At 41.7% G+C, this 117,491-nt stretch overlaps 2 protein-coding genes across 4 annotated transcripts; one reads left to right on the top strand and one right to left on the bottom strand.

Annotated features, from left to right (window-relative positions):
• The first annotated feature begins 29,980 nt into the window (after positions 1–29,980).
• REC114 (REC114 meiotic recombination protein) lies at positions 29,981–54,333 on the top strand. Its single transcript, XM_082004883.1, has 6 exons — positions 29,981–30,397; positions 30,904–30,993; positions 44,202–44,285; positions 48,605–48,778; positions 50,533–50,601; positions 52,590–54,333. The coding sequence occupies exons 1-6, from the start codon at positions 30,179–30,181 to the stop codon at positions 52,749–52,751; spliced, it is 798 nt and encodes a 265-aa protein (XP_081861009.1). The 5' UTR covers positions 29,981–30,178; the 3' UTR covers positions 52,752–54,333.
• Positions 54,334–54,424: 91 nt separating this feature from the next.
• On the bottom strand, positions 54,425–112,740 carry NPTN (neuroplastin; the record flags this gene model as incomplete). 3 transcript variants are annotated; one of them, XM_082005253.1, is made up of 8 exons in its annotated part: positions 112,584–112,740; positions 85,654–86,001; positions 80,097–80,265; positions 75,673–75,767; positions 66,682–66,815; positions 64,980–65,253; positions 54,979–55,000; positions 54,425–54,485 (listed from the first exon to the last, which is right to left on the bottom strand). In XM_082005253.1, exons 1-8 carry the CDS (start codon positions 112,669–112,671, stop codon positions 54,425–54,427), a joined length of 1,191 nt encoding a protein of 396 aa, XP_081861379.1. In that variant the 5' UTR covers positions 112,672–112,740. The 3 variants fall into 3 exon arrangements, with proteins under 3 accessions (XP_081861379.1, XP_081861380.1, XP_081861381.1); XM_082005254.1 differs by lacking the exon at positions 85,654–86,001; XM_082005255.1 differs by lacking the exons at positions 54,979–55,000; positions 85,654–86,001 and having other exon boundaries at positions 64,976–65,253.
• Positions 112,741–117,491: the final 4,751 nt, after the last annotated feature.

Here is a 117,491-nt window from a genome sequence, read left to right as displayed (position 1 = left end):
ATGAAGCTGGACAACCTTTCAATCTATTTATCAAACCCTCGCAGTTGCCATTTCCTGACAGATGAAGCCAGCCTAAGTATGAAGCAGAACAGTCTGCATCCAGAAAGACGTGTTGAAGTTCTAATGGCAATAAAGACATACAGACTGTCACCACCCTGTGTTTCACTGAGACAAGCTAGTTCTTTTTTTTTTCTTTTAACATAGGAGTCTAGCCCAGATTCCACCCAAGGAGAAGAATACTCACTATTAAGGGTTGAACTTTGCCAAAATATACCTAGAACTGGAATTACAAGGGAAACTACATTCATGTGCTTTGTGGTCTGTGATCACTACCCTCTAGGTATTTTTGCACAATTAGGAAAGCCTAACCTCCCTGAACCATGAAATTTGGTTCTTGGTTTTCAGTTTTTCCTAATCAGTAAGAAAATAACAGGATGAAACTACAGCTGTGGTCTCACACACTGATCTACCAGTTGGCAGATGCTGAAAGAAGAGAGCCTTTGCTCATCCTCTGCTCTTCCTTCCCCTTTCCTTGCACTCATGGGACCTTCACAAACAAACATTTCTATTTTCTAATCCAGAGAAATTTGTTTTTGGTTTTGTTTTGCTTCTTTAGTTATCTGACAGATAGTAGACTACATCAGTTTATTAAAGTACCTGATGAGAGCCAGAGATAGTAAAAGCAGGAGAGTGTAGGAGGGAGCTAGGGAAATAAAGCTTCCCTTTTCCAGTAGCAGTAACCTTTTCATCAGGTTCACTCTAACACACAAAATAGCAAGGTAAGGTAGAGACATCAGGAAGGGATTCCTTGCCCAGAAAGCTGCAGAGATGTTTTCAGAAAGAACTGCTGGAAGCCCTGAAGAACATTCTGTACTGGGCTCTGACTGGGCAGTATCAGATGGTACCTTTATAGGAGTCTCAGGACTCTAATTTCAGCAGTATACGTAACTCCCTGTAAAAAAGGACAGAGCAACTGCGATTCGCCTTCCAGGATGAGCCATCATGTGAGAAAGGACAAAGCAGTGAATCACAGACTGAAGGAAGACCTCAAACAGAAACAACCGATCCAGTGTATTTCCCACTCCACATACTGTGTTAATTCTTCAAGTGCAGGCTCTATGTAAGGTTGTTCTGCCTGCCAGTCAGCATTACCCTGCAAAACCTTCTGGAAAAAGATGCTGTAAACCCAGCTCTTAGAAAAGTGTTGCCTGCGCCTTGAGGTTTGGCTCTGACTGGACTTTGCATTCAGCAGTCCTGTCAGTCACACCACTAACCCAGGAGTAACACTGATCCGCTCAGGTAGAATTCCTGCGATTTTAGAGCCCAAGACATCTTGGGCTTGTTCTTCTGCTATACACTTTAGAGCACTTTCATTGTTAGGTGGGACAAAGGCAGGCAGATACCAAGCAGAGTTTCTCAGCTACTCTAAAGTAGATTCAAAATCTTCTCTGCTTTGTTCCTTCACAAAAGTAGCTTTTTACACTGAAGTAAAATTTTCCCCCCAGGTTATATCAGCAAATTGTGCTGAAACCCAAGACACTAATTTTCTCACCTGCGATAACTAGCTAAGGTTCCACTTTACATACTGACTGACCTATTTAAGAAACAGGCAAGTCTGAGGGAGCGTGCTGCATAAATCAAATGTGGCAGGCAGGAGAGCAGAGGCTCAATTCCTACTGATAGTGAAGAATGTACATTTGCTTGTACACTTAAGTTGCAAACTTCCTTAAGTGGACTGATGCAATCAAGGGACAGATTGTCTCCATTGTGGCAATGTGATCCAGACTAAAGTCCTGTTAAAAGTCCCGATTGTGAAGACACAGTTTCTCAGGTTTAGACTAGACAGGTCAAACTCTCGGACCTGAGCTTGGTTTATTTCACAAATCTGTTTTAGATTCTTGTTCATGTTAAGTGAATGAAATTCATTGTAGAAATTAAAGCTAGAAAAGAACAGAGAAGAAATGAAGATCTGACATAGCTTTAAGAAAGGAAGATGTGGAGCAGGAATCTGTCCCTAAACTTCATGACTTGCCCATGTTTTAATAAAGTATTAAGGAGGCCCTAGATCCTGTTACTAATGAACTTTAAGGAGGGCATTTATGATTAGTACAAATAGTTGCCTCCAACTTCCTTAGTGGGAAACTCTTCCAGAACATCCCTGGCTTGATGCTTAGAAAGCTCTTTTCCTACTTTTCAGCCTAAATTTTTACTTGTGGCCAGCTTACGGCCATGTATTCTTATCTCAGTGTATCTTAGCTCATACACGTTTTAGATGACTTGCATTCCCTTTGCTTGTCCTCAGCAGATTCTGTGGGATTTAGCCATTATAGTGAACCGCTGTAGTTCAGATAACTTAGTGAGGGGGTTATCACTCTGCTCTATTTCTGTAGTTTGTTCTATTGTGACAGGCTTCATTATGGTGATTTATAGGAGAATCCCAGCCGAAACCAGGCCCTGCTGTATTAGGCACTGCAATAAAACACCTTGAACAGGCAGCTGTTGGGTTGATGTTCTAGATAAAACAGTCAGGGAGCAAAGTGAGGATGAGGGTGAGAAGGGTGAGATTTAATCATGCTCACATCATTCAGTGGTGAAGGCAGGTGTAGGGCCAAAGTCTCCCCAGAACCATCCCAGTTCAATATACCAACACTGTTTCTCTGTTACAACACTTTGATACTTCAGCTAATTTTCCATTTGCACAGTTTCACCTTGCCACTATCTATGTAACAGGTAACACCTAAACCAGCTCCAATCTACATGGTGCAGTCTAGAATATGTATAGCTGCTTTTGCAAATAAACTTTGGTTTCCCTGCAGGGGATTGCAGACAACCATCTCTGGTGTGCCTGCAGGCTAGATAAATGTAAGTTTGTAACTGATTCCGTTTAGCTTGCCACCAGCAGTTAAAAGCAAGCAGTTTCAGGTATGGGCCATTCCTCAGTCAGGAAAGTGCCTGTATATCTGAGGTGTGATGTCAAAGGTTAATGCAGAAAATTAGTAACCAGAGTTCCTGTCCCCTGTTCTCCACTCTGACCATGAGTCAGTACCTGAATTTAATTCTATTTCAGCTGGTATGCCTTGAGGGACTCCTGCCACTAGCTCTATCCACTCTGATAAATAAGACCACCATTCTTCTCACACACAAGAAACAATCAAAAGAAGTTGGATAGTTCTTATAAGTAACTTAGGCAAATAGCTTCCCCAAGTCCTATGTACTATGAGCAACCATGGGCAAGACTTGAGGCCTTAGGATAAACAGAAAATTGGAGGTAAGTTTTCACTAAAACGTATCAGCAAAAGAAGAAGAGAAAACAAAGTAATTTTGAGGGAGAATCTGCAGCAGCATTGTATTATGAAACAAGGGAACAGTAAAATGTCTTCTTTCCCACTGTGGTGAAACTGCATCTATAACACGGTGTTTCTGTGATGGAGTCCTTATTATCATAAAGACACTAACAGATTCTGTCGGGACTTCAGAAAAGAGCAACACAAGTAATTAGGGAGCTGAAGGGATTGACTTGTGAAGAAAAATTAAATTAACAAAATTAAATATGTATAGCTTGGCCCAGCAATGACTGGGAGCCCACGATAGCCATCTACCAATAGCTGACGGGTTTGGATACAAGGGGGGAGGGAAATTTAGTTGTTATGAAGTGCTGTAATGAGAAAGAAGGGAAAGGGAATGGAGTAAAGGCAGCATAGGCTAAAGCCCAAGAGAGCTTCCTGACAGATGCTGCTGCTACACGAACAAGTGCAACTGATAAGACAGAAATGTTCAAAACTTGTGGAAATTAAGGTCTTAAGCAAGAATGCCTAAGCAGCTCTGCTACACAGAACTTGAGCAAAAAGGGAAAGCACAGTTGCCCTGGAAAACACTCTGAAGGCACTCTGGAAGTACACTTCACCTCCTTCAAGTTCCTGGACAACTCTTTTGAGTCCTTAGTTGCAAAAAGGCAACAATGGGCTATCAAGAAAAAGGAAGCACCAGCCTCTGTGAACTTGGGCAGTGAAACATAACAACTGTGTTAGCATCAGCAGAAGGCTTGTTCACGCACTGAGTGACAGCATCTGTTATGCAAGAGAGACTCATGGTGACAGCAATGATGGTATCTGTATGAAAAGGCACTTGACCAAGTCCCACAATGCTTAGTTTCCATGCACCTGTCCTTGAATGCAGCTGAGCTGCAGAGTCAAAACCAAGGGAGGCAACTTCTACACAAGTGTGGCCTTCAACCTCACCCCTCAGTTTCCTTTTACCCACATAAGTTAGAGCAAATTGGAATGGGTCCAACACTTGCTAATTGTTAGACATCCCACAGAGCTCTCACAAAAACAGAGACTAATCAGAGAACCCAGCAAGGGAATGTGTGTGTCTGCATGTACGTGTGTGAAGCATAGCTACACCTGTTAAGTTCCTGCAGGCAGTCTTCACAACTCTCCTATAAAGCATAATGTTGCCCTAATTCAGGAAAGAATTTCACCTTCTATCTGTAAAATAAGGAGAATTGCATTCCCCTACTTCCTCATAATATTATGAGCCTGATAAACTATTTGTAAAAAAACTCAAGAGATCTCTATATGAAGGCATAATCGGTTCATGTTTGCAGAATTCAGAGAAGATTCTCTTTACATTAACAGCTCTGTAGGAAGTTAGCGTTATCTTATGGACAAAGGCTAAGAATTCTCACCTTTCTACAAATTATTCCACTGCCATTAGCTGGTATCTCCCAAACCAAGAACAATCAACCTAGTTATTCCAAAACCCAGCTATTTGTTTATTCTTGGGGAGTAAAGGTATATATCCAGTCCTACTGTACGAGAGGCCTGCAGACACTCCAAGAGGTAAAAAAGTGGCCAAAGTGTCAGGGACAACTATTTTTTCCAAAATCTCACTAGACAGTCCTTTTCAGCAGACGCTGATTTGTGAGGCTGCTGCTCTGGCCCTGAGGAGATCAGCTCAGGGTATCTTTAGAAATTACAAAGTACTGAGTGCACACCTTAGAGAAAAAGCAAGACAGATAAAATCAGGATATCGGTTTCGGCTAAAATGTTGGGATTGTGCTTGAAAGAAATAAAATGCCTTCAAATTACCAAGCTTATCTCTGGCCTTGTGTTTTTCCTGTGCCTTGAAGATGTCTGCGCTCAAAGCTTTTCCCTTTCTTTGGGCAATAGGGGCTGCAAAGGAGCCTTTTCAGTGCGTTAGGTCAATAGTCCAAGACTGAGAAGGTTTTATGCTATAGATAGTAACAGCATCAAAGAGGCCATTACATCTTCAGCACCAGTAATCCCCATTTTAAAAACTCCATTATCTGACTGGTTCTTCATTTGCTTGTCACGTAATCCTTGTTGTTGTGGTAACTCAGAAACGAATGCTGTGAGCTTAATAGAGACAGTGACAGAATCGCCTGGATTCAGTCAGGACTGTTATGGGCAAGACAGAAAGACATCACAGACTAATAAGGAGTTCAAAGATGTTAACAGAACAACAGGAATAAAGTCTGCGAGGATACTGCTGCAATTGTGAAATACTTATCAGACCTTCTTGGGGATTGACTATTTTCTGATTTTCATGAATCATTCAAGATCAAATCCCGGACTCTCTAGTTTTCTAAAAAACCTTTCAGTGTAGGTCATAAATAGTAAACAGATCTGTTCTCTGGGTCAGAGATTGCTGGGTTTCTACAGAAATCTACGTCTCCTCCTGGGACAGTGGAAAATGGGTTTCTTTATTAACCAGAACACCAATTATTTGTTAACATCTATATCTTCTTCTATGAAATTAGATGTTCTGGTGGAACAAGAAGATATAGCACCTCTCTGCCCTTGGGCCACCAGTTGCAGTCTAGTTCAAACTGGTTACAAGACTCAATGTATTGACCTACACAGGAATGTTTGGTTTCTTTTGGATGACCTGAGCTGTAACACAGGCAGCAGGGTGGGGGAAGGACCATGCTTCACTGGCTTCACTGTCACCATAATGATGATGTGACGTCTCTTTCTATCTGCAGTGTTTTGGACCCCAAGCAGCCTCAGCAAGAATAATTCATTACTAAGAGCTCTTCATCTATTCTATCCTGTCAATTTGCAGGAAACAGCAGTTAAAGAAATGGGAAGATAAACCCAGATTTCAAATTGGCTTGTGATGACACTTTGGAAAACAACGGAATTGCTTTATCATAAATTGCATGCAACGGTCAGGCTACGACTGGCTTTAGTAGATTCACTTCACTGGAATGAATGGAGCAGCAACTCTGCATTCACAATGCCAGCCAGCACCGTGCGAGGAGACCCAAAAGCAAGCACTCATCTTTTAAAAACAGATCACTATACAACTTGTAGTGTCAGGGTCCTCGGTGCACCTGTAGGCCTTAATTGTCCCATCAGCCCTACTCAAAGAACCTCTGCGCTTTGCTCCAGGAGCTCCAGTCAAGCTCAGGCCTGGGCACCCAGTCCTGGGCTGAGCTATGTTGAAGGTATGCCTGTTTCCACGCTTGTTCCTGAGTTATTCGGCTTTCCTGGACTGACCTTGGACCTCACTTGTTCTTTGCCTGAGGATGGCTGGACTGTTGATGGAACCCGTTTCCATCACCTGCTTGCCCAGCTGAAGTACTGCGGAACTGTATCCTGTTGGTGAGGATGCTGCCCCTGCCTGTGCGTGGTCTCCCTCAGCTCCTGGCTTGCCTTTCCTTGTGGAACAGCTCTGCTCTTGCTGCTCCCTGAAACTTTGTAATTGCACCTACAACCTCTTTGTGAGGGCAAAATTTGTATGGATGAGAGGGACAGGGATGCTTGTGGGTGGAATTCAAGAAGGAACTCTTTCACCATTACTTTCTTATTCACAGTCCTCTCCTTTTGCATACATTCATCATGTAATTCATTGTCAGGAACAAAACAAAATTATAGTTTCAGGACTAACTAGGATGGGGGATATGATAAAGAGTGTCTTATGAATTTGGGATAGAGTTAGAAAGAAGACAGAACGACTAGAGAACTGCAGTAGTAACCAGAGCCTCAAGAACAAATCTAGCTCACATTGCTGACATAAGTAGAAAGCCAGAATCAATGTCTTCTCTTGGTTACTGGGCAGAGAGCATTAAATTATTTCAGTTCTGTTCCCAGACAAAAACTGGCTTGCCTATTAAAACCTGGATGAGCCACAGAAAGTAAACTTTCTCCCTTTTCAGAGCAGCACATGCAAGGATAGGACAAGTTTTTCTGCTTGGATCTTTTGATAGGTGTGTAAAAGTCTGGGGTTCTTCAGGGCTCTTAAACAGTTACCGTTATGAAAATCATACATATTCAATGGATGTGTTGCAGTTTGAAAAAAGGAACAAGCTTTTGGGCAGATGAGTAATCTGAAGGATGTGTGCGGCTTAATTTCCCATATTAAGCTTTTCACAACATAGGCACGAACTACTTCCAATGGGATATACCCCTGTCTAAAGACATTAAAAAGAATGAATGTATGCACTGAAGTACGCTTCCATTCCATAAGTTGATTTGCCTTCATGTTATATTGATTTTAGAGTAATAGAATTATAAAATCTCAGTACAACAGAATGAAGATAATATTGCTAATGCTACAAAACCTCACAGCAAATTGTATTCATGTCTCACTCAAGCATGTGAATTGCAATGACGCTCACTTTCCCAATAGTCTTCCTCCTAGGAAACTTAATATACTTTTTCTCGCCCTTCTTCAAGAAGAGGATTAGTATCTCAAACTTGCAAATAGGGTTACATGCAATTTCATGACTTCCCCAAGGTTACGCTATCTTGGTTTCCAGTCTAAACACTAGACAGTTATGAAGCAAAGCAAATTTCAAGTGTAACTATCACATTGGGGAAGATCTCTAGAAACAAAACTGCCTCAAAGCCAGAGCAGATCTAACTCTGTAAGGATTATTTGTCACACACACTCATAAGCCATTTGCTTCCCTTGCTCCTAAGTTTACCTAGATAAAACGAAGGTCAGGATTTTGCACTGAACTCCAGTGACTTCCAGCTTCTAGAACTATTCGATGGACAATGTAAACTAGTTCAAACTCCCTCACATCCTGCCCCTAAAACACAGAGCCCTAAAATTAGTCAAAAGCGTTAGCAGGTTTGTGTGGAGCAGGTCTTACACAGAGTGGGGATTTTGGCCCTTACCGTACTTAAATTCTTCACTGCAGTTAGAAATAAATTACACCCTTTTTTCCTGCAGTTAAAAATGGCATTGTGTGCATCTATGCTTTTCAACAGAGTTCATCTTCCTTCCTGCTGTCAGTGACAGCAATATACAGCAGAGGGACCCAAAGTCTTCTGCAGCTGTGCACGGGCATTGTGTTACACCCAGCAGGAACATGGCGAGGACAGACTCTCACAGCAGTGCAGGAACTGGGACAGAGACTGACAAGGGAAAAGTCTTTTGAGCTCAGTCACCCAACACACCAATTAAACATATATTTCTAAAGGCTTTTTTTTCCTGCCATTGTTACAGGTTTTTGAAAGGTAGATGGATGGATCAGACCAGTGAATAAGTGGGACAGTGGCAACGCTTCTAAAATAGCATGCCCTACCACTAATAGATCCTTTTCTCTGTACCTGAAGGGTAAAATGTCGCCTTTCTTTGCTTTCTTCTTCTTGTTGTTGCTACTACATACAGCTCTGAAAATAGATTTTTACAGTAAACAGCTCTGGGGGGAAAAGGTATAATTAATGATGATGTCTTGGACAAAGAGGCACCCTGTTGATAATGAGACTGGGATAAAAAGCCATTTTCTACACCATATATTTTCACTTTTTTCTCCCCACTGAAGTGGAGCTTTTGGGGTTCTTTTGAGTTTGTTTGAGGTCTATATTACCCTTGAAGCATGTGCAATAATACTGTCTGGCTTTGACACTATTTTGTACACCCCACTGGTCTGAGTATGATATACATTTCCTTTTGTGCTCCTTTACCAGCAAGTATTTATTTCTCTAACTTGGTCTTTTAGCTCAAGCTGAACTTTAGAGTGGTGGTCCAGTGTTTTATCTCAAGTCAAAACCAAGATGGGTCTATGGAAGCAGCATTCTCAAAGGACTCCAAAGTGTGTAATACAGCAAATGTATGAATGACATGAAACAATCCTTTGCAGTCTGGGAACCCACTGTCTTGGGATCCAGTAAAGCAAGTCCCCTAACTAGTACTAACAAGGAGCAATCTCAAGTTGCTGAACATCTCACCCTAACTGCACTCTTAGACCGTGAGACATAATCCAAGAAGCAATACTGAACTACACAAATTGCAGCATTCAGAAAATAGAATGATCCATCTCTGGCAATAATCTGAAGTCTCAGTTTCTTCTAATCATATAGGCAGATGGGCAACCAAGACACAAGCTCAAAACTGAGGTTTCATTTCCAGAGTCTATACAGATGTGCAAGTATATGTGTACATTTATATAAATGAACAAAGAAATAACACATCAGTGGTGGGGTTTCCTATCCAATATATGCCCAACCTAAACAGTGCATTTTTAAAAAACCTTAAGATATTCATACATCACCTCCACTGCTATTTGGATAGACAGACTCGTGCAGCAAAGCTGCATACAGCCTCCATGTAAGGACTCTCTTTCTACAGACTCTACAGCTGTCATAAAAAATTACTCCTTGCAGCTACACAAAAAAACCTTCTAAAGTGAAACCAGGAATTTCACAACACAGCACAAATCTACCTGCCTCTTTCCCCAACTCATGTAGATATAACTTGTGGCCTAAGACAAGTGATGTGGAGTAACATGGACTAGAAATAAAATATGCTGGGAGGCAGTACAAAATGAATAGTGTTGTTCCTTGAGTGTCAATGTCACCTCAAAATGTTTAACGGTCCTACCTCATTGTTCCAAAAAAAAGCAAGTTAATGTTATTAAGGAATATTTCCTTTCATCTGATCATCTTATTCTCTTTTCTCCTTCCATCACACTTCTTTACTACATGTGTACAACAATGCCCTCACAGCCTTGCTCAGGTTCAGACTTTTGCACAATACTGAAGCTGTAGCTTTCATAAAGAATTTCCACTTTAGCATTACCACTTCAAGTGTTCTGAACCAGGCCCTACTTCAAGTGTTTTAAACTAGGCCTTCAAAACCAAGACATCTATTTTAAAATAATTAAGTCCCTAACAATTCACTTTATGTTTTTCTACATCCACAAATGTTATCTTCCACCACCACACCACAAAATAAATAACAACGTGAATCTGATGTTTGCCTTGCACTCTTAATTTGGAAGCTCCTGCGTTCGAGAAGTAACAAATATTTTGAGACTCAACGAAAAAAAAGAAAGAAAAAAGAGATCTAACTATATTGCTGAAGAAACTGTTTTTAAACTGGTACAGCTGACAAGCTCAGTCAGAGAGGCAAACTTAAAATATATCAGATTTCTACCAGTGGGCTGTTCACTTACATGGGACAAATGATCCAACCGTCTTCTTCAGATGGCAAAGGCAATTTGAATTCCTTATGCCACCACAGAAGGTAGAATAATAAATTTTTCAAAATCTGATTTAATATAGGAAACTGTAGAGTAACTCCATTGATGACACTGGGATGAATTCCTGCGTATTTACTCAGTGAGATCGAGAGCAGAGTTGAAGCCCATATATTCAGACCAAAAGTTGACCCCGCTTTGGAAAAGATTTTACTGCATATAAGCAGCCATTCAGTCACCGACACCTTTCTCTTGAAGGCAGGTTAACTGCTTAAGTGAGGACTTATCTTGCAGACATCAAGAAGCAAATATTTGAGTTAAATTCTTGTATTTCAAAGAAGTTGTACCAGTGAGAAATGCTTATTTTGATATCCAGGTTGATGAAAAAAGATCAGATTAGCATCTATGCTTGGCATTACAAATGTGCTTAAGTATCATTGAAGCCAGTACTTAAAGGTACACATTCCAAAATCATCATATCAGTCACTATGCTTCTGAGAACATACAGGTTCTTTAGGCCCGAGGCATTTTCTTACACACGCACAGGGCAAAACACAAATGGGTCCAAACATTGCTAAGAGCAGCAAAAGAATCCTAACCAATTCCAAATCCCACAATGACAATAAAAATAGCAAAAGCACTGATTAATTAAGCTGTAAAGTTTCTACCTCCACACCTCGGGAGCAGAAGGAATGATAAAACCAATTGCTATATAAAAGCAGAAATAAATAGATTAGGCAACTACCTGGAATCCCATGAAGTTCTAAAATAAGAACAATGCTGAAAAATAGCATTTAATTTTATTAACTTTTAATACTTAACATCTAAACCCACTGCTTTTAAAGGTCTGCTTACAGCCCCAATTATACTGGTTTGTGTTCCTTCTATGCCTTATAACTGTGCAGCACTCTGCGACCAATACGTACGTTTGCTGGTTTATTTATTCTTTGCAACAAAGATGGAAATTTACTTGGAATTTAGATTTTACTTAGAAAAAAATCTTACTTGATCAGTAAGAGCTGTCCAAGTAAAAAGATGATTCTCGGATTTCACACTAACAACAACATGAATAATAACATCATATAGTTGATTTATGTATTTATAGGGCTTAATATAGTAGTTGCTACTGAAGAATTTGTGACATGTAGGTTATATCTAGCACTTATGAATATGAAATAATAGAACTTGCAGTTCAAAAACCCCATAGCCTAATTCTTGACTTCTGGAGGACAGAAAACATCCTGAACTGGGTCTTTTCCATGGCTCTATGCACAGGGTTTTTGAACTTGTATTAACAGTGAAATTCCTAATATCGTTCTTCCACTAACCATGAGACCTCATAGCATCCAGTATCTTGATGGATAATCTGTTAAGGGGCTTGATGCTCCTAGAAAGCTGTGGCAGGGACTTAGAGTTAACCAATAAATTCCAAAACCTACCATATGCCTAACGCATCTTATGGCAAGAAAACACAAAATGCCTTGATTTTTCACGGATTCCTCTTTATAGCCTAGTTAGAAGGTGTCCAATATATGAATGAGACGGCAGAAATAATATATTTTTTTTTCTTATTTGAGACTTTGTGCTCTGTCAAGCACTCTTTTGTAATAATACTCTTTTGTATTATGACCACAATAAGCAGTAAACTCTTCCAAGGGAATCTACAAAACCAGACAGCAAAGAGGGCCCCTGCAATCACACCAATCGTGTTAACTGCTGTAATACCTTGTGCTGATGTATCTAGTCCTCCTGTGGCACCAGAAAAATATCAAATAGTATTCACAGCTATCTATATCTTCCAGAAGGACACACTGCTCCATCCACCAAAACCTATCTGCCAGAAATGGTCATAAAAAAAAAAAAAGAAGCCTTTATGAGTCATGAGCAGTTGCTAAAGGAGGATTTTAGAACTTCATAGAAAGGTAACAGTTACCTTTCTGTGACTTTTAATAGCTGCAAGTCTTTCCACTGAGAAAAAGTTGAGCTTAACGAAGCAACAGAAAGGCGAATTCTATCTAAGGGGAGCTTACCTTAGTTAGAAGTTTTAATGCACAATTCAATCTCACAGAATTCAATGGGAATTCTACACATCTATACTACATCCATTACCTTACACCAAAATATCTTTCATCAGTGCTTAGAGCACCATGAGTGGTATCTGTTACTTGTTTTCTAATCCTCTCAGAAGGGGCAAAAGTATATGCATGTCAATTGTTACCCACCTACACATGCACAGACTTGTTGCCAAACATCAAGATGATGCAGACCTTGCATTTGAAGCAAAAAGTGATCAGATTTGTCAAGGTCCCTTGTTTCTTTCTAGAAGATAATAGTGATGAATGCATCACTCAGATGTACAATTTATTTGACCAAACATGGATGTCTGCACTGTGGATCCAAGTCATTTACTCATCTCTTCATAACCAATGGAGGCACAATTCCCCACTCTAAATGTGTAGATCTGTGTCTGTAATGGGACGGACACTCTGGTAGTGTCTCCTTCTCTCCAGTGGCTATAAAGTGAGCTACGTTGTGACCAGCCTTGTGAACATCTGACAGACAATAATTTTACACTGGGGGAAACAAACCCTACTCTTGCTGCCAGGAAAGGTTCCTCCAGTCTTCTGATTCACTAAGTTGTCAGGTGTAGGCATATATCTTCAAAGAGCAGAGGCCACCAGCACGAAGGAAGACATCTCTCTACCTGACACCATCATGGCTGCCTCATTCAGCTTTAACTGCTGCCACCTATTCTTCCCTTATGGGCTGACCTCATTCCAGATGGTACTGGAGTTGTGTCTGGAGAAGGACAGACCAAGCCAGTGACCTGTTAAGCCACTTAAAATGTGGAATGTCATTATATAATGCCTTGAGTGGGAACCAGAGTCTCTGGACACATAGCAGCATGAACCAAAATCCTAGAATTTTAGAGACTGATGGATGGTTGCTATTGAAAACACAGAGACAGAGATTGAGGAGACCCAGGGAGGCTGCAGAGGTAACCCTTTTTCTTCAATAAAATGAGTCTTTTCCATATTGTTTTGTAAGTACATAATACTACAAAATCACAGAATCACAGAACCACTAGGTTGGAAAGGACCTTCAAGTGCAACCATTAATCCAGCGCCACCATTTCCCCTAAACCATGTCCTGAAGCGCCACATCCATGCTCAGGTTCGTAGATGCTTCTCTCTAACTTTTAATTGTGCACGTTCTGAGTTGTTTTTATGCGACCTTGGTGCGGGTTTTCAGAATACAATGGAAGTATGTTTGACATGTCTGTAATGGTTTTCTGCTGGGAAGGGATTTGCCCATTCACAAGGAAATCCTATTCAATAACCTTCTTGTGTCAACACAGCCAGAATTAATCATACCCTCAGTTACACAGCGAAGTTTCCATATCCCACAGGAATATACTGCAGCCTTAGTAGATATCCTCTCCCTGAGTTACTGATTGTTTTGACAAGTAGGGTCAAAGTGTGTGCCACAATTACCCTGGATTTCTGAACAGCTACAGTGTTTGGTGAGTTGCGGTACAGTAGCAGCAGTAGTTCCAGTCTGACTGGAACCATTTGCTGTATTATCTGGAAACAGCCATACAAGTTGGAAAGAAACAATATATAGTTGGTAGAAATTCTTGACTTTTCCTACAATCACAATAAGCCATCGGAGCTGGATTACTCTGTAATTAATAGGGATCTAATAAAATATTTTAGTATTACTTCAGAAGCAGCTTTAATCAGTCAAGTCACACTGCTCTCCCTCCTCTTGCAGCAGGAATGCATGACAACTGGGAATTAATTTTAGCATTATTTCTCTCTCTTCACAACCACAAAGCAGAGGGGTATCATTCCCATTTTCTAACTAGAGGAAAGAAGTACGGCACAGACTGAGGAATATACATAATATTTTCAGTGCAAAGAATGCTTGGGGACAAACCAGAAAAAACAGTGTTCTAGGTTCCTCATTCATTCATTGTCAGTCTTTTCACAGCTACACAAAGAACATCTGGCCATAGAGATCCAAACAGGAAAGGCAAAGACTATCACTCTGCCGCCTAAATATCAACAAGCAGATTTTACCTTCTCTCTTGTCCTCATATCAATAACACCAGAGGAATTATTACCTTGTAATTTCACTCCATGTCATAAGAACAGTTCTGTACTTCAGCAGAAACGAAGTGCCTGATGCTCCTTATTTTCTGGGTATGACTGCACATCTGGGCCACATACATTAGTCCAACAAAAGGTCTGAAACCAAACAGACCAGTATTCTATTGACTTACTCACCTTGGTACTGCTGCAGATCTATATTTTACAGAAGAAAACTACTACAGTCAGTTCCAATTGCCAGATAATACACTGGTCTGCCAGCCTTCTGAGCACAAAACAAAGTAGAAATCATTTTAAACTCAATGAATGCATGTTTTGAGAGGCAGGGTATGGATTACTGAGATTTTGACAGTATTACAGAGCAAGGAAAGACTGCTGTAAATTGACTGCGTGGAAGCAAAGTACTCCCTTGTTCGCAATTTAACAAAAACTAGCACCTAAGCTGCATCCATTTGTACAAGTGATGCACAAACCCAGCACATGTAGGTGTTACTGGTTTCCTGGGAATGCACAGGTTTTCCATTTGGCAAAGCTTCACCACGTGGCTTCTTGCAGAGCTAGAACTAGACTTCCCTATTCTTAAAACACAACAAGAACAAACAGGAAATCAGATTTCCAAGCAAATCTGTCTTGGTAGAGTTTTTGTCAAAGTTCATCCAGGAAAAGGGACAGAAATAATAGCTCTGGATCCAACATTTAGCAGTGATAACAAAGCAAACAGAAATGTGCATCTGCACACACAAATACACACAGAAACACATTCAACCTAACTCCCTGAGGATCCACATGTACAAGACTTTGCATGTACAAAGTCTTTGCCGATTCCTTTTGTGAATGAAACAAAGATTGGCCACGTGATAAATAACAACTTTATCTGTCAGCACAACACAGAGAGCACTTTGGTAAACTGAGACGATTTAACAAAGTGTTTTAATACAGCAGTATGCAAGGTCACGTATGTAGAAACAAAATATGGAAGTATATACAGATTAGGGGATTGTACCCTGACAACGTAGTGGCCCTGAAAAGGACTGCCTCCATGAGCTCTCAGGGCTTTTGCGACCATGGATTATACACAGCTGTGTAGTGAGGAAGACGTGTGAAGATCTAGGAAATAATGCCTTAAAATAAGAGAACAGTTCAATATGTTTTATCTGTTGTAAAAGGGGATCAAGAGGCGATGTGCTTATTGATAAAAAGGCATTACACTAACAACTAAAGAACTTTGTAAGTGAGCACAGAAACACAGAAAGGTAACAAATGTCTCAAAGTGAGAGATAAATAGAGAGAACATTTTAAAAGCAAGCTGACTAACTATCAGAACGAACTACCAAAGGAGATGGTGACTTTTTAGTCATTTAATAACTTTGTCAGGAGTGGATGCTCTCCTGGAAGGTTTGCCTTGGCCAGATATGACTTCTCACCCTTCAGTGAGGAATAGAAGGATGAAATGGTGCCTCTGCTTTTCCCTTTGGTGCATCTAGGACAGTTGTAGAACACTTATAATCTTTATGGGAGAAATGCTGTAGGCCAACACCCATTCTTTTCTGAACTAACACCTGTACATACAGGCAGAAGTCTACTGCCATGTATAAAATAGTGACTGCAATAAGTCATCCATATGACCTTCTCAGTCAAGTATGTGCAGGTAGCAAGACCCATCTACAAAACGTGCAGTTTAAGATACATTAATTCCCAATCAAGTTTGTGTGAACTGTGTGAATGTGCTGAAGAAGTAATTTCATAGTTAAAAATATTTTTAATGTCTTGTTGTACTACTTTTGTTAAAATCTTTTAAAAATAACAATGTAACAATGTTAGCCAAAACTGCATAGGCGTTGCATACAGATTAGGTTTTCAGTACTTAAATTTTCGTCTGCCTCACATATCTTCTAGTAACCGACAGTCTGAACTCTTCCCAGACAGATAAAATATGTGACTTTCATCCTTTTGCTCCCTTTGAATAACTAACTTAAGAGTGCTCAGCCCTGGCTGTTGAAAGCAAGTCCTATACTAGCTAACCTTCTGTGCTTGTTTTCCTGCTTGGAAAAAGCAAACTGGTTCTCACTAGGGCCCCTGTTTCTGGTGCTGTTAACAATCAACGACTTGCACAGTTCCAGAGGTATTACTGCCCAGTGTGCCATGCATTTAGCTAACAATATGTCAATTCAAATTACAACTGCTCCAAGGAAAGGGCCTAAAAATAGAGGCCTTCCAGGTGGCTCAGCAAACAGATCTATTTGCTATACATGGTAGAACAAGTTAGCCTTTTCAGGCTGTGCTTTTAGAGTAAAAATATCCCATTAAGTTATGGCAGGAGGCAGCGCTGGTCTTAGACCAGACGAGGACTAAGCAAGTACCTAACTGCATCTTAGGTTATGGGCTACGAGCGAACACTGGAGCTTCAGTGTTGTATGCTGACAACTGGAAATAGGTAACGGGCAGACAAGCAAATAGGTTACTAGACACAATGCAGGAAGCCAGAGGAGTGTAGCTGGCAACTCTTTAAGACACCTCTTATCCCCTGGTCACAATTTCGGATCCAGTCAGGACACAGCATTGCTTGCAGGTTTCTGTGTTTGAATGGTGGCACAGTGGCTGTGTTCCTGTGGAACCTCATGCCAAAGCCTCACGAAGGAATGAACACCTTTCCCTCCCACCTGCCTTTCTGCAGATACTTCTAATGGAGTCCATGGCTGACAGACTAAACAGAGAGGTGAATTCAGAATGACACTACAGTCCCAGTCATAAGCCAGGGCTTCCCTAGACTCACAGCAAGGAGCACGCTTGACTTTATTCAAGAACTTCAACATCATCTCCAAATGCTTCCACGTTCAACCTCTGATAAGGAATGAAAACAACTCTAACTGCTGGGATAGGTCTGAGAATATTAAGCCCGAAGGAGGAAATATGGCGTGCAATATCAAACGAGGTACATGCCATTGCCCGCGTATTAAAAATAAAAGATACTTCTTAACTTGTAACTGGAAAAGCGGTCACAGTGCTAACACCACCTACTGAGGGCAAGGAGCAGTACGGAGTGGGACAGCACGAAATGTGCAGGAATAGCCAGTGACAGTAACAGGCCTACTCAGGACCACTCTCTTTCTTGCTGAATGCTTCAGCTGTTTGGATACAAAGTGTTACGATCAGCTTATGCCTGGCCTGCTCCTCACTGAGTGGTGAAGAGGAAGAGGTACTACTGTTTTTACAAGGTGATTTTTTTAAAAAAGATTTCTCTTCCTAATAGAGTTGATTAAATTGAAATGGTACAGCATCATTTAGTGGCTTTAAAATAAGATCAAATCACTGTTTCTGACAGAAATGCTCTAGTTCATCTACAAGCTGCAGTAAGAAGCATTTGATTAAATTCTATAGCTTATGGTATACCAGGCAGGCTACATGTTCCCAAGGGAGTCTCCGATTCTCAAGCAAGTATATCCTAAACTGTGCTGTAGCATTCCTTAGTCCAGTGCGCAGGTGTGTTATATAGACTCCTCTACTGCCTTCCTCACTATATCTGACTGTCATCCAGTTGTATGCTAAGCAACGTGACTACATGAAGTTTATTCTTTTCCCTCCTTTTTTCCTGAGGTCTGAATTCTGTGGTGTATGAATAAAAGGACTGACCAAGAACAGCTTCTTAGTATAGTGAGAAGATTCCAACTAAATGGTTCATCTGATAGCATCCACAAAATACCTCAATACAACTGCAGAAATAAATTGTGTCCTTTCACTGTGCAAAAGGAAGAAGAAAAATGAATATTGAACAGCCACAGATCCAGCCAGACATAGCCCCTGCCTGTCTCTGAGCCAAATTTATAATTACTTTTTCTATTTTATCAAGTTTCAAGCAATGCACTTCACTGGAAAAAGTTAGCAAGAACAACTCTGAAGTTAACATCAGTGTAATGAAATCTGTAAACTTCCATATGAGAAAAGTCATCTGTTGGAACCTGAAATCCCTGACTTGTTCTCTTTAATCAGCAATAATTTGCCAGTGTCTTCTGGATCTTCATACTGTTTCAGAGAGCATTTTGAAGCGCCTAGACAAAGAAGTATTTTGCCTTTTATTTATTTGCCTTTAACTCCTTTTTGGACCTTCTTTCTTGACTGTTCTTCTATACCCTTGGCAATCACACTTCAATAAGTATCATGATCCCTCTGGCACATGACTCAGATTAAGCTTTAGAATCTATAACGTATGCTGAGGTCCCCAGTTCTTAGTGTCACATGATTAACAGATACTCCCACCTGTCTTGTAAAAAAAGTTTTATTTCTAGCCCTTATACTTGCAAACTATAGCTTTGAAAATATTATGTGCAAATTATGAGTGTCTAAACCTATTTTTATCCTAGAACAAAAGAGGTGATGAACTGGCTCATCAACTAATGCTCATGCTAAAAATTGTCCAACAGTGTCATAAAATGCAAGCAAGATGGCCTTAATGGAGTAAGGGGGTAGCTGCTTGCCGGTGCATATTCCACATGAACTTACGGCAAAGCTGAGTCTTTTCATCTCACTGTTACTTCATAACTAAAGTATCCCGTAGTGCTCGTGGAATAAGCAAACACATTATTCTGCTCAGGTATTACAAATTGCATAGTTCCTCGCAGTAGTACACCATTAGCTCTTACCTATCAATTCTTGATTGTAATTTTTTCAAAGAGATTGTTAGGGAGAAAATATTATTTATTTACATATTTTATGAGCAGATGATAGTACTTCTAAAAACTGATCAAAGATACTGTGTTATGAAAAGACTGTTTTATATGTGCTTTAACTGGAGAAAATTGCTGACAGTTTTAAGCCCATGAGCTTGCCTATGAGGCTGATCAGTTAGTTAGTATTATGAATGTAAGTGGCCATTATTCTTCTATTTCCTGTTACAGCAATACAGAGTTACATTTATATTTCCTATTACAGGCAAAGACACCCTGTATTCTGAATTGGGTCAAAGTTGCCTGTTGTACACACTTCTTGCCCAATTTCTTCTTTGGCCTGCAGGTACAGGCTATGGGGGAAGGTTACCTAAAACACTGCTTGTGTGTGATGTGCAACTATCAGATTATCACACTGTAGGCAGTAGCTAATCAGTAAAAACCAGTTAGACCTGCAAAAGAATCTCTTCTGATCTATAGAAAACTGCCATCTGTTGTATATTTTTCCCCATCCTACTGTCCATGCTGAACACTGCAAGGAGTGTCTCTCCAAGCCTGGCACCACTAGCTGGAATCAGGAGTTGGCCTTCCCATTCTGAATGTTATTGTCACAAATTTACAACCATTTTAAGGCAAGACAACAGTCTTGAGTTTAAAGCGTATGACAGTGTGATTCAATGGTTGTCTCCTGGCATAATTCACATAGCTGAGGATTTACCCAATTTTCTCTGTGTGCATTCTGACAACAGGGAATAACTTGGAAAGCCTTCTCCATGGAAATAACTCTGAAAAAGTTGTATGAGATGAGCTAAGTTCAGAGCTAAGTATCTGAAAATTGAGTGGCACTTCATGGTATAGATTAAACACTGATGAGTGGTGCCTGGGCTTAAGTGATTTGGCAAATCCAGTAAAGGTCACTTAGCAATTAAATAACTGACAGAAGTTGTGTCAGGACAATGTGTTCTTGCTTCTTTGAGGCTTATAATTAAAGCAGGTAAGAGACAGCGGGTGAATGTACGCACGCTGTTGGAATGAACAGTATGTGCGTGTGTGTGCAAAATTCTAGTTCCCCAGCTGCTGCATATGATATGCTCAGAGTTTCTTTTAGTTTGGGTTGTCTGGATATTTTTAAAGAATGAATAAAGGGATTTTATTAATCCCTTCTAAAAGGAGAAATAAAATAGCATTTTTTCAAAACTAATATTGATAAAGACTGGTACCTGGATTTTGTGCCTGAAATGATTTCCTGCATATTATGCATGGCTAACACAGCATGTATTTCTGTATGGTTTCTACTATTCACAGAAGAAACCAGAAAAGCATGATTTTGAAGCTAAGAAAAGGATCATATAGTAGCAGAACAGACATAGAGGTGCAGACTAAAGATTTGTTTATCTAAAGTCCAGTCTCCCAACAGCAGGGGTGTCCTGACAGGAGACAGGGTCTCCTGACTCATGTTCCCCTCGGAGAAAGAGGGAGACCACATGTGCACATTCAGTGTGCCAGGCTGCATTCTTCCAGCTCTGTTTTTACCCTCACATTTTTATTTTATACTCACCTCATTCAAAGATGCGCTAAGTTGCAAGACTTCCTTGTCAGCCCCTTGATCTTAGCCAAGCTTGCCCTCCGTAACACCAAGAAGAAACCTCTCTCAGCATCACCATCTCGCTGGATACCTTGAGGAAGCAGTGGGCACTGTTGGGACTGTTTTGCTCAGTGTCCCCATCTGGGTTTTTTTGTCCAAATATTTTTGACTCCTTAACCCTCGCCACTCTCTTGTTCATTTGTTGTCCCCTCAACTCATTTGGTTTTGTACTTCTTCCTAGCCTCTACTTCCTGTACCTCTCTCCCTGCTTTTTGGAGGGACGGAGCAGGAAAGAAGATGCGTACTTTCACTAGTGAAAGGTCACTGCCTATTCTTAAGGGAGGGAACCATGAGAAGAGTAAATAGTAGTGGATCTCTGGGAAAAAGTATAAGAACAGGAAAATCCTACAAAAATATTTCCCTGCTATACTCTCAAAGCTTCTAGCAAGCCATGGCTCAAGCGCTTTCTGGTTATAAGGGCCATCTCTGCGTTTAACAGACCATCACAGATTTTTTTCTCTTTCATTTGTCTAATGACTTCTCAGATCCATGTAAACTTTTGGCATCCACAACACCCTATGGCAAAGAGGCCCATAGATGAACTCTGTGCTTGCTGTACAGTCAGGTATGTGTTCTATATTTTTATACATTTTTCTTAAAATGAATAAAACCTTTAAACATATGAAATAATATATTTTTCTCTGGTTTACAAGAAACTCTCAGATTGATGCAGCCTACTCTGCTTTTCAAAACCTTAAGAAACAAGAGTCTTACAAAACTTACACCTGCTGGCGAAGAAAAGCTACAGATTGCAACACCTTGCTATGCTGCTTTGAATGTACATGAAAAGCCCAGGGAGATTTAAAGGATCACTTCTAAATATGGAGAGTGCTTAGCTTTACTCGCAAGCATATGAGTCTGCACTTACACCAAAAAGCAAAGGTAAGTATTCTCGGCTGTGCCCCATCCAGTAATACCGTTAAAATTGCCAAATACTCTCAAATTGCTTCTATGTTACTATTTTAAGCACTGAGCCTCTTTGGTATGATGGCTTTTACTCCACTAGTGAGTTATCTACAAGCAGGAAAGACAGCACTCATTAGGATATAAGCAGGATCATCTTACCCAGTACCTTCTATATGGCATTAAGCCATCCTTAATACATACAGCTAGACTGGACCTTACTGGCCAGAAGTACAAATCCTAAAAACAGCTTTCAGGCTGTTACTACCAAGGCAAATAGGCAAAACTTCCCAGCATGCCAGCAAGCTTCATTCTGTTTTGAAGGTAATTTAATGCAGTAGCCTTTATGATACCTTACTTCCAACAGGTTTGCCTGACCACTCAGGGAGCATGAAGAAATCCCTGGTGAAGAATATGTGGAAATATACCAAAATAATCTTTTTTTTTTAGAAGAAGTGCCAGAGTGGTAGAACGTCTCGGTGATTTGTAGATTCTCTACAGCAGTGGCTATCAGTCACAGAGTCACACTACACAGAACATGGAATGGACTCTGAGGCACTGGATATATTAGCACAATCTAAACCCATTCCCTTCCAGTCCTTTACCTTTCAAGTTAAAATATTCTCTGTCAGCCTCTTAAAACACAGACACAAACCAATTATTTGACATTAGCACTGTTGTAATTAAGGCATTTTTACATTTACCTTTACAATGAATGTAGTGGAGCCATGAAATTGTTCGACTTTGGGATGGGGCTGCTTTTGAAAAACATTGCTTTGGAGCATGTGAGGAGAAAAAGCAGCTTGAGAATGACCTTAACCTTCCACTGTGACCCTAAGCCTCACTTCTGTTCAGGTAACAGAAACGTCTCTTTAAATTTACATTTTTCTTGATTAATGTGAGAGCTTATGTCAAATGACATCCCAGTTTTCCACTGACATCAGGCCATTGTTAAATGTTAGCAAATACTCTATATGCGGAATATATGCTAAGATAGGAAAACAAAGTATCTTCTATCACAAATGGCATTCCATCCATCACACTTGATTTTTTTGCTGAGAATAACAACTAAGATTGTGTTTATTTGCGTCCCTGTCTATTCAGGTCTTGTGTAACAGCAACAAATAAGACTGAGACAGGCTCTCATTCTTACCTTCTGTCAAACAATATCAAGTAGAAATCAGCTGAAGCTGGCAAAATTGTTCTGCTGTGAATTTCCTGGACAATCAGAATCTTGTGCAGGTTCTGCAAAGAATGACAATAGATATCCCTCAGTTTTCATGCAGCAACAAAATCAGACTGAACTAAGCAGCTGTATTAAAATTAATGAAAACACAACTTAGAGTACAGAGAAGACATTCCATCTTTATGAAATGGTGATACTATGCTTGGCTCTATAAAAACATGGGAAAACAAAAACAGCTCCTGTACAAGAGGTACTAAGGCAGGCTCAGAGATGAAAATGTGTTATTATAAAACTGTACCTCAAAGGAATGTCCAAAGCTTAATCATGCTTGCCTATTTGGTACGTGTCCCCAGAGAAATCAGGGACAATGGAGGACAGTTATGTTTGGCCACCTGTATCATATGTGAAACTGGTATTTACGCTTACCACAACTTAACAGATTAACTTCTTATGACATACAAGAAGATAGCACTCAAGAACTGGGAGATATCTTACGCCTGATACTGATTCAGAAAAGATGATCTCATAGAATATGCCTTCATGTTGAATATCCTTGAGTCAGTCAAACGCTGAGCGACTGTAATGCTGCTTCAGTCTACTACTACCAGTGAGATTTTGTCAGTGTAGGCTACAGGGAACCTGACCCAAAACATAGACAGGAAAATATTATGAATCTCACATATTTTAATCAACAAGAGAACAATAGTGTACATTACAGTACAGCATAATTTCTACACTACACCAAATGCAATCCAGTATCAAAGCAGAAGTATTTGAGTGCTGGAGAAAGAACAGGTCTTTAATTATTTTTTTTAGGCAATTAGAGCAAAGAAAGATTTCCTGTGTAACACTGCACACTGCTGATCAATATTATTCTTCCACGCATACTGATTCTGTCATCTTTGGTGAGACAGGAACGCCTCTAGTATCTAACATTACATGATTTGAGGAAACTATGAATACTTGATATCCCATTCCCTGGCTCAGAGACTCCTGGCACAGACTATACCTAACTCTCATGGAAGTTACTTGTATCCTGTGGCAGGTCATTAAGACCTCCATTTTCTGTGTGGTAAATATGAGAAACTACATTAACCTTAAAATGAAGGAGAATATTTTCTTAGATAAGCACATCCTGGCTCCTATAATGCTATTCATCTCAATAAGAAACACAGGGGAGATTAAGCAAGTAAATTAAATTTATTAGCATTCTGCTGTTTGCTTCCTAAACAGTGTGAGATTCAGGGGACTAGAGGCTCCTTCTCGTGTGGCACATATTCCAGGTTGTATGTCAGAGGGACAGCTGAACGTGGCAAGGTGGGTTTAAGAGTACCACATAGTATACTTTTTATTGGAAGGCATAGCAACTGTTCAGTTGCACGTCAAAATCTTGTGTTATTAACAGCTAGAAAAGATTTTTCTCTACTTTAAAAGGCTGTATATGTGGAACAGGATGCTTTGAGTCTTGGACCTATCTATCATTAAACTCGAAGTGGTTCTAATGTGGGTTGTTCCAACTGAAATATTCTATTCTCTTCTGTTCAGGCATGGAGAAAGAGGCAAAGATGCATTGCAGTAGCTAGACCTATTTAGAGTCCTCTCTACACCTGCTCCACTAAGACCTACGTTGAAGTATTCAGCATTAAGGTGGGTGGTGAGGAGAGCATATCCTTCTTTGAGAATGCACAGAAGCTCAAGACATATTTTCTTCCTTCTCTGTGTACACATAACTCTCACTGACATCAGCTTTGGGGCTGAAGCTTAAAGAGAGAATCAAAGAGAGATTTTGCCCTACAAGTTCACTGCAAGAGCTGCTAAAACCAGTTAAATGCAGCCTGCCGGGGGGGGAATCTATGTTTTTCTGTACAAAAATATGTTTGGGCAGAAACAAAGTTTGACAGAACTGTGTACAAGTCAGAAGTCCCTCCCATTATTGCTGTGTTTATAGCAGTATATACAGGCTTACATCAGGAAACATCCAGAGTTAATCAGTGCAAGAGTTAAAAAAGCGGAGATAATTACAGCTCCTGTCCATATCCAAGACTGTCAGGAATTCAGTTTACAATAATTACTCTAAGTCCAAACTCTTCTCTTCCTTCTAGGGTCACTATTTAACCAGTGGTTAAATGAAAAACACAGTTGATTGGGATGGGAAATCTTGGCAATAGTGAGGACTATTTCTCCTTCTACAATCCTCATCAAACAAGGGGCATACAACGAATTGCTTATCTCCAATCTGCAATTCTCCCCTCCACCCATCTGTAAATTTGAATTAATTAATAAATGCCCTTATGTTTTCAAGGTCATGGAAAATGAAAAGCACTCGGCAAAATGGATGCACTGACAGTGAAGGGTGTTTGTGGGTGGGGGGTTTTATGTAAATGAAAAAATCTGTGAGGCAGAAGCTCCTTCATCTGTGCCATGAGTGCTAAGTTAGAAAACTTAAAAAGGAAATAAAGGGAATGCAAATAAAATATGCTTTGAATAAATATGACCTTCCCTAGAAAAAAATCTAAGGCTTTATGGAACAGTGTCTCAAAACACATAATGAGGCCAAAGACATCATTAAGTCAGGGGTCTTCATGCAAATTCAGTCACGCTGTCTTTTGTTTGTCCCTGCTGGCTGTGGACAAGTTGTGCTTTCTATCGACACTGGCTGTTCACGAAAGAACTAGCACGGGGCTCTTCCACTTGTTGCATGGAGATGGACTTCTTTTGACATCTACATCCATAGGCCTATTTAAAGCTCCCGATCAAATCTGAAACGCTCCAGCAAATCCCATGGCTATTAAGATATGCAAACCACAGAACTACATGGCTACTTTTTTTGTCACATAATTAAGTGTGCACATCAACATACACTGCTACATCAGCTTCCACAGCTTCCCTGTATATCTCAAGCATCCTCACTAATAACATAATTTAGGGAGTAAGATGAAGGTGTCATTTAGGTATACAACACTTGACAAGTTAGGAATCTCCCCATTAGATAAACAGAAACAACACATGAATTTTATGGAATCAATTTCTAGAGACATGCTAAAATAGAGTAACTTCTTTAAAAAAAAAAAAGGATAATTAAAGATCTCATTGGAGAAAACGTTTTGACTTTGCAAATAAGAAAAATCAGCTGCTCAAAATTCTAGAAGACACTGAGCCGGAAGGACCTTTTAATTCTTGTGGTGCTTAAACGGTGGGTTCTCAATCCAATCGTAATGTTGATGTGGCTATTGAAAAGAGAGACTATGAAGTATAACTGCAAATTACAGTTTGAGCCTGATGCCAATACAAGTCATCAGACCTCACACCTACCTTACAACAATACTTGAAGTACATTCAGTCCCCAAAGCACTGATTTGGTTTCTGTTTTTCACTTTAAAAATGTAAAGCTCATTGCCAGGGGTAGCTCTTGGCAAGGAAAAAAGTGAAACAGGATAAAACCGATGAGTAAAATTCAGTAACTGCAGCTCAAAAGAGCTGGGGAATGAGGTCTCCTAATAGGTATGCAAATGTCTGACACTCCTCAGGACAGCAGAGGCCATCGCACCAGAGCCCAGAACACCACACGGTCCTTGGCTTCAAATTTCTGCGCAAGAAAACTTTGAAGTTCATCTCCCTCAGTGCTGACATATGTTGACAAAACTGGATGAAGATATTTTTGTGATGGGTACAGAACTGCTATGCAATAATCAAATACTGAGATGCTGTAATTTCATTAGAAAATTAGAGATCGGGTCAGTGAGGTTGCCGATCGTCGGATCACACTCAGAAGAAGGTAGGTACAACTGCCTATGTGAAACCTTCATTAATGGAATAAATCTGTCAGTTACTGAGGAAGTCTCACAACTACTAACAAAGCAATTAAAGCACAAGATAATGCTGTTTATTATAAAAATCAAAGCAATACATCAAGAATTCTGAATAGAACGTTTTCACTAGCCTGTTATTTACGCCACTGTGAGTAATCCTATTTATCCCTTTAACACAGATGGGTAGAAGCAGATTGTAATTTGTCAGTATCACAGGAAAACCTCCAGAATTTATAAAATGTACCTTTTGTTGCTTATTTTATCCACTTCATACATCTGGTAACCTTTGTTTTCTTAATACATTATTTGTCCAATTTGTGTAAGTTACTCCAGTCCATCCTCTGCACTTGTGGCAAACCTACACTCACACTTGACAATAAAGTTATGGTAATATGATTTTATTATTGCTATTATCACTACCATTATCATTACAAGTCAATAACATAGATGGCTCAGCAAAATACCTAGTACCAAAACCAACTGCCATACATGTAGTCTATATAATCTAGGCTAGTAAATTACCGCATCATTTTGCTTTACTCACAAAAAAATAACAAATCCCTTCTCATCTTCTCTACCAAAAAACCAATTATTAGCACATTATCAAATTCTTATTCTGCAGAAACAGAACAGAACTCTTCCTGCACAGAATCACTCTGCTTCTGGCAGAGTTTCTCTAACTTATTAACAGGACTATGTACTTTTGCAGTGAGAGAATTAACTTGTACCACTGCGGTCTGTGAATTCTCAACCAAATCTGAAGTACAACACAATGATAAACCCTCAGCATGTACCTGGGATTTGCTATCTCATCTCCGATAAAACACATTTTAATCTGCCAGGCTCACCTACCAGTCTCTTCCTTCAACATTTTAAATGTAATTTAAATTCCTCTGTAATTTTAAAAAATTGGCAACCTCTGTAGCTTCTTACAAAAAAAACATTATAACCATCTTCCTACATATCTACTCACCGAATACAGAACTAATCATGCAATTTTCTGAGGAAATAAGAATCAGCAAGAGCTTGTGTATCAGTCTTAATGCAGTACTCATTTCAACACTGGTTCAAACCTTACTTTATACACATGTAAAAAGTAACACATTCATGTCCAAAAACTAAAAGCAAACTAGCAGACCCTAGTCAAGCAAAAACCTATGATCTGAAAATTAAAGGGTGCTAGAATCATGTTTAAGGTTCAGCATCCAAACTAAACATGGCTGTGATTGGAACCTCTAGATGAGAGTAGCATGACAATCTGCCCAACCACGGTCAAGTTGCACTAGCTGAGCTTCAGGTCTAAACTGCAGGTACTGCATACACTGCCAAGGTGCCCTAACAGAACTGTGAAGGAAAAAATTTGTATAGCCTTTCATACATGGTGACTGGCTTTATGTCCCCCTAATAATTCTTTCTTCGTATATGCCACTTCAATAATACATTATTTTTGAAGGATTTGGTGGGAGTATCTGATGCTCTTGGCTTACTTCTGCCTCTTTCAAAACCACATTTTGAAATTGATGTTTTAGTAAAAGATTGAGCTTTTGTTTTCCTCCCACAGAAGGCTTTAGTACACCTGTCAGAAATCAATCCTGGAAAAGAGATGCTAGAAGATACTGCAAACAAACCATTTTCCACACAACTTCAGCTGAATTAGAGGAAAATAGATTCAATATATGTACTTATACTATCTTTCTCTGACAATAATATTTAGCTGCTTCTGTGGTTTCCAAGAATGTCCCAAGTCTACAGGCCAATTCTTAGTGTTTGACAAGGACAATTTGAGAAATCCTCCTGGGGAAGCAGTGATTAGAGAAGACAACTGGCAGCTAGGAGGCCCACGCTGTATTCCCCATTTCATTACTGATTTTTCTGGATGACCTTGTCAAGTCATTTTATGCCTTTCTGCCCACGTTCCCCTATCTGCAAAACATTCAGATGCACACCTTCCTTTTGAAAACACTGTAAAATTGTTTATTATGGAAATAGTTCCTCAGATGTTCATCTGGCTCTTGGGGTGTGACATCAAATGAAAAACGCAATGGCCACATGACATAAATGTCAATCTAATATCTTCTAACAGACTAAACCATCACAGTTTAAGTAATGGGCTAACCTTGTACCTGGAGGTTTTATTTCAGGTGACACAGTAGTTCCTCATTCCATTTTAACCTTATTCCTATCGGCCAAGCCAGCAACGTCAGTGCAAACCATAAAGGTAACAAAATGAAAAAAAAACCATCAACTTCTTTGTTCTGCCTCATTGTTCTGCCTCATTTTAGAAGTGTGACTATTTAGCCAAGCTTCCTTTTGCTCAAGTATGTGCTGCTCACAATAGACAATGCTCAGAACTGGGATTTAAGCTACTGGCATAGTACCCTCAAGCATGCAGATGATTTAACAGCGGCTAGTGGTGAGCTGGCACCCCTCAGTCCCTTCAGGTCAGCACTTTCATGCACATCTTCCTGAATGGTAACTGGCTCTTCGATGACCTTGTCTGGCTAACGCACATGTTTTTGTTGTTAATGGGCCAAGATACGTACTATAAATGAGATACCTAAGTGCAGTCTTACAATGAGTCATTTCACCATCACCCTGTTTTCTAGAAAAAGTCCAGTATGACATAATTGTAGGAGCAACCCATCAACAGAGACGAAGCAAAATGGGAAGGGAGAGGAGTGCCCTATTAATCCAGCTGTACAAACCTGGGCTGGACAACAACAGGCAACACGCACCAAAAAGGCAGCTGCTTTTTGACATTTAACACAGCTCCCACTTCAGGTACCACACAAGTGTTGCTGCAATTCTGTGAAGTTGAGTGCATCGCTTTGTACAAAGAACCGAAAAGGCAATTTAACTTGAGGCAACTTTTCCACAGAGACTCGGACATACTTCACCTGAGGAAGGATACATGCTGACATCGTGGCCGGCTTCCACGGCCATTTCCCTGAGCGCAGTCACGGACCGCGGGCGGGCTACATCGCCGCCTCCTTCACGGGGCGCAGCCCTGGTCGCGCTCCCTCACTCCCCACAAAATGGCGGCCGCGCTTCGCGCTTCTCTCTCCCTCGGCACCGCCGGCCGGTCCCGCCACATCGGTACACCCAAAGACTGTTGGGAGACGGGGGAGGCGGTAGCCGCGCTCCCCTCGGAGAAGTGGAACCCTCGAAAGGAGACGAGACGGGACGGGACGAAACAAGACGGCGCTAAACACAGCAGAGCGACAAGCACCTGGGCTCCTGCGAGCGATCGCTAGGGCAAGACGAGCGCGAGCCCGAGCGCGCTACTTCATTGGCTCTCGTTTCTCTGCCGCCCGCTGATTGGTGAAGAGTTCCCCCCACGCGCTCTCTCTTCCCTCCTATTGGGTCCCGCTTCCCGCTCAACTCCCGTTTGCTCGCCGCCGGCGCGATGCTGCTCCCTGTGTTGGAGCGCCGCAGTCACCTCAGTGCAGGGATGGCGGCGGCGGGCGGGCGTTGCAGCTCTGAGGCGGGGCAGGCCTCGGCGCTGGGCGGCGCCGGCGACACCTCCCTCCTCAGCAGCGCCACAACGTGGCCCTTGAAGCGCTACGGCCGCTTCCTACCCCCGACGGACGGCGACGATGAAGGGCAAAACACCTCCTCTTGGAAGGTGACGGGCGGCGCGGGGGGGCCTGGCTGCTTGGGTGTGCTGTAACTGGCTCCAGTGGGGTCTAGGAGGCCGCTGTGTAGCAAGCAGTAACAAATGCGGCCTTGCAGGTATATTTTTGCAAGTCTAGAGCTAATCGGGAGAGATTTTGCCTCATACGCTATTAGAGTAAACACAGCAATGATATGACAGGTAGTGGCCTTTTTTTTTTTTTTAAATACTCCTTCCTTCAGCAGTGACCTGTGGTATTAAAAACTATAGATCAAGTTGGAAGAGTCCGGATGGTTGTTTAAAGTAGTTAAATCTTTATATGGAGGTACAGTTAGTAAAAAAAGTCATAAATGTACCTTCTGTCTGTGGGAGTGAAGGGCAAGTTGTATTACTGAGAGGTAAATTATACACTTGACTTGTAGCACTGACCTTCAAAACCTCTTGTTTTGCACTAGAAATGGAAAATGCAGATTTTGTGCTTACAGGGCTAGATTTTTATTTTGTCTATCTTTTTAAAGGTTTTTGAATCAAATGAAGAGTCAGGCCATCTTATCCTTACCATTGTTGTATCTGGCCATTTCTTTATTTCCCAGGGGCGAACAGTACTGGTAAGTTTCTCGTGTATAAGGAACATTTCTCCATTCGCGTTAGCATCAGGATTAACTTCGTTTCCCTTCTCAGCTTCATGTTCTCTCCCACTGAAAGAAAACTGACAATTTTATTTTGCTCATGGTAATTCCCATGTGCTGCTTTCTCTCTGCGTTTTATCAGAATAATACTAAATGTATTATTTCATACTGAGGAACAGTGTCTCTTCTGCGGCTCTAAAAATCTAGATTAAGATGTAATGCTAAGTGCTACTGGTGTTGAAGGATTCGCATTTGGGTTTTTTTCATGATTCTTCTGCCTAAGAAAACAGAGAAAACACACTGTTAAGAAATAGGTAAGTACGTAACTATTAGTCCCTATGAGGTTTGCTGTATGATCCAGCTAGTTTCTTGCCAATGACCTGTTAGTGTTTTGATTTTGATAATTTGGTTTATCAAAGGGTATGGGGGTTTTTTCTATGTTGGGTAATGTGATCTAACATACCTGTTTATATTCATGGAGACAAAATAACAACTTCAGCCTTATGTCAGCTGATTTTCCTGTAGCTTGTACTTAAGCATGACCAGCTACTAAACTAAGCATTTCACAGTGACACCGAAGGTTAACTCCATCTAGAAGAAGTTGGTTTGATGCTCATGACAGAGAAGGCCTGTGCTGGAAAGTGGAATCAAGTGTATTCAGTGCATATCGCTGGTACTCAGTGATGATAACAAGTAGAAATTGGCTGATAAATATATTGGAAAGCTATTACAAGCCACTGGAAGATGCTTCAGTATTAAAATAACAAAGACTTTTTTTTATTACTGAATACATAAGAGAGTATGTTGTTGCTTTAAATATGTATAAGCTTACAAATTAGTTTTTCCTGTGCCTCTTAAAGTCTTAAGCTTACAGAAATATCTCCTAAGTATAGGGAAGAACCAACAAACCCTTGAATGTTTTTGGCCTGTGAGTTTGTTACGAGTATTGAATAGATAATGAATGAGCTAACAGAGAGCTGTCAGTCTGCATATCCCTCATACAAGACATATTTGGCTCACGTATTTTGTGAGGACAAGTTGAATGTTTTTGGACAAGGTAAAAATGGGACATGGAAAGTATTTCAGCAGTAGCACTGAATAAGAAAAAGGAATGGAGTAATTGAAAGTCCAGATAGGTAAAAAAAACCCAAAACAAACCCAAAAGCAACAAACCTGCCACTGAAGTGACACTTGCTGTCATCTCTTGCCAAATTCTGCTTGCAGTGAATCAGTGTAGAATGCACCTCTCCTGGGGCTGGTCCTGTTTTCAGTATCCCAATGAGACAGCTGTAACTGTTTAGTAACTAGTAGACTCATATTACTTTCTAGAATGTCCTTGAAATAACCACATAAAGGCTAACTGAAAGTAAGTTTTAGTAACTAACTAAAGAGCAAAACAAGGCACAGACAAAAGCTGTAGCCCTTCAAAGACTGTGTCTGGCAAAGACTGAATCTGGCAAGTAACAATGGGCAGATAAAAGCATGCTGTCGTAAGGGATGAGTGCAAGAAGTAGAAGAAAAGCTTTATAAAGACTTGGCTGAGAAAAGCACTTTCTTGTAGCTCTTGGATTTAGTGGCTAGTGAAGCTTTCAGGCAGCTGCCTTGCTTGAAATGCCAGATGAGGAATTTCTGAGATCTATCAGGTCTGTTTCAGCTTCGAAGAGACACTAAAGTATCTCAGTAACGATCACAGCCTAAGAATAGTGCAGAATCGAGGTGGAACAGACATGCTTGGTAAATGTGACCAATATCTAATACTGACAGTTTACAAGAAAAAAAAAATGTTGTTTTTTTTCTTTTAAAAAAAATTATTTTGGCAATGCTTCTATACCAACCTTAAGGCCAACACTAACAACATTTTATTAAGTTTTAGAGAAAAGGTATACAAAACTGGTGTCATATGCATTTTAAAACCTGTCAATTCCTTTGGGTGCACTTCTTGCAGTGCATGTAACCGGGATCATGCTGCAAATGTGTTCTGTGCATACAGAACTAACCTAGTGTGAAATGCATTGGTACAACATGCCCTATGCCTATTTATATTTCTCAGAGATTGGAGCAGTTGCAGTCCTCCCACCGTTCCTCTTAAACATACTTGACTCACTAAAAAACCTAGAAAATACCCAATTCACGAGTTCTGAACGTCAGCAGGCGTCTTCGGAACTGCGTTAGGTTTCTTGTTTACGAGGGATTTGGTCCAGCACATCTGGCTTAGCTTTACTGCTTAGGCCTGTTCCTTAAGCACGTGCCCTCCCAGAAATGAGTTCCTTTTCCCAACACTATGCAAGACTGATATGCAGTGATAAAATTCTTCTTCCTGGGACAATCCCAATGTACAGGTATCTTTTCAGTCTTTGAAGAACACTGTGGAATCTCTGTAAGTAAAGCAGCCAGTGTCATCAAACAGAAGGGTGATGCAGCAGGGTTGTGCTGAAAAAGACAGCACAGGCAGTGATGCTGTTAGCCAGTAGCTGATAACAGCATTAATATCAAAGTAAGTATGACCGTTGCTGGATCTCTGAATGGTTTTCTTCAAGTAGCCGGCAGGGACATTAGAAACTTAGTATCATTGCCATCAAACTGCCCAAGGGCAGTTTGCACCATAGTCTTTGGACAGAAATCTTCTAAGACTTGTTGAAAACAGGACCTGGACAGCAGGAGCACCTTACAATGCAGTAGACTCAAAGCAGGCCAGAACTGCACAGGCCACTGGTGGAAATTTTGCAAACTCCTTATTGAGATGCTGTATGACAAACAAGTTGCAATACTGTGCGCTCTATGTTATAGCTGTAGAAATAATCAGACTGTAGAAATGGTTAATCTCACTGGTTTTATCTCCCTCTAGTCTCTGGCTCTCAGGAGTTGTCAGAAACCCGTCACAATATTTAAACAGGCTTTGCACGACTACGTACGTATAGTTCTCTTGAATCTGTTACAGACCAAATCGTCTCACTGGGGGTCCATTACAATGGACATTTTGTCATGGAGGATAATGCGTAAGTTTCTGCTCCAGAGGGAATGTATCAAGTTTGATAGAATGCTGCAATTGTTGGAATGATTCCGCTTGTGTTTTTACTGTGTATGCTCATTTCTACTTGCTGGCCTGGGCTACTGAGTATTTCCTTTTTATTGCCAAGGACTTCTCCAACACATACGTGCTGCCTTACTCACTTGCATTGAAATTCCTTGTGCTCTACTTACAGCAGGACAAGGACACTATTTCCTTCTCAACTTCAATAACTATATCGCATTTTTGTAATTCTTCCATGGATGAATAATAAAGGGATTTATTTCCCCTCTAACAAACAGTAATCCAAAGTCACAGACTGAAAAGTGTGAACTTCTAGACTTTGGCTGTTTCTGTATTTCACATAGTACTTTTCTTTGTTCATTCTTCTGTGGTGAACAGTGCTGTTAACTGAACTAATGCTTGCCTGACCTTGGTGCTGATCAGCTTTATGGTTAGTTTTCGCTAAACTAACCTCGGTTGGCCGACATGCTAGTGATAGCTCCCAGTGTTTGTTCTCTTAGCGACCATAGGTCCAAGTACCCTTTTTTTTGGATGAAGGCATAATTTTGTTGCATTGCTTAGTGATTCTTTCATCAAACTTTTTCATGTCAAGTGATGATTTCTGAAATCCTAAAATGGAACTATTTTCTGTAACATACTCTCCTGTCAGTGTAAGAATAAGAGGACATGGCTTTTGTGGGAGTTATTTACTTGGTGAATCCTCTTCTTTGGTGTCTACCTTTCATCTACATCCAATATTCACTACAACTCCATTTGCACAAAACTGAGGTGAAAGAATTGTGTAGAGATGGAAATCTTGTATTTCTTGATGGTTGGATTAACATGATCCATTCTAGGAAGGATATTCACATGTTCCTGACTTGGTTTCAAAATATTTTCTCTCTAATGGATGTATTTATGTATTCTCTTAGTCCTTTTTATTTTCTTAAAGCATGAGCATTAAGAAATCTTTTCTTTTCCTACCAAAGAATGGTAGCTATTTAGAGCCAAGTGAGACTATGACTCTTCTATGATCCGTTTCGAAGAACAATGTTTATAAAATAGCAATAAAACATTCACATATCCTAACAAATGATTTTTTTTTAATACATACAGAAGACTACAGAATTATTTTCATGAGCAATAAAATAGAATATTTAAAGAACTCCCTTCTAGCAGTCTTTTCACTAATGGAAGTTGAAATACTATTTTCTTGCCCAAAAAAATGCTACAATATATGCACTGAGTCTCGGCATCTGAGAGTGCTCCAGAACCTGTCATTAAAGTACTTCCATGCTACTATAACAAATAATCGTGGACATATTCAGTGTTTCCATCAGTTGCTCGAAAAAAACCAAATTATTTATTTTAATGGGTAAAGTTTTGGGGAATGGTTATGCGTTCAAGATCACTTTAAGTATTCTTTAATGACGCTGCCAGAGACATACTTGAAACTATCTTAACAAGGAAACAACTGCTTTCCTTTAAAAATACAACCTACTTCTTGTGATTCTAGCTAAATGGAATGAAGAGGAGGGTAAATGGAACTTCAGAGCATGGAACATAAAAATCCCTGATGTGTAATGCAAATCAAAGGGTGTTTTGACTTATTTTTATTTTAAACAAAGTTCTTCATTTGGAATTAAATTACATAACATATTTAGAGGACCTGTTTTTGCTGCAGTGTCGCCTAACAGATGCATATTTTACAGTAGAGAAATCTCATTCTTGCTTTTACTGTAGATAATGGAATTTTACAGGAATATCTCAACAGCATCTCTTATCAATTTCTGGCCATACTCTCAAGATACATCACATTCTGTTTACCACAACTCTTATTTCCTTCCCCTCCTTCAAATCAGCTCATCACGAAAATTATATTTTGCTGTTTTACTCAATGCAATTAATTCTGGTGCTAGAATTCTTAATAGCCTACAAACTAAACAAATTGAAATTGTGAAGAGGACTTATTTAATAGGATAAAATTAACCCGGAGTAACTGGTTTGTGACCTGATCTTTTAAAGTGTAGATTAAATGCCCTTAGTGCCCTCCTGGTCCCCTCATGACTTCTAATAAGCTAACAGTGCTTAGGATGCAGTAGATTCTAACTCATTAATTAGGCAAGCATTCAGCAGACGTTCTGATGTTCTTGATGCTCTCTTTGCAGTGCCTGAAACTTATGCACCAAATTTTTGCGATGATATTCACAACAGTGCTTTGGGTAGACGAAAGTCCCTGTGCAATAAATGAGGACATTTGACAGGAGCCTGCGGAAGTGAGGAGGTTGCTAATGCTGCTTAGTAGTAGTACATTGCAAAGCTAGAAAAAGACTTTTTTTTTTAATTACAGGTCCTATGATTGCTATTTGAAAGAGTAGAAGGAATCTTAGTTTTATTAACTTATTCAGTACCACAGTCGTGGTTCCAAAATTTCAATTTTAGTGTGCCTATTTCAACTTATGCTGTCTTGATGTGATAGTTTTGGACAGGCTGAATATCTTTCTGCTTTAGCTCCCCCATTTATGTTTGATATAATGATACATTCCTGTTGTATAATGATTGTGTACTGGTGATTGGCAGCAGTAAAGAGTTTTAAGGGCTTCTAATCTTTACTTTTCTCTTGCCTCAACTCTTCTAAACCCAACTATTAGAATAGTTTTTAAAGACTAGTGATGTCTATTAATGAAATGTATTAACTCTAAAGTTAGAGTTTAATCTATGGTATTGATCTAGGGAAGGACATATTTTGTATCAGGAATTAGAGAAGAAATTGCCTAACTTGCCTTACTAACGGGATGCCCTGAAGAGCTTTAGCCAGCTAAACCCCACAAGCATCCAGTTCACCTCTGTTGGTCCCTGGTCAAATGCCACTATTGTAGTTTAGCGAAAAAACCCAATTCAGGTTCTCACTGTGAAATATCAAGGTTTGTCCTGAGTTAGGGGCTTATCTTTGCTATTCACTCCTTCAAGGGGCTGTAGTTGGTACCTGTCTCGGGGAGCTCTTTCTAGAAAGCTGACATCTGGCAGCATGTGCTCCTGCACCCAACACTTTGGCAAAAGACATTTATCGGTTGCTGAGTCCCCTGGTCATGGTTGTCTCGAGGATGGCTGCGTGTGTCCGATATTTGCTACTTCATTTAGCTTTCCTGCATCTGTAGAGACAGAGGACCCGGTTTAATGAGTTCAGCCCTGATGTGTTCTTTTCCACAATCAAACAAGCTTAATAGCAAGATTTAAGATCCGTCTTCTACGAGATTGGGGGTAAAAAAAAAATTGCATGCAGAGCTTAACATCCTTTCATTCCTTATTCCAGTTAGCTTGCTGTCTGTCTGACTTGGTTTTGAGTTTTTTGGCCTTTCACCTGCTATTCTATATTATGCAGATCTTTTTGAGAGGCTAATGCTTACACCAAGATCTAAGTTATATACAGCCTGTGAAGCACATAGTTTATGCTGTGCTCTCATCTTCCCAAAGATGCTATACGTGACATATTGGATACCGACATGTAGCTTGGAAATTTTTGCAGGAACAACTTTCTGCTTCCCCCCACTCTACAAGTTGTCATGTCTGGGGATGATTTTTTTTTTTTTGTCATGCTGACACTCCTACTCTCGACTCAGTTTTCAAGACAGCTCATACTGCAGGAATAAAAACCAATGTATCTGGCCTTATTTAGATCTTTAAGATACACGTAAAGAAAATTTCTACTTATAGGTGTGTTACAAAATAATAATGAAGATTTGATTTGAATTGTGTTCAAAGTTTAATTCTCACAACTTCTAGTTTTAAGCTGGAATTACAATTTTATTCTACAGTCATTAATGAAAGGAACACTTCCACTTTTTAATAGAAGAAGCATTTTTTCAATTTAAAAAGTGTAAAATGGCAACACACATTTGCTTTTAGGAAGGCAATGAGTTACAAATTAATGTTTTTCAGATATACACAAGCATTTGATTTACAATCTATATGTCAAGTTTCAAGCAAACACTTGTGAACATGTTTTCCAACTAAAACCAAAAGTTTTCTGCAAGTGTCTCAGTTTTGTCTCTCCTTTAGTGTTCAGTGTAATACTTGAACATTATTTACATGCCTTTTCAGACTGTTTGCTCTCACATGCTTATTTTTACTGTCTCTTGAGATAATGTTTAATAGAAGTCTTATCAACTACAAGATTTCTATCATTGCAGACTTTTATCAGATGTATTAACCACATTGAGTGGATACCTGGAAATACTCCTGCCATTCCTTTGTTGCTGAATTAGTTGCTTCTGAGAATAACCAAGGTGTTAATCAGTATAAATGTTAAATAATAACCTTGCATATTAGAGGTCAGAAGAATCTTGGTATCTGTAACTTGGTAAATCACACAACATCTAGATAGTGAATATTCTTTCTGAAAAGATTTCTCACTGTACCTTACATCCTCAGAGTGGCGATCCTCAGAGCGGAGTTCTGGGTAGGATGACACAATAACAGGGCAGTGCCTCTCTCCGTCTGGGCAAAATGGCTGGTTGTTGAAGCCATCCTTACCGGTTTTGTGCAGCGTTGCACGAGTTTGCAGGTGGGGGGCTCAGAGCAGCAGAGCATCTTACCCTTCCCCAGAAAAGTGCTTTCCCAAATCTCTTCTTTCGCCCTGCAAAGGCACCACGAGGGGTATTGTGCTAAGTTTTGCTCCCTGATTGGGTCTTGGCAGCTTACCTTGGGAAAGGATGAGGATGGGATTAAGGAACTTTCACAGGTGCCTCCCTGGAAACAAGAGCATGGCCTCTGCAAGTAGATCGCTCTGTTTTCTGGGGAATTGTGTAAGGTGGTGCTGCCTAGCCTGAATCAGAGCGGTGCGAGCGGGATGTTGTCTGAGGCCTTTAGCTTTTCTCTTCTGCCATCTTCCTTCAGCTGTCAGACAGGACCACTCTGGCAGCTATGCACTGGGATATTAATTAATACAATAAAATTCCTTTGATCTCATGCTGAACTCATCATTTCTTGCAAATGCACATTCCCACTCTGTGGCATACCCAGCTGACTCCTTAATCCATTACATTATACAACAAATACATTCATTCTGAACTGTGAACTCTAAGAACAAACTGTTTTAATTGCTTTTCATGAACCTATTATAAGAGGCAGCCAAAACTGGAGAATGTGTGTCCGTGTGCATGGCATTCTGGGTTTTTGTTTGTCTTTCTTAATATTGGTTGTAATATAAAGGCAGAGTATATAACGTTTGTGGCAAAAAGAAAGTTTTTCTTCCTAAGCTATTGTTTACACATAGTTCAGCTTCATTTGAAAACATCTGTCTTGCCAGTGAGTGAATCCAAACTAGTTGATGCAAGCCAGCCTAGCCGAACTATTATACAAAGAACATTTCTTAAATATTTATTATTTTTTAGCTAAGATAGGGTTGCCTAAAGACCGTGCAAATCCAACATAAAATGGATAATCTGTTCCTGTGTTCATATGTTGCTTAGTACCATAGGGTTTCTAGATGATACAATAATAAAAATATTCATAAATAATATGCAGTACCTTCCAACAGAGATCATAGGCCTCATTATCCAGCAGCTTTGTGAATGCTGAAATGTAAAATGAGAACAAAAGTATTTCCCAGTTAATGACAGACTAGATGGCTGTAAGGCTAGACCAGTGTTATTGGCTCCTCTGCCTCATTAAGGTGTGGTCGTGTCTTGCCTGCTTCCAAAATATTTGGGAAGTGCCTTGCTTTTTCTGCTTCAGCTTAATTCTTCTCAGGGTCCTCCCTCTGAGAGACTTAGATTTTTGCCAGAGATGTATGAAACTCTTTTCCTTTAATACAGCATTCTTACAATTATGACCCTGAAGAATGACAGAAGGAGTATATGCACGATTGAAGGTTAATGATCCAACTTAGAAAAGCGCTGCCATTTTTATCTTCAAATTGTAAACATTGGAGGTCTTGTGTTCCTGCCCAGTTTTTTTGTCTGTGTTCCCGGTTAATCTTACGCTGCTGTCTGCCTTTGTTCATGCCCAATACTGCTCAGCAACGCCCGACTCTAAACATAAAGCAGGTATGGATGGTGTCTGCTCAGGGGGAACAGTGACCACAGCTGCTTTTTCTCTGTATTTCTGTTGGTGTGGTGGCAGCAGTCTGGTGGGACTACTACTTTTTTCTTTGTCAGTGCATATGTCCAGAGCAGATTTAGCCTTAATTCATTATCTCTGGAAAAGCACAATCTCAGTATATTGCCACGCAGTTTCCAGGATCTACCCTGTGCCTAGCTCCTGGATGTTGGCAGTGACCCTCTCAACTTCGAGTGATGAAACAAGGGACAGCTTTATTGTGGTCCTCCTTGTTGTTGCTCTGAATTCATTTACCTAACTTCATTCATGCAGATTCATAACTGTCTCGTTGGCAAAAGAGAGAATTGTCATTGTTAAGGAGAATCTCATTTTGTCTTACTTTAGGCAGCCTGTAACCTACTTACAGGCAATACAGTCTGCTGACTGAGGTAACATGGAAAAGCCATGAGGAACCCAACAGAAGCCAAAATTTGGCTTATTTGCTGCTTAGAATTGAGGAAAATCTAGAGGATCCTGACTGTAATGACAATTACCGATGTTAACAATTCAACGATGAAGTTCAGTCTGAGTAGTTCTGCAAACCTGAGTCTGTCTAAAACATGCCCCTGCCTTTTCCAGGTAGCTTGCTTGTGCCAAATCAGCTCTCATATCACTCAAGTACCGCACCAAGTTTTCCTATCTGGTTTAGCTATTCTTACTTACTTATTTCCATTTGGCAATATACAGTCAACCAAAGGTGCAAGAGGAAAGGATATACTTTCTGCTTTGTTCTTCAATTAATTACACTTGAAGTAAATTACATTTCAGTAAATTAAAGTTTTGGTTTGGAGTTGAATAATTAGGAGTATATAAATCAAAATTCCAAATGCTGGTTTTTTCCCAGCATTCTTTACCTCAGAAGGTAAAGAATTTACCTTCTTAAGCTTTGTAAAGTAAAGGTAAATCTACCTTTACATATAAAAGGATGACAACCTAGGAAATTTTCAATGAAATAGTTGGTAGGAAAGTGAAACATTGGCTGCCTTTGATTTCTTTGAAAACAGTTACTATTTTAAGAAGACAACATTTGTTCTACCTAAGTCTTCCAGTGAAAGGAAAAACACTATAAAAATAGACTTAATATGGGAACAGCTATATTTAAACAAACACATTTGGTTTGTATCAGAAACAGTATTTGAAATGAACTGAGTAAGCACAAGTGGCCACAAGCTAGAGTGGCCTAGTGAAAGAATGGGGCATTAGAATTACTTCAGTAACGGCATTTTTTGGTGCTTGCTGGTGCTACTGGAGGAAGACCAAGTAGCAGCGGAGAAATTCCCTATGGCAGGAAGCACTAAGCACGTAAGCACGAGCAGCCGTCATACTCCAATGCAATTTCCTACACTGGTTGGTTGTCCAGGACTCAGCCTGGCTGCTTATCCAGAGTGGGCAGTTCTGAATTGGCCCATGTGCCTTGAGAAGGTATGGATATCGCCCTCAAGGTAACCAAGTTAAAAGATGTCAACGTTTACAGCTTTAAATGAGGGAAGTAAGTCCTTGTGCTGAGATGAAATTCACCTGATTGTGAAGGTAAGATCATAATAAACACATTAGTTTGTGTTTATTCAACAAAAATAAACACACTTGGTTTACTACATTTTGATTATTTGTATAAACATCAAGAATACAGTTTTCTGAAAGGGACAGTTTAAAATATGAGCTTTTGCTTTGTGTATTCTAGTTCTACATGTCCAGTCTTTCCCTGTTCTGATTTGAGAGCATACCCCCACCCGTTCAAACTCTTGCACTGTGTATGCTTTCTGGAACTACTTGTTTCCCCTTCTTGAATGGGACTGCAGGGTTGTACCTCACTCCTCTAACTTTGATTCTGATTTTCTTGCTTCCTTCCTTAGTAGATCCCTTTTAGCAACTATGGCAGCAGGAGCACAGCAGAAGCTGATAAGCATTGTAGATGCGTGTCACTCCACGTCTCCTCTAAAGTACTTCTCGTGTACACAAAACAAATCTGCATTTTTATATTTTGTACAGCCATGTATTAAGACCTCGTTGCAATGCATATGCACAATTAATGCTGATTTTTCCTGTGGCAGATGCTGCTCTCTATTTCCATGATGCTGGCGTGACTGAAATTCTTGACTTTTGACATAACTTCCTGCTGGGCACAATCGCTAGCTTAACTTGCTGATGCTTTTCCATTCTCAGCATTAAACAATATTTTGGGACCAAACTTTGCACAGCCATAAACATCTTTAGCCAAATTCAAAGCAATATATTCTACAGTGCAATTAAAAATATGACCCATGAAATGCTACTGATTATTCTAGAAACATTCTAACAGTGCTGCGTTCTTTTCTTACCTACTAATCTCAGCTCATTCCTCAGGCTTTCTGCTCAATACCTCCCAACTGTAGTGTCCTCTTACCAAGCTCTCCTTGGGCAGGTCTCTCAGAAGAGGCTAAAACTGCACACCCCAGAGGCAGGGGTGCTAAAATGCCAGGTGTACAGAGGAGCAAGGGTATTTCACAGGCTTCCTTTACCGTGTCGGGCACAAACTCGGACTGTGTGACAAACTGAGCTTCTTTGGAGACTTCCTACTATTTGACATCAGAGTGGATTTTGTCTGTGTAGAAGAAGGGTGCCTTCACGCTAGACGCAGCCTCCTGCTCCACTGCTTCAGCAGTCTAATTACATCATATAGTATGGCTGGAGAACACTGACTTACCAAGGTGTTCTTTTCTGTTGCAAGGTCTATCATTTGCAGTTTGTCCCTTTTAAGAATCCAGATTCCTTCACTAATTCCTGTAAGAGTAGAGGATAGCTTGGTACCTCCCATCAGTCACAGAGGTCTTCTCTTCTTTTGACCTTGAGGCCTTTCACACCTTAGCAAGTCCTACCTTGAGGCATTTTGAGTGCACTCAGTGCAAACATACATGCTGCGAGTGGCCCATCTTACCTGCTGTCAGCACCTGCTTTTACAGTGCAGAGGGAAATTCTTCTCTCCCTCTGGCCTCAAATCTTTTGGGAATGATACTTGTGTGCTGTCTTAGCATTTTGGAGTCTATCATAGCAGGTGTCTGAGATCCCGTTTGCCTTTGGTTCAACTCTGCAATGCTTGCTAGACATTCCTCTCATAAAAGTTCAGTTAAAAATCTACATGCCATTACTGTGAGACTTTAAAGCCAGTGCCAGTACACTAAAAGAGCAGTGTCTTACTGAGGTGACTTCTTGTACCAAAATAGAATGGCAGATGGTTTCCCAGCCTGGACCTGCGTAAGATGGATAGTAACTCTGGCAAAAACTCACTGCTGGCAGTCCAGGATGGACATGACTTGTGGTTCTTGACCCTTAGGACACCTATGAAAAGCAGCCTGTGTGAAAATTCATGATCGTTGAAAGCATTACGAGTTCAGATAAAACAGTTAAGTAATTTCCTCCCTGCCCTTAAATTTGTTTGGGTTTTTTCGCCCCCTAGATTTTGCTAACTACTATGTGGCAGTCTGTGGGAAGTGCCTTGGGAGACACACTCCATCACCTCTTTTATTACTCCTCGCAATTTTTATATGATGTTTTCAGCTTCCTGGGGTATTTTTACAGAATGCTGAGCAGTCTGTCTTCTCTGAAGAGACTGACAGTTAATGCAACTGGAGTATAAAAATGTCTTTATCAAGTTATCAAAGCTGCTTCTTGTTTACCTGAATTCCATCTGGAGAAAATGCATCTTTGAGCCTTAGATAAACCAACTGCTGACCCGTTCTTCAGGTTTGCCTGCCCTCTGCTGCCCTCTCGGGCAACTTTGTGGGACACAAGAATTTAAAGCTCTCTGTTGCAGCTGTTTTATTATGCATTTCATAGAGGCTTCCATAACGTGCACAAATACAAATGTAAAATAAATATGGAAATTAGAATGTACCCTGACATAGTGTTGTTACTGGAGCTACAGATTGAGATTTAATTCCCGGTGCGGTAAAAATTACATATTGGCAATCGTTTGACAGATACAAAAGTTGCATGTATACAGATGACTAATCTTCATTAGAGATTAAATTACATCACATAAGTGTACTTCTGAGTGTTGCATGTTTGCTGTGCAAGTGGTTTGTGTTCTGCTTTATTTCAGGAAGGCTTTTCATTAATTGATTCCCACAAGTGGTTAAAAATAGTAAGAAGAGCAGACTGCCTGCTGCTCTGCGCACAGTCAAAGGTAACTTGAGTTGCTTTTTGTATTTCTAATAGCTAACGGAATTCTGTATAAGATTTCTTAATATTGGATAAACTAAACCAGAAGTTCTGAGATACTGTAAATTGTCTACATAAATTAAAGTGTGTTTTGTTGTTTGTTGTTTTTTTTTTTTTTTAACTCTAGCTACTAAGCAAGAATGGATTGAATCATCTTAATGTCTTTCGTAACTGCTAATACTTAGGTCTTTTAGACTGCTTTCTCAGAGTCAGCTACTAACACAGCTAGACCAGTATTTATTTTACAATCTCTCTGCCACTGCTAACAATTAAGAAGATGAAACTATTCTCTTACATGTACAGGAGTGTGCTGCTTCTGAGTCATACTGCACTTTGGCAAACGAGGTATCCAAACAAACAATTATTTAGCCATTTTCTGGCCCCTGGCACAGTAGTAGCAGGCTGGTGATTCCGACATTTGGTATGCAAGGCAATGAAAGGCACCTAGATTTCTGATCTTCCCCTCAGATCTCATGAAAAGTGGTTGGTTAGCCTTTAAGTAATTAAACAGCACTTGCTTGCTATCAACTTATGTATAAATCTCCATTTTCCTGGTTTTTAGATGAACTCTGAGAAGTTTCTTCTTCATCTACACTGAGCACTCACCAGGTTTTCCAGAAGCAAAGCCCGTTTCAGAATGAGAAGAGCTCTCCCTTCTCCCCTTATAGTTTCTAGGCTTTGTTGTTTCAGCAGAAACAGCTTCCTCTCGTGTAACTATCTCTACTTGACAAGAGAATTCCTCTCTAAGTTAGAAACAGGAAATCTGGAAAAAGATTGAGCCCCTTGTTCAGTAGCTGCAAGAGACCAGTTTTAACTCTTTGCCCCGTTCACGGAAACTATTAAGGTATAAAAACATCTCAAGTGTTCCAAGATGTTCTGGCATTCTCCCCTGACAGGAACTCTGGTACAGGCTGGCTTATTGTAATTTCGGATAATAGCAATATCCAGAGTAGCTGGAAAGTGTAAAAATTCCTGTTTAGCTGTGTTTCGATCTTTTATCCGATTTCTTTTATGAAAGGCATGTAAGTATTTCTTTATAGGATGCTGCAACAATATAGGTTGCAGAAGGGGAAATGCCTTGCTAATTGCAAGGTAAAGGAGATGTGAGGCATGGTATATTTTGTTCAAATAGAAGGACTCATCTCGTTTCAGAATAAGCCTAGTCTTATGGTGCCACTAGGAAATGCATAACAAGTATCTTAAAATGTTTTAAATTCATGGGTTATGCTTGCCTGAAACCAAACCACCTTTGCTCTCTGATTTTTGTCAGATTCTTATAAAACGTGGAGTATCACTGAAGATGACTATCGAGCTGATGCAGGAATTAGTTCTCATGAATCAGTAGATCACCACTTTCCTTTACAGTTACTAGAACCAGTTCCCCAGCACAGTGCTAAGGGATTCTGCTGCATCTCACAAGAAACACAAAATCAACATCGCAATCACTTTGAGGCTTGAACAAAGCCCTGAGGGACAGTTCAGAAAAGGAGTATTGACATAGTCTTAAATTCATCTGGTGCATCTGAATGTTTGCTTACCATAAATTCACATGACTTAAAAGTGCATTTAGTGGCACTCCAGTGGTCCTGTCATACAGTTTCTCTACTTGATACCCTAACTTGTAGCTGAAGCGATCCCTTAAATGCTGTCAGTGTATCTGGCCACCATGCTAATCTTCAAACATATTTTTTAAAAAATTCAGGCAGCCAGCCACACCGCGTAAGGGGTTACGGCTCAACCTTGGTAGACCTAAGTAAGGAAAGAGTCAAGCAGAAGCCATTTAAGCAGAGGAACGCAAGCTAGGTTTTCAAAAACCAGTTCCTGTATCTGAGTGCACAGGGCAACTAAGGGGCATGGGCAGCTAAGTATTTCTGATTTACCTCGTGCTCCTTGTTCTCAGCCTTATTTCATTCCTTTACTGGTTTTAGTTATTTTATTTCTTTCCTACACTTGTTTTTGTTGCTGTATGTTACCTGCTTTCCAGTCTTAGAATAATCCATGTCAAAGAAACACAGAGGTTCATCACTGGGATCATGTACTGCCGAAGAAACTGAGTGAACATTAACTGATTGTTTTTTATAAGTCATTAATATTGCATTTATAGTGAAACTTACTCATTTCTTAAGAAATACGATTTTAATAGGGTGCTGTGGACTCCTAGCTAGCAGAAATCGTTCCTAAACTATATTTTGAGAAGCTTAGTGGTCATATACTTACAGGAACAAGACATGTAGAGAAGACGCCCGTCACAGATCGCTGTTGAAACTCAGTTGTACTAGTGGAAATCTTACTCGGTGAAGCACTCGAGTGTCTAATTCTGAAGCTGTCCGTACCTGCTGGATGAGCACTTGTGTCTTACACTTAGCTGAAACAAACAGCTGCGTGGCTGTGACTGCCCTTCATACGGCTCCATCTCTAGTAATCTGTTCTCTCACATTAGTCTTTGACTCTTGTATAAAAGCTTTTCTATATGAAACAATCAGTAAAAAGTAGCAAGACAAATGTTCTCTGTATTCTTGTAGTAGGTAATTTCCCTTCAGAGTGTTTTAATTGAGCTCACCTTCCCCAGCATGGGAAGACATGCACATTTGATGATCCAAGTGACCTCAAGGTTGTTCTAATACTTGAGCTCCCGTATGGTTCATGTGTTACTGCCCAGTACTCAGTTTAAGCTAAAATTTGACACATCTTAGCTGAATTTGAGTGCTTTCTCCTTCTATAAAGGAAAAAGGTTCAACTTATAAAGTCTATTGTTGTTTATAAACTCTAATCGTAAGTATTTAACATTCCTTGTGAAAAAGCAGAGGGCAACACAAATAGCTCAGACTGACAATGGATGTAGGAATAACTAAACCAAGCGTTCTTTGAAAGTCTCCTGAAGAAATTCTAGTTAAGATGCAAGTTACCTTTCTTTCATTTTAATGAGAACTCACCTGTCTGGCATATCCACAGATCACTTCTCAGTTACTTGAAAAGCTGACCCAGTTACATTGACATCTTCGTTCATTAGAGAAACTGTAACTGGCCACTGGGAAAAGGAGTGCTACAGTTTGAAATTTTTGACATTTTTTTTCCCCTTTACAAGCTTTTATGCTTACAGTGCCCTAAAAATCATTTTATGCAATAAAAGCATCTTAAAATAACATGCATGTAAACACACAGGCTGTCATGAAGAGCTGGCTCATCTTTCAGACAAAAATCTTTAAAGTGAAAGATGTCCTTGTATCCATGTGATCAGCAGTCTAGCAGCGTGTCTAGTTGTTAAAAAGAAATGGTTTTGACGTTGAAATCTCAGAAAGATGAAGACTCAAAATAAGTTTTCCTTGGACTGACCTAGCTTACTACTTTTCTAGTACTTCAGCTGTGTTTTAAATTCAAAATTTCAAGATCAAACTGAAAGTCCTATTAATTCACTCACGAAACAAGCGCATTCAATATGTATCTGCCTTACATCAGCTGAATGTGCTTAGGACAAGCTTATCGTGCACAACAGGCTCTTTAGCCCGCCATTTTCAAGGCAGTTTGCTGGACCTCATGTACTTAAAATTATTTTTATATCTGTACCGCATGGCAACCTAGACTGGAGGTCAAGTCCTATCCAGATTTTTTTAATTTTAAATCGTGAAATACTACTAAAAATGTAAAGTTATGCATTTGAGTTTCATGCACTCCTAATCAACCGTCTATTCAAGGAACAGCAGCATTCAGTTGCAGCGCCAAACTGAATTTGTACGTTTAGCTACGCACAGACAGACCAGGTAGATAGGTGAGGCTGGGTTTGATGGAGACAGGAACATGAATCCTAAACGGAACGTACGCTTCCCAGAACTTCCAGTTTAGATGCCAAAGTTAACTTCTACTTCCTTTAATTTCATTTTTTGTCATAAATAACTGTTCAGAGTTGGCATACCCTTCTAGGATACTACTTGCAGCAACAATAAGAACTTTATTTCCCTGCTATACATGTAAAAAAACTCTGTCACCATGGCAAGGTTTCTTCTCTTGGCTAGACCTTTAATTAGTTGACAAGTGGCCCTGCTCACTTACCATTTTCTTGGGTTTTTTTTAACTGATTTTTGTACGGCAAATCGTAGTCTTCTCGTTTAGCTGCTGGGAAAAATGAAGATACAGCAGGGAAAACTTGTTTCTTTGTTTTTAAGTTGGTGCAGGAATCCAAAAAATGTATCGCCTTCTTCCGAACTTTAACAAATAGGAATTTAATGAACTCAAAATAGTTTGGAGGGGATTCACAGTTCATTTAATTTCTCTTTGGTTTCTGAGCAGAATGAATGCCGCATGTTTCGTGTTCAGTTTGGTGGAGATTCAAAAGAACAGATGCTGGAACACTGCTGCTGTTGCGTTCAGAAACTTGCAGAGTATGTACCAGTTCACATAACTGATGAGCAAAGCCAGCAGCTCTACCACAGTCTCAGTCAGCTGGCTAATGGTGAAAATCAAGTGAAGGACACTGAACAAAATCCATCAGTGCTATATACAGTAAGTAAGCAAGAGCATACAGAAACAGAAAAATAATCAGCTAGCAGTGTTAGGTCTGTAAAAGACAGATTTTGCTTCTGAAGAAAGTTTCTTGCAGCTATGAGTCCATCTATATGAAATATGATTTGGGCAACCCAAAATTCAGTTTACATGCAGGGAAACCTAGTTAGTGAACAGGGCTAGCTGTTCAGGAAGTCGCCTGCTGAAGCTGGCTATCCTCTTCCCATTTTCTTAGCGTGCCTGGAAAAAAAGGCAACAGAACAGTGCCGAAAACAGTGGTTCTAGCTCCTCAAGCTTACTGTAATATACCTCAGAGCAATCTGATGCCTTTGTTTTGGCCTCCAGAAGGTCACTAATAACCAAAATAAATTAATATACACATTTTCTGTGATCACAGGAAGAATATTAGCAAGCGTGTGGAATGAGATTTATAGGTGGGGAACAGAGCTTTGCTCTGGGGTTTGAACTTTTCCTTAGCTAGGGAGCCTGGAAACGAAGGGAACGATTGATGCCAGGCTCAGGCAAACACAGGAAGTTACTAACCATTAAAAGAAACAGCCGCAAACGCTACAGCCAAGCGTTGTTTCCCAATTCCCAATGGGATCGTGGTACAGTTTGGGGAAGACTTCTATGGTTTCTGCTGAGGTTAATAAACGAGAATAGGGAGCAGAAGAGGAGAGCTGAATAATTACCAAAAAAACCCAACATCCACAATTTTATCAGTGTGGTTTTCAGCAAATGCTGCTGGGACCCACCTGGCAGACTTTCAAATATACACAGGGTCATGATCAGAGCCATTTAAGTAACCATGAGTTGTGTTCTTTTTTGCATTTACCTACTCCTGTTTTGCAGTATTAATAATTGTAAATAAGCAACTGTATCAATTTGAGCTGAACCTGACACATTTAATATGCTCTCTTGGGTATCCAGAGGATCACATTTACCAGTTCTAAAAAAACCATCCCTTGCAGCTAGCTTAGCCAGCATAGCTCTTGGGTATATGATAAAAATATCAGGACCAAGACTGCAGCCTCAAAAAGGAATGTCAAAGTTCTCAGCTATGTCACTGCCATGACAGGACTCTACTGGATGGTGGAATCACATTTTGTAGAGAATGTGCAGGGGGAAAAAAAAAAAAAAAAATACATTGCTAATTTGACTCTCACCATTTCCAGGAAGGCATATGGGAGACCTTCAACAGCTGATACTCAAGATTTATTGTTTGTTCTTTATGCAGATAACCTATACTTTGGGCTTTGCTCATTTCCCGATAGGCTAAAGCAAAGAATGAGAGATAAAGAAAGTATTTCATGACAGGATGCTATTGAACACCAACGACTGGCATTAATAACGCTCTTGCTCCAGAAGTTAAGACTGAAAACCTTGCTCAGAAAATAGAATTGACAACTTAAACCATCTTTTCAGTGATGTGACCCATGGGAAGGGAAGCGGCACAGCCTTTTTTAAAGTTACTTCCAGTAGGTAGTTTAAAAGTTCTCTTAGTTTAGACATGACAGTTTAACTGCAGGCCCATTATTTCCCATCTTTCATTTTTACAGACTTGAGCAGATGTGTATTAAAGTTCCATAAAAAGATGCCTTTTTACTGCATAAGGTAGCCGAGCACATTCTCTTCCCGTTATCTCTAAAAATGGAACCGCTCCCCTTCTTGCACATACCCACACTCAGCCTTTATTTGCATTTGCTGTTTTCTAGCCAGATGAGCCTCTACCAGATTCCTGCACAAGCCTTGGAGAAAGAAGATCTGTAACACAGTTAGCACAGGTAAAAAAAAAAAAAAAAACAAACAAACTAATATTTAGATCCTGTAACTGAATCTCTCGGGCAGAGAGAGGGCAAGATATCTTATGTGCCATAAACATCTGGTAAAAGTCTTCACCAAAAGTCAGGGTGCCATCATCTATACCAAAACCCAGGATCTTGTGATCTGGAGCTGGGAAGTAGGCTGCAAAGCCAGCTATGTCATGGTGTAATTACCCCATTTGCATGAGAGCAAAACAACTACCCAGAGGTCACATCCCAGTAAGCGACTTTGTCACTCTTTGACTGCAGGAATAACTTCTGCAGTCGTAGCTTAAGTCTGAAAATATCGATCATCCTCGGCCTGCAACAAAAACAATCCCATCATTCCCTTGACAGCTTAACTGAGAAGTCCAGGGTAAAGCCGTGTTCACTGTTGCTTGTTTACTGTGAATTTGGAACTGTAGGGAATCAGATGACCGAGGAGAAAACTCTCTTCTTTCCAGCCTCTGGTTTTGTGCAGTTGCTTCTACAGGTCTTTCTTACCCTTTTGCCATATTCATAGAATGATCAAGTCAACGTTTCCTCACACCAGCAGTACGAGGGACGATTCCTCTGCTCCCTATTGCCAATCTGTCCTCTCTTAAACCCAAAAAAGCCCTTTGGAGACCTCTATTTTCAGAAAGCAGAGCTCCCTGTACTCCCCTCTCAGGGGCCAGAGCGGTATTAACAGGCTGTGCTGTTTCATTCCCAACGGTTTTGTTACTGTCCTTGTACGATGCAGCGAGTGCGCATCAACAAGCCAGACTGATCAAACAAGGCGGTTTACTTTAGCAGCTGTGTTTTTCCTGACCCATCTCTGCTTTAAGAGGCAATACTAAGAAACATAAATTAACACCAACGTTATAAAAGAATTTATCTTCTAAAAACTGCTGGGTTTTGGTCCCTGTATAAGACGAATGCATGATACCTGCCTCTGACCAAAGCGCTCTGCTAGTGAGGCCTGCCTTTGCGGTACGCATTGATCCATCTCACTTGAATTACTTTAACAAATCCCCCATCACAAGACGACTCCTGGTTAGTAGTTTCCTACATCCTCCTCTACTTCTTGGTCACTGTAACATGACTGTGCTCTGAGCTGGGATCTCCCATGCCCTGGCCCACAGGCTTGCCATACAGTTTGCTCAGGGCTGAACTTCTTTTCCCCACTTAAACTTCAGACCTCCCCCTTTCAGCTGGGTCATTTCCCTGTTATTTCCCCCCAGTAACAGAACCATTCATCTTGATCCCCAGCTGCCTCTGTGCATCGCAATAAAATTTCACTCGAGCTGCTTCCGATTCTTGTAGGAACAGCAGCACGGAAAGCGCCCGGGCACCGGTCTGTTAAACTTCTGCATTTCTCCAGCATGTCTAATGGATGAGAGCAGCAGCGCCTCAACCTCAGGACATGACCTTGGGCACCTTCCACTCTGCTACCACTGGTTTTACACTGAAAAGCGACGCGATGCACATAGTTTGCCCACCACTGAGGGAAAAAGCTGGAGGAGGGGGTTAAATGGGCACAAAAAGGATGTTTTAACTCTTTAAAAAGCCCTGTAATTTACCTCTGAAAGGCATCTTGCTAAATTAAGAGCCTTGAACCGCATACTTGATTACCCTTACACAATTCAAACGGCAGCACACACACCTCACACAGGGTCCTTTTCTCTTACACAAAAGGGCTGTTCACGAGGAAGCCGTGTTACCCAGGAAATTGCCATTTCTGACTTAAATAATCGCAAAAGAATTTAAAGTTGCGTAAAAGCTAACTGGAATTGAAGCTAGGTATCACAGAAACAAAACACATTTGCATGCAGAAATCATATCTGATAAAAAGTATTTAAACAGCATTAATAACAAAGCAGATGCATCTTATTAAATCCTGAAAAATGTAGCTGCATTGTTAAAACATGCCTGTAACGTTACCTTTTACGTACAAAAATAGCGCAGCGCCTCTGGTTTTACTTTCGCAGTCTGTGCTGAAAAAGAAGTCTGAGCTCCCCCTCGTGTATCGGCATGCAGCCTGGCGCGCACAAGAGCTGGGGCCCTTCATCCGCTTGTGTCTTATGGATCAGAATTTCCCAGCTTTTGTGGAAGATGTGGAGAAGGAATTGAAAAAACTCACAGAAGGTTGAGAAACACCAACTGGAATATAAGCTCCAGGAGAGCCAGCACTTGGAGGACTCGAGCTTAAGTGCAATTAAATATTTGGGAGGGGAAAAAAAAAATAGTCTCGGGCATTTTTTTGTCAGTGTTTTATTTTTAAAAACAGGTGAATCCACTTTTTATACATCATTGCACTTCAACAAATACACAGAACACAAGTTCATGCATCTACAGTTACGCACATCATGAGAACCCTGTTAGGTCTAATTTCTACAATCTTTAAATCATGAGAAATTACAGTGTCAAACTAAGGAGTATAACTAGTTGCATAGAATATCACCATGCTGTAACATTTCATCATTTAAACAAATGAATGGAAAAAAAAAAAGAAAATTATAAAAGTGTGCCTGAATTGAATGTACAAGAATATGTTGAACACATCAGTGCAAAAGGATTTGAGAATTTACATGAGTTAACAAAACAAAACAAAAAAAAAAAATCACTGAAAAAGCAATCATATATATATATATATTTATAAACTGAAGTTTTGTTTTCAACTGCATTCCACCACGTCGAACCATTCCAGCTTTTGAAGTCTGATTACAGGACACTCTCTACATAGGTTAAGCCCTTAAGATAATTTCAATTTATATTACTTCTCTAAGTACCAGAACCAGTATAATTCTCTCTTCTTTCCGACATACAGTAAGGAATGAATATCAGCAGCTTAAAAATGAAACACAATTACTGTATTTTGGTTTTCCCCCTCTCCCCAAAATATAAATATATAATGTATATATTTTTTAAGTTTTGCTGTACTTTACAAAAAAAAGTATCACTAGATGGCAGCAGTGCGTTTTAGAGCTTTGCCAATTTTAAACAGCTACAGGAAGTAAAAAACGGCGCATGCGTGAACCGGCATACTAGTTCTAATGTTTAAATAGATGAAGGAGAAAAGGGAAAAAAAAAAAAAAAGGAAAAAAAAAAGCAACATTCACAGCACATCAAGACCAAAATAGTTTACACCTTCTACACTGAAGCATTATTGAAGTTTATCTGGCTAGGTCATCCTTACAGGAGAGGCTAAATAAGGCATGCTTTAGACAGTCATATTGTTGCTCACTTGAAAAGGAAAAAGAATAAAAAATAAAATAACTCAGACAGAACTGGAGTTCTAGAACCAAGAGTTCCAACCCTTAAATTTAGCAGGTCATATTGCCATCAGTCTCTCAGAAACTTAAAGCTCTAAAAAAGAAATGAGAAAAGGTGCTAGTCAATGCCCGGCAGCGTTCTCAACACCCCGTGCCGTAACGGCGTGCAATCAAAGCGCGTAACATCCGTCTCGGTCTTAAAAGAAGATAAAGGCTTCCCAACCAACCCAGGTTAGCTTCCAGATTTTAGCTGAATGAGGAAGGGTTTGGGGCTTTTTAAAGTTTTATTTACAATAGTAGTGATGGTGTAAGAGTTCAACAGCTACCGGATCGTTAAACTACCCCCGTATTTTATGGCAGAGATCTCCGGGTAGCCCCCGGTGCCCTGTGGAGCGCGGCAGGAAGGCTAGTGCCATCCTCCCGGCAGCCGGTGACCTTTTAAGATGTGGAACGAGTTGTATTTACGCACCCCAACCACTACAGAAAAAGGAGGACTTTAGCCTGACCGTTTCCAAGACGGGGGTGAGTCATACTTACATGATGAGTGTTTTTTAATTTGTGTTTCTCTGGCGTAAGTTTTTATCTTTATGATTGTTTGTAGAATTGGTTTTCCTGGAGAAATAAAAAAAAATAATAACAATAATGGACCAAAAGTTAAACAGCATCTTCCTCCTCTTAAGTGGCTAAAGACAACGTGACTTTTAGACTGTATGGTGCCACCCTCCTGCCCCGTGCAATCCACTTCCCGCATCTCTCATCCCAGTTTTACCACTTCCTTTTTACAGCTGAAGCTTCCCCCCCCACTACTTTGCCATTTCCTTAAGATATTTGTAAAAAATACACCCACGTCAAATCTGCCACACCAGGCAGTTGGGGAGACCACACAAAAGTTTGTTTCCAACTCCTTTGGCCGTGTTTTTCTGGCCAGGACCTTGCAGCTATCACTTTTCTTCATTCCAATGCTAACAACCAAAAAACTACCATTAGTAGTGTACTACCATTAGTAACGTCACACGTAACATAGGTCAGATGTCCTGTAATAACTCCCATAAACCCTCAGATGAAGCTCAGTAATTTTTTTTCCCCCCCCTTAAAGTGCACTTACATTGGCCCAGCTGGTTCATCATCTGCAGCAAAAATTCCGATGCAATCCAGGGAAAGACAAGGAAAGGAAAGAAAAGAGAGTCAGTCTCCGCACCGTTAACACCGGCTGAACTGCAAACAGCAAACCGATCTATCTACAGCATTAAAGGCCATTCCACTCGGTAGTGCAAAGATTCATGGAGTTATTTTTTCTGGATTCGGGTTTTAATGGCAGGTATGTTGCTTCAATGGTTTTAGTTAACACTTTGAATGCTTGTCATGAAGAACTGCAACTCTAGCGGACAGATTGTTGCAATATGGTCAGACTCATCTTGTCCCCAAGTTCCAGTGGTTCAATCTCATAAAAAATAGATGGGAAGACAAACCAACATTTCAGTTGTAAAATCCTGCTGGTTGTTTTCTTGCATTGATTTTTTTGTTTGTTTAAATAAATATATATACATTTTAAAGCCACTCTGATGGGTATATACACGACAGGGTATATACACCATACGCTCACCTTCCCCTGTGGACAATACAACCTCTACATATTCCGTTTTTCTCAACGTCTAATTAGAACGGACCAGGTTAGGAGGCGGCTGAGGGTGCAGTACTTGATTCAAGTATCCCAACGCGGTCCGTGGCTAGCGACGGGCATCATGCGTGCGTCCGATAGAGCACAGGGCCCAAAATGCCAGGAAAAGTTAGGGGTGTTGTAATGCCTCCAGGCACAACAGACTTCAGCTACAGAAGACCGACAGCATTTTTCTGCCTGTGTTTCTTGGCAAAAATATTCTCTTTTAGGAATTGGGAAAAGATCCGCCAATGAGTAATGTTTCGCATTAGCTCTTTCATGACCAATTGAACGTGGTTTTTTTTTAATTATCGAACACCTTATTTTGCAGTACCTACAGAAGTCAGAAGTGCATTTAAACAGCAGCACAAAAATCAATCCAGAAAACGTTACAGTAATGCTCCTGTAGAAGTTTTTTGGGGGGAACAATTCAGGACCCACTGGTTTTGGCACTCAACAGTTGCCGTTCCCACCTCGTGCTAGAGGGATTTTTCACTGAAGTCTTTAAGAAACTCTCAGCAGGATTCCACAAGGGTGCTTAGTGCACATGAAGCAGTTATGGAAATTACAGTCTTAACGGTGTAGGCATCCGCATGAGCACACGCTAGGAGTAATGTCGGTCAAAGGGGACATTACTCCACCTGTACCTTCAAGGCAACGGATAGGCAAAGCCACCGCTAGCACAGACAGTGACCGGAACAAAAAAAATATTTCAAAAAAATAAAGAACTAACCACAAACCAAGAGCTTTACAGCCAAAATAACACACTAGCGACACACCAGTGTCCACAGAGGTCCGTTACCAGCAACAGTACACTATCGGACAAGATACAGAGAGAACTAGGACTAGTGAGGACAACCAGACATCAATGTGCTGCTGCATATACAGTGGAGATTTACAGAGACACATCGGGTACTGAAACACAAAGCACAGCAGAGTAGATCTAGAACTGCCCTCCACAAACATCTTCTTAAGTCAGAAAAGATCTTAAAGCAGGCTGCGCTACGTACTCTGCACGCTGGGTGGGAAGAGCCTCAGACAGACAGTAAGCCCTTAGGTCGCTCCACCCCCAGCTCAGCACTGCTACCCATACCGTTCTGCTTTAAGACTCGGTTATCTCAGCTTGCTGACGGGCATAATCGACATCCTTGAGAGTTTGTTTCGCTGGACTTCAGAAGTATCAGACTGCGCCGTTAAGGTACAAGCTCTCTCTCGCTAGAAAATAAGCATTTTCCCTTCTCCCTTAAAATATTTATATGCCTATTGCAGATAAGTAGCTTTGCGTGTTTAAAAAAAAAAAAGCGTCACATTTATAAAGGCTGCCATCGGGTCTTTTCCTAACGAAGATCCAACATGCCTATCAGAATCCTTACTATACCACCATTCGCCCCTTTCCCATCTACAACGTAAAAATGGAGATAAAATAAGACCGAGGAAAATTTCTCTGTGCGTTACTATCCTGGTCAGCCACTTAACTGCTGGAAAAGCATCCCCAGTACAGTACAGTACAGACAAAGACCGAAACCTCAGCAAAATCAGGGGGCAACAGAACAACAGAAAAATAAGTACAAAACTAGACTAAATCAAGATTAAAAACAGCAAACTGAAATCCAAATTAGTTGTGAACGTGAATGAAGAAGTTGGAAGAAAAAGTGTTAACATTATGACTTGTGCATTGTATAGACTGAAGCGGAGATTAAACAAACTCCAAAGCATGCAGATCTCTCACTTACCACCATTTTTTTAAGGGTATGATGCAATTGAAGGGGGAAAAAAAAAAAAAAAGAAGTCATAGTAACCGACAAGTATCAATATAACTCAAAACCGTTATGCCAGAAGGCCTGCTCTAGTAACCGACTGTCTCTAACGGTACGTAAAACCTATGGCCATAGAGAACATCCTCCCAGTACGCTGCTTCATTCCGTTCTGCTCCCGAAAACGCTGCCAGGTGAGCTGTAATTTTATAATTGACCACACTAAACCCCTCCTTTGGCAGGAATTTGCTTTTTAATTGGGAGGGGATCTCTGCAGACTCCAAAAACCCCACTGTTTATATAATACAAGATTTAAAAAAAAAAAATTATTACACCAACAAACCACCCAACCAGCCAAGCCTTTCTTGTGGGTACAGTAATTGTCTGCTTAGCGTAGCCCCGAAATAGCACATTTCTGAGCCGAAAGGTTAGAATTGCTGCTGTCTTTAATGCATCGTGTAACACGTGTAATCAATCCTTCCAGGCAAAAATATGTGGACATTAAAATTGCAAAATGATGACAAATAGATTCACTTTAGCTCCTCCACTTGTATTAACCGTCTGGGAACGTAACTCGTGCTTCGGCAGTCTGAAAGAGGGCTGTGTTTTGTGCCCCCCCCCCCCGCCCCTTACTTTCAGCCTTAATTTATAAGGCATTTTAGATGTTACTCAGTTACTTTTACCCCCTTTGGATGATTACAGCATTTATTTTTAATATCAAACTAATCTTGTGTAGTCTCTTATGACCAGTGGAAGTTAAAAATGAAACACTATGGGGTACTTCCAGCACTAAGACTCTAAGATTTTTGCATCCGAAGGGACTCTTACGCTTCCACTCGTGCCTTAAAACTTGCAAAGAAATTGGCACAGAGAGGAGCCGAGACCAGCAGCTTCAGCAACGGTTCTTACACTGGCACATGGCAACCCTCAGACCCGCCTTCACAGATCGATAGCGAACTGGAGCATTATTAAAATGTTCAATTTCTGTTCAAAAGCTCAAAAGGAAAAGCCAGCGGCCTGTGGCACTTCGGGGTCCTGTGTTACAATACAGCTCCTACGGTCTGCAAAGCAATTTGTTGGAACCATTACAGAGACCGCTGGGGAATTTTTAAATTTAAAAGCTAGCTTAAGGTTTTGCTTTCTGAGAAGAGAATATCTGACAGTGGCTTGAAAACTTTTGAGAACAACATTTAGAAGAATTTAGATGTGTTGGCCCAGGTTGGAAAAATTAAAATTTCTAACAAATTTTTCAGTTCTTAACACGCAAAACATGCGGAAGGCTCCACGTCGAACACTTGAAGCAGTCCACAGCCACACAGGACAGCGATAGCTGTTCGCAGGGACACGAGCGTTACAACCGGCGTTAACCGTTCAGGGCTGCGGTTGCACGCGAAGATTCGAAGGCGGCATTTACCACCACGACACACGTCGGGTTCGGGGTAACGCTCTTCTCTGTGGCTTCACTAACAGGAATATTTTGGAGGGAGGGGGAAGAAGACGTGAAAGGAGACCTTGGTCTTGCTCAACAAAGCAAACCCATAAAAACAAAGCAGTTGCTCTGAAATGGAACAAAGACACAAGCGTATCGTCAACGGAGACTCTGTGGCCAAGACCACGCACACTAGACTGGAGGAACTCTGATCCTGTAAGAGCGTCTAACAAATGAGTATATAAAGGCCCAGAGGAGCCAGGCTATTCGATTAGCACTGTGCTACAACGATGCTCACTGCTAGGTGTAATCAATAGCTACCCCGTCCCACAATGTGCCTGTCTGACAATTTTCTCCCCTCGATGAAGAGTGGGAAGAGAAAGGTACGGGTAATAGGGGAAAAAAAACCCCACCCCAAAACCAACAAAAATTAACTTGTTACAAGGTAAACTGTTTCAGTGAAAACATTTTGTTCTTTAAATTACTTACAGTAATAGCAGGAACAGGGAAAGTCAAGAAAAAAAATAAATGAGTATTAGAAAGGATGTGGGGCTATGGATGGAGCTTCTGCAGAGCCGGAGCAGAAAAACATTTATGGAAAGTCTTTGTATTAAGCTGAGAAGTGAGAAGGGAAGAATGAAAAAGGACATGTTATAACCCAGTCACCTCACGGCTTTGAACTAAAGGTCATGTAGAATATGGATTTTCAAGTAAAAACTGTTTACATTCCCTCGGGGGAATGTAGCCAAGGAGTTTTTACTTTCTACTTACCCCAGAACACACCCTTTAAAACAGCAGCTTGGCTAATTTTAGGCTATTTGATCCAACAACAACGGAAAATAACCACTTTCTTTAGGAATCTTTGATATACTACATTCAGGTCACAATGGCTGATCACTACGTCTGTCAAAAATAAGCAGCTTAAGCTATACCAGAGAGGAATAAAAAGCTATTTGCTTCCTTTTATTGTCAAGAGAAGCCCAAGCAGCTTGCATTCTGAGCAAAATGCATCAGCAGTCCCCTGCTGAAACCGTTTCCCATCGTACATGCAGGGATGTGCCAGTGTCTCTGGCCTCAGCATGCCACGTTCATGCAGCTTTCATCACCAAAAGCCACTGGAAGCTGCACGTTAGTCACCCGCTCTTGATTTTACAAAACCTAGTCGCGTTCTGGAAAAGGTGCGTGATCCGGCCATTGCTTTACCGTGTGTAAAGCAAGTCAAAACTCTCATTTTGAAAGGATGCGGAAATTCAAGCGCAATCTGCCCTCCCTTCCTCCTTCCAGCACGTAATTTGGATGCAAGGGGGCTCGCACCTGCGGGCAGGTTCATGGAGGTACTCGCTGCAGTAACCTCCCCTTCCCAGGGACGAGAATGCCCCTAATCCACAGGCACAGAACCCGCACCAGGCATCCACTAATGCCATCCTGGCACCATTTCTGGTGGAAAGATGGATTTCACGAGTGCAAAGTTCCTTTTTCTGCTCTATAGCAGCAGGGAAAAAAAAAGGAAAAAAAAAAAACCAAAACGAAAAAACCAAACTGAATTACGTGAAGGAGGAAATATTAGCAAAGGAGCTCCTGAGCAGCCCTGTTCCATGGCATGAAAAGCAAATAAACTAAAGACAAAAAGCAAAGTCCATGCAAAAAAGAAAAAAACCTAAAAACCTGCGGTCAGGAAATGCCAAAGTTAAAAGGAGTATCCTCACCCTTCCAGCATGGCAGCACTTCTAGACGGAGGTAACACCTTTCGTAAGGCCAGCGAATACATTGGGAAAGCGTCTCGTAACACACAGCCCTTTATCCTCCCCCAACCTCTGAAACCTAAGTGGCCTCACTCTGCAGCTAAACAGTAAATTGAGAAGAACTGCTCCAAATTTAACCAGGTTATCTGTCACTCTACCCAGCCGCCAAGAGGTGAGGTAGTTGGCACGCTAATACAGGTAATTTTTAGCCTGTGGAACGTGGCGATGAGAGGCAAAGGGAATTACTGAATTGACTTTATTTTGGCTGGCCAGGTAGAGTTCCCAAGCGCTCTGGAAAGCGTCCCAGACACCTTCCAGGATAGAGATCGTGTTTCTCTCCCAACAGTCACATCCCCTCACTTTTCTATGGAGCTCTTACAAATATCCTCTTGCGTGTACACAAGCGCACTGCAAATAACACCAGTGAAATTACTGATCTGCTTTGCCGAAGCATTATCCATCTGAGAAACATCATATGCTTCTAAAAATAGTTCTTCATCAGTCAGGGTAGACTGGGGGGGACCCTTCAAGATATGCCACCTCACTACCTTTAATGGCACTGAATTGGAGGCTTCTTTGGAAATGTGGAAGTGCTAAATAGTTCAATACAGTTCTCCAAAATAGCGGCAAGACGAGCAGTTCCTGGAAGGTGGCACCTCAGTGAAGGCAGGTTAGTACAACTGAGAAAGGTAAAAAGGACTCCAATTAAGCGTGCCTGTTATTAATGGAGTCTGGAGCAATCCTGTGCCAGCCTTCAGCTTGGGCTGGTTTTGTCCCAGGGGACGAACACGGCACGCTCTGAAGGGCTGTCTGGAACTTGTGTAAGCTTAACTGAGCCAGCCCTGGAAGCGACGTCACCGGGGTTCTGCACGAGGTGAGAGCTCAGTGTGGGCACCAGCATCTCCCAGCAAGACCCGAGATAAAAGCAGCTCAACTGCATTTCATCCTACGCTGTTATCAGTCAGGCTCCGCACTGGCTGCAGGTGTACTTCTAGACTGTCGATTTAACAGTTCCTTCAGCACCAGGAAGGCTTTGATTTTTCTGTATACAGGGGAAGTTACCACGTTTAGCATCGCCATTTTTCTCCAAAACTTTTTAAGAAATCCTTAAAGTGTCCTGAATAAGTCATCTTTGCACTAAGTCTATGCAGAAATCCTCACTCTTGAGATCTCTCCTCTCAACAGGACAGACATTAGCCAGTACATCAAAGGATTCTCAAGGGGGAAAAAAGCCTCACTGAACGTGGGCGATACCTCTCCCTAAGGTGGGACCTACGGCACCCCACGGTCCACCCCAAAGCACTGCAGAGGGGAAAGACTACAGGTACAAGGCTTGCACCCCAACATTTAGGCTGCCTACCAGTAGCCAGACATCCTATCTGCAGGAATAGATGGCCTGCAGCAGCAAGGACGTGCCAAGCCAAACGGTAACGATCCACTAGGCAGCAGTCCAAAGATGCAAAATGGCCATCCATCCTCAAACGTGGCTGGGGTTTTTGGCTGCTTCTATCTGCTACTCCAGAGCAAAGGAATAACGTCAGAGAAAACGGGTGACTAAGGAAGGTCCAGAGTTATTCCGCCCCGGGAAGATGGGGAAGGGCGTGATGGTGGGGAATTGGAAGGAATCTCGGTGTCTACGGAAAAATTTGGAGACATCCAAGGACAAAATTCACATCCCAGCAAGAAGGTCCATCAGTGAGGTTACTCTGCTGATGAGGCTAAGAGGGTTATTTCCCCCCCCCGCCCCCGTTAGCAAGTAGGCACTAACAGCTCAATCATTATTGCTGCAGCAGCTTCGTACGAAGGTCTGGCACAACCACAGCCCTTGTCCTTAAAGCTTAACGCATCAAAACCAATACTAAAAAAAAATTCGGAAAACCAGCGGATAGGTGAGAGCGCTCATGGCTGTTGTCAAAATAATATTTATATGAAGTAAAATGGTGTTTAGACTAATATCTGCATGAGTTGCTGGCTCAGCTATAGGCTCATTGATGTTACCCGCTACAGCTCACTGCAGCATGCGGAGGCGGATGTATGATTTTGGAAGCAGAGATTTTAAACTCCCAATGATAAGCACGCCATTGCATTAAAACATTAACTTTGGCATTTCATAACAATGTATTTAAAAATAACAAAATTAAGAATAACCTAAGTAAAACATCCAAGTGTGGAAATCAGCAGCTTGATTTCTCACATACGCATTTGTAAAATGCCCCTGCTTATTATTATAGGGTGTTTCCCACCACAATATCACAGAAAGCTTCAAATGCCATTACAGAAAATGCAAGAGTAGCCAAGGGAATGTAGGACTCAAGTCAGCCTTCAGTGAAGACGACATTAGGCTGACTGTGTCTCTTCGTCCAGGCAAACCTAATACACAGACACCGACTGTGATATTCAGTATTGGATTTTGTCCTCCAGGGAAAGTGGACAGAGAAAACATTTGTCCACCACAGAGGTGCATCACTCTCCAAGATTCAAGCTTAGCTGCCTTTGAAATAATAGCAGACCGAGCAAGCAAACTTAGTAACCTCAGTTACTTGGCTCATCATCTTGGACACTTCCATGAGAGATGATGAGCCTGGATCCCTTAGGCATCTGAAAAGCAGCCAGACCAGCCACGAAAACTTCAGCCTTGCAAACAAACAAGTAGTGAACTCTTCACCTCCCATGCGTGCTTAATTGTGCTAACATGGTGGTGGCACTGTGATCTGGTCAAGTCAAAGCCAGTTTCTATCGGATTTAAGTCTGTTTGAGGCTGCTTGCTATGAATATTCACATATCAAATTACAATCTGGTATCTTGTTTCAGTCTTTGTGAAACTCCACCAAATCCAAGTCTGAAACGCAGGGAGCTACGAACAGCCACCATCACAGAGATGAGATGCCCTCCAGCCATCCCAACATCAAAGTTAGGCCGATGTGACACAGCAATACGGGAGAAGTGCAAGAGAACATTTAAATTGTCTTTTTTGAAGTTTTCCGGGCTGGTTGAGAGCCACTTTGAGGACAAACTGCTGGCAGTATAAACCCCTTAGCAACCATGAAGCTGTTAGTTATGCAGAGGAACATGCACTACACAGTTTAAATTTTCTTGGATACACACCTAGACGAGTCCCAAAGCATGCTCTATAAGCAGTTAGTAAATGCTACTCAAGTGGTTGAGATCAAAAGCTAGTTTCCTCTAGGTATGCGCTACTTAAGACACTTTTAATCTGCTACAGAAGTGATCCAGGCCTCAGCCATTCTCAAAGTATTAACGTTTATTATCTGTTTCGTTAGGTTTTTTAAATTTTTTTTTTAATTCTCTGAAACATAGCTCAAGAACCGTGAGGTTGTTCTTGCCCAAACTTCACAAAGCAGATCAGTGTTTCAGCACCTACATTCTCATGCCAAAAGACAAACATCTCGCTGTGTCGTTCTCGATCCCTTGCGCAGCTCGACCACAACTAGTCTTGGCTGCAGAAGCTACAACACAGCTGCCTTTGGAAGTTCTCTACCATGCTAGAGGGCTCGTCCAACCGAGGAAGACACTAACGGTTCAGTGCTTCCCGTACTGATTCAGCGTGTTGCCCTCCATGGACTCTAAAGCAGCTGCTCCATTACTTGGATGCGTCATGTTCCTGCAGCACAACGGCATACCAGCCGCTTCTCACAAGGACTCCTCGGATGGCTTTTCTTGATAAACACTGTAGTAAGCAGCTAGGTGTCACATGAAAGCCTGTTTCTCAATGTGGTTCTTTCGAATAGTCATTTTAGCCTCAAGCTGCCCCTTCCTCCATCTTTAAAAGAGGACGGTATGCAAAAGGAGCTCAAAGGTGAAACAGTTACTACTTTGTGTACCAAACACAGTGTAACTAATTAGCGCTCCCATCAAACCTGGTAATAAATACCTAATCTTTAGAAAATACACCTCAGTGGCCATTACAAGTAGATACAGTTTCCAGAGCATTCCTTAAATTCAAATTCAGTTACAGACCAAAATAAGAGTCCTACCCCCCACCCTTTTAACACTGAAATCATGTTTTATTTCTGAAGCATCCCTGTGGTCCTAATCCCTTTAAGTGTAATGTTGCCTTACAAAGCCTGCCCAGCGTCCAACCCAGATGCCACATGGACGAGGGAGTGCCGCTGGGGATTAGAGTGTTTCCAGCTCTCCCTTTGTGCTGCTTTACGTTCCGTAGGGCTGACGTGCAGGATTTCTCAGGGCTAATACAGCAGGAAAGAGACGGGAGCGCTAGACCCACCTTGTGTAACAAAAGCTTTAAAGATAACGAAATAACCGCCCTCCCACCCCGTAGTCTGAGATCTCGGGAAAATCCAGCGCTAGGACTTCGCATAGCACTTGGACCCTCTGCGCTTGCTGGACTTAGTGTTTGGAGAATGAACAGATGAGAAAGCAAAGAGCTCAGAGCTGAACTGCGCTGCTGATCCTTCCTGTCACAAAGCCCCGCTCTGTTCTCCTTCCACAAGTTCACTTTGCCCTTTTTTCCTTTTCCTTACAAGTGGCTTTGAGCACACTTACCGTCTGGGACTTCATCCGGCCGCTTCCTTTTCTCATAAACAACTATGATGACAACGAGGATAACGATTTCTGCCAAGATCCCCAAAAAGGGCCAGAGGGGAGCCAAGTGGCTGCGGACACGGAGGATGGTTGTGACGGAGACAGAGCCGACCTGGTTGGTTGCGTTGCACTGGTACTCGCCAGGATCCTCGTTTATCTGTAGGTTTGTGATGCTGAGCTCAGTGTAGTTGTCTTTATTTGAAATAAAGAATCTTCCGGAGGAGTTGTTGATGTCCTGATAAAAGGAGAAAGGCGGAAGAGGAAAAGAGCAAGAGCTTTAGTAAGGTCCGGTGCCTCTTCATATCTATGTCACAGAAACTAGAAGAGGTTTGAGGGATTCTTGCGAAGAGGCTGGTTCCTTAACACAAGAGAAAAGCCCACTGCTGGTGTTTATTCTGTACCCCGCACTAAAGTGAGCTGTGCTTCACAACAGCAACAACAAGAAAAATGCCAGCCTGACCTACAAGCTGTATTTTTATCCTACTTTAACAGTATCAGCCATGAAATATGCCAGTGGTTGCGATCATGTAAGCTTCTGCGATCTCAGCCTTTTACTTCAAGAGAAGCTGTTACACTGCACTCACCAGTTTACAGCAGTAAGATGAAACAGGTCAACCTAAACAGATAAGTAACAGGACAGAGGATACATTCCCTAGCAGGGGACAGAATGATTTCAATGTAGAGGGGGGGAAAGAAAAAGCAGTACCAGTTAAACTTATTCTACATTGCATTAGATAGCAAAGGCAAAACATTCTTAGGGCCAACATACCTTAAATAGTTAGAAAATGCTATGTTTTTAAAAGAAACACGCACTGCTCACAGATTTGTGGTCAGGGCAGCCTAAGCCACTGACTTCAGGAATATTTAGAGAAGCTGGTATTCGAGGCACCATATTCCTTCCACATTTGGGGCAAAAAAAAAAAAAAAAAAAAAAAGACTTCCAGAGCCGCTTACATTTAAAGAATTAAAACTTCGACAAAGGACGGATGATTGACCTTCCTGAAAGTTAATCTTGGGTGAATTTATCAAATAACTTTACCAGAAAGGCAGTGTGAAGGGAGATCTGCAGAAAACCATGCAGTACTCTGATGACTCGCAGCACTTGGTAAGTCACTCATACAGCACTGTCCCTTAAAAATTTAAGCTCGCACTCCACAGCTAACAATCCACCCATACTATTTTTTGCTTAACATTTTTTCTTCGTCTTTTGCTCACTAAAAAGTAAGTTGCCACATGGAAAAAACACAGTCACTTAAACACTAGTAAGGTATCACTACCACATCTTAATGTTAAGTCTTGTGAGCTCAACCAGTAAAACTGACAATCAGTTTGAGAGATTTATAACCAAACGCATTTTTAAATCACATTTTTGCAATTTACAGCAAACACGCTGAACATCATCTCTTTCTGGACTGGTCATAACTTTGCCCAGGAGCAACACAATAAGCAACTCCATTCAACACAGCAGATATATAAATATCCATTTTGTACTCACTGCTGCTGAAAAATTTCAGCTTCACTCACTCATGTACCAGACTTTTGAGGAACTGCATTTCGAGAAGTTATAAGGCACCCTAAATAATAGATCCCTAAACCCAAGGTGCTCATCTCCTTCCTTACTGGGGGTTTTGGCAATACATGCCCGACACCCCAGTTTTCTTACCTCAAATACTCCATTGACCTTCTTGCGCCACACCCACTCGGGATGTGGGAAGCCGACAGACTTGCAGTACATGAGTGCCTCCTGCCCCTCATTTTTATTTTCGCTTCGCTTGTGGCCAGTGATGTCAGGAGTAGCTACGAAACAAAACAAAAAACCTCCGTGTTTACAAGCTGCTCATCAAAGAGAGAGTTATTTCAAGCTCTGAGAATTTGAACAGAAATTAAGTGACAAGTTCCCTGGAAGCTGTTCCTTTCCCACACTGAGCTTTTCTTACAGAAGGAAAATTGCAATTCCCATGTCTCTGCAAGCAGCATCTCAGCTAAAGATCTGCAAAAACATCCTTCAGGCTTGGTTTGCCAGACAAATTGCCAGACAAGGGAGAAATCTCAACCTCAGACTTGAGTTATCTACCAAAAACCTACAAAAGTAAGATGGCCCAGCCGTTCCCCAGTGCAGGAAGCTGAGAAACATCCATGTCTCCCTCCCCACTGCTCAGAAGGTTCTTCTGCGGCTCTGCAGTACGTTCAGCTTTGAAACAGAGCTGTCAGAGCTTCTGGTTACAACTTGCCCATCGCGTCAGGACTCTGAACTGATACTGTCTTAACATGAATTTCTGAAAGCTGAATCGAGGTGTTCTTCCTTGCAGCAAGATTTTCAATTTGGTCCACAGACATGCTGGGACTTGTTCCACCTTACGGCAATACTACTCCTGGGTACCACTGGGTATCTGTAACGCAGCAGAAGTGAAAATCCCTCCAACACAGAATCGTTTCATTTAGCCTATACACAAATACATATATTCTAAGGAGGGTTGCTGGTGAAGCTGGGCAACCACAAGCAAAACACAGCCCTGAATATCAGCAGAGGGTCTTCCGAATTAATTTATCTATAAATAACGTCACTGCTGTTTGCCACGTTTGTCACAGCAGGCTGCTGCAGCCTAATACCTCACGAGAGATTACAATGGATCAATGGACTGCCTGAGCTGAACCTTCGCTTAAGCAGATGGCTTTGGTGCTGTAGTGACCACCTTTAAAGCCCATTCGCTTTCTAGCTTGCTAATTATGTCACACGTGGCCTGCTGTGTGATTGCAGGACACTGATCTGTTAATCCAGGCAAAGTCCAAGCTGAGTGCTCCAGGAAAAGACCCCCAGGCACTGGAATTTATTACAAGGGTAATAAATTTATTATTTGATAAATATTTATTCAAGGACAGTTCCCTTTACCACTAGCAACCCCTACACAGAGGTATCCAGAGGGAGCACAGGTTTGTGACTGCTTACCTGCGGCTGCAAGCTAAAAGAATTAAGCAAATGTCACAGTTGTCATCAGTCGCAGCGAACAAAACCAAGCAAAACATCTTGTGCAACCGCACAGCATCAGCTGAACCTGCTCTTCCCTAATATTACATCACAACTCTTTGGGAAAACGCTCGGCAAGTTTAAGTACTAAAGGAATTATCATATTTCAAAGGCAAGAGCTTTTCAAACGCAGAAAGCAACCCACGCCTTACTCCTGGCAAGATTCTTTTCGGCCAGTAATGCAGCCGATTGATAATGCTGCTAGAGGCAGAATTAAAATAAGCTTCTGAACAACAGAAAAATCACAGTTGTAAGAATACTTAAGCCACAGTGTTCCTTAGTATGTGTGTATTTGCCTGAAAAGACGCCACCAGGAGAGGCTGATACAACCCAGGCTTTTCTCAAAATGCCTATGTAAATTCAAACAGGATTTCCAACACCCGCATGAGCTCTGCCGAAATTCTGACCGTTTACCATGTAAAGAAACATGCACTCCCTGCTTACAGAATTATTAACTCTTAGTTGTGTTTTTTAACAGATGATTTGCTCCAACTCAGCAACAGCTGAGCTGTCAGTAGGCACCGACAAGCTGAACAGATCCTCCACACTGGATGCTGCTGCCGAGGGAGCTGAAATGGGAGCTCATTACCTAACAAAAATACTATGATTTTATCAGCCCATAGGAAGAAGGTGAAGGAAATATGTCATCAAATTCTGTAAGTATGCACCCAGGCAAATAATGGCTTTGCTAAGAATATTCAATATACATGATTGTATAACAAGAACGATGGATGAAGTTAGACAAACGCTGACTAGTTGCAAGATGATGCTAACCGTAAGTATGACATAAGAACAAGGCACTAGGGGCTTTATTTATCTTTACGAAAACGGACGCCTAAAATGCATCTTTACACGTCAAACATGAAAATACTTTAAGAGACAAAAACATGAACTGAATGAAGACACCAGATCATAACAATTCTCTGGTCTTGTGCAAAAAGAAGCTGCCAGGTATAGAAACTGAAGCAAGCTGGAAAGGAATGAACACCCCATACTTGCTAAGCGATCACATACTAACTGTGCCTACGAGGGGCAATAATACTCGGAGGAAATTAAGTCTTGAAGCTGATGGTCTCGAAGAAAAAAAAATAAATCAGCTTTAGGGTGGAGTGCACTGCATTACATCTTCAGGATATTAAGCATCAGCACGCACCTGCAACGTCCTTTCAACCACTGTCTGCAGCCTGAAAGAGGAATATAACATTTATTCCTAAAGGTGGTAGTTCAACAAGAAGTGAATTTCATCTCGTGATCTACTGAAAGGAATCATCTCCTCCTTGCTAGGCTTGGAAAGTTCTCTTTTAGGCAGGAGCGAGGTAAGCCCAGTGACTTCCCTGCGGTTTTTGCTTACTTGAGGATGATACGCAGAGATCGCATCCAACCTAATGAAAACGAAAGGCCAGCAGAAGCGGAGCACAAGAGACAGACTTAAGCTGGCAAGGCAACGGTCCCAAAACCGGCACTGAAGGGCTGTCAAAAGCGATTGCAAATTACCCCCGTTAGGATTCATCAGCTTAACGCTGAAGCCCCACACCGTCTCCATCTGTCAGCACCTCGTTTTTCACTGCCATCCACCAGCAGACAGCGAGGCAAAGCAGAACCTTGCAGGGGAAAAGGGTAGGGTAAGTCAGCACTCGGCAGCTGGCCCGCTTTTTCTATAAGGTTTCTGATAAAGAAAGAAAGAAAGAGGGAAAGCTTTCTAGGACACAGCAACTTCTACTGCAGGGTGACCTAGTGTTCTCCTACAGCCAAGAGATAATTATATTTCTTTAAGAAGAGGACACCTTTGCCGGGTTATCCCAATGAGAGCACAAGTGACAAGAATACATTCTGCTCTTTCCTTGCTGGGCAGAGTCATGCAGCAGCCATTTCCAGCTCTACTAGGACGAGGACTATTTTTGTAGGCGGTCTGAGGGGAGCACTACACGGAATATTAATATTTCAGGGCATCTGATGCTAGCCAGCTTCAAGCTATGGCGGAGACATTAATCCAGAACTTATTCTACCAAGCTGTTTGGCTAATTGCGTTCTGCTGTACAAACTACAATTAAAATATCGCTGCAACTGACCTCAATCACAGATTTAGCAACAGAGCGATGTTTTCCTGTGAAGCTTTTCAAGTCAAGCTTTTTCTCACACCATTCTGCGCCACTGCCAGTAAAAGATAAAGCACAGAATGAAGCAGGTTTTTTTTCAGAAAGGATTTCGATTTCACTTCAGCTTTTAAGCAGCTGAACCCACATCTCTGTTCAGATACAGTTGGCTGCGGAGACGTGGGCACAACATGCTATGTCAGCTCCTACAGCAACGAAACCAAGATAACGTCCCTGATAAAACAAGTTGATTTTGTTGGGGTTTTTTTATTCTTACATTGTGAAACTGGAAAACTAAACACTGAACGTTTGTTTGAAGCGGCAGTGGAGCTGTTTCAAAAAAAGATGGGCTAGTTTAAATTAATTGCTACTAAAAAAAAAAATCAAAATGAATTAGTCATTCTTGACACAAGACTAAACTTCTGATCAGCATCATTCTTTAGCTTTAAACTGAATCACAACAGAAAGGGGGTTTGTGCCACAGCAAACATTGGGCCTTTTGGGCATATTTGGTACTTGAAGCATAAAGTGCTTTGTGGATGGTATATTTTGAATACAGCCCTGAAAAGAGGGTTGTTTTTTCTTATTACAGGGCATGTAATGTTGTTTCTTGATTAGGAGGTATTCAAGCCCTTAATTTCCAGGTATTTTCAAGATATTTTACCTACATCACTAAAAGGAAAGGGAGAACTAAGACACGTAACTCCTCCAAACTATGTCCCAGTTAACAAAACCCCTTCAAGTTTTCCCATTAAAAGACAAAATTAAAGCAAGGGCAAAAGCACCTAAAAATATTCTGGCATATAGAAACTATTAGGTCTTATAGGTGACCTAGTAAAAGGGCTCTGGAAGACCTATTTTTCTGCACTGTAATTCTAATCTATGTCTACCTTTATAGCCTGGGCAGAGAGCTAGGACACCAAAGGAACTGCGACAAGTGAGAACGTGATATGCATTTTCTGTGCAATGCTTAGGACCACTCTAAGATGCAGCTGTGCTAAGAGAACGCCCCGATTTCTTAATTAATTTCTGGTACAGCATTGTGAAACTGCTACAGAGGTTTCTTAAGACAGTTAGGAGTCAAGAAACCAAGCTCTTCCGAGAGTGCTGAAATAACCACTCGTTTTCCAGCAATGCTGCTTGGGCTGGAGCCAGAGTGAAAGTGGAAGAGTAACATTCTGAGTGCAGGTATTGCATGTGAAACAAGAGCCTCTGGCTCCACGGAAGTTAGGGGGTATAATAAGCATTTTTCAGAACTGTTAAGTTTTATGTCTCTCACAAGCAGTGAATGGGACTGGTCTGAGCACTTGCTACGGGGAAATCAAGAGCAACTCGGAAGGACAGAAGAGGAAGGCGCAAAATGAGGAAGGGATAAGGCGGGAAGTCAGAAGAATCCCCTTGCTGAGGTAACGGCAGAAAAGCCTTATAGGAAGAGGCATTAAAAAGCTCCACCTGTGCAGGTGCCCGGGAAGAAGGCAGCCTGTGATGGCAAGGCAGGGCAGAGAGAACAGTTGCCCTCTGTCAGTCTTGCTACGTACATCAACATCTTCCTTGATGCTTGCACTACTTCTGGGCAGCCAGAGGGAACTGCAAGTGCCTGCCTTCCCACCTGGTCCTCACTGCTACTGCTCTGCACCGGACGATGGTTGGTGGAGTATCAATAGACGAGATGACAAATTCGTTTCCTCCTTCTCCCAACCTCTTGGTAAGAGCAGAAAGATTGCAGAGGCAGAATTCTCCAGGGTTGCCTTGTGGTTTTTTTCCTTTTAATCTCCCAGTTTTCAGAGCTCTAGCATCACAACACCACAGCAAAATCACTGCAGGTATTTCCACCGTGTCGCAACAGAGCAACTTAAAAAAACCCTGCCTCCAGATGGGGAGTAGATAGCGCATTGCATCTTGGCTAGTGCCTAGCAGGATCATCATCACGGTCCCTGCTGACTGACAGTAACCACATCATACATCACGAGCTGGTTATCTGCCATGCTCTCAGCCGGATGACTTCACTGCGAAAGCAAAAGCTGGGAAAAGATCCCCATTTCAAGGCAGAACCTTCCTAACATCAGCATTTACTCGGCCTGTTGTTTCTGGCATAAAGCTGCACTCACACAACGCCCCTAACAGCCCCGAGATAATCTGAGCAAGAACACTCAAAGTCTCCACCAGACACTTCATCCCAAAGCTGACTGTGTGAGGGAAGCCAAAGTTATGGCCTTTCTGGGAATTCACCGAGATTGACATTAAAACCCAGCATTTACAACTGCATATAACTATATGTTATATACTAGTGCTGCCCTAGGACTTTCTTTACCAAGAAAATCTGCTTTAAATATCCACGCACACCTAGCAATTCTAACAGCAATGCTCAAGTTCCTGCATTTTTACATTCTTACAGAGCACACGTAGAGATTCAGGAAGAAAATAGGCAACGTTACATAAAAGGCAAATGGCACTAGTATATCCTGGATTACATCTGCTGCGAGGCATTTGTTAAAGTTGTTCACAAGTTGTCAGAAAGTCACTATTTTGGTCCACAAGCACTTTCGTATTCTGAACCATCTTTTCTATGTGCATCAGCAGTTCAAATTTGCAATACAATTACAACTAGCTATTCAGCAATTAAATTTGTGTACAACTGCTTGACCACAAACACTGTGATAACGCCACACATGCAGGTTAGCATTAAATTACAGCATCTGCGTGGTCAAACAAGAGTCATGCATCACTGATGCATTAACATGTGCCTTGATTAACAAAGGGGTAACATTTCCACACACGAAGTAGTATCAAAATCGGTTTGCTTTGAGAACTAGAACTGCTTTGGCAGACCACGTACAATATTTACACTGAACTGCAGGAATCACAAAGAATGCCTCCTTTTGCAGAGTAAAAAAAGCCTGTGTATTCTTTGCAACTAGCATGGATATTATTCAGACACATTTCCATCCAAGAAAGTATGTGTGACACCATACAAGTGTAGCTGCACGGCTCTCCCAGGAGCAGTAAATCAAATGAGTACTCTCCAATCAGAGTGAATTCGTGTACAGTGCTAGAACTGCAAGGAGACTGCAAAGTTCTCTTTAACTTGTGCTTTGAATGCAGTCCCAATTCATTACTAAGTTTCCAAGTAACAGGAGTTAGAAAAAGCACCTTTTCAGTTTAAAAGTATACATAGAGTCTAATTTCCAATGCGGGTTACATGCGATTTCTCACTCTAAACGAGCCCTGGTACTTCTCTCTACCAAGGAGGAATTTGAGCCACTCTTGTGATGCCGTACGGAGGAGCTGGAGAACACAGGGCTACTGAGTCCTGGAATTGCAACTGCCGAGCAAGCTGCAAGTGTAATACATCCCAAGAGTGCTGTTGGAGTCATTAACTTTTAGCTGATGACTACTCATTTGTATTCATGTATAAATTACCCGTGAAAAGTTGTTAGTAAGATTAGTTGTCATTCTCCCTCTGCCTTTTGTGCCAGTCCCTCAATTAGATATATTGGCTTTTCTTTCTACAATGTTAAATCCTATGTCCCTGTAAACCTCTCTGCCAAGTTCTCCCGGTGTCCCCACCTGACACCGGACAGCAGAGAAGCCCTAAGCCAAATGTTTCTAAAAAGTCTTTTGAGAGATTTATACAAAGCTGAAATAGGTCTTAATCTTAAATTTCTCATCTCTGGAAGGAAGGCAGAAAGTACTTCAGATCTTCATTAAGATAATATTAGACGATTTAGCAACTAGAGCATACGAGCAGAATGCAAAAAAAATCCCCCCAAAAGAAAAAAAAAAAAAAAGAAAAAAGACCAACCCTGCACCTATGCACCTTGAACATCCAGAAGACAAGCTCACCAGAAGTACAACCTAAGTTTGAATTTAACTTGCTGCAAGCCAGGTAATAACTATTTTTAGAGCCGCACTCAGATTTTTTTTATCGGTAACAGTCCATTTCTCATGTGTTGACATGCCGTACACCTCTTAGCTGGGACAACAGGAACTTGTGGTGCATTTGCATGAGCACATATTTGAGATTTTCTTTTTCCTTACAGAGCTAGCTTCTCCACCAGATTTGGTTAAACACTGGGTATATTTTGGTAGGTTGTTTTATGCAAGATCATTGGCAAAACACTTTTAAAAGCAAGCTTTTCTTGGTACCATTATCAGTCAGAATGCTTATTTTTATGGCAATATTTCTCTTCCCCAGGAAACTGTTTGTACTGTTCAAAAGACACTGTTCTCTGGAGAGGAAAGATGGCATTCAAAATAATACTGTGCATTTATCATTTCATACAGACTGCTGAATTACTCCCACTTCCTCACTTCGATTCAGGAACCTGAACGTGCAGTGAGGCACCAGAAATTCCCAGGAAAGAGGTCAGCTTTCCGCTTTTCCTACAATCTGTGGTACCCCATTTAAACAGCAATGATCACAATATAGATCAGGATAGGCTGCGTCACTGGTACAGGGATGCTAAGAAATAGTGTGAAGCATCCTCCTTCCCATCCGCTATTTTCAAACAGAGCAGAGAAGCTCTACATTTAAGCTAGGGATGTAAGGAAGGTGGTAAGTAATGATAACTTAAGATTTCAAACAAGTTTACAGTACACTTTCATAAAACAAGCATCAGTATAGTCCCAGACACGCACAGGCTGGTTGCAAGACTTTTTGACACATTTTTTGTGTGAACTCATCTGCCTTTGAATAACAAAGCTGCCATAATGCATCAGTTCCACCTTAGCGCAGCACATAAGGGGGAAACCACGGCTACTGCAGAGCAGTAGGCCAGTAATTTCCAGAGTTATTCAATGAACAAACTGTATTGCGGCAGCAGTTTTAGCACTGTATAAAACACCATCATCTCCACGTTACCTCTGTGCTGTACGACTAACAGAAACACTGCTCTTTTGTTCAACTGCTACAGTGAAACTTGGTGCAAACCTTTCACATTTTGCAGTTTCTATGCACAATTTTAGGGTCCTAAAGATGTCAGAAGACAGGAAAAAAGGTGCACGAAAGCAGAAAACCCCAATGTGGTAACAGGACATCTGTCCAAAGCAGAACCCAGGCTTTCCCAGCAACTGAAGTAGTCTCTGCAGACTAAAAACAGTTCCAAGCTGCCACACGTGACACGCTGGTTCTTACTTTTTTCCTATTTAGAACAAATTCAAAGTACACTGGATACATTCAGATGGCCTCCTTTACACAGTTGTCTTTGCATGAGCGCAGACATATTCCACAGCAATCCTTATCCTGCTGGACAGCCAGATTTACCAAAAGAGCACAGAAGCACGTGCTAGAAGGTGTTTTAGTACGGCCCACAAGTGCAATGGTCGTATTCCGGTATTTGTGAGATCCTTCCCCTATGACTGCGTGCATGACTTCCTCTGAAATTATAACCAAGGATCGGACACAGGCTCTATTTCATGAGGAAAGGCCTCTTGAGTTAGGTCTCTTGTACAGACACTGAGCAAGATGGCAGAGGCAGTGAAAGCACTTCACTTTCAGGGAGAAGAAAGAAAATTAAAAAAAAAAAAAAAAGAGTACCTCTCACTTCTATAGTGGCGTTGGCTATAGGAGAGTTTGAAAACACAAACACGCACAAGTATTCCCCTGACTCTTCTGCTCTGGGCTTCAAAATCCTGCAGACAGGGAGAGAACATATGAGCTGTGTTAAGTACTGTGTTAGCAACCAAAAATGAGCAGGCTAGGAATTTATTTCCCCCCCACCCCCCTTTAATCCTTTAATTGAATTTCACAGTTATTACTTGTTAATTCAAGTTACGTTGTACAGATGTACCTACTTGAAACAAAGGATGTTGTTTGCCTAGAAAAGGGGTGAGCTCTACTCTGGAAAGTCAGTACCAAATTAGCTGGAGAAGCTGCATTTAGTTTAAAAGCAAAGAAGGAGCCCAACACCTGGTAATTATGCACTGCAGTTAGTTTGATGCAAGTCATCCTCAAGTCACTAGCCTACTAGGCAGATATCACCTCCCCTTCGGGGAGACACGCGATTTGTCTGTACTCTCTGCATTGAAAAAAATCATACATGGCCAACTGGAAAGCGACTACAAATACAATCAAGGCTCACATTGTCATCTCATAAGCTGGGTTTTTTTGGTAACAGAAAGGAGACTGGTCCATTAATAGTTTCCTCTGATTCAGGGTGGATGTGGAAAAACTGCAAAAGCTGGTCAACTCAAGAAGGAAGACACCACACAGGAATCTGCTGACACTTAACATTAGGAAAGACTAATGCAGTAACAACTAGGACAGGGAAAAACAGATTCAAGCCAGCCAAAAGAGCTGTGACAAATGCAAAAAAAAAAAAAAAAAAAACCAAAAAAACCCCAAAAAACCCAAGATGAATTTACATTCGAGATGGTGCTAACTTCAAGTCCACCAGCTTTTGCTGTCCTTCGAAAAGCTTTTGGATACAAATGACTTTAAAGGTCTACACATGTTCTTCAGATATTTACCTACAAAAGACGACTTAGACTAGAGAAGCATATGATGATGTGACACAATTTACACTTCCACACAGCACAGAATAAGGCAAAGTTCTCCCCATCCCTCCCCTCCCTTTATTGAAAGGTTTCTTGGCTTCTTGATTAATTATTAACTTTTTAAAATCACATTAAGTAAACAGCATGCAGATGAACAGAAACTCTGCAGAAGATCACTGTAAAGAAATAATTTAATTACACACGGAAATTGCTTAGACACGTGGAAAAAGCTGCTCAGTTTAACACAAGGCTTCGACTCAAGTCTTCACTGTGTTTACAGCACTTACTTTCCAGAGTCACCAGTGAAAGCCTAAAGTTAGCACGTCTTTCAGAAAAATGGCAATATACCCACTTTTCAGAGTTAAAATTAAAGATTGCTTTTCATGACAGAAAGAATGATCACGTAGTATCAAACATCAAAGCGCTGACTCTGTTTAAACTGTAGGCAGGTTCCTCCTTACTTCCTTGGGAAGTACGCAGCAACCCTGATCATTAGGATGCTGCTGGCAACGGGACAACTCCACCCAGCTGTTCCCATTACTAAGCTATCCTAAGACTCTGCAATAGTGAGGGAAGGCAGAGAATATCTGGCTTTCTGGAATAGCATTTAGGATCTTAATAGTTAAATATCCATACTCTGACCACTGCTTTTTATCCGCTATAGTCAATGTGTAAAGGGCAGGAGGGAAGTAAGACATTGTATTCTTTCAGTTCTACATAAGCTTCTTTTTAAAGTGTGAAACCATGGCAGCCTCTACTAGAGTATTGGTACCATAAATCGTTAAAGCAAGTGTCAGTTGATACGGCTGCAAAGGTTTCTAGACAACCACCTGAAACAAGTTTGCTTAGCCAACTTCCCTCAGCCCTGTGGTTTTAGGAAGAGCCCAGCTTTTTGTAGATGCAGACTTTTCAGCAGATGCAAAAACACCCAAAACCCCCAACTTTCTTCAATTTAGCTCAGTAACCTGTTACTCAACTCTGAATTAACTGATGAGGAGAAATTCAGAAAGAAATCACTACTTTTCTCCTCCAAACTAGGAATATAGACTAAGGGACAGGTCTTCAGAATGAAAGCACGGGATGGCCAGAACCACTTCCAGGAACTTTCTGCTTGTAAAAGAATACACTACAAACAACTCCTGCCCATTTTTAATTAAAATGGTGAACTAAAAGGTTATAGTTAACTCTGAGCTTTCTGACTATAGCTGCCTTCCAGCAGGAACAGCTACATCAAGTTTGAATGAAGAATTAGGAAAGAATGTGTTCCATTTCTAATGGAAGTTTCTTTAATTTAAATTCTGAAGCTTTCTGAATGGTAAACACCACTGAACTTTAACAAACTACCAACATTTCACAGCAAAACAATACATCTTAATGACTGAAACACCAAGAACCTGAAACATTTTTTTATTTAAGGAAAGTAGTAGAATGCAAAAGACTAATCAATCATGAAAAAAAATGCTGAAGTTAAACAACATCTTTTAACTATAACTATGCTGACATGGCTTGCATGAATTTGGTGTTTCTGGACCTAAAAATGTAAGTAACCAAATCAAGTTAGAAGTTAACGAACAGACCAAATGCAGTGTGACCACATGCAACGAAGAAACGTCACAGAGGGCCTGAAACCACAATATACAACAAAGCAGCTTTGTAAGCAAGCAGGAATTTGAGGTCTACCTTGCAAATGCAAATTTTCCCAAATTCTCAAGCTGTCTTGAGATTACAGCATGCTCTACCAACCCTTCATTCAGTGGGAACAATGTGACTGTCTTACAGTCTGCCCACCTTACTTCTTCCTTCTCCAGGATGTTAAAAATGAAAACAAGTTTAATTCTTCTGTTACTGATAAATTTGAAAGGAAAAATCCACCCCAGCTTGGAACAGATTATAGAGAAATCATTCTCAATACTTAGTTTCCTGAATAATACTGTGTGATTTTCAGTAATCTTGATGCAACATACCTTTTGTACCACTCAAGCTGGTGCTTTTGGACAAGACTGCTCATCAAGTTAATTGCTAGATGAGAAAGCAGAGCCTTTAAAACTCAGACCCAGCATTAAACATTCTACTGAGGAAATAACAGGATGTAATTATGGAACTAAACAAGACACTTTTTTTTTTTTAACTGCAAAACTGAACAGCTAATGCTAAGTGGAAAACAAAACAGAAAACTTGAACACATCTTTATCAGAATCAAACACAACTTCCATAATCCCATGGATGAAAGGATGCTTTGCTAAGGCATTGAATATTTCTTAAACCTGCGCCAGTAAGCAACATTAGTGTGGTAAAGAGCCCACAGTACTCTGCTAGAGACAGAAAGAAGTCAGTTGAGTATGTAGGCATGCTTCCTTGCTTTAGTGCAGAGATGAGGCACAGTAACCCAAGTGCACTATAATACAGCGGGCCCAGACATAACCACCTTTTTCTGACATAACAGCTGCATAAGAAGGTCAGAAGTGGTCTAATGTCTCCAAAGAGTAAGTCACCACCAGTGGTTAAGACATTCCTTAAGTGATCTTCATCTTAGCATAACGCTGAACAGAAAGTTGTATTTGTTATCCGTGCTGGACATAAAGACCAAAAAATGGAAGGTTGGCAGGGAGCAAGAAAATTACACACACAGAAAGATCTCTGATGGCATCACTGGGCAAGCTTCATGTGCTCTCATCAATTCCATGGCAAGAAAGACCCATTTCAGGAATACAGAAACTCTCGAAGGATTTCTGCTCCATGCAAGCTACAATGAAATGAAGGAGGTGGCTGTACACATTCTGTTCTCCTTCACACCCTTAGACGGAAGGTAGAAACAAAGTCAGAGCATGCGCACACGGAACACATTAATGCTGAAAATGTGGAGGTACTGACAAATAAGAAGCACAAGTGATACAGCTGTACTGGTTTAATCAGTAGTAGTGGTCTGACAACTCATCAGCAACAACTCAGACAACGTCGTCTTTCATCTCCCAAGACCAGAAAATGACGAAAACAGCTGATTTGAGCAGCTATGTATGTGCTGCATTTCCCTGCACGATAAAAATGCACAGCTGCAGATCCATCTTTATGTAGACATAAGCAAGACAGAGACTGCACAATATACTTAGAGAAAAAGAAAACTAAAAGATTGTGTGTCTGTGCCTATGGCCACACATCACGTATGCTCTATAGAAGAACTAAATGACTTTGGATTGAAAAGAGAAGTTTACGGTATGTTTTTGTTGACACTATGTTTATATGAGCTCCTTAGGACAGCTGTAGACATCCATTTTTCCAGAGCTGTTCTTTCTAACACTATTCAGATGTACTTTTGGTGGAGCATCTAATGCAGATCAACTCAATTTGTTTGACTACTGCGGAGCTGAACCAGGGACCTTGGGGTCCCAACATCCCATTGTCCATTCCAAAGCCTACCAGGTTTGTCATTCTCCAGTCTAACATAAAGATTATTCCAAAGAGACTTACTTGTATTCTGTAGTGTTTGAAGATTTTCTAGTGCCAGGGATCTCCTCTCCATTCTTCATCCAGTAACTGGCAGAAAGGGGGCTGGGACTTGTGGTGAGGTTACACTGCAATGTGACGGCCGGACCATACACGTGAATGACTACATCCTCGCTGGCATTGATCCTGGGCTCTGAAACAAAGGACACATTAAATAGCAACAAATCTTCACTGGCAGTTGTGCCACGCTAGTCTAAAACTCAGAGGGGAAGCGGGAAAGGAAAAAGACTACACAAGGAATGTCACTGCACTAATTTGTGAGACATCAATAAAGTCACAATAAACAGCTGACCACTAGTGAAGGCAACAGCTTATGGATCAGCACCCCTATATGGAAAAAAAAGAGATTTATTTTAGATTGTTTATTTTAACATCATTACAGATTTCTGTGTAACACCATTAATCTTTCTTCACACACTACTGACCATAACCTGGGAAAACGCTTGTCCTGTGACCGTACGTAAGAGATCAGCTGGTCTTTTGGAAGCAGCTTCTTTCTGGCTATTACTTGGTTCCTCTACTTACTGTGAGGTTTAAAAGAAACCCATTTTCTACATAGAATATCCCTCAAAGTTAGATAGTCTTCTGGATAATGTTTTAGGACTTCCCCCTACAAAAAGACTAATGTCTACCTAAGGAAAATATCCTGTGTTCAACAAGGTATTTCAAATAGCACAGCCTCTCTGATGCCTGAAATTCGAGCAAGCACCCAGTGCGAGTAAGGCACAAGTCTGATAGACAATGGCTGAAAGCAGCCCTTAATGATTGATAATAAAAAGTAAGAATATACACCGTGTTAACATGAGAGTTGGGAACTATTTAGTTTATCTAAAGTAACCTTAAACATAAATATTTATGAAGAAAAAAATAATATGTGAGCCTCATTACATAAACAGACCACAAGAGTTACATACTTTGCTGACTGCATCAGGAACTAAACCCGGGCTGTTTCACATTACAATCTTACCTGGTAACATAAAACTCACATTTTTTAGGGGAAAGCCCTTCAGAAGTGGTAAGATTAGTACAAAGGCACCATCCTTACATTTGATAACTGCATTTTCTTAAGATCGTGCAGATGGCTATTAGCATCCAACAAATAAGGCTGATGAATTTTTAGAATAGTAAGAGACAAGTTTCTTCTCAAACTTGGAAAAAAGACCTTTCTATCAAAGGTCTCACGGCTCACAGCTGGTTTCAAGTATTCTGCAAAAAAAAAAGCCTTGAACACAGGATGACAGAGCTTAAAGGAAACTTAAGAATTCTTGCTATTAGTCTTCCAAAAATATGTAGATTTAGTATTGGCTATCATTTCAGCTTGAACTAAAGGTCACTGCTGTAGCAGTCTCTACCATGTAAATGCTAGCGTCCTCTATCTTTGACGTTTTCCTTACTTTAAAGGGTGAAATGAATTCCAAAGACAGAGCTGTTGCCAGCTGCTCATTTCAAGGACCACGCTCACCCCTCTGAATGCGAGGGCTGCCCTCTCTGCCTTCTGGGCAGGAGGGCGAGGAAGTCGGGCAGTAACGAACGTCTTTGTGATTTTTGCAAGTCAGCAAAAGGTTTTTAATCCTGTAAATTTTGTTATGCCTTGTGGTAACATATTTGGAATATCAATGTTGTCATACACATGCAGTCTTTTGGATATTAATCTGCAAAGCACTTGGAACACAAATTATGACACAGAAAGAGGGGAAGTGGAAAACACCAGTACCATCAGAAACATTGCATTTTCCAATCACATAAAAGATTCATCTATGCAGTAGTACAGTACTTAGATTATTGCCCAGAGAGGCAGGGAGAAGAAAATATCTACCTTGACAGAGCCATTCGACTCCTGTATATCCTTTCCCCCTTCCTTCAGCAGGCTGGCTACGTAGCTTCTTTCCACAGCTATTTAAAACTAGAACTATCACTTAACTGCAGAAAAACTGGCAGGTACTGTATGGAGGGTTTTTGACCCTTCTCATAGACACTTTGCTATTATCACACATTTTCAACTGTGTTTCTTCCTCATTGTTCCCATGCTGGGTATTTTGTCCATGCAATGATCTGTTTGGGTCCTACAGAGTACAAAATTGTTTTATTATAGCCATACCATTACTGGACTGCCCTGTTAGGCTTTTCCATCCCCTTCAAAAAGCTTGTGTGCATTCTCACAAAAATACTAGCAGAGATCTGGAAATATTTTCAGTGATGTTTTTGAAATAGTAATTCAGTATCCAATCACTTATCTAGAAAAATAACTTTTGCTAGAATTCACTGATGGTACTGGGTTTTGTTTCAAACGTTTTTCTTTGACTACAAAAGCAGCGTCTTCAAATCTGTAGCCTGCGAAATAAATGCAGCGTTTTCGTTTTAGGAGGAGGACGTTGCCAGGACAGGCTTAAAGGCCGCCGCAAAAAAGACCACGACACATCTAGCGTGCGCTGTTACAACAGATGCCGATGCTGTCTGTGCTGAGATGCAATCTAAGGCGGTGATCGGCCTGCAGCAATCCTGGAAATGGAAAGCACACACGCTGCCATCAGAAAGCGTTACATAAATCCCAGCAACAGGAAAAAAGTCACCAAAAAATATTAATCTAGTCCCTACAGAAACCAGAAAGTTAAAGACTTAATCCAGGGCTTGACAGTGATAATCTTCTGGCTTTCATATTCTGTGGTTAATGGACTGTCTTAGGGTCAGCTCTTTAGCATCTAACATTGATGAACCAGAAAATACAAATAAAATTAAAAAAAAAAAAAACCACCTGCCTGGAGTTCCAATGACTACTTCTGCTAATTCACACCTATTCTTACCTACGCCTCTGCTAAGCTGCGATGTCCAGAAAACATTTACAGTGGTCTCAAGCTTGCTTTGCTGGAGTTTGCTGGGGCCCTTTTGTGTCTGACTTGCAAATTTTTGAAGTTTTAGGATAAAAAAAAAAAGGCAACTGCAGTCTCCTCCACATCTTTCACCTGCATTTAAGTCCCTTTGCTTTTTCTTTTTTAATAAATTAATTGGGCAATCCTAGCCTGATTTAATTCTAGAAGACAAACTGCAAATGGAATACTACTGGGGCAGCAACATCTGCAGAAGGATGTCCACCTGAAAGAGCAAGATGCTGAAGAGTCTCTTTAGACATCCCTTAAACTGCCCATTTTATATACGATCAGATTTTTTACATAAAACACATCCATAATTGAAGTTCTTTATCCAAACTAGGAACAAGATAGAAGCTAGACACTAGTTCCTGGGTGCTAACTTAAAAATCAAGTCTGACTTGGCCTCCTTGCATTCAAGTTTTGGTATTTAAGAAAGGCTGTGATTTAAAGGACAGTGAAAAGAGGTTGTGCTCTTTTGACACATTTGATGTTCCCTTCCCATGATGCTGATGTCAAGTTAAGGCCAGCAGCAAAACAGCCCCCATCAGCTGGAAACTCTGACACTGTTCAGTCAGAAAACTCTTGTTTCAAAGACAAAGTGCATTCCACGCACACAATGAGACATTTTGGGTAGCTTCAGATAAGATGGTCCCCATCTTCCAGGGACAGCTTGGAAACCTGCTTCATCCCTTATCTCCATTTCCAGCATGGCCACACAGGAGTTTGATGTCCAAGTGGTCTGTTGCCCAAGTAGTAGCTGGCCAGATCGCTGAACATACACAATACTACAGAGTAAAAGCATTAAAGGATTCCGTTCAGTATTCCCCCCCCCCGAATAAAACACAATAGCAGAATTATCCTGGGCACAAGGCACTTCGCAATGAAGTCACAATACACACTCCAGAATTAGTAGCACCAGACGCAACAAGAGGCTGTTGACTGGGGAGGAAGATGAAAGGTTAAACTTTAATCCCGGGAGCAGGTTAGTAGCCTGAGAGAGGAAAAATCCACTTTCCATATGGAGACATCTTCACACTCCCAAATGGTGACTTTTCATATGAAAAGGATTTTCTCCCTCAGTAGGTGACTACAGCTGACTGGACAACAAGGAGAGGAACGCAGGCAGGACCACCACAGACTTGCCACACTCAAGAAAAACTAAAAGGTCTTAACAAGGGACAGTGGGGATTTCCAGGAGACATGACTTCCTAGAAGACAATTTTTTTAGCTTTGTCTTAAGGTAGTATCATTTCCTAAAATGACACGGCTCTTGCTGTTGTAGGTCATGCAAGTGGTCTCTCCATCTGAGTCCTTTGGTACCTCAAAGGCCAAAGGAGGGATCAGGGATTAGGTATGAAAGCCGAGCAGGTTTGAGCTGACTGACCCAATGCCACTTAAATTTTCAAGTCATCATCAATGTTGCTTCCGTTTTCCAGAGAGAAGGTCTCTGATCCAGCAGCACCAATTGCAGCACCATGCTTTAGGGAAAGTTTTGGGTTTTGTTTTTTTTCCCCTTAAAGTATCCAAAAACATAACTGAGAACACAATTACAGAGTTTGACATTTTTGTACCCAGACAAAACTCAAAGTGGTACATAAAAACTTTATTTATGCAAGGAGCACAATAGCAAGACCACACCTATGCTCTACTCTCTGCCACCTTAGGACATTGAGAAATCACCAAGAAAACAAGTTCTCCCACACCTCCATGCAGCAGGCTCATGTTGCACGTTTAAGTCACTCTGACTATAACTCACCATGCATTTGCTTCATCTTGTTAGCAAATGCAAGGGTTTTGCATCTTACAAGAAATGAAATAGGGTTCTTCTGTAGTGACTGATGATACAAATTTTCAAAGTCGTCTGGGCCTGCTTTAAAAGCGAGCTGAATGCAGAAAAAGTCTTGTAACAATAGACACCAAAAAGCAATTCTGGGTCAACTATATTCTCTGCTTTTGAAAGTTTTTCCACTGCCAAAAGTTACATTCTCAGATGAAAGTCATTTAGCTAAAGTTATTAGTTCAACACTAGGGGAGGATACTCTTCCCCGCTCTTTTCACAGGCTGGATTAAGAATAGCTGCATCAGTTCAGTGCTCCTGCATCAAAGAGCTCATTAGGAACATGTTGCTGTTCAGAATGGAAAAGAAACACCACGACTTCATGGAAAAAATCTAAACATTAAAGGTCAAATGCAACTGTAAGGGTAGGATTTGTACAGAAGCATATATGCAACCGAAACCACGTGAGAAGGCATTCACAGAAATTCCAAGAGAACAGAAGAAATAAAAATAAAACAGTTAGACCTGGGAGGAACACAGAAATTAAATATAAAGGCACTCGCGGAGAAGCCAGCATTAGGGTGGCTGGAAACCTATTACAAAACTAAAGGGGGCAGGGGAAGAACCACAAATTCAACACTGGGCTTGTTTTCACACAGAAGCTATAAAACAGATCCATAGATTTTCTCAAGTCCTTTGATCCTACAAAGAGACAAGGATGGCAGACAACGTCACCACTACAGGCAGAGGAACAGTCTCGGGTTCAGAACAAGAGGACAAGGTAGCAGAGCGGTTTTATGGGGGTAAAGGGGAGGGTAAGGGTCACTAGACTGCCTCTAGATACTACAGTACCACTACTGTAGGGTGCCGGACTCACTCTGAAGGACGCTTATAGTAGCCTGGGCTCGAATCCACGTTATGGAGGGATTTTGCCTCAAGTCATTCCTCCTGGGATCGTTGCTGGCCCTGCACTCGTAAGTCCCAGAGTCTTCCAAGGTAAGGCGGGTTATTCTCAGCACACTCACCCCATTCGCCCCGTAGGCAGTGTTAATGGTGACACGGCGCTTCCGAGCGCCATCCCACAGCTGTTTGAAAGACTCAGCCCGGTTGACTTCAGCATACCACCACTGGATCTCTGGAGTGGGGTTCCCAACCACATCACAGTACAGTTCAAAGGCGTCCCCCGTGAGCTTAGTTTCTGACATGGGCGACTTGACAAACCCAGCTAGAGGGAGGGGCAGCAGAAACGCAGTGACAGAGCGGCAGAAAACAAAAGATCTTATAAAGAACAGAGCAACGAGGTGCAGAAAACAAAGAGTTAGATAAGACATTAGCATCTAAAATAACACAACTTTTATAGAAAAAGCAAAACACAGAGCACTTGAGGATGGAGGTCGGTAAGTTTGTGAGCAGCGTATTCCCATTCAACAGAGTATTCGGACGGGAGGCACGGCTTCACGGCACTAAGCGCTTATCCTCGCCACTCCGGGGATCCAGCCGCGGCGGCTGTACTTGGGAAGCCACGGGCTGCAACGCACACCAGCCAGGAGGTACCTCCAAGCCATAGAGGAGATCGATGGGTTTTCAAGCCTTCGTCAGTTGCGTGAACCTTGTAATTGGCACGTGCTAAGTGTTGGTGGCCAGATGTCTTTTCTCGAAGAGTCTTCTTGCTTTATATGACCTATCTACAGGGGAGAAAGGGGTAAAACCCTAACCTTCTGCCCTATGCAGCTCACAATTGTGAATTCTGCCTTGACGTCTTCTTCCATCTGTTTTGGACCTCTGAGGCAAGGAATTCCCCAAGATACAAGTGACCTACTTTCCTGAAGCAGCTGGATCACCACAGCTCCAGGAATCACACAACCTTCTAAGGTAAAGGGAATTTCGATGGTATATACACACAGAGGCCAAAAGAGGCATCATTAGGTAGGAAACAGACAGCATCAAAGGTGCTTCAACAGACCACACGATTTTTGCTTTCTGAAATGCCGTGCTGACATTCGTGATCAGGCCGAAATATCCTTATTATGGCATGAAATCCTTCAATACTTACCAGCTTCAAAGTTATGTTAAAGAGCACAGACATCTTAAGTTGTCCTCCAATCCTATTTTCAAAAGGTATCTATTCAAAAGTATTGCCTTAAAGCTAGTCTCTTCCCCTGCCAGGCCCTCCCTAAAACTAAAAGATTAGAATACAGCTGGCCAGACAGATTATGCAGCAAAAGCCGTCATACTGCTGTGTTCCCTGGGCAGCAGGACTTCTCATCAGCAAGCGGAGTTAGAGTGCCACACAGCTGATAAAACTCGGATTGTTTCATCCCTCCCCTCAAATTCACAGCTTATTTTGAGGAAGAGGATTGAAAGACAATTCAGTGGATTTTAAAAAAGAGGGAAAGGTGAACTTAAAGCCCTAGTAACATTTCTGATGCACGCTTATTAAATAGTATTCCCCCCCCACCCATTGTTTGCCCACACTCATGAAACAGTGAAACAAACAGTTGTACATTGACAGACAATTACACAGGAAGTTTGCACTATAGATGCATCTCTAAAGAAAACAAGTCCAAGAGACTCCAGAGCACACACAGAAACTGTCCCTTGCCGGCACAGTTCTGTTGGAAGAGCAACTGTGCAGTAGCTGCAAGTAAGAGCTACAAGAAAAAAAAAAAACCACTCAAAAATTAAAAAAAAACACAAAACAACAAAAACCAATTCAGAAATTGTTTCAATTACAAACTCCTTTGACAAGGATTCTCCAGCCTTGTACTCCAGCACTAAAGGAGGCGAGGTCTACGCTCAGTAGCAATACCACAGCAAATAATCCATTGCTGCAGGGAGAGAGAGGAAAAGCTATCGCACCAGAAGTGCCCTAATTACTAGCAGTTGCAAACCCCACTAAGACCACCGTTGCCATTTCTTGAGGTTAACAAGGATCACACCGTTTTCACACTGCTGCTTGAGGTAACACAGGGGACTGGCTTATGATCTCGCTCTGCTGGACCGTCCACGTTTCAAGGGATGCTGAACGAGGAAGACTGTGTATGTAGAGGCATACATCAAGCAGCGAGACTGACATCTATCTCAGCATGGTTTGCTAGACGCAAAAGGCTGAAGGAGTAGCATATGGCATAGGCTAGCTTCTTTCCAAATCTTAGTGGCTCTCTTTCTATACTATAGCCTTTTTTCCTACCTTCTACCGTAATACTGAAATGCCACTCACTCACAGTCGACAAGATGACAGTAGCTCAGGGAAGACGGCTCAGAAAGCGATCTCCCTTCTACAGGTTTCCAGTTTCCACTAAACACAATGCACAAAGATCATGAACTCCCCTGTCGTGAAATGCATCCCTGAAGTCAAAGGCCAAGTGACCCAAAACCCTAAAGCTGCAATTCAATCCTGCTTCTCCTGCTGCCCCGGCTACCAAGCAACCATTTCGGCAAGAAAGGCTTCTCACCTAGGCTTTGTGGCAGGGATGAAGGGGTGTAATTGTATACTTTAAAACAACTGTTAGCTGCACTGCTGCTGGGGCTACGCTATAGATAGATGTAGTATGAGAGCGCACCGTACATCCTCCTATTAAAAGGACTACCAGTAATTTGAATAAAACAAGCTGTCAAAAGGTTTCGGTTTTGAATCTGATTTTGCAGTCACTAAGCTGCTAAAAGTATTATAACTTTTGCACAAAGCCTACAAAACAATTAAAAAGATTAAACTGGACAACTGCATCAAAAGGTCTCTTTAGTAAATGTTCTCTGGGTTTAAGTTTTAAACCCTACGTTTCCATCAGTTTCAAATCCTCTTGAAAAACAATGTCTTAGGTTATGATAAATTTAAATGCAACACTCCATCCCAGTAACCATGTCGTCAGCACAGATACCTCTGTAACAATGGCAAAGAAGAAACACAAACTGCATTTGGTGGCCATCCCTGCCCCACCAAGAGATAAAAGTCCTCTTCAAAAATGTATTCCAGTTTACAATAAAATCCTGGAAGGACAAATGGGAAGGAAGGTGGAAGACAAACCTCCATACGCAAATTAATAAAAACTTAGCATTACAAAGGAGTGGCAGTGCTATTAAAAACTCTACACAAGAGTCTCGGGTTAACGTTTTGCATTTTCAGCCGTTCAGAAACAGCAAAGGCAACACATCAGTAAGTTGAGGCGATGCTTCCAGCTACTGTACCTCTGCCAGAGGGCCGTTTCCGATTAAGATACCCAGCCAGAAGCAAAAAAAAAAGAGCTGAAATCTGCCAGTACCAAGCAGAGAAGTTAAAAAAAAAAAAAGAGAAAAGAAAAAAAGTCTAAACATCACAGAGAATGCTTCCTGAACAGAACAGGAGACTGGAAACTGAAGTACTCCTGGTTCTTGGCAATTGTCAGTGATTTCCATAATTGTTCAAAACCAAGCACAAAATGACACTATACAGATTTCGTTGCTTACATAAGAGGCTTTCGGAGCCCAACAGTTTCCTTACTTGGTCTTCTCCAAGCACAGTACTCACTGCTTTGTTATTACCATGTTCTGCACAATTCTAGAGACAGGAGCATCAAAAGAACAAATACGTATCAAAATACAAACAGATCAAGCCAAAAGGTCAAGGTTTTGTTGAAGTGATTATACTATACCTGTTTAAAATTGAAAACCTGCCCTTATTGTAATTTATAGCTGTCTTCCTCCCAAAATGTGAACTATAGGAAGCACTGGTTGCAAGAATCATTTTCAGCTTCAGTTTGCAAGCGTCAGCCCCGCATGGAATAGTAGAGCAAAACTGACGCCAACATTCAAAAGCTTGCAAAGGTCAGGGCTCTTGGGAGGGTGGAGGAAGGCGGCAATAATCCGTAGATCACACCTTAAGATCATATAGACCCATGGGAAGTAGCAGAATAACCCAAATCTTAAGTGAACCCTTAATGGCAAGTACAATAGGAATAAGCACCTTCAAGTGCTTACAGGAAAATATTCTCATGAAGTTTTGATGCTGTAGATTTTCATTATATTGACAGCTGTATTTATTTCGTTATAGGCACGAGTGATTCTGTTGCACAGTGAATTTTCCGCATTAAGAGGAAAAGGTGTGCGAGGCAGAGGTTTGTTTGGGTTTTGGATATTTTTAAGCTAATTGCCATCATGCATAAAACAACAAGGGAAAACCTATTGTTAAATATCCCTTGCAAAGTCTTTACAAATCTTCACGGTACACCAGAACGTAAGAAAAATAACGCACAACAGTCCAGAAGGTGTAGCAATTCAAGTACATTTTTACGTATCCAACCAATTTTTCTTTTTTTATTAATTGATGGTTATCTGCATGAAGGACAAAACGAAGAACAAGTGGTGATAATATTAAATCACTTCTGAAGTGGTTTGTTAATTGAAGATTTGATCTCATTCACCAATTGTGAAGATAAAGGTGAGGAAAGCAATGGACTAATGCTCTAAAAATAGAGAAACAAATTAGTCTCCACATACAATTCTGCCAAAGACTAATGAAATCCAGTGCACAGCATGGCTCTCCACATTTGCAAACTCTGTATGTTAAAATTTGTATTGTAGTGAAGAACCACTAAATCCAGAGTAAGAAAAAACGCATTTTGAAAGACAGGCGCACTTAGAATCACAGAATCATTAAGGTTGGAAAGGGCCTCTAAGATCACCAAGTCCAACCATCAACCCAACACCACCACGCCCACTAAAACATGTCCCAAAGTGCCAAGTCTACAGGGTTTTTTAACATCTCCAGTGATGGTGACTCCACCACCTCCCTGGGCAGCCTGTGCCAGTGCTTGACCACTCTCTCAGTAAAGAAATTTTTCCTAATACCCAATCTAAACCTCTCCTGGCGCAACTTGAGGCCGTGTCATCTTGTCCTATCGCTGGTTACTTGGGAGAAGAGACCAACCCCCACCTCACCACAACCCCCTTTCAGGTAGTTGTGGAGAACTATGAGGTCTCCCCTCAGCCTCCTCTTCTCCAGACTGAACACCACCAGTTCCCTCAGATGCTCCTCCTAAGACTTGTGCTCCAGATCCCTCACCAGCTCCGTTGCCCTTCTCTGGACATGCTCCAGCACCTCAATGTCCTTCTTGTAGGGAGGGGCCCAACACTGAACACAGGATTCGAGGTGCGGCCTCACCAGTGCCGAGTACAGGGGCACGATCCCTGCCCTGCTCCTGCTGGCCACACTAGTGCTGATACAGGCCAGGACGCTGTTGGCCTTCTTGGCCACCTGGGCACACTGCCAGCTCATGTTCAGCCGGCTGTCAACCAGCACCCCCAGGTCCTTTTCTGCCAGGCAGCTCTCCAGCCGCTCCTCCCTAAGCCTGCAGCATTGCATGGGGTTGTTGTGACCAAAGTGCAGGATCCGGCACTTGGCCGTGTTAAACCTTGTACAGTTGACCTCAGCTCACTGATCCAGCCTGTCCAGATCCCTCTGCAGAGCTCTCCTACCCTCCAGCACATCAACACTCCCACCCAGCTGGGTGCCATCTGCAAACTTACTGAGGGAGCACTCGATCCCCTCATCCAGATCATCAATAAAGATATTAAACAAGACCAGCCCCAAAACTGAGCCCTGGGGAACACCGCTTGTGTCCTGCTGCCGACTGGCTTTAACTCCGTTCACCACAACTCTTGGGCTTGGCCATCCAGCCAGTTCTTTACCCAGTGAAGAGTGCGCCTGTCTAAGCCACGAGCCACCAGCTTCTCCAGGAGAATGCTGTGGGAGACGCTGTCAAAGGCTTTACTGAAGTCCAGGTAGACAACATCCACAGCCTTTCCCTCATCCACTAGGCGGGTCACCTGGTCATAGAAGGAGATCAGGTTGGTCAAGCTGGATGTGCCTTTCTTGACCCCATGCTGGCTGGTCCCAATCCCTTGGTTGTCCTCCACATGCCCTGTGAGTGCCCTCAAGATGAACCTCTCCATAATCTTTTCCGGTACGGAGGTCATGCTGACAGGCCTTTAGTTCCCCATATCCTCCTTCCAGCCTTTCTTGTAGATGGGAAAGCCTCCAGTCATCTGGGACTTCCCCTGTTAGCCAGGACTAATTTGATAAATTAGTTATCAAATTAAAATTTAATAAACACTGATAAATGATGGAGAGAGGCTTGGCAAACTCCTCTGCCAGTTGGAGGATGGATCTCGGGTGGATCCGATCAGGCCCCATAGATTTGTGAGTGTCCAGGTGGCTTAGCAGGTCGTTAACTGCTTCCTCCTGGATTATGGGGAGTTTATTGTGCTCTCCATCCCTGTCTTCCAGCTCAGGGGGCTGAATACCCTGAGGACACCTGGTCTCAGACTAAGACCAAGGCAAAGAAGGCATTAATTATCTCATTCTTTTCCTCACCCTTGGTGGCAATGTTCCTCCCCCCGCCCTCCATCCAAGAAGGGATGGAGATTCTCCTTGGCTCTTTGTTGTTAATATCTTTCTAAAAATGTTTTTTGTTATCCCTTATGACCGTGGCCAGATTGAGTTCTAGTTGGGCTTTTGCCTTTCTAATTTTCTCTCTGCAGGACCTAATGAGATCCCTCTACTCTTCTTGAGTTGCCTGCCCCTTCTTCCAAAGATGATAAAAATTCTTCCCCCCCCCCCCCCCGAGTCCCAGCAAAAGCTCCCTGTTCAGCCAGGCCGATCATCTTCCCCACCAGCTCATCTTACGGCACATGGGGACAGCCTGCTCCTGCGCCTTTAAGACTTTACTTAAAGTCTTGAACTGGGAGTGGGGGAGAAACTAAAAGGTATTCAAAAGGGCAGCCAAAAATTTCCATATGCAGTAAGACAAACACGTACAGCAGACTCACAGAGCCAGAAAGCTGGAAAAGCTCCATATTAAACAAATCTAGAGTTCAGAAGAGGAGAGTGGACAAGAAGCCTAAAGACAGTGGGTTTAAATGAATGTAAAAGTCGCTTTACGACTCCTGAGCGAACTGTTTTCATTAATCAGGCTTCATCAATGAAAGACACCTTTTCAGATTAATTTTTCTTCTGCCAGTATTTATGAGCTACCTGTCGGCCTAAAGCAAGGGAGGCCAAGCCAAGCTACGTTCCAGCTTTGGCATATAAATGAATTGCAGCTTTACATACTAGCAATACCCCTTCCAAATTCGCGTGGCAGCAGCACCCTTTCCAACTGCAGCTATTTCCCTCACTGGCAGAAGCCAGAGAAGAGTGAGGTGATCGAGTACCTCTGGGAGAGGTGCGGGTGGGAGAAAGGAACAAGGCCTATCCCTCTTGCTGACATGATCATGGAACTGTAGGAGAAAATATGGCATACAGATAGAAGTTTATACCTACTAGAAAGGCACACAAATATTTAGCTATAATTTTGACCAGCTCCTGAAGCCTGAAGAAGTTGCTCCTGAAAAGCAGCTCTTGCCCTACCTTGGCTGGAGCCCAAATGAAAAAGCGACACAAAAGACAATTCTCAAATAGCTTAAAACCAGCATCACAATGACCAAAGAACTTCCCAACTTCCTCACCTGCTAGAATGAACGCACAAAAAGGATCTTGACAGAGATATCAACAATTAGCATAACATCTCCTAGCAGCAATCTATCAGTCTAAGAATATACAGAAAGCAGTACCTGACAAAAATCATACTCGAGTTGCAGAAATGATTGTGCTATTGATTTAAATATCCTTTTGTTTCTGAAATTTAACACAAGATACACTACGCTGCCAAAAAAAAAAAAAAGTCAATGCCAAATGCACTGGAGAAACAAAGCAGGGGGAATATTGATCTTCCCTAGTTAAAGCCTGGCCTAAAGAAAGGAGTTTAAAAAATAAAGCTAGGTTTTGCCTTAAGAAAATGTAGGTAAGTGCTAGCTGGTGTAAAAAATGTTAAACCAGACCCAGTAAAGACAGAAACAACCAAGTTTAAATGAAATACACGTATTGCAAAAAGCCCTAACAACGCAGGACAAGCTATTTCTCTTGGTTTTACAAGTACCAAGCATGAAGATTAAAGCCGAAAACAAGCACAAGACCATCAACATCAAATATCAAGAGGAGACCATCTTGAAAATGGAGTCTTCACAAAAGGTGCCACCAATGAAGGAAATACAACCTATTTCCAAGGACATTTTTCAACCACTAGGAATATAACTGTAACAAAGCAATTTTAATAGTCGGGAGCAAAGCAGCGCGCGTGTCCATCAAGTAAGGTAACGTTCCTATCCTGATCCTATCCTTATCTTGTGGTGAATTCCACTTTTATGAAGAAAGAAAACACGGTTCAAAGCTCAAAAAAGAGAGTTTGCAAAGCTAGTGCAATAAACAAACCTGATTTTCAGTATGAATCCACAATACAGGGACAAAAACATAGACTGCTTAGGGGATGAATGCTTTACAGATTGTCTATTTACAATGAAAACCATCACGTAAACAGCAAGAGGCTGAGGTTTCCCATTTGTCCTATTAGCCCACCATATGTCTCTATTGCATTGCTTCTCCATTGCTCTTGGGCCTTTAGCACAGTTCTGGAGATTTTATTTCTGTGCATTTGTTGAGAGCTCTGCCTGCAGTTCCACTTATTTACAGACTGAATAAACCCATTAAAAATTTCCTTATTAGCACAGTGTAATTCATTTTTGTAAATACATTCCTTCAGGAATGCCCTTCCCAAATGGCATAGCAAAAAGCCAAGTATCTTTACCAAAGTGAAGTTTTATATGTTCTATAGACCAGTGTTATCCAAAACGCTCAGGGGAGATATCAATATGTTACTCTAGCAAATGCAATCACCCTTGGTGTCGAAGTTCTGCCACCAAAAACAGGCATTAGGGTTGAAGCTTTCAGTGAGGTCTCTTCATTAAACTGCTTCCACATGTTCTTCCTAATTGGTATTCTGGATTTTGCAGTCTGATTTTTTTAAAATTTTTATTTAAAAAAAAAAAAAATCTTCCTGCTTCTCCGAGTACCCTAGGCTCTGCACAGGTAAAATTAAATGAAGCTTTACCACCACTGGCACATGCTTCAGAGCGACTCGATAAAACGCTTGATATTCTGCAGTGAAATTAAGAAAAATAACCTGCAGGCATGAGGATTCAATAGGGAAGAGTATAATATAACCAGATGCAAACACTTCACATGCTCCTGAAACGCTGCATCTGTACTGTCTCAGAGACAACCACCTCCTTCCAAGGGAAGTCTAGTCCTGACACCAGGACTCAAGGGTTCAAAGCTGGAGCTCCAAGGAATGACCAGACAGACTGCAGTTTCAGGAAAGGGGATGAAACTAAGTGCTAGCTGTAAAGACGTCATTAAAACATAAAAGCACAGATGAACTTGGGCAGTCCACAAAGCGCTTCTCAGCTGGCCCTGCCCTCACTTTAGCTTATTTTCACCTTTATTACATGGCAACAGTCTCACTTATAAGTGCATCAGAATATCAAAGAAAACTTCAATAAGAAGCTGCCCTCCTCCTCTCCATTTTCCTACTGCACCCATCATCCGGGCTTTGATCCGGGCTCTGCTACTTAAACTGGTACTCTAATTAACACCTTTTTCTTCTTCACTGAAGGGTGTTAATTAAGTGATAAATTTTTGAGGGCAGAAAAAACCCATCATCACTTTGACAAATTATTGCATTTTTACTTCCTTTAGGATGGAAAGAAGGCAGCCTAATTAATGTTTAGTTTCTTTCCAGTGCTCACCTTTACTCAACCAAAGTATTAGAAATTAGTCAAATCTACAAAGAAATGACAGCCAGTACACCAGCTGGAGGAGAAGGGTGAAGATACCTCAATTCCATGGAAAGCACTGAAGTACCCTGCCTGTTTTCACCTACACCTGGTAGGTTTGATGGTTTCCCATTTTACCACCAGAGCACATGGTTTTTAATCATACCACTGCTAAGAAATGGGTTTGGTCTTAATCACTTCACCGATAAGAGATGGGTGTAAGTTTTACAGTGCACTCCCTGCCCTCTTTGCTGAGTCTGACTCACCACCTTCCATAGCACCCATACACATTATGTGTCGCGTCACCCTTTGGCTATAGTCTCCTAAATGCACCGCACCGGTTCCATAAACTAAAAAATTGGCATTACTTTTCTTGGTCTGTTTTGCCCTATTCTTTAGCCAACTACAGAAGCAGCTTTAAAAACAGCACTTTGCTGTCCATATTAGATATCCACATGAACCCATACGATCTATAAGCATACTGAGAACTGGAGCAATACATGAAATGGATTTCTGCAATCTATCTTGCAGCTTTAGGTAGCTCCAGGTAGGTTATGACTAGCTACGGAGGAAAACATTACCCAGAGAGCATCATATAAAATGCATAAGCCCATGGTGTAGCATTAGATTCATTTCACAGAGAGGGAAAGCGGAGGATTACTTTCTCCAGGTCCACAGACATGAGGATTAACATTTTCTGGATTCAGACCAACGTTCGTCATTTCTCTATGCATTAGAAAACCTTGCTTCGTTTGACATGCAAAGAGAAAAACAAAACTGATTTGTTTGCTGAAGTAAAATTCAGAGAGTCCTTAAGTAAATGGTTTCAGAGCCTTTGCTGTTGTGAGGCCATCCTGGGAATATGCCCCACATAGCCAAGAGACACTTCTCTGCTCAGATGGATGGAGAAAGGGACACAGCGATCAGCTTCTGGGTAATAAATCAGAGAATTCAGACTGGAAAGAATTTCTGAAGGTCCTCTGGTCCAACTGCCTCCCCCAAATGTAAAACCCTCAGATCAGAGCCTGAGAGGCCCTCAAGCTGCCCCCATTCATCTTCTCCCACATACCGTCACACCATGGATCCTTTAATCAAGTCTCCTTGGAATACAAAAAAGCAATGCTTAACTTCACACCGCAACGACTTTCAAGTGCAACGATCATTTTACGGTCACTTTTATGGTGCAAAAACTGATCTCAGTAACCATAATTCACTAAAAAAAAACACATCAAAGCACAGTTCACAGGAACACGACTGGTTAGAACAGACGCTGCTGTGTCATAGCAATTACAACTACGTACTTCCCATTTCAGGAAATTACTTTCACCCCAAATACATTCTCATTATGTAAACTGGTTGGGTTCAGAAACCTTCTCTGGACATCTTTCTCCTATTCACACACAATTTCATGACTTGTGGACAGTGTTTACAGTTCTTCTACTTCTGCAGCAAACCCCATATCTCTATGTTTGATACCATAAGGTAGAAGTGAAAATAGATTCAAGTCTGGAATATCCAGCAAAAGAAGAATAGTCAGAACAAGAAATTAGTATCTACTCCCTCATTTTGGCTCCATATTGATGCCAGCCTGCTGGCTATAGTCACATTTTGAAGTGTAGGAGTTCACAGATCTTTTTGCCTAGTTCTTTAGCTGGAAAGAACAAAGTTCTTCTACTTCTCTGGTACTATAAAGAGCATACTCCGAAGAAGTAATTGGAACACTGACTTAGGTCTCCTACAAACACCTGGGAAACTTGGCATTTCACTTAGTTGCCGGAAAAACGATGGAACAACACTGAAATACATTCCACTTTAAAACAATAAGCAAAGCTCCATATCAACATTTAATTGCTCTCTTTGTTAAGGATCTCTAACTCGCCAATTCATATATTCTTCTGCAAAGGAGTTAGAAGTGCTGATAACTACAGCAGTGGTTTACATGTATAAACTAACTATTCAGGTGACACATGAGGAGCAGACATGGGGTAAAAAGATGCTATTTTTGCACAAACTTGTCCCTCCAGTGTGTTCTGCAGTCCCCATCATAGCTCATTTTCTACTGAGTGCAAGCTCTATCTTCAATTTATAGCTTCTTCCTTATCAAAGTCTGCTTTTTGTTTTAAGCCCATCTGCTTCAAAGCATGGAAGGAGTGTAAACTAGAAAGCTCCAAGCCTCTCCACCCTGTAAGTTTAGGAATTAAAGTGATTCTCTCCTTTTCAGATATCCTGGTTGGACAGACATTTTTAAATATCACTGCAGACATGATATGAAAGCATTCACTTCTACAGGAAGTACAGAAAAATCTCTCATTTGCTTATAATGCTCGGACCAATGCTCTCCAGATAAACAATAGACAGAGACATTATGAAGCCAGACCTGGTCAATCTGAAGCACACGTTAACTTGCCTGTGAAACAGTTAATGGTATTCAGATCAACAGCAAGCCCATGCATTTGTTCAGTGCCTTAAAAAGCACATTTCTTCATAGTTCAAAGAAAATATTACAGGACTTGAGTCAAGAACTACTCCCAACCATCTTTGAAGTAGCTCACATACACCACCAAATAGCACAGAAGACAAAATCTTAAACAGAATTATATTTAGCTATGTGGCATTTCAATCATGTGCTTTAAAAAGAGGCAAGTCTGGGTAACTTCATTCGGCACTTCATGTAGACCAACAACTTACCTAACACCGATTAAATAAAAGTGGATGAGAAAGCCATCTGAGCCATTCAAAAAAAAAAGGGCAAGTTGTTCCTCACAGAGGACACGCATTTCACTTCAGGGCAACACCAGCAGAACACAAACCAGTCTTAATATCTTGAAAATCCCAAAGAGGCTTGTCATCATGTTTGTGAATGCTACACGTCAGTAGAAAACATTCCCCTGGGCTGACTAAAAACTGAAGGGCTCGGGTGTTGGAGGATTGATGCAAGAGTCAAGTGACTTAAGGCAGTTTCATTCTCAACTGATCAAGGATTCAAAGCAGACATATAAGTGATAATCAGGTTCACTAATTATCCACACTCTCCCTCTATTAAGACCTTGAGCTTTAAACTATTCTAATCTGAAGGCAAAAAATCCCCTTATCTACAGACACAGAATAAACACTCAAACTGGCTGTGGGTGTCAGGCACCCAACCTTATCACCTAAAGGACCCGGGACTGTTGCTTGCCTGATGCTGGCGTAGCACAGGATGCCACGTCAAGCCTTTCTAAAACGATGTAATTGTGTAGCAAACTCTGCTTTTGCATGCCTGGTTGTTCAAAAGAGTGCGTGCCATCAGGAAGCTGGTTTGAACGCACCAAGAAGCATTTATCACAAGAGATTTCCTTCCATGGAGAATTTGCAGACTAGTTTCTCAAAGGCTTTTCCCAAGATTAAGCTTGCATCATCCTCAGAATAGGCAGGCATTGTTCCCCCATTCTTTCCATTTATGCTTTTCCCTGGCATATCTTAGGCATGAAAGACTTACAATCATCCATGCAGTGAGGAAAAAATAAATAGAAGAAAATAGAAAATTAAAAAAAAAAAGAAATAGAAAAAATAAGCCAGCATTTATTAGTTTTAATTCCTTTTTTTAGGTCACTACCGAAATATTATTGTTGTAGCCAAGAAATATACAAGAATTTCTCTAAACCAAAAACACACACGAACAGAAAAGCTCCTGTATATCAGAAAAAAAAAAAATCGTTAACAACTAGGAACCCACTCCCTGAAAATAAGCAGGAAGGAATTTAGCTTCGCAACACTGAAAAGCTGAGTTACAGTAAACAGCAATTTAAATTTGTCCAGTGTTCATATGTAACACAGTAACCAAAGCCTGCATGGCTGAAGATCTCAAAAAACTTTACGACCACCAGATTTGCACCCTAAAGCTATTGAAAACACTATAAAATGTTGGGGAGGATAACAAGAAGTACCTTGTCTTCAGATTAGTTGTCTAAAATCCTCAGACTATGCCATTAGAGAGCTAAAGGTTTAAAGTACCCCTCAATTTTGCTTTGACCTTTCCTGATCCAACAAGCATGTGTTTGAAAGGACACCGATTACATTTCTCTTTAGCATAAAGGAAGCATATACTGAATGGCAAACCATTTTTTTCCCTTTTATGCATTCTGCAGAAGTACAAGCTGCTCTGTCTCATCTGTGATGAAGGAACAGGACATTTTAATACACCGACCTTTTTAAAGAAATGCCCTTTGCAGAATTGTTGGATTATGTACGAGGTCACACAATCTGAGGCAGGGCTGAGAACAGAAAGGAAAAAAAAAAAATCTCTCTATATGCACAAGAAATGCTAATAACAGAAGTTACAATACATCTGGGGTACAATAAATTTTTAAATGTGAATCAGAGTTCAATTTTTAACAGAGCAAGACCTGCCTAATAGCAATATGTAAAATATCGGCCCCACTGCAGGAGATGGGGTTAAAGGAAGGATGCTTTACTTACTTCGAAAGTTTATGCGCTACGTAGCTGGAGAGAATTGCTGCCTACTAACTGCTAAGTTCAGAGCAACACACCTCTTGCAGGTCAGGTCTTGATCTCCCTGGTCAGACAAGCCATGCTGCACATACACGCAGCAGCCGCCAGCCCAAAGATGGGCTATTCTCCAGGAGAACACCGTTATAGTATTCCAGTTACAGGGAAGAGAAAGGCAGGAAGGAAACATATTAAAAAGTAACAGAGATGCCACAATTTGTTTGCCAGATTTACACTCCTATGCAAATTGAGAGATGCTTGTTCCAAGTTGCATTTTGAATAATTTTTTCCCCCAAGCCATTTCTACAGCACAGTTCAGCTTCTCCCTGTTTTGACATGCTTATTACTCTAAAAACATGCCTTTGACCACAGGAAGGCTCTGCCAAACTCAGATGTCCACATGAAGCTGTCTACCAATACTTATCATGCATATGTAGGACATGCCAATAGAAATAGCCTTGCCCATGCCACCGCTTTGTGCCAGTACATGCAGCTGCATCAGGGTTACGTCATAAATCGGATCCTTCCTTGGACCAGGCGTTTGATCTCACATGGCCTACTGACACCGCTTAGATTATTAGTACAAAAATAAACTGCTGAGGGCAGCCCCTCTACAGCATCAAATACTGCGATTTATGACATGAAATTCAAGTATAGTATCAGCCAAGATTAATGGAAGCCTAAGTGGTGGTTACCCACCCGCATGCATCCTAACTCACAGGCAGAAATCACCCTCCTGCAGACAAAGGCTGCTCATCACAGGGAACTGAGCCACTCATCTCCTGACTTTGTCCTCACACAAATTACATGAAGGGCAACAAACCCCCCCAAAATGTCAGTCGTGGTTAAAGGGGTCCATTTTTGAGCTTCTGAATTTTCTAGCCAAGTCAGACTTACAGCTTTAAACACAACCTGGAGCCCTCTTGAGTTGTCTCCCCTACTCCTATTTCTTTTGCGGCAAAAGCAGCAATCCAATTAAGGGCCAAGCAGATTTGGACTCTTCAAGTAGGGAATATAAAAGGGAGCTGACACAAAATACTGACAGAAACCTGTTCCTTTGTTCTGTATAAACAGAAAATTTACAAACCACCACCACCATGCTACCAATACTAATTACAGGGGGAAAACACCCACCCTAAAACTGTATCTGCTGTAAGGTTTCTGCAAGAATGAAAGAAGTGAAGCCCGCTAACAGTTCACTAAGCAGTCTATAAACATTGTGAAATTCCCCTGATTTTTTGAACTCAGCAGCAGTACCACCACATGACCGATACAACGCCTTTATCCATGATGGGAGTAAAAACTAGAAGCTTGAAAGGCAGGGGTTTGAGATGACTACACTACAAAACTGATGAGATATGAAAGAAAAGTATTACACAGAAGTCAGTGCCAAGATCTTGTACGCCTGAACCATGAGGAGAACTCAAGTCCAGCCTACTCAAGATACCAGGGGATCCAGACCCACAGCTGAGATATATTTAAAAGTGTTTAACTACATTTCATACATTTTGTGGTGCTTGAGAAGAGCATAAATCGTGACCTAAACAATTTTGTTAAAATTTAATTTGAATCATCTCCCTAAATTCAAACTAAAAAGGTACTTCGCCTACTTTGTATCACAGCACTGCTAAAGAGCTGTTGGCACTTAACGTGATGACGACACTAAATCTTTCACATGCTCTTGAACCAAAGACCACATTCAATCGTGCAGTCATTTTATGACAGCATTAACAGATATTTTTTAAATACCTTGCTAGAGACCAGACAAAAGCACTGAAAGAATTTCTCCTGCATCAGGCCTTTAACAGCAGTGGTTGTGGCAAGAATGTAAGAACAGGACAAACCTGTAGTGATCTTCTATCAGCCTTCAAGAGTTTGCTGCTGAGGGGTTTCCTAAACCAGAGGTGATGTTTTCATGGCCATCTTTGAGCAAGTTTACATTTCCGCAAGGAAACTGAAAGCTTTATTGAGTAATTTTCCATCTTTGAAAGGCAAGAGCTCTGGCTGAGTTTGCAAAAAGAGGATGACAGTGTAGTATTTGGAAAACCCTTTGGGAACTATAAATCCACTTCTTTTTTTGTCACACAGAGGCCCCAAAACAGTAGAGCAGCAATGCAGGATGAGGCACACTCGTACTGGTACTGACTGGGCAGCCAATGCCAGGTTAACGTTTGGTAGGTGCTGTTAAAAGGATAAATCAGCTCTGCAGTTAATTTGCTGCCTAGACAAGTCATAAATAAAGGGACAACAAAAAAGAATGTGATAATGCTTAGCTGAAAAACATGAATGTAGGCCACTGGCAAACAAGTATAACTCACGGACACTTACCGCGTACTAAAAAGCCACACACCCTATTGTCTCTACTTAAAGCAAGATTTGAAAAGATGGAGGTGTGCAGAGAAAGAGAATACTCTAAGCAGTACTCTATTCATCCATGCCCTTTTACAGCTCCTGCCTTGGCCATTATTTATAGGTCCTTAAAAGCTATTTGCCTCTGCCTTGTCACTTTTGCTCCATTCTCCCAACTAGTTCCCCCTCTAGAAACCAAAAAAGACTTTTTTTTTTCCTTACTCCATATGGCTCAAGATTGGGGTCACTAAATTGATCCTTGTATTGCTAAAAATAGGAGCTTCGGGAGTCTGAGACCCAAAACATGCAGCTTTGCTTAAATCTATCTTGTACCCTTAAGTGAGACCATACGTTGCCACTGAGCACTACAGAACTTGCAGCAAAGTGTTGAAAACCTGTCAGTTAAAAATTGGACAAACTAAAACTGAAAGCAAACCATCAATACTGTATATCTAAGTCTCACATTGGGTTCGATACCCTCAAAACTGGGGAGAGATGCAAACTGTCCCACCCACTTCAAGCAGTTTGTTTCTGGAAGCAAACAGCCAGGAAGGGAACGCTGCATTACCACACAGTCCTCCCTCTCAAAGTTACAGGGGAAAAAGTGAGGAGAGCTGCACCATAACCGATCTGAAAACAAATAACACAACAGAAAGAAATTAAAGCATTTGGACTATTGTCATGTTTGACAACAAGCAGAAAAGCTCTCACAGTACCAAATGATTACAGCCACTCAAGCATCATTCTCAACCCTTTTGCATAAAGCGTTGGCACAAATAGGATAAAGCTCAAATACCTTGCATTTTTGGAAGGTCAGAAGTGATAGCACTTACACTGGTATTATGCGGACTAAACAGGCACCAAATATACCACTTAAAGAGAAATAAAGCACTAAGGGAGCAGCAACCTGAATGATTTTCTCCCTCAGTGCAGATTTCGGGCAACTGTACAAAAGGAAAGCTCACCAAGTATAACCAAAACAGCTATTGTGTTCAACCAACTGCCAAAGACAATCCTTTCACCTGCAATTTGGAAGTATCTGCACCAAGTCCTCCAGTATGCCAGTGATATACTCGGAATTTACCATTAGGCTAAATAAAAAATCACTTGTTTCTAATGGGATGGGTCATATACAGCATAGCACCAGTCTTTGTCAGGCTTTTTCTTCCTTCAGCTCAAAAAAGCAGTGGGGGGAAAAAAAAAGCAACAACCAAAAAAGCCAGACCGAGCAAACCCTAGCTTCCCAACATACATAAATACAGAAGAGGAGTCCATTGAGAGCAGACTTCCAAAAACCAGGTGCAGACTGGCTCTGAGTCACAAAACCTAGATATTCAGCTGCTTTGGGATTCTGAAAACGCTTCCCCAAGGCAACTCTCTTCTAGTGAAGTGGTAAGCCTCAACAGCCAAACTACTGCTGAACTCACTGTTTATGTAGCCTGGCAGTCATGACAAGAGGAAGAAGTTTGCTGCAGAACTTGTTTTACCATATGCAAACACTGAATAAAATGAATCTCCAAATTCTGAGCTCCCTATTTATTTCCTAGAGTCATTAAGGTAATCTCTCACAAGTGTAAACTAAGCTGCCCGACAGAGCTTAGACTGAAAGTCTTCAACTACAAACTCGAGAAATGGGATAATGCCTCACGCTCAGAATAAAAGTTTGCTTGTTTGGAGACTATCTGGCTTAAACCAGCAATTTGTACATCCTGTTACCACAGTTCTTACTATACTAAATCCAGCAGACTTGCTTTATTTATATACATGTTTCTTTCCTCCATGTGATTTATTCTTGGCTTTGTTTGATCTCAACCTCTTAACTCTCTCCTCAAACCTCAGTCTTTCTGCTATACCCTCCCCTTTCTAAATAAAGATGCACACAGTAAGAATCAGTGCAGAACTAAGAAACATTTCAAGTTACATACTGTGATACAAGTTTTTCCCGCTTCAAACTAGACCTGCCCCAAATGTGAATTAACGTCATCACACTTCTATAAAAATAACAGAAATATATATTATATATTATATAATAATTATATAATATATAATAGTATAAAATGTGAGAGTGGGAGTCAGCTGGTTGCAACCTCGGATAATTAAAGCAGAGAAGATGAGAGGATGAAATGATGTTAAGTTCCCTGCAAAAGGCTGCTTTAGGTAAACTACCTGTATATACAGGTTAGAATACCTCAAGCAGAAATTAACCTCCAAAGTATAACAAAGAGAAATTTGCTGCCCTTCCTTGAAGACAGAGAGAAGATCAACAACATACTGCAAAACCATATGTTAGGGACCTTCTAATTCTTTGCTCGGTCCATCTTCTGTAACGCTATGGATTTTTACCACCAGGCTATCCTCACCCCACCAATAATTCAGGGGAAAAAATAATCCTTGCACACACAGTAGCCTGGCTAATCTTGGTCTTGTGCCCAAGACAAGAGACCAGCTTTCACGGTGCCATGGAAAGCCATGTATCACAGATCAAAGTAATCCCCGTGTAGTTTTTATTTTGCCTATTAGGTATCCTTCACTGTACTGATAATTAAAAAAAAAAAACCACACCACAAAACACCAAACCAAAAGCTAACCCCATATCCCAATTCTCACAATGTCTTTCACAATCTCAGATCCTGTATCAAGGCACCTTCTTTTCCTTGCCAAGCTAAGCAACCCTAACTTACACAATCATCTCTAGAGCAATCTTCATTGCTCTTTTAAGCTAATTAATATTAATGTCAGATTTTCCTCAAGCAAGAAGGTATCACGTAATATTTTGCACACTGATGTCAGTCATTACATAGTATGTTTGGATCACAGGAAGACAAGAGCTTCTTAAGATTACAACGCTTGCAAGAATTTAACAAGACTAGCAAGAAACAGTGCAGCTGAACTCTTTAAAACTGTTAAAACTGCGTTTAAACCAGTTTAGCATCACTCAATTCATTATTAGGCGTTTTGAATCAATATGATAGGAATTAACCACGTTTACAACTTGAACCTGCTAAGGTAGATTACCCTAGTTAACTACCACAAAGCTTTTCTAACAAACTAGGCACAAAAATAAATTTTCCAAGAGTGATCAGTCAATATGGTTATCTACTTCGTTTTTAAAAATGCACTCAAGCATCTGTTTTTTCAAACTCCTGCTGTACGCCTTCACCGAATTATTTCGGTCTGCCTCTGGTCTGCCATGATGTCTGCTGGGAGCCTACTGCATTGCCAAAATCCTTATCAAGCTCTTTTCTAGGCATTTAAGTTCAATTTTCTCTTTTTTAATTTAAAATATATTCTTTGTCAGTTTTATCAGCCTCCCAGAATTAAATCCTTTTTTCACCTACATTTACTGCTGAAGTTTTGGATTGATCACATTTTTTCACGCCTTCCCTTTTCTAGTCCATTATATTCCCCTTCCACTTATTTTCTCACATCTCCAATATGCCTGTTAGAAAACGCATTTAGTTTAGGTTTCCAAACAAACACACAAGCTCTAGGGAGAGACATCATGATCCCTGTGTGCACTCAAAGCTAGCAATAATTCAGAAAATGTGGGAAGTAGTAAGTAGGTACTCTGCTTAGCTACTCTAAGTAGCACTTTGGCTCAATAGATTCATTAATGTGGCATTTTTAAAACATGTAATGTAAAACAAGCCTATATGCATTAAAGCAATCAAAGACCTTCTCTTCTTTATTCAAACCAGAACAGGACATTATGATCTAATTTTCCTCTACAAAAAGGTCTCAACGCACATCCATTTAGCTAGTCACCTACTGTCTTGGGCACTTTCCTACGCCTCATCTGGAAAATCTGTCCTTTCAGAACATCCCTGCCCCTGCTTTTTTCTTTGATATATCAAAAGGCTTCCAACCCGATATCAAAAGCTAACACAGTTGATATAAACACTGGGTCCCTGAGACGACACCATCTTATGTGCTGAAGTCCCAACTACACCTCCAAAGAGCAGGAGGCAGACACGATGCCTCTTCCTCTCTCCTTCAGGAGTCTGCAAAGCAGACATCTCTGCTATCCTACCCTGTTTCAACATGAAAGCCGTTCAGAAAAGGATGAAGGCTCTCCTATCCTACAGCTCTCCAGCAGCATGCCATTTGGGGTCATATCTACACAGCATCTGCTTCCCAGGACCAGAGCCCACCGTTCATGCTTTCCCTCATACATGCACACCTTCCAGCAGCCGAAATACTATGCTGACACAATGCTGCTGTTTTCCACTGCATTCTGAACAGGAACAATGAAGAAAAAACCATACTGCTCTCAAAAACCTTCTCCCTCTTAATTATAGCAGAGATCTACAGCTTCGGACTGTTTGATGAAGAACCCTTTAGAGCTTCAAAAGTTACCGTCTTCTTTCTTGAATGAGTTTGCATCAGTGCGTAAGTGGTGACTTCAACCACATGGCTGAAGACCCAAATAAGCTTCACGCTTATCAACAGGGCAGGAATTTTATTTAAAAGTCTACAGTACTTATCTTACTATGGGATAAACACTTTCAAGTTTTGACACAGATACAGACATTCAATCCAGGTTGAAATTATATTTCATTTAGACTCAATCTCCTTCAACACTAAAAGAGACAACACAGTACAAGATGCCAAGAAAGTGTTTAACTTATAGAGTGAAAAATAAATTTAACATATCATGTAAGATTTTTAAAGGCAGGCAAATAATATTTCATGTAATTATCACGATTTAAACAACTGGATATTATATTTGATATGGAGCTTTGATAACTCGCAAAGTATGTTTTAGCAGCAAGCCTCCCTCCTCCAGCTTTTTAGGTCAGGTTTCATATTCTAGCATTAACTTCAAAAATAAAAACAAAAAAAAGGATGATCATCGCTGTAAACTGCCTCGAGGGAAGAGCTCTAAAATTAGATTACATGCTGCTCTGCAAAGTTTGGGGATGTCAAGCTGCTGGGTTTAATTCAACTCCTTCTGCAGTACTTGTGGAAGATGGGTGAATGAAAAAGGGCAGACAGTGCTTACATTTAAAATGGAAAGACTGTGGTGAAATTGCAGACCAGTCAATCCAATTTCAGTCTCCAGGAAGAACAGAAGAAAACTCCTTGGAAGTGCTCAAAAACGGAGAAGGCCTTGGGGGAGGGAAGATGAGAGCTGTGTTGCCTACCTGTGGTTCGATACAGCTTGCCCAGGACAACCCGACCTCCTACTATAAAGTTAATAAAAACCAAAGGTGACTCTAGAGGAGAAAGAACAAGACACAGTTTCCCTAATTTTACTAAAACTTTTAATACTGCCCTATACAAAAGCCTTGTAACAACAACAACAAAAAATCTCATTAACGTAGCTTGGAGTACCTTGTGTGTCTTTTTTATGGGATACAGTACATGAACGAGTAGATGGAAAACAGAATGAAATAAGACTGTTGATGGGCTAGAGGGTCTTTTAAGTTGATAAAACCAAGGCAAGCTAAAGCAGGGGTGCATGCTCGAGAAGACAAAATAGGCCTTTTGACAACTAGGGGAAGGCATCAGAAGTAGGCGAGATGCTACTTAATAAGAACATCTAAGAACTAGTTAGTTTGGGCATAAAGGAATGTAAAGTAGCAGTCTGCAATACAAGATCTGACCATCATAATGGTTCCCACTGGACGCGAGTCAAAAATGTAAGACTTTTCTTTACTGTAAGAAACCATTTGCCTTGTGATGCAAACAGGAGTGCCATATGCAAGACACATTGAGTGATCCTTCCACTCCACTGAACCTTGGTCTGGTCCCAACTGGAAGCGTGTCCAGTTTTACACATCACACTCCAGAAAACGTGACTGAAGAAAAACCACAGAAAAGCACTAGGAACAGCCAGGAAAAGGTAACTTACCGAGAAGGACCCTGACAATTAACCTGGAGAAGTACAGAAAGTCATTGCTGATGAGAAGGTAACACCCTCCTCCCCATTCTAAGTTGCATGGATAAACAGAATAAAAAGCCTAAACCAATAGGAAAGCAGGTTTAGGTTAGATTTACAGAAGATCTTTCCAGCTAACAGAGAAGCAGAAACAGTCTATCAAACTTACAAACTTACAATCTTAACAGGTTCCTCAGAGGGAGCTGCAGCACCTCCAGCACTTGCAGTTAAGCAGAGTTTGAATGCTCGGGCTTTACAACGCAAGGATGAATCACAGGCTAGCATTGTCCTTTTACAATGCAAGTTTTTACAATTGCCTCCTCTAAAGTAGTACTTACAGCAAAAGAAACAGCTCATTGTGAAGGGGAGAATGCACCTCATTCATGAATTTAACAAGAAGTAGTCTTCATACAGTAGCATGTTGTAAGGGCAGTTAACACTCTCAGTGTATCTCATCATTGAAAAGTAGTCCCTCCCTTTGAGCTGTTTCTCGACACAATTAAAACCATTGTCTGAAGTACTAGCAGCTATTGCCTCTTTACCTGTTAGCTGAGATTTGTCAGAATTCGGTGCAATTTTCGAGTGTATACGCATCAGTCATATTGCTTGTATATAAGTTCCCTATGCAGGAGTTGTAGGAGGAAAGATAATAGCAATGGTGGGAAAGCGAACAGAACTTTGAACATTTTCCTCCATGCTCAGCCCACACGCACACTCCATAAATGCTGTATGAAACCGTTTCTTAGGTTTATCTAGGGACCATTAAAATCATGTCAGACCACAATCAGTGCGGAATGGATGAGAACCAGCAGTCAGAAATAGCACTACAAGGATAAAAGGAAGGTTTTTCACTCGCTCTTTTAAGAAGAAACTCATTTTAAGAAGCTAACGCTTTCCTGATTTTATGGTCATTTCTATACTGGCTTCTGCCAACAGAAAAAGCCACGTTCTATTTTTAGCCAGCTAGTCAGTTCCTTCTCATTCATCCAAACAGAGGATGAAGAGAGCAGAGCTAAACAAGTCCCACCTAGCTTCTTTTGTTTTTATTTCCCCTTATGGCTAGCTTTGAATAACCCACACAACTTTATCAAGCCAGCTTTCAGTTTTTAAAATGTGATGATGTTTAAGAATTCTCTCCTCTACACAATACATGATCGAGTCTGGTTTTAAGCACACCTTGCCAGACCAAAGCTCTGAAAAGGGAAGAACTTGAAGAATTGGTAGCAATTCAACTCACACGTTGGTGTGCTGAAGAAACACCACGGATTTCATGGGGGCAGTCCAAGCATCTATTTCAGACAACAGTAAAAATACAGCCATGCTCCTTTAAATCCAAACATTCTAAGGTGAAAGTATTAGTACACTGAAGCCTTTCTTTTTAAACAAGCAGCTGGAGAAAAAGGTTAAAAAACCAGCAACTGGAAAAGGCATGTTACTCATCACCAAACAGCAAGTCAACCACCATTCCATAAGGAGGATGCTGTCTGTTTTGAAGCGCTGAAGTGACTTTTCCAACAAAAACCAGTTGGAAAATACAGGTTTCACACAGATCTTCTTGACAGACCGGCTTTTTCCAGCTGTTCCTTCTCAGGCTTCCTCAACTCTCTAACTCTCCTTTCCATCACTTCTTCCAACCTATGCTCTGAATACAAGTGACAAGATAGCGTGCATCAGAAATGCAGCCTTGAAGAACCTGACAAGTTTCTCAGAAGAATATTCAGGAAAAGTTAAATTTCTGACATGCAATTTTTTTTCTGTGATGTTCAGGACTTTATGCAAGAGCTTTAAAAATAATCCATACAAGTGTCAAAAACCTACTTCCAGTTTTAGCAAGCTTAAATCTATAGGTGATTCTGATTCAAAATACTCTGAGTTACAGCAGCTCTGGAAAAATCACTGGCAATTCCACAGCAATCTCCTGTCAGAAGCAGAAAAAAGGCTGCTTTCCACAGACATTCAGGATTCCACTGGGCATTTTCTGTGCCAGGTGAGTGGTGACCTGCCCTGCGTTTTCAACGAGTTCATTACCATTCCTCTATTATCCTAAACTCAGGTGGTGTTACTGTAAGTTCAATAGCACTTGGACTATTGCCTTTCACTACACCGATAGCTCCATATCGATAATAAATAAAGCAATTCTTGGATATACACTTCTGGACACTTCCGTATACCATCAAAGCACACACCTGTGTGTTAGATACGGGGTTTTTTTTAAAGGAGTCGTCACTGACATACTTGCACAAGCCTGTTCAAACCACACATCATCTTTCTAATGGCTTAAAAGGAGTATACACCGTTCAGGAAATGGCTTTACCTATTCTTCATGCCAAAGCAAAAGAGGATTTTTGTTTCATGAAGCATCTCATTGGTCATTATTTGCTGAAGAAAAACGGTTCCATCTGCGGCGAGGCCTACCATCTTTAAATTTGTTTCCCTCTTTTACAACAGCATTCAAATTGGGGTAAAAATCCAACAGCCGTAATGAACCTTATTCGGAAGGACCTCCACCTTTCACTCAGCTTTAAAGTGTTCTACTCCTTTCCAAGCAGGTTTTCACTCACCTGTGTAAACTCCTACTGCAGCACAGACACTCAGTCTCCCTTATCACTTAATTGCTTGGATGACCCTTGTTAATGAAATAAAAAAAATGACTATGCTTTCAGGATGCACCAGGGGTCTGTAGTCTTACCTCATGCCAAGATCTGCTACTGCTTGCGCAGCTTTATGTCAGGAATGGAAGTCACGATTTAAGACACAGAAAGGCTAAAGCCTTCCATCTATCCCAAAAATGGATTTAATTGTTGACCTCCAGACATGTAACTACTGTCAAACACCAATTGTTTGCACTCCCTACCAGCTATTTGGAATTGTTACACCAGCTGCTGGCATTTGACACGTTGCTTGCTACGTCTGCACAGGAACAGCTTCAGGCACACGACCCATTTAACTCGCACGTCAGAAGACCGCTCACCTGCCTGCGCCCAAATACGAGGGGAAAGGTAGCACAGGCGGCTCAAGCCTGCTGCGACGATGCTCAGGTGGCACACCTATCACAGGAAGCAGACAGCACCTCTGCAACAGAGAACCAGACTTTACCCACAACTCAGCCCAAATAGCATGTTCCTGGGAGATCAAGGGAGTCAGGTCCCTAATTCCCACTGCACTCCAGTGGAATTTGCCCAGAGTCTGTTAGGCTCCTCAAAAAGCACTTCTTATTGCACAAAGCCTACAGTTTTCATTCTTACAGTGTGGATGCCAAAACTGCTTCTGTTTGGTTAACAGACATGAGGCTCAGTTCTGGTTTCAGACTGCAAAATCTGCACATACTAAGGCAATAATTGTGATCTGGGATCTTCAGGATGTTATTTCTTCCACCTACATCTCTCCTATCATTGTCAAATATGCTGAAAGCCTCAATGCTTTTTCTAGAGCAAACAGCCAACAAAGCTGACCTCATGCTGCAAGGCAAAATTCACTTCAACAGAAGGAAAATGCTACGACCGAATAATATCTGCAGAGCAGAAAGGAAGGAGAGAGAAAAGAGGATGAAACCTTGTCTGGGATTGGTATATGAGCACAGTAGCCCTTCCTTCTCAGTAAATTTTCCCCAACGCACATAGACTGGGGTCTCTCGCGAGCCAAGATCCCTGCCCTTCACAGCATTTACAGCCCAAAGCAACCTTTGACATTAGTTTCACCATGATGCTGCATAAGAAACCGCTCCAGAAAGACCATGCTTGGGCACTCCTGGAGTGGACAAAACCTGCCTTGACGGCTCGCTCTCTCCTTCGGATGGCACGATAAGACATGCGTTTTTGTAAGCGCTGCAGGACTTTCCTTCAAGCAGGAGGCTTAGGCCAGCCTCTTGGCCCCGCTTCGTTCTGCCACTAATTGTCATGCACTTGGCTGCAAACTCATCAGGGAGGAGGCATGCCGCGCTACATTTAGCTCATGCTATCCTACAAGGAAGAAAAAAGGTTGGTGGGGGTTTTTTGGTGGTTTTTTTTTTTTTCTCCTTTCTTTTGCACTCCTATCAGAGAACCTCTTTAGTTGCTAAGGAACTACGGTTCTATTGCATTATAAATGATTTAAGGCAGCCCAGCAGATGCAGGTTTAGTAGGCGGGAGGAGATGTTCCATTTTACCGGCAGCACAAGACGCCTCAGGAGAAGCCCGGGGGGGGGGGGGGGAGCGGCGCGGCCCTGGCAGCCCCCCCCACACCCCGTTCCCCTGAGGGATCCGAAAACACGGCGTGTTCCCCCCCGCAAACCCGGGGTCCACCCCCCCCGCCACCGCCGGGGCTCGAGGGACGGCCGCGGAGCCTAGGGGCCACCCTCCCGCTTGTCCCTCATCCCCCGCCGTAGCCGCCCACCATAGCAACGCGCCCCCCCGCCCCGCCGCCCTCACCGTTCTGCGCCGCGGCGGGTCCCGGCAGGAGAGCGGTGGTCGCCAACAGCAGCGAGAGGGCGACGGGGAGAGGCCCGGAGCGCGGCATCCTCCTGCCCGCGGCCGGGGCGGGGAAGCAGGAGGAGGAAAAGGGGTGGTGAGGCGGGCGGCGACGGCGGCAGGAGCGAAGCGGCTCCGGCTCCGTCCTTCGTCCGCCGACCTCCTAGCGCAGCGCAGCGCCCGCTCTCGCGACGCCGCCGCCACCACCTCTCGCGAGATTTGGCGGGGGCGGGGGGCGACGCGCGCGCGGCGCCGGGGGGGGGGGGGCGTCACGCGTGACACCGCCCGCCCGCCCCCCTCAGCCGCCATGTTGCCGCCGTTCCACCTACCTGCGGGCTGCGGCCTCCCCTTCCTGAGGCGCCGAGTTCCCCGGCCGGGTCCGGAGGAGCGCTACGGGCCACCTCGCGTCCCTTCTTCCCTGGGAAGGCAGGCCAAGAGCCGGTCGTTTGGCTCGGGTCTTAATTGCCGGAGTAATTTAGATCGTCTATGTGCCGTGCCGCAGGGGTCGGGGGGGGGTTGTCAGAGGAACGCAAAATCCATCCCAAAGCGCTCGGCTTTAGGTTTGCGCACCCATGAAAGACCGAAATTATGTTAAACGCCCATCTTGTCAGTCACTGCTACTCTTCTATAAAAAAAAAATAAATAGTTAATGCGTTTTTTTCAAGGGCCCTGGCCTTTTTTTTGCACGAGTAGGAAAACATGGCCGCAAGAAACGAAGCCGTTGGCCCCTGGTTAGTGGTGGAGTTGGGGGCAGAAAGCACAAAAACCCACTCCCAGTTCATCAGACCTGCCAAGCATCCTGAAAAATAGCCGCTGATAAGCTTTGGGCAGGTTTTCTCTTTTATTTTCCTGTCTAAAACACAGATACCAGGTCAGATCTACTCCTTACAGTGGTTGCTTTGTACTGTGCTAGGGACCCCAACCGAGGGTAAGACCAGTGGAGCGATTTAAGCCAGATTTAAGCCAGGTTTCTGACTGCTCTCCCTCGTAGGACAACACGAACGGCTGGAGCATGCTGCTGAAGGTGAGCCCATCATACTAATGCATGCCCGAGATGGGGAGATAACAAGAGATGCAGGAGACTGTGGGACAGACCAGCAGAGAAGGATGCTGGGGGAAAAAAAGAAATCCCTCAGAAACAGATTTTCTACTCTCTGCTGAGTCCTCTTGTCTCCAATTCAGAAATCTCTGCAGGCATCTACCCACAACACGATGGACTGGGTGTATGGGTGCAGCACCCACTTGCCTTGCAGTGGTAACATCCAAAACAGACCTAATTCCTCGCACCGCTCTACCGTGGCAGCAAGAGCTTGTTTGAGGAGGGCACAGCCTGCAGCGGCCGCACAGATCGCACCCTTGCTCCCCCTCTTCCCTCAAAAGCAGCCGCTTGACTTTGTGTCCCCCATCCTTTGCCCTGGCCTGGTTATTCTCAGCTGATCGTTAGCACACAGACCCCGAGTCCTTTTATTGCTGGTGCGACTCAAAGACTGAAAAGGAGGATGGGGGACACCTTTTTTCATTAAAACCCTGCTGCTTACTTGAAGCTGGCAAAATCGCTGTTCGAGCGCTTCAGGACTTTGATGACGATCATTGTGAGCTTAACGACTGCAGCTTCACAGGGCAGAGGTCACACGTGAGAAGCGTTTGGACATGTGCTGATGCTGTATGTAACCCTGGCTGCCCATAACTCTCCAAGGATGCCGTGGTACTAGATTTGATGTGCATCAGACATTCCACTGCGCTGGAGAATTTCCATGGTGCATTTCCATGACTCAGTATTCGTGCCAGCTGAATCATCTGCGACACTACTATTTGTTTTCTTGCCATGGTGCAGAAACATCCTCTTTTTCCCCTCTCTGTGGAACAGTTCTGACAGTAGCCCATGCAAACCAGAAGGACTAGGCAAAAAAAAAAAATCCAGAAAACAAGGTTTCACATGGTGGTGTCCTTCTTTCATGCCGTTTTGCCTGCTGAATATTAGCTCTAGAGGATTTTGCTCTAACTCTCCTTTTTGCAGACACCCACTTGGTATTAGGCCTTACCTACACTCGACTGTTTTCCAAGTTTGGAACTAGTTAGCGATGTACTTGCCTCTGAGCATGGTTTGTATCTGCACAGTAATACTTGTTTCGTAACCATGGCAGCTCACAGTGACTCATACTGCCAGAGGCCTGGGATGAAGTTAGCAGAAGGCTTCCCCCCCCCCCCCCTCTAACCACCTCAAGCACGCTGTTGTTTTGCTAGGTCTTCTCTCCACAATTGCATAACTCGCCTGTCAGGTTCGCTATTCCTCTTGCTCTGTCCTGAGGACAACCCCGGCACACACTGCCCTGCTTACCGCTGGTTTCACCCCAGTGCATACACTCACTGGGAGCTTTGCTGTGCCGGAGCACGGGGCCGTGGCTGCTCGGGTTTCCCTCAAAATCTCAGATGGGCGATGGTTACCCAGAGCAGTTAACGAAGGCACCGCACAGACTGAGCTAATCTGTGGGTTTGGGGTTGATGCAGAGGTGCTGTGAACATACAACGCAAGAAACCAAAGGAGAAGATCACCATGGCCAGAGGACTGTGCTGGCAGACCTGAAGCTTGCTGTTGCCTTCAAGAGTCTTTGGGGGGGACGAAAACAAGGTTCCTACAGATCCCTAGTATAGATAGCAGGATCTATTCCTGCCATACTCATGTATCCAGCCATGGCTAGTATAGGGTAAAAACCTGTTGTTCTGCCATGCAGTGAGTGCATCCTCTTGCAACAAGTTGCTCTTGTAGTGGACCTGTGGAGAAAAATAGGATTTGCCAGCACTGGATCCAACACAGTGGCTTGATAGTGAGGGAAGAGGTTTCTTACAAAAGCAGACTGAGTCTTGTGTGGGGTGCTTGTGTGGGTATGGCGATTCCTGAGCTCGTGAGTAGCAGGGGGAGCTCAGACATGTCAAAGTTTCCAAATACAGTAACTCAAAATCCCTGTGTTTCCCCTTCAATCAAGACCCATCTTCTTTTCACCTGGGATATCTCAATTTTGATTATTCTCTGATTATTCCTTGGGCTTCAGCAAAAGCAGGACAGATTTTTGGATTCGAAACAACCAAAGAAGAAAAAAAGCCAGCAGCAGCAGCAAATTCAGTAAAGTTTCAATTCTTCTCACATTGCAGAACAGCAGAGAGGCATCATCCTTTTTTTCTGTACAATCAATCTTTGAGCCTGTCTTCTTGCAACTGGAAGTGTTTAAGAGATCCCTGCTATTTCAAGGTATTTCATTTGAAGAAAGCTTTGCCTCTAGAAGTCTCACTCGCAGTCACCTTCCTTTGAATCTTTTATTGGCAAGTTGAAAATGTAGGATAGGGCATGAAACACTCGCCGACGTCAGTGAAACTCAGCTATCGCAGCTGTTCTCAGGGCTGAGAAAAGCAGAATAACATCGGTTAATACTTTGAGGGCGACATGCTAGGGAAAACACAGATCCAAATCCAACATTCACACAGAGCTTTCAGGCAAGCCAGAAAGCAAGACTGCATTGTTAAGTGCGTGATCAAGATAACGCGGTGTGTTTGTTTTGTGTGTGTGGGGCAAGCGATGAATGAGCAAACAGCACGATAGACATATGTATGCATATATATTATAAAAGGCCAGCTAGCTTCAAACTCCAGCTGCTGGCCCTCCGCAGTCGTCGCCTGCCTTGCAGCGTGACGGAGGTGTACTTGGAGAAAAAGCACCCCAAGAAGTAGCTCTGGCCTTTGGGTTATGTATATGATTAATGTATATTAATCTCCCCAAAGGCACGACGGCAGGTGGGGAACACCATTAACCTAATGACATAACAGAACCTAATCAGCCAGCAGGCAGAGGTGACACCCGTCCCAGTGAGTCACCAGAAAGGCTCTTTTTACAGACAGGGTGTGCCACAATAGGGGAATCCTTACAAACTTTCATTAAATAGCCAGAGAAGGATGGAACTGAAAAGGAAGTAGTGCTCTGAGGGATGAGAGGCAAAGAAAAAGCTCCTAAAATAATAGAGAAATGGGCTTTCTGAGAAAAAGAGAGGAAAGGTCCTGGGGTAGTGAGAAGAGACTATAGATGTGCTTCCTTATTTTGCAGAAAGCTGGTTTTACACATTTCAACCCCACTGGGTAATGGCAGTTTGGTTGTTTGGAGCAATCTCCCATCCTCCTACGTGTTCAAACGTTCCTGTCAGAACTGGTCAAAATGTTTTAACTGATTCCCCCCCCCGCCCCAAGAATTGTCTTTTCACACAAAACAAACATTGTGACAGAAAGGGTGATTTTGACCAGAATGATTTGCAATGTAAACAAAGAGTCCAATAAGAAATATCAGCATATTTCATTTCATCTTTGCTACAACAAAAACTGAAGTTTGTCTAACTTTCTTCTCTGCAGAAAAGGAGCAAGAGGGACAAAAAGAAAGTGCTTTTTTCCTCTGACCCAACCCCAAAGTTATTTCTCTCAATTGCAAATTTTTCATCCAGCTCAGCCATGCGGTAATGTTTTTCTCCACCCAATTGTTTTGGGGAACTGTGTCCAATAGCTTAGTTTCCAGTTACATTCCCTGACCTCATTATCCCGAGGAAAGGGATAATATTATCCTCGTGCTCTTGTTGGGAGCAGCTCCATCCAGCCACACCGCACCCCAACTTGCTCTTGCAGGCTGTGGGTCCCAGCAAGAGGCCTCCAAGAAGGCAGTGGGGAAAACCTGAACACCTGGAGCAGTTTGCACGGTGCAAAGGTGGAGTTGTGGGTGATGCCGTCAGAAGTAGACGGCAGGTGGCACCCATGGATTAGCGCAGGACTTGCTCAGGGCGAGCACAAGCCTGGGTAGGCAATGCCTGCAGCAAGGGTTTAGCTTCATCTCCTTGA

This window comes from Phaethon aethereus (assembly GCF_964289735.1).
Source record: "Phaethon aethereus genome assembly, chromosome: 12".
NCBI lineage: Eukaryota > Metazoa > Chordata > Aves > Phaethontiformes > Phaethontidae > Phaethon > Phaethon aethereus.
The sequence above is the reverse complement of the archived record's forward strand: the minus strand, read 5'-3'. Positions and strand labels throughout refer to the sequence as shown.

What these genes read in the sequence shown, in the direction of transcription:
- REC114 (XM_082004883.1), top strand. Translation starts at nt 30,179, where the DNA reads ATGCTGCTCCCTGTGTTGGAGCGCCGCAGTCACCTCAGTGCAGGGATG. An exon ending in AAAACACCTCCTCTTGGAAG is followed by an intron (nt 30,398 to 30,903) that starts GTGACGGGCGGC and finishes ATCTTTTTAAAG; the next exon opens with GTTTTTGAATCAAATGAAGA. An exon ending in TGGCTAATGGTGAAAATCAA is followed by an intron (nt 48,779 to 50,532) that starts GTGAAGGACACT and finishes GCTGTTTTCTAG; the next exon opens with CCAGATGAGCCTCTACCAGA.